The 140516-nt window shown below is 46.6% G+C and overlaps 8 protein-coding genes and 2 non-coding genes across 11 annotated transcripts; 5 read left to right on the top strand and 5 right to left on the bottom strand.

The window, feature by feature from the left end:
- Positions 1-22388: 22388 nt before the first annotated feature.
- Sod2 (superoxide dismutase 2) lies at positions 22389-32139 on the bottom strand. Its single transcript, XM_051206002.1, has 5 exons — positions 32030-32139; positions 31716-31927; positions 29803-29919; positions 26926-27105; positions 22389-25411 (listed from the first exon to the last, which is right to left on the bottom strand). Exons 1-5 carry the CDS (start codon positions 32050-32052, stop codon positions 25266-25268), a joined length of 678 nt encoding a protein of 225 aa, XP_051061959.1. The 5' UTR covers positions 32053-32139; the 3' UTR covers positions 22389-25265.
- An 11244-nt stretch (positions 32140-43383) lies between these two features.
- Positions 43384-70604, top strand: Wtap (WT1 associated protein). The gene is made up of 8 exons (XM_051206122.1): positions 43384-43470; positions 47946-47983; positions 50208-50263; positions 55596-55654; positions 56698-56825; positions 61693-61871; positions 67731-67885; positions 69373-70604. The coding sequence occupies exons 2-8, from the start codon at positions 47954-47956 to the stop codon at positions 69954-69956; spliced, it is 1191 nt and encodes a 396-aa protein (XP_051062079.1). The 5' UTR covers positions 43384-43470; positions 47946-47953; the 3' UTR covers positions 69957-70604.
- Positions 70605-76946: 6342 nt separating this feature from the next.
- Positions 76947-86610, top strand: LOC127237731 (acetyl-CoA acetyltransferase, cytosolic-like). The gene is given in 10 exon segments (XM_051206113.1): positions 76947-77049; positions 77533-77667; positions 79613-79794; positions 80762-80879; positions 81403-81546; positions 82396-82518; positions 83411-83565; positions 85957-86067; positions 86424-86516; positions 86518-86610. Coding segments are annotated over 10 exon segments (1194 nt in total). The 5' UTR covers positions 76947-76994; the 3' UTR covers positions 86596-86610.
- Positions 86611-88636: 2026 nt separating this feature from the next.
- On the top strand, positions 88637-98367 carry LOC127237732 (acetyl-CoA acetyltransferase, cytosolic). Its single transcript, XM_051206114.1, has 9 exons — positions 88637-88752; positions 89014-89148; positions 91721-91902; positions 93654-93771; positions 94842-94985; positions 95833-95955; positions 96751-96905; positions 97714-97824; positions 98182-98367. Exons 1-9 carry the CDS (start codon positions 88698-88700, stop codon positions 98350-98352), a joined length of 1194 nt encoding a protein of 397 aa, XP_051062071.1. The 5' UTR covers positions 88637-88697; the 3' UTR covers positions 98353-98367.
- A 62-nt stretch (positions 98368-98429) lies between these two features.
- On the bottom strand, positions 98430-106531 carry Tcp1 (t-complex 1). 2 transcript variants are annotated; one of them, XM_051206110.1, is made up of 12 exons: positions 106379-106531; positions 105054-105139; positions 104840-104968; positions 103347-103444; positions 102884-102994; positions 102488-102669; positions 101961-102087; positions 100535-100710; positions 100087-100210; positions 99596-99788; positions 99354-99517; positions 98430-98733 (listed from the first exon to the last, which is right to left on the bottom strand). In XM_051206110.1, exons 1-12 carry the CDS (start codon positions 106440-106442, stop codon positions 98517-98519), a joined length of 1671 nt encoding a protein of 556 aa, XP_051062067.1. In that variant the 5' UTR covers positions 106443-106531; the 3' UTR covers positions 98430-98516. The 2 variants fall into 2 exon arrangements, with proteins under 2 accessions (XP_051062067.1, XP_051062069.1); XM_051206112.1 differs by lacking the exon at positions 104840-104968.
- Positions 99902-100031, bottom strand: LOC127237759 (small nucleolar RNA SNORA20). Its single transcript, XR_007835872.1, has one exon. It is a non-coding gene; the product is annotated as a small nucleolar RNA SNORA20 (small nucleolar RNA).
- On the bottom strand, positions 103087-103223 carry LOC127237760 (small nucleolar RNA SNORA29). The gene has a single exon (XR_007835873.1). It is a non-coding gene; the product is annotated as a small nucleolar RNA SNORA29 (small nucleolar RNA).
- Positions 106532-107108: 577 nt separating the features above from the next.
- Mrpl18 (mitochondrial ribosomal protein L18) lies at positions 107109-110120 on the top strand. The gene is made up of 4 exons (XM_051205976.1): positions 107109-107186; positions 107450-107636; positions 108583-108814; positions 109764-110120. The coding sequence occupies exons 1-4, from the start codon at positions 107135-107137 to the stop codon at positions 109833-109835; spliced, it is 543 nt and encodes a 180-aa protein (XP_051061933.1). The 5' UTR covers positions 107109-107134; the 3' UTR covers positions 109836-110120.
- Positions 110121-112099: 1979 nt separating this feature from the next.
- On the top strand, positions 112100-124194 carry Pnldc1 (PARN like ribonuclease domain containing exonuclease 1). Its single transcript, XM_051206090.1, is given in 19 exon segments — positions 112100-112190; positions 112432-112489; positions 112683-112756; positions 114349-114388; positions 114839-114962; positions 115099-115187; positions 115982-116082; positions 117444-117520; positions 117682-117825; positions 118336-118405; positions 118633-118718; positions 119332-119387; positions 121223-121287; positions 121753-121806; positions 121939-121996; positions 122448-122532; positions 122719-122894; positions 123013-123111; positions 124045-124194. Coding segments are annotated over 19 exon segments (1605 nt in total). The 5' UTR covers positions 112100-112114; the 3' UTR covers positions 124118-124194.
- An 8298-nt stretch (positions 124195-132492) lies between these two features.
- LOC127237700 (mas-related G-protein coupled receptor member H) lies at positions 132493-133538 on the bottom strand. The gene has a single exon (XM_051206072.1). It carries the CDS (start codon positions 133490-133492, stop codon positions 132527-132529), a length of 966 nt encoding a protein of 321 aa, XP_051062029.1. The 5' UTR covers positions 133493-133538; the 3' UTR covers positions 132493-132526.
- Positions 133539-140516: the final 6978 nt, after the last annotated feature.

The raw sequence follows: 140516 nt of genomic DNA, 5'->3' as shown, positions 1-140516 counted from the left end.
ACTGCTGGCTAAAATAATGCCTCTCGTCTCTCTCTTCTCTCCTCTAACCTCAGTCTGTTATTAGACTTAGGCCATCTTGGAACTGTCACCAACTCCTATGCAAGTGTATATGACCTCAGATGAGACTTAAATTTGAGAGAAGTGTTGATGAAATATAAAAGTTCGCCTCTCTCGTGAAGGCTCCGGAGATGGTGCCTTTGTTACTTGTAGACACCATGACCAAGGCAACGTGTAAAATGAAGTATTAAATCGGGGGCCTGTTTATGGTTAGTTTTTGTCATCTTGACGCAAACTGGAGACACTTAAGAAGAGGCGACCTGGACAAAGAATTGCCTCCATCCGATTGGCCTGCAGGCAGATCTGTGGAACGCTTTTCTTGATTGATGATTGACATAGGAGGGCCCAGTCCACTGTGGGCAGGGCAGTTATATAAGAAGGTGAGCGGAACGATCCACGGCGTGCAAGCCTGGTGCCGGGATCGCCCACGGTCTCTGCTTCAGTCCCTGCCTCCAGCTCCCTGCTTGAGCGCCCTCCCTGACTCCCCTCAGAGATGGACTGTGACACGGAAGCCGAACCCCCTTCCCTTCCCCTGAGTTGCTTTTGGTCCAGTGTTCCATCACAGAGACAGACACAAAGTGATATGTTTATAGCTGCCCATCACCCTGACTCATGTGCTGCCTAACATCCGTCCTTGAGAGCATTAGGTAAATCTTTCTGGAATGTGCTAACAGACCCCTAACTTCCACCAAACCAGAAACTAGCAATGTTGTCAGATGGCATCTGAAGTCAGCAGAGGGGAAGTTCCCATGCTTTATCATACTCTACCTACCTGATGTTCCTACTAATTGATTTGAAAAGTGCCTTGGTTTGTAATGCCTTTCCTTTGTTTCTGTACCCATAAAAATCTTATGAAATTTAATCCCAGCACTTGGGAGGCAGAGGCAGGTGGGTCTCTGTAAGTTCGAGGCCAGGCTCATCTACAAAGTTACACAGAGAAACCCTGTCTCAAAAAACAAAAAAACAAAATATGAAATTGCTACCACATTGGAACGAGGTCTTTAGGGTGAATTGAGTCAGTGTTTCCAGGCCGTAGTCATTTCTACATGGCTCCAGAATAAACTATCCCTTACTTCCTTTGAGCTGAGAGCCATGTTTTTTGCCCTGACAGATATAAAAAGAAGAAAAGCAACAGGGAGGGGGGTGTGGGCATATGCAAGTTCCTTCCAGAATATTCCCCTCCCTCCGCCCGTCCCTCCCTCCCTCTCCTTTTCTTCTCTTCTTCATTCCCTTCCTGATTTTTTCATCTGTGGATCCACCCAGAGCCTCAGCCTCTGTAGCAAGCAGCCACTGATAATCCAGGGCTTGGGCGTTGGATGCCAACTCCAGACCTCCGCCCCTTACCTCTGCCTATACTACTCTAGTCATGGGCCAGCTGGGAACTCAATCCCTTCAGCTTCTGTGGGCAAGTTATAGAATTCCTCCACTGGGGCTGCCAAAAGTCTCCCAGCCCCTTCCCATACATGCACGGCTGCAAAAGGGGAAGGAGACTAAACAGGAGCCAGGAAAAAGGCCAACCTCACAGCGCCGCAGGAAGCCACCAGGACTGACGTTGATTTAAGGCCTCAAAATGAGGGGCAGGAAAAGGCTGGTTTCCTCTCTGTTTTTAAGGCATGTGAGAAGCTACTGTGAACTGAGACCCGGAGCCCGGAATGCCTTGAACGACGTATACCATGATGGGTGGTTTTTTTGGGGGTTTTTTTGTTTTTGTTTTGTTTTGTTTTTTTGTGTTTTTTTTTTTTTTTTTGTGTGTGTTTGGTTTTTTTTTTTTTTTTTTTTTTTTTTTTTTTTTTTGTATTGTGCTATTGGCCCAGCACGACAGCAGAACATCTGTTTCTAGCTAGGAAACTGTTAGTGGGAAACACTCAGGCAAAGGCTCCACTCCTGTTCCCTCCACTTCATCCTTCAGCAAGATGCAGACCCTGCAAGACCCCAGGAAAGTCGGGAGTAAGGAGCCGTGTGGCCCATGATGCCCTCCCTGCCTTCAGCTCATGCCCTGCTGATCAGCACTGATGACATTTCCAGGGGAAAGCTGGCCAGAGAACTGCAGCTTGTGCCTTGGGGAAGCAGCATCCCAGCCGCTGCGGGCTGGGAGGAGAACAAGGGATTTCCATCCGCAGCCCAGGTCATATTCCAGGCCTGCAGGGATGTCCTTACTGTCTGAGTCTCCTGTCACTGTGGATGCCTGAAGCCTCTGTTCCTGGCTGCCAGCCTTGGGAACATCTCAGTGGAAGAGAGAAGAATCATACAGGGATGGCCATACTTGAAGATGTCAGATATTACCACTAGTTCATATGACTAAACTGCAGTCAAGTATACCGGGAAATTAAAGGGTGGACTTGGGTTTTGCCACTCTAGCGTTATGGGTTTGTTTTTCTCCCACACTGTTTTGGTATTATATGACAGTTTTATTCTTCTTGTTTTTAAATGTGTGATCTTTCCTTTAGGCAAACACCCACACTGAGCTCCAGCTCTGACCTCAGACTTTCCCTCCTCTTCTGCTCGTTAGCATTCTTCTCAAACCGTATTACCCCTTAACCCTCTGTCCTGGTTAGTCTTTGTTGTCAACCAGACGCAACCTCGAGTCGCCTGGGAAGAAAGAACTTCAACGGAAGAATGGCCTCGATTGATCAAATTGGCTAGTGGCCGTGTCTGTGAGAGGTTGTTCTGTTTGATGACTGGTGTGGGAGGGCCCAGCCCACCGTGGGCGACACCATCCCTAGGCTGCATAAGAAAGCCAACCGAGCCATGAGTAAGCTGCCAGTAAGCAGCATCCTCCATAGTTTCTCCCTGGCTCCCCTCAATTAACGACTGTGGTCTGGATGTGTGAGATGAAGCAAGCCTTTCTCTCCATAAACTGCTTTTGGCCAGTTGCTTTTGGAACTGCCTATCTTCCTGCCTATCAAAGTCTTCACCCACGTAAGGGAGGATGGCAACTTAACAACACATCTGAACGTTCTAGAACAAAAAGAAGCAAACTCACCCAGGAGTAGATGCCAGGAAATAATCAAACTGAGGGCTGAAATCAATAAAGTAGAATCAAAAACAATACAAAGAATCAATGAGACAAAGAGTTGGTTCTTTGAGAAAATTAACAAGATGGACCAACCTTTACCCAAACTAACCAAAAGGCAGAGAGATAGAATATACAAATTTAAGAAACCAGAAATGAAAATGGGGACATAACAATGGACACTGAGGAAATCCAGAGAATCATCATCAGGTCGTATTCCAAAAGCCTATACTCTACAAAATTGGAGAACTTAAAGGAAATGGACAGTTTTCTAGATAGGTACCAAAATCAAATCAAGAACAGATAAACAATTTAAATACACCTATAATCCCTAAGGAAATAGAAGCAGTCATCAAAAGTTTCCAACTAAAGAAATCCCAGGGCCGGATGGTTTCAGCACAGAATTCTACTAGAATTTCACAAAAGATCTAATGCCAATACTCCTCAAATTGTTCCACACAATAGAAGCAGAAGGGTCATTACCAAGCTCTTTTTATGAGGCTACATTTACCCTGGTACCCAAACCAAACAAAGACTCAACTAAGAAGAGAACTACAGAACAATCTCCCTCGTGAACATGGATGCCAAAACGCTCAACAAATTTCTGGCAAACCAAATCCAGGAACACACCAGATGTTATTTCACCCTTCGCTGGCTTATGTAGCTACTATCCTGTTAACATTCCTCCGCGGACAGACACTCGGGCTGACTCCCTAGCTTGGTGATTGTGACTAGTGCCACAATATCTGTGGGTATGCAGGTGTCTCTACTCTGGAGAATCAGAACCCCTGGCGACACTGGGTCAGCTTTTCCAACAGCAACTCTCCGGAACCAGACACACGCTGTCGTGTGGCTGGGATCCACCTCACGGCTGCCTTCATAAACCTCACCAGTTGGTCACCCTAGCCACTTGCCATTACCACCTCAGACGCTTTTGGATATCACACGCATGATGGTCAGATGTAACGACCGTTTCCGATGGAGCAAGGTCGTAACACATTTGCCCTGAACTGTAAATCACGACAACACTCATGATTTTGCATTGAGATGTCCTACTCTAAGCCATGTCCTCTATCCTCTTCACCTGCCTGAGAACCACAGTGCAGCTGCTCGCTCCTCGCAATGGTTGAATTTTTAGATCTGTTTAGGATGTTTGTATACTGACAAAATTAAGAGATGTGGGCGGTAGCGTTTTGAATCAAAATGGTATGGAGAATACCTCACAAGGAAATTTTGAGCCTTAAGGAAAAGCCTATTTTGACACATGGTTTCCATTACTTGGGGATGAATTGGAAGCCATGGAGACCAGGTTTGGCGCTACGATCTCTTGGCCTGGTGACCTTCCCCTCAGCTTTGCATCAGCGACACGAGCCAGCCTTCCGAGCTGTGTTCTAGGGTAAGCTTCCAAGTGTCGTCTGGCTCAACCCAGACCTTTTACAAAGGGAGGAAAGTATGTATTATGAAGCCCTCCGGCTCAGGCCCCAGTGAATAAGTCAGGATATGAGTTTCAGACGCTTCATTTGCTCTGCACATTTCATCATAGAGGTACCAGCTGCCTTTCTACCATCTCCTGGCTTTAATTCCTCAGTCGGTGGGGACAAGAGCAGCAGATCTGGATAAACCTTCCTTTTTTTTTTTTTTTTTACACACACGTTGCCTTTGAGGGATGGTTTCCTTTGAACACCTGCCTGGTTGAATAACCACATTTCCCGAGTCGGAGGCGCACTGCTGTTTTCTAGACAGATACAGTGTGTGTTTGAACTCGGGGTAGCAGAATTCCAGGGAGGGGTTCAACTGGTGTGTCCCCGGTAGAGCCCAAAGACTCCCAACTGAGTCCAAGATACTTGATCACACGCACATTCAGGGGCTGTGTCACGAAGAGCTCACCAGCCCCGCACCCAGCCCTCAGCAACTTCTTTGCCTTCCCCGATTCGATATGCCCCCGTGGAAAAATGCTATAAGGCAATCTGGCGTGCTGGGGGCAGAGCTCAGTGGTACAGCACTTTCCTAGAAGGTGCAAAGCCCTGGCTTCCACTCCCAGCATCTCAGTGAAAAACAGAAATGGGGAGCCGATGGGCTGGGGGGGGGGGCAAGGAGGAGGAGTTGGATGAGAGGGTGGGGGAAGAGGTAAGACCAGGGGGATAGGGAGGGTAAGGAGAAAAGGCAGAAGGAAGGGGAGGGAGGAACAGAGAGGATATTTGATAAAAACGGAGAGAGAGGATGTTTACCGGAGAAAGAAGATGGGGGGGGGGGTGAAGAGACGGGATATTTGATGGAAAATTCTTTCTCTGCTGTGCATGAGCCTTGGAAGCAGGGCTTTTCGGCTCCTGAATTAGCTGCCCCGGAGTCATGATAGACTCGTAAGGCTGATTCTGTGCTATTGAGTTTCCACTGAAGCAGCTTCCATTAATTTTGTGTTTTTAAAAGTATTTCCAGGTTTGTTTGTTTGTTTGTTTGGGGGGGTTTGTTGTTGTTTTTCCGTTTTTGACAGGGTCTCTCGACCCCTGGCTATCCTGGAGCTCTATATGTAGACCAGGGTGGACTTGAACTCACAGAGATCCGCCTGCCTCTGCCTCCCAAGCGCTGGGATTAAGGGCGTGCGCCAGCATGCCTGGCAATGCTGGCATGCAGATAGGTTGGTGTGGTGGCTTTGGACGGGATGTCCTCCCGTGAATACTTGATTCCCATTTAGTGGCTGTTTGGGGAGATTTAGGAGGTGAGGCCTCGCTGGGGGAAATGTGACTCTGGGGATGTACTTTAATGTCTCAAAAGCCATGGACATGCCCAGTTAGCTCTCCCTAAAGTGACTCCTTTTTGCCTGCTTGCCCTCGCTCTTGCTAGGCATTCCTTCGCTAGAATTAGAATCTGCTTCTTCAGGCTCCCAACACAGAGTGAAGACCAGCTGAGTCACCCAGCCTCGGGGACTGAACAAATGGGGAACCCGCATACGACTGAGCTAGACTCCCTTAATATAGGTGACAATGGTGTGACTGGGACAATATATGAGGCCACTGGCAGTGGGTCCAAGGTCTAACTCTAATGCACAATCTGACTTAGTGGAGTCCATTCTATATGGAGAGATACCTTGTCCAGCCTAGACACAGGGGTGTGGGTTGTGGAGAGGAGCCTTGGTCCTGTGTCAACGAGAAGATGGGACAGACTTAGTAGACTTCCTAGGGAAGGCTTTACCCTCTCTGTGGAGCAGATGGGGGACAGGAGGAGAGGAGGGAGGGGGAACTGGGGTTGAAATATAAAAAATAAAGTAAGGAAAAAAAGAATAAAGCACGTATGTTGGAAGAATAGCTGTAATGAAGGTGTGTGTGTGTAAACCAGCGTTTAGTCCCATGCCTGGCATATCGTAGGTTCTTGGAACTATTTACTGATTTGACTGGAATTGAGAAGTCAGCAAACTAACTTTGATTTATCCAATCATACTTGAAGATAAGCAGAGTGAGCCTTTAACAAGCATGTCCAGTCTGCAAAGTTTTATCTGGAAGATTCTTGCTTGACAATTTCATTGTTCTATTTTGTGTGTGTGTGTGTGTGTGTGTGTGTGTGTGTGTATTTCTTCCTTTCTTTCCATCTGTTTCCTTTAATTTTCTTTCTTTCTTCCTTTCTCTACTTTCTTCCTCTTCTTTGTTTTTGTGTCATGGAATTGGAATAAGACATTCCCAGAGATCAGGGAGTCTGGAAGACAACAGCCTCCCACAATTCTTCCTCCTGAGGCTGTCGCTAAGGTGAACACCATGAGAGTGAGCTTAATAATAATACACTGGAAACATAATGGCTATTTAAAGGATAAAAGTTAGGAGGTCTTCAAACATGAATTTTCAGTAGCTTGTTCAGAAACCCTTCTTTTATGTAGAGAGGGAGGAATTAGGAGGATCCAAATGAGACTTCCTGAGTTAGCTTTGAGGGGCTTTATTTGTTTCGAGGTGTATTTATTGTTTAGGTTTGTGTGTATGCCTGTGTGAGTCTGTGTTTGCAGTGAGCTGCCATGTGGGTGCTGGGACCTGGACCTTGGCGCTCTTAACTGCCGAGCCATCTCTCCGGTGCCCACATTTAAGTTTTTGGGGGTTTCACTTCGAGAATGTGGGTGAGTTAGTTGGTTGGTATCTTAAATTGTAGAGACCAGCTTAGTTTTGGCCAAACGGTCTCTCTGGATAAAAACACACATCGTCATCATCGAACAGTGTTTACACCTTATCACCAATAATCTCTCCACAATTACGACCACTCTGTCCTCTCGTTTCGTCTGTGTTTAAGCACACTTTCCCTGTCCAAACAGACTGCTTTTTCACTACTCTTTCCTGCATTGCCTTATCTTAATTTCCAGCATAAACCTGCCTTTGTTAGGCTGTCTTGAAACTCTCCCTGCCAGTTACTAACCTGTTACTTTTTAATTCAGAATGACTCCATTTCCAGAGTGTGGTCAAAACACAGGCAGATTGTTTGTGAGAGCTAAAATGACGTCCAGTTTAGTTCCCAGTAAAGTCCCTGCTCCTGTGTGAAACCTCAAGAGCAGTCTTTATGTCCACACTTCTGTCCTAGTTAGTTCTCTGTTGCTGTGCTAAACACCAGAACCAAACCACTTGGGGAGGAAAGGACTTACTTCAGCTTGCAGGTCAGAATCCATCATCAAGGGGATCCAGAGCAGGGACTGAGGCAGGAACCGAAGCAGAGACCATGGCAGGGAGCTGTTTGTAAGTTTGTCTCAGTCTCAAATTCAGATACCTTTCCTACACAGCACGGGTCCACCTGCCTAGGGATGGAAGCGCCCAGAGTGACCTGGACCCTCCTGAGGCATATGTGTGGGGCACTAATCGGGGAAATGCCCCACTGATATGCCCCAGGCCAACCTGATGAAGACAGTTTTCAAGGGAAGTTCCTTTTCATTAGGAGTGTCAAGTTGACAAACAAATGAGCCATCACAACTCTCTCCCACCAGCATCCTGGGCTGAACTCCACCAGCATCCTGGGCTGAGCTCCGCCACACTATTTCATTGAGCTCAGCTTGCAGTGTTCTCCAGCTTCTCTGTCTCAAAACCCCACACTCTTCAGCATCCTTCTGACAGTCCAGTTCCAAATTCCTGCGAAGCATATAATCTGTTCCTCCAGCATGGCCCTACTTGCAATACCGTTTTCGGTCACTGTGGCCAAAACATCTGAGACAAGCTGGTAGAGAAAGAATTTATTTCGGCTTCTGGTTTCAGTCACATTACGGTGGAGGAGGCACATCAGTGTGGCTCCATGGGGGCACCGGTAGCTGTCCCACAGAGGAGGATTGGGAAACATGGGGAGCGGGATTGGAATTAGGGCCGGACATTACAATCAGAGACCTATCCCTAGGAGCCTAAAAGCAGGTCCTCCCTCCTCAAATCTCCACCGACTTCACTCCAGCACCAAAAGTGGACACAAGCCTACGGGAGGCTTTTAAACTCAATCCATAGCGTTTGCCTTTCCGTCGCGTGGCACAGACATAAAGCGGTTGTTTAACTCTTGTACCCACAGAACAAATGCAAGGGGAAGGGAGAAAAACAGGAGAAAGGGAGAGAGAGAGGAAGAAGGGGAAAGGGAGAGAGAGGGGAGGGGAAGGGAGAGAGGGGGAGGGAGGCAGTGAGGGAGGAGCTGGTTTGTGAGGCTCCTTTTAGAAGGAAGTTATTTTAAATTACATATTTATATAATTGCATATTTATATGTAATTTGGAATATACATATATATTCTGAAAGGATAAACAGATGTTGGTCTGGCAAATTTGCCATTTTAAAACCTTAAGGCTGTATGGAGTTCTCCTTAAAGATAAGGATATATAAAGGGTGCATGCTATTCCCATTCTGTAATCCCAGCACTCAAGAGGTAAAGGATTCCAAGGCCAGCCTGGGCTACAAAAGACTGTCTCCAAAAGGGGGGGAGAGGCAGAAACTTGGATCTAATTTAGAACGTATTGGCCAGAACACTAAAACAAAGGCAGAACTTTTTTCTGAACACAAAGAAAATGTTTATAAAATTACACTTAGAAGGGGGGGGGGGAGAAAGAGCCCAACTGTTACAAATTCAAATTTGAAACACATTGCTACTTTGGGATTTAATTCTTACTGAAGTTTGTAAATTATTAACAACATCAGGACTAATTATACCATTCTCTTTGACAGACCTCCTTCCTTGGTTAAGGTACACGTTCCACTCTTGGGACGCTCCCATGAGGAGTGAAATTGTCGTGTTGGTGATGGCGGCGGTGGTGATGATGGCGGTGGTGATGATGGCGGTGGTGATGATGGCGGTGGTGGTGGCGGTGTGTATGTGTACATGGTATACGTGTACATTTCTGTGCATGTGTGCGAGGCACAGAAGGACTCCCATCGGCCTGTTCCATCACTCTCCACATAATTCCTTTGAGGCAGGCTCTCTCGTTGAACCTAGGTCTCCACTACCTGCCAGCAAGACCCGGCAATCCTCCACCTTCCGGCACCAGAGGCACCTGTGGATGCTGGGGACTGAAACTGGGATCCTCATGTTTGCACCACAAGCACACTTACCAGCTGAGCCATGTCCCCAGGACCTTGGGTGTGGTTTTAATTATCCCTGCAAAGTAGCCATGATATTCTAGCCATTTCTATATTTGGGACAAGGAATGAAAGTATACCCAGAGAAGGGGCAAAGGCAGACTGTTCTGAGAAGGAATTAATAGGCCACAATATCTTCTCCAAGCAACTTTGGTTTCATGTTGACAAGCAAAGTCAGCCCAAGAGGTAGTTGTCTAACTCCCAATGCCACATCGATCTCCCTGACAAATTCCTTCCGGTGGTAGGTTGTTTCCAGTGTTCAGCATGGACTCCCCTACAGGCACGTTCCAGGATCTTGGGCTGGAGGGAGTAATTGCAGCCTCTCTCCTACAAACATTAGCCACAGGTCATCAAGCTGGCATGAGCTGTTCTGGGGGCCTCTAGTAAGCTTTCCATGTTCCTCATGTTTCCAAACTCCAAATCAAGACTGCTGGCTCCTCTCAGCTTTCTCCAACATAGGGTTTTGGAAATGTAACAAAAAAGAAAGTCTGAGGAGACATTGTAACTGGGGCCCAGCAAGAGCCAGAGGAAATGGAACGATGCACTGTGTTCCATTCTGCTATTCAGCACGGCTGTGATACCACGTCCAAATGTGGCTTTGGCGCTTACAGTATTTAGCTCACACCCCTGGCCATGTTCCGTAGACCCACAGACCCGACTTGTTAGTTACAGCCTGTTCTGCTCTCCTCCTCCTCTCTCTCTCTCTCTCTCTCTCTCTCTCTCTCTCTCTCTCTCTCCTAAATCAAAGAGAATTTGTCTGATTATTCTTTCCTCTGTTCTCTCATTTGGGTTAGTTGGTTGGTTTTCAGAACACATCTCTAGCATACTACACAGTCACTCACTGAGTAACAGAGGCTCCTGGCCATCCCAGCTCCACCTCCCAAATGCTGGGATTACACACACACACACACACACACACACACACACACACACACACACACACACACGAACACAGCACCACACTGAGTCCTGGCTGGGGTTTGGTTTGGTTTGGTTTTATCTGTTTTTAACCAACTCTCCTTCGATGGCTTTCAGATGTTTTCTCCTACCTGCAAGGTAAGTAATATATTTTAATTGCTCTCCTATATATTAGTAAGTTGTTTGACATATTATTGGGCTCCAAGAAGATTTGCTTGATTATTCTCCCTATATTACAACCACTCAGTGCCTGGCAATAACAGTAAGCTCACTATATTCCCAACACAGTTCTGGGTGTTTCACTCTCTGACGTTGTTTTAATCCTTCACAGATGCAAAAACGTAACTATACGAAAGCTAAATAGCTCACCTGATTCACACAGCAGGAGGACCCAGGGGTACAGTTTTTATGTCATCATCCATGCTGGGGTGGGCTCTCCCATGATGCAGCTGCCTTTGAGCACCCACGTTCCAGCCAGTAACCCCTCCTCCGCCTTCTTCTAAGTAATCCCAATAAACTCACAGGTGTAACTGGCTGTCGTTTCCTCTTTGGCGGTGGCCACCCAGTCCCCAAATAAATCACACACCGAGGCTTATTGTTACTTATGAATGCCTGGCCTTAGCTTGGCTTTTTTTTTTTTTTTTTTTTCCTAGCCAGCTTTTCTTAACTTAAAACATCCCATCTATCTTTTGCCCCTGGGCTTTTCCCTTTCTCTATTTCTGTATATCTTTCCTTCTTGTTCCATGTCTGGCTGGGTGGCTGGGTGGCTAGCCCCTTCTTGTCTTACTCCTTGATCTTTCTTGCTTTTGCATCCCTCCTGTCTCCTCCTATTTACCCTCTCTGCCTGCCAGCCTTTCTCTTGCCTAGCTATTAGCCATCCAGCTCTTTTTTAGACCAATTAAAAGTCTTAGGCAAAGTAACACAGTATCGCGGTAAATAAGGATCAGGATAAACAAATAGGCCAAATAGATGTTTATTCAGGGAGAAATAACTTACAACCTAGACAGATGAACACCAGGAAATTCAACCCGATCCTCTCCTGTCAGAGTCACGCCAGAAAGAGAGCGCCTTTCCTGGCCCCCTCCGACCTCCTTCCACAGGTCACTTCCGTCCATGGCTCCACCCCCCAATGGGCGTGGTCAATGCTACAGAAGGACTATCTCACTACAATACAGCTTCACAGAGTTAAGCAAATGCAACACAAAAGAATGCAACACGTCTTTGCATCATTAAAACGAACGTCCCACAGCATAGACAAATGTAACACATCTTAAACTAATCCTCCACAGCACACAGGTTCACTGAACGAGACTTGGGTGAAATCACATTCCACGGCCTGGAGTGAACAGACATCCATCAAGGCCACCCCAGAGAAGATCAACCAATGGTAGAGTGGAAGGGAAAGGGTGTTGAGAAATAAGAATCGCATACAGTGCTTGACGAATTTCCGAGAGCTTCATTCAAGATCAAGTTGGCACCAACTAGCACAACCGAAAATAGCCTCTCTCACAACTCAGCAACCCTGTTTCAGAGCCAAGGGGAACACAGTTGGGCCCGCGGCTCCAGAACGTAAAAAGAAGTAATGATGTCCAGAAAGTTTGCCCATCCAGGCTGTCTTCAAAGCTCCAAGCCACAGGCTGCAGCTCCCAGCCTTCCGAGGGAGGAGCCATGGGGCTCAAGAGGAGCAATCAGAAATGAGAAGACTACCTCTTTGTTCTGAGTCCTGGCATCATTCTCCCACATTCTCCCTAGACTCGCTGCACAGGCCCATGTTCCTGACGCCGCCCCACCCCCGCGAACGCTTGTGGCAGCGGCCATTGTGATGTCCCTCTCTGTCACATAGTAAAGAACACACTGAGCCTAACACAAGATGTTAATCACAAGCAGGAGAAAACGTCTAATTGGATAAAAAAAATAAATAAATATATACCGGAGAGAATTTCATCATGGCCAGCAAAACCAAACAGCCTCCCCACAAGAAAGTAAACAAGCAGATGTTTTGTTTGTTGGCGACATCAAAAGGCAGATTGGTCATTGTGTGGCATCGAGCACACTGGATGAGTAGAAGGCCGTGTTGCTGACCTATCTCGTTACGGTGAATAGTGACCCTGTTCCCCGCGAGGCTGGGCCAGCACTGTGACTTGGATGTATGTGTCAGACGGGGCAGAGATGATGAACACGGAGAGAGTTTACAGCTCTGATCTCACCCACTCTATGCCATGGCCCAGAGCCAGCCAGCCCAGGCAGCCCTCCATGACGAAGAGAAGGGCCTCTGTGAATTCCTCATGCTATGATGTACAACGTAGAATTACAACTGCCCGGCTGCACCTATCACCTTAGCAAGATGCTTGATGTGGTGTTTTTGTCGGGGCCGTTGATAGTGACTAATTTCCTAGCAATAGAAGGAGATGGACAAACATGTAATTCATTTCCATAGGAAAAGCCAATGCTTACAGCAAAAATAAATAAATAAATGGACAAGGAGCTGAGTGTGGTAATGTACACTTGTAGTCCCAGCACTTGGGAGATGGAGGCAGGAGGGTCAGGAGTTGAAGGCCACCCTTGGCAAAATAGAGAACTCAAGAGTAGTCAGAATTACAAGAGCCTATCTCAAAGTGAGGGTGAGGAATCAGGGATGCAGGGATGGAGGGATGCAGGGATGGGGGGATGGAGGGATGCGGGGATGGAGGGATGGAGGGATGCGGGGATGGAGGGATGCGGGGATGGAGGAATGGAGGGATGTGGGGATGGAGGGATGCGGGGATGGAGGGATGCGGGGATGGAGGGATGCGGGGATGGAGGAATGCAGGGATGCGGGGATGGAGGGATGCGGGGATGGAGGGATGCGGGGATGGAGGGATGCGGGGATGGAGGGATGCGGGGATGGAGGGATGCGGGGATGGAGGGATGCGGGGATGGAGGGATGCGGGGATGGAGGGATGCGGGGATGGAGGGATGCGGGGATGGAGGGATGCGGGGATGGAGGGATGCGGGGATGGAGGGATGCAGGGATGGAGGGAAGTAAAATTGTTTTTAAAAAAGGAAAAAGGAAGAAGGTGGGAAGGAAGATATAAAGGGAGAAAAAAACAAATAAGCAAGCTTCTGCTTTTCATTGTGACTTAGTTTGATCTGGTGGTAGTGGTGACATATTGCCCAAATTGTCCTGGGCCCAAGCAATTCCTGCCTGACCCTTCACAATAGCTGGGACTACAGGTACATGGCACAGGCTCGCACAATTTTCCCATTTTTTCTGTCTTCAGTTTTGCCTTGGGATTTCCAGGAGTAAATAATCCCACAGACAGACAAAGCAATTCCAACTAACGGTGGCATAGCTGATTCCCAAGGAGAACAGCCCTGTGTGTCTCTGTCAGCTGCTGTGACGTTAAGTGGATAGCCTCCGGGTCATCTGCACAGTACAGAACACAGGGCCAGGTGGTGTTTGAGATGTACCGCCCCGTGCATGTCTTGTGCGTTCCCGATTCAAACCCGTTTTTCCCACAGTGTGGTATACCCGTCTGTGAGATGAAGAGGTTTGCAAAACACAGTCGATTCAACAAGTTGACAAGTGTGGAGAGTCTCAAGTTGGCTTTGCCTAGGATAAACTTCAAGGATGTCACGGGATGGAGGAGAGTTGGAAGCGGATGACCAGTGATCTCATCATTGTAGTCTTCCCAGTTCTTCTCAGGATCGGAGTTCGAAAACAATCACCAAAAGGTCACTCGGGTCCCAGTGAAAGTCAGTGATTTCAGTAGACGTTACCTGGGAAGTAACCCCGCCCAATAGCTGGTATCAGAAACCACACACCAGAAGTGTTACCTACAGCAAGGCTGGCTGCTCAGCGGGGAGCGGGGCTCAAAAGTGTTTTTTGTTTGGTTGGTTTTTCATTTTTGTTTTTTGAGACAGGGTTTCTCTGTGTTGTTTTGGAGCCTGTCCTGGAACTCGCTCTGTAGACCAGGCTGGACTCGAACTCACAGAGATCCACCCGTCTCTGCCTCCCAAGTGCTGGGATTAAAGGTGTGTGCCACCAAGGCCCAGCAAAAGTGCTTATTGTTACAGTCAACTACAAGCATGAGGCTGTAAGAAAGAGCTCCCACACAAAGGTCGTCCAGGATGGCTCTTGCTTGCACAAGATACGTCCTGCACTGGGAGGGCTGACCCTCTGCCCTGCAGCAACTGAAGGGCTCTGATGCCTACGCCACATTTCTGATTGACTGCAGTGTTCCCTGTGAGTTAAACAGATCCCTGCTGGTGCCAGCTGGTTCTTAATTCAACACTTTACTGTAGGTTGCACCTTGACACAAGCCCTGGATGTCACCAAGGGGTCATGGGTAAGAGACTATGAGACCAAACTTCCGGTTGAGGTTTTCATCCTGTAATCGAGCTATAATATAGTCCTGTTCTTTACTGAAGTCAGGATTAAGTTTTAAAAGTATAACTTAGCATCGCTAAAGGAGAGCTGGCAGTTGGCTTGTAAACCACCCCATCCAACAGAGCTAGAAAACAAAGTAGGAAACTGACCTGACGTCCCAAATCTCTTCCCTCAAATGATCGCCTGGATCCTGTATGTCTTCAAGATGCGAATTCCCCATCCGTTCCCAATCTAATTTTGAAGCCAACGTTTATCATAAATGTTCACAGATGTTAGAGCACAAACACTCAAATCTGTGATACACGCATTCCTGGTGGTAGTAAAGTCAGACTGTATTTTTGAAGAATTCACAAAACACTCCAGTGTCTGTATAAAGTCAAGTGAAAAAGTAACTGCCATCTTAGCTGAAGTCAGCCTTGCAACAACAATGAAAGACAAAAACCACATCGTTAACCTGTTTATCGCAATCTGAATAAACAGATTAACTAGCCAATGAATACCCAGGGTTATAACAGTATGGTGAATACAATCTCCAAACAAACGCTAAGATCGTTGGCACTTTCCCAAGACATGCACTCATAAATCCCTGAATTTATTTACTAACTCGACAGAAACTTTCCTCTCAGGAGTTCCAAATAAATGTTGAAAGTCCTGAGAAGACCCAGGAGCTCATTCTCCTGCCTGATTCTCCTCAAAACCCTCTGAGACTGTCTTCCCATCAAAATATAAAACCAGCTAAACCAAACCAATTTTAATAGACTCCTCTATCTTCTCTCTCCTTCTCTTACACACACTCTCTCTCTCAAATACCTTTTAAAATACACAAAAGAAAAACACAAAAAGTATTAAATTGATAATTTAGGTCTGAATAAGCAGGCAATATATAATATTTAGCATAATAAGTTTTTAATTTTATGTGTTTGACATATGTGTATGTATGCCTGCGTACCATGTGTGTGCCTGGTGCCAGCAGAGGCCAGAAGAGAGCATTGGATACCCTGAAACTAAAGTTACAGACAGCTATGAGCTGCCTTATGGTTGCTGGGAACCAAACAGGAGTCCTCTACAAGAAGAGCAAATATTCTTACTGAAGCGTCTCTCCAGACCCTAGAATAGGATTTTTAAATGGCAGTGCTCTAGCATGCTCTTCTACCTTAACTACTAATCGTTCACTGTTTTAATTTCATCTTACAGCTGAATGACATAAAAGCTCATGTAGGCTCATACTTTTATATATTCCTACCAGATACAATGAAAATAAGGTTAGAAAGAAAATTAACTGGGGCTGGAGAGATGGCTCAGAGGTTAACAGCACCGGCTACTCTTCCAGAGGCCCCAGACTCAATTCCCAGTGCTCACGCCTTCTGTAACTCCAGTTCCAGGGGATCTGACGCCTCACAGAGACACACATGCAGGCAAAACATCAAAGCATATAAAATAAAAATAATTATTTTTTTAAGGTGTCACGAATTTTTTGACTTACAACCACACAATGGGTTTTCTTTCTGAGTCCCCGCCCCTCTGAAATACTCCCTGACTTTCCAACAGACAGGTGGAAAAGTCCAGAAAACTGCTAAATCTTGACCACCGCCTTATGGCTGGCCCATGTCCCACTGACAAAAATGCAGTGTTACAGCACGACCTCTCAATAGTTAGCTTCGGGCCCAGTGACGCAATTGCCAATGGTCCTCTGACTAGAGGCTGGCTCCACGGTATCCAGCTCAGCAGTCCTGCTCACCATATACCCCGTCACCGTGTTTCACCAAGAGACCACAAGTTGGAACCTCTGGATCCATTAGCCAAAATTAACCGTCCTCCTTCAAGGTGATTTACACAGACCTATTGTCACCGAAGAGAAAAGGTGTCTTGACAGCAACAGCAAAAGGAAGCGGGGAGGCTCAGCAACGACACATTAAGGAGACGTGCTGTAGAGGGACCAGTGTGAAATAAAAGATAGATAGATAGATAGATAGATAGACAGACAGATAGACAGATAGATAAAAAAGAATAACAGGCTTCGCAGTTAAAACAGCAACAACAAACACAAGACAAAATTATTTGGGGCTGAGGATGCTGCTCTACACAGAGCACTGGCCTAGCCCCTTGAAGCCCTAGATCCAATTCACAGCACTTAAAAAAAATTTTTTTTGAAATAATAAACAAACAAAAGAATCAAGCCAAAAATAAAAAAAGTGTGATACATATAATTTCACTATGGATAATGGTCAGCAAACCCCTCCAAGCTCTCTGCTCACCAATATTTATGAAGGTTCTTGCTGCCTAGCCCAAAGTCCTTAATTAGATCCTTGGGTGAAAGGACAGAGCTGGCTCGGAGTTTTCTTCTGGTCTCCACGAATACACACACACACAACATACACAAGATGGAAACACATCTAACTTTAAGGACCGTAAGAGACGCTGACTGGTGGTGGCACACACCTTTAATCCCAGCACTCGGGAGGCAGAGGCAGGTGGATCTCTGTGAGTTCGAGGCCAGCCTGGTCTACAGAGTGAGTTCTAGGACTGTTACACAGAGAAACCCTGTCTCAAAACAAAAGAGGGTAGTAAGAGACATGATAACTAAACACAATGGATAATTCTGGCATGGGCCTGTGCTGTACAAAGGGTAAGTGGTATTCTGTAGAGAAATGCCCTGGCTTGCTACAATACATAAGGTGTTTGGTGGCTGTGAGATATCACCACAGCACCATAGTCCCAAAAGGTTGGGAAACTAAGGTCCTTATACTGTAATTGGGACTTTTATGTAAATTAAAGAGTGTTTCAAAACCAAAGACTATTTTAATAATCTAGTAAGTTTTTGGAAAGTAGAAGATGAGATGATCAGTGTTCAGTTGGAAAAACAAAACACAAAACCCTAAAACATCTTGGATAACTTTAGCAGGGCCTCTTCCAACAGCACCCGGAACACACTGGGTTTCTATGTAAATCCTGAGCCAAGACTCTCACGCAAAAATGTAGAAAGCCTGCCCCCTACTGGCTATGTCTCAAATGTATTTAGGTCAAAGAGGAAAACAATTCAGGCTTTCCCTGGGGAAGGGGGATGCAGGGCTTTTGAACTGGGTGTGGCACACTCCTGTAATCCCAGTCTTTGGGAGCCAGGGACAGGAGGATCTGGGGTTCAAAACCTGCCTGGACCACATGACAGCCTGTCTAAATAAAAGGGGCGAGGTTTCTTACAGACACCAACCTATGCTGGCTGTCGTAGAACAAGAGCCGCAGGTGCTAACCCAAAGTGAACTCAGAGACCCCTGGGAGAAGGCAGGGGGATTTCCAGACGAGCCCCAGGGCATACCCCTCAGTGTCAAGTTCAAGCGAGGGGTTGAATGTAGAAGTTTCCATCCCTCAGCCTAACTCCAGCAGAAGATGAGCACGTCTCCCAACCCCTGGAGAAAATAAGCTCTCTTTAAAAAGAAATGGGGCCCTTATCCCTTTCCTCTGAGCCGCTGCAGTTCCATGCCTGGGTAGAGGAGAGTTGAACCTAGCCTAATGCTTTTCCTGCCCTGACACCCTGTGTGGAGTAGAGTTCACTGACTTCACACAGAAGGCCTGGGTACCGACCGGGTCACTGCCCGGAAGAGTTAGGTGGGTATTTAACCCCTTAGCTTTTTTGTTGTTGTTGTAAGACTTGTGTTTCTATAAAATTAAACAAATTGCCCATCAATCATACTTCTTGCTGCAGATGGCTGCAACAGTTGCAAATTAGAAGAAACCAACACAGCTTTAACAGATGGTCGGTAATAAACAGATACAAAGATAGTATTGGTCCTGCCTCAGTGGGACTGACTTAGTAGACTTCCCAAGGGAGGCCTTACCCTCTCCAAGGAGCAGATGGGAGGTGGGAGGGGGATTAGGGTGAGTGGGAGTAGTGAAGGGAGGAGGAACTGGGATTGGAATGTAAAAAATAAATTAATTTTAAAAACTGAAAAAAAAAATGGCAACAACAACAAAAAATAATCTGGGCAGTTAAAACGCAGTAGATGTGAGCACTGCCCTCCCAGGGATCTACCCCGAGGGAGCACTGATGGAAGAGATCACTTCGTAGAGGAGGCGCGACTAAGAGACAAAACCCTGCACATGACGTACGTGGTGATACCCTGTGACGGCAGGTACGGATGTCAAAAGAAAGAAAAGGTATCCTTGACATACCCACTGTGCACCGGCCAGAACTCAACCCCAAAATACCCCGTTTTGTCTGAATAACTACAATCTCACTTCCAGAAACCCCCCCTTAGTCTCAATGTGTTCACAGGAAATCTTCCTCTTTAAGCATTCATGATTGTGAGTCTAAAGCATCGGAAGTTGGTCACACTTCCCACCTTCTTCTTACATGGGATACACTTACTTTGCACTTATTTCAGGCATTCTTGAAGAAGAGCTTAACTAAAGGAAAATTCTTGGGAAGAATGTTTTGAAAACTACTGCATGCTTTGGCACTGGGGGTGGGGGCGGGGGGGGTACAAAACTGAATGCATTTCAAGCATGTGTACAGCTCTCCTCACCCACTGGTGCAGAAGTCAAGTGAATCCAGCAAAACCATTCAGCTAGGATGTGTGTGCTACCCACCCCTGTAGGTGACCCAGTGTGCACCACCAAGGACTGAAATGTGCACAGTCAGAGTCAGAAGATGTGGCCTATGTTTGGTCTCCTAGGGATAAATGGGAAAAGCTAAGTAAACACAATCTGGTGAGATGGGCAGTGCTGGTAAAGCTTTGTTCACATCACAAGTAAGCCTCTTCGGCCTTCCAGCACGGACTAGACACAGGTGGCTCTCGGGGAATCCTCCAGGCCTTCAGAACCAGACTGGAATTTATGAGACATCCACCTGCATACGTACAGGCTCTCAGCCTCTCCAGTGTGAAGGCTGCGATTGTCCAACTACGGGAACTGTACCAGTCAAGCCAATCGAACCCAATAAATCCCCTTTATATATGCATTATACATGACAGAATTCTGCCAGGTGGTGCTGGAGCACACCTTTAATCCCAGCACTCGGGAGGCAGAGGCAGGCGGATCTCTGTGAGTTCGAGGCCAGCCTGGTCTACAGAGTTAGTTCCAGGGCAGGTTCCAAAGCCTCACAGAGAAACCCTGTTTTGGGGTGGGGGGGAGAGACTACATGACAGAATTCTATCAGTTCTGCTTCTCTAGAGAACCCTGAATAATACACCCATGATGCCAGCAATCTGCCTCACCAAAACCTCTAGCTGGATTCAGGCTCGGCAAAAGTGCAGGCACAGATAGGACGCAATCCCAGTCTCCTCCTGGGCTCCGGCTTTCCCTTTGCAGGAAGGTGGGGGTTTCTGCTTTCCTTCCCTGCTCAGAGGACCACAGTGGGAGCCTATGCTGCTTACTCTTGGGGTACAACACTCTTCTGTGGCTCCCCACTTTTCGGGTGTTCCGGCACCCCTTTGATTTCTGACCCTCGGCTTTCTGTCTTGCCATGTGGGCAATTGCTGTGGTCCATTGGTGTTACTTTCCATTGGAAGCCTGTTGTCTAGGGGAAGTGGTCCCAAGCAGGCTCCTATTTCCCAAAGATCAAAGTACCAGAATCTTACGTATGTTATAAAAAGTTGTTTTGCTTTTCATTGTCTTGTTTTGTGTGTGCTTTATTTCGTTGCCAGATATGGTGGCTCACGCTTTTAATCTCAGCATACCAGAGGCAGAGACAGGCATATCTATGAGTTCAAGGCCAGCCTGGTCTGTTGTGTGCAATGTTTTCTACTCCTTTGGCTTTTGGAGGGGCCCAAATAAATCACACACTGAGGCTTATTCTTAGTTATGAATGCCCAGCCTTAGCTTGGCTTGTTATTGGGCAGCTTTTCTTAAGTTATCCCGACTACCTTTTGCCTCCGGGCTTTTTCCTTTTCTTACTTCTGTATATCTGACTTTCACTCTTACTCCATGGCTGCCTGGGCGGCTGGGCGGCTGGCCCCTGATGTCCTCCTGTGTTCTTTAGCTCCTCTTCCTCGATTCTCCATACACGCTGCCCGTCAGCCCTCGCCTACCCTTGCTCCATGAGGTGTTACAGACAGGCAAGGTAACAGAGTTAAACAAATGTAGCATAAACAAAAGTCACATACCTGAAAATAATATTCTACAGGCTAGCCAGGGTTACATAATGAGACCCTTTCTCAAAGAAAGGAAGGAAGGAAGGAAGGAAGGAAGGAAGGAAGGAAGGAAGGAAGGAAGGAAAAGAAAAAGGAAGAGAAAGAAGAAATCATGTTTTCCCCATCTGTTCGGTCCCTGCCTAAAATGTTATGAGAACATTAAAATTCACATATAAAACATTGTGTGATCCTATGATTTATATATAAAAGTAAATATTTGTTCTTCATGTTCTTCATCCTTGGCTCACAAAATGCCTGGGATCTCCAGCAATGAGAATCTCATTCCTAAACTTCAGAACATGAGTATGCACTCTTTTTTGATAAACGATTATCAAACTGTGTGGGAATGTCTTGTAGATGGTATGTATGGCTGAAGGCTAGTGGCCCTAACTAGTTGTAGGACAGAGACTGAATACCAAAGACCAGGACAAGATTAGTACTGAGATTTGAACCCCCAACCCCCCTAATCTTCCAGGGAAGGAAAAAGGCAGAAGGGTGAAATGGTCATCAATGACCAATGGGGGGATTAGGATCCAATCTATTAACAAAATCTCCCAAGAGCAGTTTCAGAGCGCTTTGAGACAGGTGACCCTGGCAAGTACACCCTGTCATCTCCAGCTGGCTATTCACCTGGACCCCTTACAGTGGCTAAATAAGTGTTTTTCTGAGTTCTGAGTCTCTCCAGCATATTCATCATCCCTGAGGAGGCAATTAAAGCCGACAAGAAGCCACCAGCGATGTTCGGTTCATGGTTGAGGGAATGGTCCACCACACAGTGACCATATAGCATAGGCAGGCAGCTGCATGGTGAGCAGGCAGCTGCGAGGAAGGGCCTGCAGGCTCAGCTGGCTTTCCCCTGTGCCTCCTCTTATGGAGTCTGGGTACCACCCTCAGTCAAGGCAGCTCCTACCTGCTCAGTTAATCTTTTCTAAAAATGTTCTCACAGGAAGGCATAGCTCACTAATAATGTTCTAGGCATTTCATTATCCAATCAAGTGGACACTCCAAATTAACCATTACACCCAGCTCCCAGACTAAAATGTACACACAACCAGAGACTGCAGAGATCTGCCTCACCCCTGAGACAGTCATCAGTTACAGACACCCGACTGGTTATCCTGGAGAATCTGGTGCCAGAGAGTGTAGAGGAATTTAGGAGCAGGATAAACAACTTTCTCCGATATCTCTGGGACTGTTTGCTATACATTATATAATTAAATCTGTTAGGGGATTTACATGACTTCTAGGTTTTAAGAATAATATTTCAACTACCTATGATTTATTGATCCTCTTACAGAAAGGAATAAAAATGAAGCATGATAGGATCACTAACGTTCCCACACATAGTTTACAGATTTTATTAACAATCAAATACATTTCGCACTTACATAGGAAAATAAATGCTTCTTTGATCAATAATTAAATGGAACCTACCCAGGACCTTTCAGGGTTCTCAGAAGGTACCAGATGTCCAGAAGTAAGATGCCAGCTCTCCAGGATCAGTAGAATAGCGCTTTGCTAGAACCTACTTAAAAATTTACCAAACAGCTTTCCTATTAGTAGTTTAACTGCAATTACAACAGGAAAAAAAAAAAAAAGCCAGTGTTTTTACTTAGTTTTAGATATAGCTCACACACAACATGAATCAATCCTGACTCTACAGCTAAGACACTTTTTTTTATAAAGGTGCTTGACAGAAATTCGGGTCTCATGTTAGACCAAGAATTTCAGATGCAATAAGGCAGTTTCTGAACTCCAAGTTTATTTAGTGCATGACAGTTGAAGCAGCAGATACTGCCTCAAAGGAAATACTTAATGTGCTTCCTTATTCCCCCACCCAGTGCTGATTATACTAGTGTCTATCATGTTCAACCCTGACGGGGAACACACTGCTGATCTAGTTACTCACGCTCCTTCCCAGACGAATGGTATGTGTTGCACTTTTTTTTTTTTTTTTTTTTGACTGGGGGTGGAGCTCGGGTTAAGACAGGGTTTATAGGCGTGCACCACTATGTCAACTACTTGTCTCTACTTTTAAAAAGACAGCTAAATCATCTAAACCTCGTTTTCCACTGGATGATGTAAGTCTTTAGTTTGTGAATTCTCTTGGTCTCTTAAATGTATGCATCAAGGAGAAGACTTAAACTTAATGAGCCCCGTGTGACCCTCATTCTCGACAACGGAAAGCCACAGCAAAAACAGAGCCTCATAGAAATTCCAACACTGAGGGTTTGTTTTTTTTTTTTAAATCTGAGTGCTTAGGAGGAGTCAAAGTTGTACAAGTTAGTAGTCCCTGCAAATCCGTAAGTTCAAGACACACGATGACCTAACAGGCTTGTATTCAAGTCTCCCCGTCCAAGTCCCACTTCCCTAGAAGGTCTGTTTGAGTCCACTGCTCGTAAACGAAGGGTAAGTGGTAACCATGTGACCCTCGTTAGCCCAGTCACTGTACCATACCATACACCCCACTCAGAGTTTTCTAAGTCCTTCCCTACACAAGCGTAAACATAAACAAAGAGCCATCAGGAATGGATCAGCCTTTGACATTCAACACACCAGGCTAGCTTCTACAGAGAATTCTTAAGAAGGGCTTTGAATGTAAGTATCTCTTTAACTTCAGACTTCAATATTGAAACTGCCAAGTTCCTCCATTTTTCCATTAAAAAAAAAAAAAAGGTAAATATACTTGAGGAGAGAATTAGAAGGTAAAGTTGGGACAAATTACTAAGTAGGTTTAAGAAAAAAACTCAATTTAAAAAAAAATGCAGGGGCTGGAGAGATGCCTCAGTGGCTCAGTGCTTACTGCTCTTGTAAAGGATCCTAGTTCAAGTCCCAGCACCCACATCAGGTGGCTTAAAGCCACCTCTGACTACTCCAGCTCTAAGGGATCCAACAATCTCTTCTAGCCTCCATGGGCACCTGCGCTCACATGAACAGACATACACAGTCACACATAGTTAAAAATAAGCCTTTAAAAAAAATACTCCAATAAAAAATAACAGTTGCATGCTTAGGGTTGCTGGGCGCATTCTTTTTGATATTAAACCCAAATGAACTATTCAGTAATGGAACTCTAAATGGCATGTCCAACTGATAAAACATTATCAGTCACTAGATAATTAGGAAAATGGTCAAACAGTGTGAAAAGGCAAATTCACAAAGGGCCCCTATGGCATTTCGGCAGTGTACAACTCCATGTGCAAACACTGCACAGAGATGCTCTGTCACCTGGTCATGCAAAGGGTCTTCCCTTTATTGAATAACAATATAAAACCCCTCTGGTGGCTTTAAATTCTTGAAGCAACATGCAGAAAAAAAAAAAATGAAAATAAATGTCTCTGAAAACTAATGACCTCACTCAGAAATCCATTTGCCTCTCCCAAGGAAAGTGTCAGCTGGCCCACAGTATAGTTCTGAGATATACAATTAATGGGACTGAATGGCTTCCCAGAATGCCCTGTGGCCTAGTCCCCATGGTTGACGTCATCAGGTAGACCCTAATGAGCCCATCTTGAGCGCTTTCATACGATACACAGTTGGTTCGTAAAGACAACATTAAATGTTTCCTCATCTCTGCCTATAGAAAACCCCAGAAGTACAATCGCATTCCTGTCACAATAAAACAGTTCTCAGTGAGCAACCAAGCTCCGGGGTCTGATGGTCTGTTTCCAGTACTGAGGTAGAGCCCAGGGCCTTGCATGGCACAGACAAGGCTCTACCACGGAACGATACCCTTAGCCTCAAGTTACAGGTTTAGAACGGGAAGCTGTGACCATTAAAAAAGACCACTATCTGACATCCTTTATACACAGGGTTAAATCAAAATGAGGGGTTTTTAATAGAAAAGGGAACTGTTCAGGGAAAAACGCCGTCTTTTCCTAGCTGCAGTAGAACAGGATTCCAGGCTCTCCCTCAGGCCCCCAAAACATAGAGAAGGGCTATTTCTGATGGTCTTATAATGACAAGTTATGGCGTCCTAGCCACAAGGCTTCAATGAAAGTGTCAATCAGGAGTAATTCACACAGAGTATATACTGTTCTCAAACAGTTGCCTAATAATAAATTTAATTAAAGATAAGAAATTATCATAACATTATGTTCATCAAATATGTGGATACGCGTCAATAAATGTTACAATAAAGCGGTCATAGTTACTGCAGTACTCTATACTACTACAAAAATAGCCATCGAAGACCTAACACACTCAGCATGATAAGGCTTTACTTCTTACAAGCTGCGTATCTTTCAGTGACATTCTCCCAGTTGATCACATTCCAAATAGCTTTCAGATAATCGGGTCTGACATTTTTATACTGAAGGTAATAGGCATGCTCCCACACGTCAATCCCCAGCAGCGGAATAAGGCCTATCAAGAAGAGGGGAAAAGGTTACTCTTCAAACACATCATCCAATTGCTTCTTATATCATAGAAAATTTGCATAAGGGTGACTATTCATACAAAAACATTTTGCATTTTTATTCTGGAAGAAAACATAATAAATCTGTATAACAGTCCCCGGAAAGTCAGTTAGTTTACAGTATCTAATACCTGCTCTTAAAATAGCAACAGAATCATTTAACATTGAGCCCCAGCCTTGCTCAGTGTCGGTCTGAGCCACAGTGAGGTATGCTGCCTGCAGAGGCTGAGGCTCTAAGCATCCCTTCCAAGCTCTGAGCACCAAGGGTTTGGAGGGGAGAAGTCTGAAGAACCTTCTCTATTCTCCAAGGGCAATTTTAGTTTTCGTTTAGTTTTAGTTTAGAAAAATGATTACTACCTTCAGAAATTAAATGGTATAAATGAAAAATGAATGTGTGTGTGTGTATGTATGTATGTATGTATGTATGTATGTATGTATGTATGTACATCCTCAAGCCAGATATGGTGGCACAGGTCTGTGTTCCCAACCATGGGAGACTGAGGCAGAGGGTATTGAGCAGGCCAGACCACCTTGATCAGCAAAGCAAGACTCAAGCTTTTCTTTGCAAACATCTCCACCAGTTTATCTAGACCAGTATGAGGGACATAACTTTGTTACTAATAGAGTAGCAATATTTTAATGACTTTCCAGGCTAAGGCACTTTCTGTGTGAAGAGAAAGGACTATAGAAACCAGAGCCTCTCGGTGAGGTACCCTGAGAAGTACAGACTCTGTGAACAACTTTCTGTATGTAAGTTTCTCACGGCTTTATCGGCGTCTGCGGCATCTTACCGCCCCCAAAATACATTTATATTCCCCCAAAATCTGAGTAAATGCAGAAAAGAAAGAGACATGGGCAGGACTGGGAAGAGAAGCAGAGAGCCTCCGATGAGCCCTCACAGCAGAGACGGGAGGGCCACAGCCTAGCGCTGCACACCTCGGCCACATTTTATAAAGGACATCTACTCCAACTGGGCCCAGGGAAGAAAAGAGCATTGCTGAGCCGGGGGTGGGGGGTGGGGGGTGTCTCATACAGGAAGCCCTGCGGAAAGGCAGGCGTGCAGGACCTGAGTTCCGTCCAGTTCAACCGCAACACTCAGAGAGAGCACAAGGTCCCAAGGCAGGCTCCGCTTCTGTGTGCGCCTTCCCTCTCAAAGCTTATCTAATCTTGCTTAGCTTTTTACTGTAATGTATATTTATAATTAAAACTGACCCTAATTTTCCACAGGATGAAGCGGGACTTGTGACTGAAACATTATTATTAAGGAGCCTACAAAAATCCAAGTGTTTATTTTACAAAATATCAGCTTCTGTTGTGACGACTCCAATATAATCTAGTAACATTGGCTCAGATTACTACACATTCCTAAGTCTAAACTCTGCTACTTCACCTCATTTCTAGCTCACTGCTCTCTGGAAAAGGGTATCTCGGGAGGGAAAAGATGAAGAGTTTTAAAGCTTACCTGTGGTTCCTTGCAGTGGGTCCTGATTAGAGCAGGCAGCAATCTGTAAGCGACCCTGCTCCTTATTGAAGCCAAGCCAGCCCCAGCCTGAACCCTGAACTCCAACAGACACAGCAGTCAGCTTCTCCTTAAACTTCTCAAAGGACCCGAAGTCACGTTTGATAGCCTCCAGCAACTCTCCTGAAGGAAGAAAAAGATTTCAAAAACCGCAATAAAATGCTATGTTCATAACACTAAAATAAATACTCTTGTCAAAGAACCAACTGGACAACATCAGTCTAAAGACACAGACAACCAAGGGAGCCTGCCCCATGCCAGTGTTCCTGCTCCGGGAGCCAGACACTAAGCTGAGAGTCTCCATTAGAATCATTTTTAATGAAGGCTGATTAATGCAGTTAGGGATTTCTTCCATCCCTGTGCTATTTTTCACCAGGAAAGAAAGAACAGTCTCCATTGGCTTTCTTTTGGTTTTCTTCCCCCCCCCCCCATCTAACAGTTTTGACTTTGGCATCACTTGAAAGTTAGTGCTGCTACTCAGTGTTCTTTCTCCAAGTCTAGATCTTCCCATCTTTTTCGGTTTTTTGTTTTGACTTTTCAAGACAGGGTTTCTCTGTGTAGCCCTGGCTGCCCTGGAACTCACTCTGTAGACCAGGCTGGCCTCGAACTCACTGAGATCCACCTGCCTCTGCCTCCCAGTGCTGGGATTGAAGGTGTGCGCCACCACCACCCAGCGGTTCCTCCCATCTTTATCAAACTATTCTTAAAAGAACTCTTGTCTCTTTTGCTATTGAGCTAACGGTGCACTTTACGAGGGCTGGAGCTCGATGAACAGACCTGACTGGCATTCATGAAGCCCGGGATTTGACCCCAACAAAGTAAGGGAAAGAGAAACGGGGGGGGGGGGGGGGGACGACGACAATCACACACACACAACCTGGTCTCAAACTTCTGACCCTCCTGCCTCCACCTCAACGATGCTGGGACTGCAGGCATGTGGTACCCCGTCCCTAGCTCGACCCCTTATTCTGCAGCAATATAGAATTAGCCCTGCATTAGGCACATAACCTGAACCGAGGGGCCCAACATGCCACTTCCCTCATCCTACACAAGTGGTACAAGCCGTGCATCAGAAACGTCGGCACCACCTTGACACGCTTTAAACCCTGCTCACGGGCTCGCAAAACCTCGCAGGTATCAAGTCCTGGTCTGAAGCACTTGAGAGAGTAAATGAGTAAGGCAGGCTGCCTTTTTAGCGATGGTTTAAAAAGAAAAAAAAATTAACAACAGGAGTCTGGGAATGTACCTCGGTAGAAGGTTGACCTAGCACGTGGGAACGCGTGGAAAACCAGGTTCCACCACCACAGAGACCAGGGGTAGAGGGGGGTGGGGGGAGGGGGTGGGGGTGGGGGAGGGTAAAACAACGCAAGCAGATGAGTAGGGCACACGTAAGAGGGAGAAGAAACCAGGGTGGAGCTTTACCCCACAGCCCGCACCTTCCCTAATGGATAACTGAAGGCACCTGAGTCTCCACAAGCCCCAGGGACATCAGGAGGACCTCCCCAGCCATATGGACGAGGTGCTGTCATTACAGAAAACTGTGCACATCGCTCATTGCCCAAAGCGTTTCTTCCTGTTTTCGCTTTTATTTCCATGGAAAACTTACTTCCCTGGGACAAATGACTGTTTATATTAGGAATAGTAAACAAAGGCACTACCCCAGGAACTTTACATACAATCCTGAAAGCAGCCCCATAATCACCCCGTATAACACAGATGACACAAAAGTACACAGTACAAGTGGGTAGCCGTCCGTCACACCCCAGTGGGTCCAGGCTGGAAGTGACAGCTCATCTTTTCTAAGTGCTAGTTTTGTCCGGGCTTTCCCTAACAGTTTCCCTAAGAGAGGGCAGGCCAGAGAGAGAGAGAGAGAGAGAGAGAGAGAGGGGGGGGGGGGAGGGGGAGGGGGGGGCAGAGGGAGAAAGTGGGTGACAGAAATCCTTGGATCCATTCTCTACTCCTCCTCCCCTGTGAAACTTAACAACCTGCCACACCCTAACTATAAAAAATACACCAATATGATAACTCAGGGAAAATCCAGGTAACAAACAAATGGGCAGTCTTCTGGGGGGCAAAGGTCAGTGGGCACATATCTGCCATACAGAAGACACTGAGTTCAATCCCCAGAATAAAAAGACAGACAGACGCTGGTCAGTGGTAGCTCGTGAGGCGGAGGCAGGTAGGTTTGTGTGAGTTCGAGGCCAGCCTGGACTACACCAGCCTGAACTACAGAGAGAGAGTTCCAGGACAGGCTCCAAAGCTACACAGAAACCCTGTTTCAACCCCCCCCCCAAAAAAGGCAGGTATGAGGGAGTGGGAGAGTGGGGGAGCACTAGCTGGCTCAGAGAGCAACAGCACTTCCTCCACAAGCCTGGCGAGGCAGAAAAAGAAAACCAGCTGACCACGCTGTCCTGAGACACCTCCACACACATCATGCACAGATACACACTCAATAATAATACTAATAATGAAATAATAATAATAATGATGTATACTTTTAGCCAGGTGTGGTGGCACACAACTTTAATCCCAACAGCTGGATCTCTGTGAGTTTGAGGCTAACCCAGTCCTACTAATCTACACAGGGAGTTCCAGCCAGAAATACACAGAGAGACAACCTAAAAAAAAAAAAAAAAAAAAAAAAAAAAAATTGAATAAATAAATTTCTAAAGACTGTCTACATAAAGTTCCAGGCCAGCCACAGCTACACAGTAAAACCCTGCCTTTTAAAGAATAAATAAGAAATAAATAAGGAAAAACCAAAACCAACAGTCATTCCTACAGTACACCAAATATAAAGCTGTACTAGCAAATACCAACCTTTGGGTTCTCCACCACCATTAGGGCTCAGGTTCGTCCAGAAAATGGAGTGATTGATATGTCCCCCACCATTGAACTTCAGGGCAGGTTGAAGAGCAACCTGAGTCGTAACATCTCCTGAAATGTAAAAAGCAAGCAAACACCTATTAGAAATTCTTCCTCTGGCCGGGCATTGGTGGTGCCTGATCTACAGAGAGAGTTCCAGGACAGCCAGAGCAACACAGAGAAACCCTGTCTCAACAAATTAAAAAAAAAAAAAAAAAAAAAAAAAAAACCTTTCTAAATCTGCAAGAGTTCTACAATTAGGCATTACAACAAAGCATTTCCTTTTTTGTTCACAGAAGCACTAAACAAATAAAGCTCTGACTACATACACAAAGGGGGAGATTAAAATTAAGAAGCTTTTGGAACACTCTGGAGAGTTTTCTAAGTGTCAGATGTCTCCTTAAAGGAAACGCTTTCCCAACTGGGGTATTCCCGATTCACCATGACCTCATCCTTCCCGCCTCTGTTATTCCTAGATCAGAGTCTCTTCCCATATTCAAGGTTCATGTGATTCGCTTATTGCAAGCAAATCTTCCAGAATGTGGTAATTTCCTTGGTTTGGTCATTCAGGTCACACACAGTCATGCTGAAATACCAAATTTCTCCACTAGATGTCCCTAGTCAACCAGATGTCAACCAATTTCCCAGACCGGAGAGTCAGTAAAAGTACATTTAAGAAGTGAATTTTACTACGTAGATTTTTTTTTTTCAAGCAATACACATAATCTAGAGACATGGCTGCCAATTATTTTTTTTCTTTTCAAAACGACTAATAGATTTAAAAGGCAGCATACTATCTTAACTAGCCATTAAAATAATATTCCTAGGAGTTAAGGATTGGCTCAACAGGTAAAAAACAAAAAGTCTAGCCAGGAAAATGTGTCAACCTGACCTGAGCTCATAGTCTGAGTTCAGTTCTTGGATACACAGGGGAAGGAGAGAATCAACTCCCAGGTTAACCTCTGACCCCTACCAGCCGGATGTGGTTTGCTACTACCCCAGCATTCCCGTATACATCACCAGAGGTGCAAACACAAAAGCTCACATACTATGGATTTAAAGTGTACATAAATAACCAACTATTTTTCCATTTTTTGTGACAGATGCTGTCTACCACCAAATAGGAATTTTTCTCGTGCACTTTGACCCCAAAGTTAAACCAAGGAAGGTTCCAAGTCTACCAGCGCTGGCCTGTCGGACTGTTAAGTCCCAACCCCTGCGTTTTCCTCTTCCACAATTAGGAAAGGGTGTGCAGCGGGAATTCCGCTGGGGCTTCTCGGGGGCCGGGGAGCCCCAGTCACAGACTGACCAATCGTACTCGTGTCCGAAACAATGACATAAGCAGGGCGCGGGCTGCCGCCTCCCGCACGTGCTGCCGGGCCACCGGCGGATCGCTGGCTCTGAGCGGCGGCCCGGCCACCTTGCCACTCAAGGGCACCTGGCTGACCCAGCCTGGGCGCTCTCAGCCCTCGGGCAAATGGCTGCCACTGCTACCTGAGCAGGCAAACTTTCCCAAAGCCACGTTATGTAACCACCGCCGGCCTTTTTTTTTTAAACGTCCATGTGCAAAACAAAAACTAATAAACACTCACCGTGCAAAAGAGCAGCGGTGTCCGGGAGCTGCCTCTAAAGGACTGACTTCCAGTTCACCGATGGCAGCTGGCAACACGGGTGACGAAGACGGACACCACCACCCCCCAAACCCCCACCCCGGCTCCAATAAATAGCAGCAATCGGGGACTGACTTCTGAGGTCTGTGCAAACCTGCATCGAGGCAGCGCCCCTCCCGGCCGGTGAAAAGGGGTGGAGGGGGGGGGAGAGGTCGGTCAGGTGGGGACGCGGCGCCCACCCGGGCCCCTCGCACCTACCCTTGGCCAGGGCCTCGCGGTACTTCTCCTCGGTGGCGTTCAGATTGTTCACGTAGGCCGCGTGGTGCTTGCTGTGGTGCAGCTGCATGATGTGCGCGTTGATGTGCGGCTCCAGCGCGCCGTAGTCGTAGGGCAGGTCGGGGAGGCTGTGCTTGTGCCGGGAGCCCGCCGCGCCCGCCGCGCCCGCCGCCGGGGCCAGCCTCCTGCCCGCGCTGGAGGGAGGGAGGGGGGGGACACAGAGCGGACACCCGCCGTCAGGACGGCGACACCCCGGGACCCACCCCGCGGAGGACGCCCCGGGCCCCGGCGCTCACCTGCACGCCGCCCGGCACAACATGCTGAGTCGCTCCCCGCAGCCGCTCTCCCCACGACACGGCCGTTCGCTCTTCAGCGCGCGTCCGCTCCGCCGCGTCCGCACGGCGTCTGCAAGGACGGCGCGAGGCGGTGACTCTGCCGGCCGCGACCATCAGCGCGGGGGGGGAGGCGGCGACACGGGCGCCCGGCCCGCGCCTAAGCGGCGCCCGGAGAAGCCAAGGCGTCCCCCGCACCGAGTTGGTAGCGCCCGCAAGCTTGCCGAGGCCCCGCCCCCTGTGTGGCCCCGCCCACAGCCCGGCACTGGCCCCGCCCCAGCCTGGGGTGGGGGTGTGGGCTGTGGGGCATCCCCTCCTCTTTCCCGGCTCGCCCCTTGGAAGCCCCGGACCTCGTCCTCCGGGAAGCCACGGCCCTGCTGCTGGTCAGAGCTGTGTTGTAACCAGGGCCCCTCTGAGCCAGCTACTTGTGCCCGGAATGACCTTCCCTGTTGACTTCTCCAGGCCCGAGTCAGGACCGCAGCCAGGTGTCTTGATCTCCCCACAGGCAGCCCAGCAACAGGGCTGCTGCTGCACCTTAAACCAGGTCTCAGGTTTGCATGTGTCCATCTTTTGTTACCCCTGGGGTTGGTATTCCTGACTCCAGGTGCAGCTTGCCGAGCCTCGCAGTTAACGAGTGAGAGTCGGAATTACCTGGACCCTGCACGATTTGTGGCTTCTGTCACTCCCAAAAACCAGCTGCTCAACCAAAAATAAAAGGACATTGTTTCCCTTTGTGGCCTTATAGTCTAATAGTCTAAACGTTTTCATAACAATTATATATAGACTTTAAGACGGCCTTCCTCTGCCACGGGTAGGATTTGGGTTTAAGCCTTCATTTGTTAGAACACATTATCAAGGGAAACAGAAGGCCGGTGGCTGCATAGTTACCCCCTTTGCAAACCTCCCAAGGATGACTGGGCTCGGGGTAAGAGGAATTGTTGACAAGCCTCAAGAGAAGTGCTGAGTGCCTGTGCTTGGGTGAAGTCAGGAATGGTGATGGTAGGCGTTAAGTGGGAAAGGTGCATGCAGAGGCGCCTTTCAAAACACAGGCTGTGTAAGAACAAGACAGGCTTGACAGCTGAGCATGGCGGGACACCTCTGTAATCCCAGTACTCTGGATGTCTGCATGCCAAGGCCGGAGGATTGGGAGATCAAGGCGTCTGGGCTACACATTAAAACCACACGCGCACACTCGCACACATGCACGTACAGATACTGGAGTTGGCTGGGAGGTGGCTCAGTGGGTAGAGTGTCTGCTGTGCAAGCATAAGAATATGAGTTCAGATCCCCAGCACCCACATAAAAGCTGGCTGTGGTGGTACCTAGCTGGAGGTCCTGTGCTGCTGGGGTAGTGGTGGAGGCAGATGGTACACAGGGAATCGATGAGCTTCAGCTTCAGGGAGAGACCCAGTCTTTCAAAATAAGCTAGAGACCGATTCAGGAAGATAGCTGCTCTCTGGCCTCCGTGAGAACAGCACCCACAGTGTGTATGCACCCGCATGAACATGTACATACACCACACACATATAAAAAGGGGATGGGGAGACAGGCTGAGCTCTATCGTTGGGGTGTGAGGTACATTTCCCATGAATGAGCTCAGATTTAGAGGAAACAACCTGGTGTGTCTTTTTATATCACCAGTTGGTGACTGCTGGCTTCTTCAAGCTATTGGTACCAGATAATAGGATCCCAGGGCCTGGAAACAGTACAGCTGAAATGAAGCCCCTGGACATGGTGGTACATGCATGTACTCCAAGCACTCTGGAGGCAGAGGAAGGAGATGTCTTCAAGTTCCAAATACTACAAATGGGAAGACAGGCAAGCTCCCCTTTTTTGAGACATCAGCCCAAGCAGGCCAACTTCAGTTTAAGCCAAAGGGAGACATCAATAATTAAGGGGGGGGGGACCTAACAATGAAGAATAGCAAGCCTTTATTGAGTTGTGGGTGAGGGGAGACTAAAGTTTGGTAATTGTGCATTACTCATGAACATAGTTGCAAAAGATATCCTTCTTGTATGCAAATATTGGCCTTGAGGTTTCCAGGATGTCAGGCAGAGGCTTTAGCAGAGGAACTGCTGAGTCTTTCTTGACATCATCATCTTGCATAAACATCTTAGCCTCATGGTTTGGTTTGGACCGCACTGCATGGCTGAAGGACAAGAAGTTCTGGAGACTCCGAGGGAAATGGGTTGGGGCAGAAGAAACATGCTCCAGAGAGCAGCAGACCAACTTCTCACTGTGCTGGGCTCTTCAAGGAAACGTTTCCCAAATTTGCAACAGGTTGAGTTGAGTCTGACTGGAGCTAAACCAGGAGGGGCAGACACAACATGAAGACACAGACATGCAAATGTTTCATGCCACTTAAGTCACCCACTGGGTGGGCAACTTGGGCAAAGAGTCACAGTTTGTAGCAATGGTTCTCTAAATCCACGCTGTAAAAGCTAGCAGGAAGCTAGCGTGTTGTGGCCTCCAGAGGGCTTTTGGGGGGGGGGGATTGTTATGCCGGTTTCTTATAACAGTTTCTCCTCGGTTTTGTCATTGGTGTAGCCATCTTGAACCCCAGTTGTGTTGACTTATTAAGTCGTAAGGGCCCCTGGTCTATAAACATTGTGGCCTTATAGTGGAGTATGCTTTTAACGGTAACAGTTACAGTCCTGTGTTGCCTGCTTGCTTTTAACAGGTAACAGTTAGGGTCCCGGAGTTTGCCCCACTTCCCCCCTTGTGGGAATCCCCACTTGTTGCAAATGTATCTTTGATTCATTGTAAAATAAAAAAAAAAATCTGAAATTCTGTCAGCTGGAAGGAATGTTGGCACATTTGCGAATTGTGTGATTTGTGTTCTTGAAGGACCAAAAATTAAATGTAATGAAAGTTTAAAAACTTGGGCCCTAAATCTATACAGAGAAAGGGAACTTCTCATGGTAAAGGAAAGTTTTAACTCCTTGAATCGGGAGTGCCATGGCTGGCGCCTGAGCCCTCTCTCAGAGAAGGGGAGGTGACTGGCCACCACCCACATCAACATTCCTATGTCTGCTAATTGCTGGTCATAAAGGTCCCCTGATGGCTGTAAAGATCCCTCAGTGCAGGGGTTAACTGAAAGGCCCTGTGACCCTGTAACCCTGCAAGCCCCTGCCCTGTCTTATCTTTCTCAAATGTATCTTGCTTAAAATATATAGTTACTGCTTTAGTCTGTACTTTGTGTGACCTTAAGTAGCCATGGAAACTCTGGAATTTGTGGCCTTCAACCTCATGGTCTTGCCCTTTAAAAGCTTCCTTTTACGCCTGGTTGGCAACTCATACCCCCCCCCAAGCTGGCCAGCTTGAAAAATAAAGAGAAACCTTTGCGTTTGCATCAGAATTGTCTGGCTCCTTGGGTTGGTCTAGGGCTCTGGGAACCTGACACAACAGTTCTGTTACTGGAAATTTCCTTGGGATTTTGGGTTCTACCCATTTTATGTAACCTTTCTTTTGCTTAAAAACACACACACACACACACACACACACACACACACACACACACACACATGGGAATTGAGAGTTTGGGAATTTTGGCTTTAGGATTTCAGCACTACACTTTTCCAGAACTGTAACTATAGAACTTTTACATTTTAGGGATTTGGATTCTTTTGGGATTTGGATTTGGTTCCTTTGGGACTTCAACATTTGGAGGAGGGGAAAGGAGGAGAGAGACAAACATCAGCTTATGCTGGGAATAATTCATCCCTTGGGCTGACAGGATGACTCAAACTCGGCCAATGTACTATTTAATATAGCAAGTTCAAGGCCAGCCTGGGTCACATGAGACCTGTCTCAACACACACACACACACACACACACACACACACACACTATCAGCAGGAAGAACATGGCTCCCAACAGCATATAGCGCAGTTCCCCAGTAAAATTTGTTGGAAATGCAGTAGTTGTTAGGCATCTAGGCACTGGAGCCTCCTCGGGAACCATGTGACTCACACTGACTGGGTGGACAGGATGAACATTACAGAACAAGACAGAAAAATGACTTTCACCAGCCGTTGGTGGCACACACCTTTAATCCCAGCACTTGGAAGGCAGAGGCAGGTAGATCTCTGTGAGTTCGAGGCCAGCCTGGTCTACAGAGCAAGTTCCAAAAGCTACAGAGAAACCCTGTCTGGAGAAACAAAGCAAAGCAAAAAGTGACTTTCAAAGGATGCCTTTCTTTTTGCTGATGTAAATTTTCTAGTTGATCGGATGTCCCCCAAAGGATGTGTCTTGAAGGCTTGGTCTGGAGATGCAAGGTAAAACCTTCAGGAGGTGAGGCCAGTGGAAGACATGAAGTCACTGGAGGAATGTTCTTGAAGAAGTTTCTGGGAGCTTCCTGGCAGGATGAGATGAACAGGGTTCTTCTGTATGTACTTCTGCCGTGATGCACCATGCTGGCATAGGTCCCAGACAACAGAGGTGAACAATCAAGAGACCACGGGATGAACTCTGAAACCAGGAGGAAAGAAACAGCCAATATGTTTACCATTCATTCAAAGCAATGCGGAATGCCGCTTGGCAGTATATAAAAGTGACTTCCGTTATACTTTGATGTCCTATTGGGAATGGATGGATTTCGATACTATCATAAGTCAACTGCCATGGTAGTTTGAATGCAATTTGTTTCCATTAGCTCATGAGGAGTGGCACTATTAGAAGGTATGGTTTTGTTGGAGTGGGTGTGGCCTTGTTGGAGGAAGTGTGTCACTGTGGGGGTGGGCTTTGAGGTCTCCTATGCTCAGGATACCACCCAAAGTCTCAGTCAACTTCCTGTTGCCTGCAAGATGTACAACTCTCAGCTCCTTCTCCAGCACCATGTCTGCCTGCATGCCACCATGCTCCTCACCATGATGATAATGGACTAAACCTCTGAAACTATAAGCCACCCCAATTAAATGTTTTCCTTTATGAGAGTTGGTATGGTCATGTTTCTCTTCACAGCAACAGAAACCCTAACTAAGACAGCTACTTAATAAATATTTACTGGGGTCGGTTAGCTGGCTCACTGGATAAAGGGTAAAGGTACTTGCTGCCAAAGCTGAGGACCTGAGTTTGATCCTTGGGACCCACGTTGACCCCTGACCTCCACACACTTCAGTTTTCCACACACATACCCACATGCACACAGGATAAATAAAATATAATTTTAAAAATAATCAAATACTGGAGCTAGAGAGATGGCTCAGCGGTTAAGAGCACTGGTTGCTCTTCTAGAGGATCGGGTTCAAGTCCCAGCACCCACATGGCAGCTCCCAACTGTCTGTCTGTAACTACAGTTCCAGGGGATCTGATACCTTTATACCAAAGCATATAAAATAAAGTTAAATAAATTATTAAAAAATAATCAAATACCAGGGTATGATGCACACCTTTAATCCCAGCACTCAGGAGACAGAGGCGGCGGATCTCTGTGAGTTCAAGGCCAGCCTGGTCTACAGAGCAAGTGCCAGGACAGTCAGAATTACATAAAGAGACCATGTCTAAATAAATAAATACATATGTACATTCATACATACATACAATAAAAAAAATAGGGGTGGGAAAGATATGGCCTAGTGATTAAGAGCATGCACTGCTCTTCCAGAGGACTGAATTTGGTCCAGGTCATGCAGTTTTCAGTTTTCAACTGCCTGTAATTCCCATTCCAAGGCATCAATACCTGTCTTGTCTCTGCAGGTACCCTTGCCCACACACATTCTTTCTCTCTCTCTCTCTCTCTCTCTCACACACACACACACAATTTAAAATTAAACTTTAAGCTGGGATGTGGTAGCACATGCCTTTAACCCCAGTACTCTAGAGGCAGAGGGTCTCTGAGTTCAAGGCCAGCCTAATCTACAAGAGATCTAGGACAACCAGGACTACACAGAGAAATCCTGACTCACAAACAAAACAAAGTTAACACTTAAAAACATCGGGGGCTAAAGAGAGGGCTCAGGGGTCAAAAATGTGTACTAATTTTTGCAAAGGCACCCACATTAGATGACTCACAGCTGCCTATAACTCCAGATCCAGGGAATTCAGTGTCTCTGACTCTGTGGGCCCTTGCACCCATGCACATACCCCCACAGACACAAATCATAAAAATAATAGTTAACTCTAAAAATAGATACCAATTACTTTTATGGCGCATAAAAAAATGGAAAATTAATTTCAGTAGCATCGTTAGATGTGCACCACAACCCTTTCTCAGGGCCTTTCTGTCGTATTAAATTGACAGTTTGCTTCACGTGGAATCCACCAGGGGGCTCCACTTTGAAGACTAGCAAGACTAGCTCTCACCTCACAGTTAAGAGAACACAAGTGGATTCTGTACCACACCACGACTCTTATTTCCCAGTGATTTTTGTAAAAGTTTTAAAGTCCAGTGATAATCTTTGTCTGAGTTAAGCATGTCATTGGGACTTACATTGTGGTTAGTTCCTTTCTTTTTTTGTTTTGTTTTGTTTTGTTTATTTCAAGGCAGGGTTTCTCTGTGCAGCCCTAACTGTCCTGGAACTGGCTGTGTAGACCAGGTCAGACTCAAACTCAGAGACCAGCCTGTCTCTGCCTCCTAAATGCTGGGATTACAAGTGTGCACCGCCACCGCTGGCAATTTTGTTTTGCTTTGTTGTTTAGGCAGGTCTTGCTAGGTAGCCCAGGCTCCCCTCACATTTATAATCTCTGCCTCTGCTCTTGGATTTTGGGATCACACACATGCTAAAGTTTTCATGTATTCAGTATTTGCGGTCAACTGTCGTCATTTCCCCTTTGAAGCTGAAATTGTGTATAATTTGGCTTGTGGGAAAACCCTCCAAGCTGATTCCTGTGATTTCAGATTTTACTTTTGGCATTTATACTCCATAATGAACAATGGCCAGGCTACATACTGTTTAAAATAGAATTGTAACCTACAGCCTGTGGCAACTGCCTCAAGTAGTCAAAACCCTTATTAATGATAACAGTCCTGGAAGCCACCCTGCTGCACCCAGGCCAATAGGAAGTCAGTGTGCTCTTTACTCATAATCCAGGAAGCCAGACCATACCCTCTCTTCTATAGCCATTCGCAATGCCCAGGACTGGATTAAACACTGGCAGCTTCTCCAGTTTTCGCCCAACTGTAAACCCGGTGGCCTCAAACACCCTCTGAAGTTCAGGATGACCTTGATCCTCCTGCTGACACCTCCTGAGTGCTCAGTGTGTAAAGTTGAACCCAAGGCTTCAGGTATCAGGGGCACTCCCTCAGCTGAGCTGCTCTAGCCTCCACTTTCAACATAGCCAACGATGCTCCTCTGTTCGCCTTCCAACTAGTCACCTACTTGCTGCTGCCCAGTGCCCAGCCCCCAATAAAGGCACAGCTTGGAGCAGCCCCTTTCCCACTGGGAAGCCTCCTCTGCCTGCCCTGGAATCTCTGCAGTCATGACTTAGACTGATTCCCTCCCTCACACGCCAAACTCTAGAAGGCCGGCCGCTGCTGCTTATCAAGTTTCTAGTTTTTGAGTCTTTGCTTTTTTTTTTTTTTTTTTTTTTCTCATTTGGTTTGTTTGGAAACTTTATTGCCACGTAACGTGCATGCAAGAGATGCTCCCTTTTAATGCTGGTTTGATTGGTTTTGATAAGTGCATATCTGGGTAGCTCAGGTAAAGAACCAGCACACAGGCGTGGGTAGCCACACGAAGGGTTACAGCCCTAAGTTCCTTTTCAGTAGCTCTCTCTCTTCTACCTGTAGTGCCTGCTGATCTCAAGTCTATCACTCCACTCCGGGTTAGCTCTGTCTTTTCTCCTAAGTCCTGTGGATATATCTTACTAACGCAGACACTTCCTCTGCATTTTAGGCTTAACAAAATATTTGACTTAAGCCCCCCCCCCGAACTAGGAGCAGAAGCTCTGGGTTTTTTTAAGTGGAAAACTGAAGTTAAAGGCTAGAGAGATGGCTCAACAGTTAAGAGCGCTTGGGTGCCCTTCCAGACAGCCTGAGTTCAGTTCCCAGAAACCACCCGGCCGCTCATGATCCAGTGCCCTCTTCTGGTGTTCCGGCACACATGTGAGACAAAGCACTTATACATGAAATACATAAATAAATTTAAAAGAAAACAGAAGTTAGAAGCCAAGAATGGGTACTATGTCCACTTACTGTTACCATTGGGGGAAACTCATCCCGTTTTGCCTTGGAGGATTTTTATATGTATAAATGTTTTGTTTATGTATGTGTACTGTATGTGTGCCTGAAACCAGCTGAGGTCGGAAGAGGGCATTATGGAATTTGTGAACCATGTGAGTGCTTGGAATTGAGCCCAGGTCTTCTGCAAGAGCAGTAAGGGCCTTTGACCTTTGGATGTGTCTCTAGCCCTTGCCTGGCAGTTTAAATGGCTATTATCCCAGGAAACCCCTTTAATACCTGGGAAGAAGGAAAATCCATCACCTTCAAAGCCCTTTCAGTAGACAGAATTGACAGTTACCTTTTTTATTAAATGGGCACATATTATACAAAATAATGGCTTAATTACATTTAAACATTTAATTTATGTATATACCTATGCGGCTGTGTGTGTGTGTGTGTGTGTGTGTGTGTGTGTGTGTGTGTGTGTGTGTGTGCTCACAGAGGACAAAAGAAGAGATCAAACTCCCTTGGAGCTGGAGTTACATGTGGTCATGAACCACTTGATATGGATGCTGGGAACTGAACTCAAGTCCTCTAGGAGAGCAACAAATTCTCTTAAGCCGTGGACTTAAGCCGTGGTACTCTCTTCTCTGTTTCTATGTGCGTGTATATATAGAGCTTTGATCATATTTCCACCTCATCACAATTTTTTGTTGATGTTGTCTTTCCTCCTACTGGTCCCCTTAGGACACTTACTTTAAAAACGTGTTTAAGAAGCTGCAGAGATAGCTCAGTTGTTGCTCTGGCTGCCTTCCCAGACACACAGGTGCAGTCCCCAGCACCTAAGTGGTGGCTCATAGCTTCAGGTCCAGACCTGCCACTCTCTTCTGACTGCCAGGCACCAGGCACACAGACATACATGCAGGCAAAACACGTTAAAAAAAAAAAAAATAAAAATGTAAAACCTAAAAATTTTAAAAATGTGTTCATATATGTACGTTCATATATGTGTGTCTGTTATTCTTGTGAACCACACATACGCCTACAGAGACCGGAAGGGGGCATCAGAACCCCCAGAACTGGAGTTACAGACAGTTGTGAGCCGCCACGTGGGTGCTGGGAATTGAACCCAGGCTCTTTGAAAGGGCAACAAGTGTTCTTAACCACTGAGCCATCTCTCCAGCCCCAAACTGACATTTCAAATTTAAACTTGGTTTTTCTGAACATCTTTGGTTTTGTTTTTGTACATCATTGTTTTTTACACTTGACATCTTTGGAGACAGTAACATAAAAATATTTGTGCTACAACATACATAACTTCAAAACCACAGCAACAGTATTATGATGGATTATAAACCACTTAATATAACCGAGTGATTATCACTCATCTATAGGACAGAGTGCTCCACAGGCACAGTACCAGAGTGTAGCGCTCAAACACTGCAAATGTGTCCTTCGTGTATCTCAATCACACTATCAATTTTACCTACAGCAAATTGGTTTGTTTCAATTCACTTTGGACTTTGGAGAGTTGTTTGACCTCTTGGCTAAGTGAACTTTGACAATTTAGATGTCTTGCTTCTACCTTTGCCTCCTACACCCATCACCCTCTTTATAACTCTTACGTTTCTGCATTATCCTCCCATCTTCCCAGTGAATATGTGCCTACTTATGCTGTGGAACAGTCTTTGTAGGTGGTAAAGATGTATTGCTCTACTTGTTAATAAAAGGCCGATTGCCCTATGGCTAGGCAGGGTTTTCGTGGCAGGATGCTGGGAAGAAGTAGGGCGGAGTCGGAGAAGTAGCCAGAAGACACAGAAGGAGCAAGACAGCTATCCACCAAGCATTTTTAATTCATAATAAGTCTCTTGAGTAGTTATTTGGGAAGCGATTGCAGAACAGAGCTGATCATGATCCCGACGAAAAATTCCAATTACTTTGTTATTTGTGTATATGTATTTCTACTCCTTGCTTTATTCACTTAACAGAATGCTTATTCGTTCCGAAGTAACAAATAACTTTTTGTTTGTTTGTTTTTCGAGACAGGATTTCTTTGTGTAACAGCTCTGGCTGTCCTGGAACTCTGTAGATCAGATTGGCCTCGAGATCCGCCTGCCTCTGCCTCCCGAGTGCTGGGATTAAAGGCGTGCGCCACCACCATTCCTGCACCCTCACCAGTAAATGGGATTTCCATGAATAGTTCCATTATAAACAGAGTCGATCCTCCACTCATGGTAAAGGATCTTCTCTCCGTGAGCATCATCTGTTCACGTCCTTCCTCGTTTTCTTTAGCTTTCCAAGGCCCCTGCGATGTAAACGGATATATTTTCTCTACCCTAGTGGGACTACACCGTGGCTCCTTTCCGGGACACCTTCACTGGGGATTAGCAGTTCTCATGGAGCCGGCTAAGCCGAGCGAGCCCAAGGACGCCCGTCCCATCTGAGAAGCGACGCCGTTCTTGCTGTGGTCAGGACGGCTGTGTGGTCCTGCTGGATGGAGGGCGTCCCGTCTGCAGAACCTGCTCTGGGACACCCGGGGCGCTCACCGGGGTCTGCAGCCTGCAGCCCGCCCCGAGCAGCCCGCGCGCGCCGCCCGCCCGCGCCTGCACCCGCGCTGTCTCTGCGTCCCGGCGCCGGCGCGCGGAAGGATCCCGCGCGGGAAGCCGAGTGTGCGGGCCCACAGCAGCCAATCGCGAGCCGCCTGCCCGGATTCCTCCGCCCAGGCCGCGCTGCCGCAGCCGCAGGTGGCCCGGCCGAGCGAGCGCGTCCAGCGGCGGCCGCCGTCCCGAGATGCCTCGCGGGTGACCTCCGACCCGGCGGGCCCGCCCTGCTCTGCGGCCGCTTCCCTGCCCGGCCCTGCCCTGCCCGGCCCGGCTGAGCTCGCGGAGCCCCGCGGGGCAGGTGCGGGACGCGGCGGCCGGCTCCTCCGCGCCCCGAGGCCCCGAGCGAGCGAGCGAGCGGGCCGGCCGGACCCCGTCCGCCTCCCGGCCCGGCCCGTCCGGTCCGCTCCTCGGCGGGGCGACCGGGGCAGTGCCCGAGCGGCGCGATCCGGGTGAGCGGGCGGCAGGGCGGGCGGCGGCGCGCTCGGGGCGGGGCGGGGCGGGGCGGGGCCTCGGGGCGGGGCGGGGCCGGCGGCGGGGCCTGGTTTCCTCCCTCAGCGCCATTTTGTGGCTGCGAGACCCGCAAATAAAGGCCGGCGCCGGGGCTGCGGCGGGAGGAGCGCGGGGGGGGCCGGCGGCGGCGGCGGCGCGGCCTCGGCCTGTGTGACTGGCGGCGCCCGCGCGCGCGGCCTCGGGCTGGACAGGTAGGTGCGGCGGGCAGCGGCGAGGGCCCGCGGGCCCCGGGGTGGGGGGAGCGAGACGCGGCCGCCCCGCACCCGGGAAGACGCACGCCGGGCCCGAAGGGCGATCGGGCCGGGAGCGCCGGCTTCCCGTCAGCCCGAGCGGCCGGCAGCCGCGGGGACGCCGCGCCGCCTCGGGCCCGTTCGGCTGGCGGCCGGGGCCCGGGCGGGCGCTCCCGGGCCGGGGAGGCGGGGAGGCCGCCCTCTCCCTCCCGCCCTCTCCCTCCCTCCATCCCTCCCGGGCTGACTGGCCATGCCGGCCCTCTCCCCGCCTCCGTCGCCCCCTCCCACCTCCCGGGGCGACCCCGAGGCGCCCGCCGGCCCCAGGCCAAGGGTTCGGGTCTTTTGAGGCCGAGTTTCACGTCACGCAGTGGCTGGTCCCTGCAGCCGCGTCCACCCGTGGACTTCCATGTTTAAATAAGTGCGTGCATGCTTGCATTGGGAGGAGAATTTTTTTTTTTCTTCTTTTTTGACAGCCTCCAGAGATTTTTTTTTGTCGTCTACTTTTCAGTCTTGTTTTGGTTCCCCGTGAGGCTGATTTGGCCAGACTTAAAACTGTTTTCCGTCAGAGTGAGTGCACGGCCCGGAAGGGTCTTTGAGTTTTTGTGACTGTGTACGTGTTTTCCTTCGGGGAGGGGTGGGGGGGGCGGCTAGGGGTAGAATCCTAGGCCTTGTGCATGCCAGGCCAGCTTTCTGCCTTTGAGCTATTCCCCCAGCCCACAGTTCTTGGTTTGATAATGAGGAAGTCGGTTAATTTGACCTCAAAGGACTAAGAGGCTCTTAACTGGTTGTAAAGATCAGGGAGCGTGTTACCGCTTCGAGGAGCATTTTATAGTCCTAAGTTTCATTTGTTCGTAATTTTTATTTATGCCCCTTTACTACGTCGTTTTCGCCCTAGCTTTTTTTCATTTAGTTTTATTGACTTGAAAGGTGAGTGTAAGTCACAGATCTGTTACTACAGATTCTAGTGTTTTGTTGTCTTTTTGTTTTGTTTTTGTTTTCCTTTAGCTTTATAGGTTTGAGCATTAGGGCTGGAGAGTTGGCTCAGTAGTTAGGAACGCTTTCTGCTCTAGTAAAGGATATGAGTTCCCAGCACCCAAATGATGGCTCATGGCCATCCTTACCTCCAGTTCCTGGGATTCTGACTTCCTCTTTTGGTCTCTGTGGGCCGCACCAGGCCTGCACGTGGTGCACATACCTACCCCGAGCATAAAATCTTTTTTTTTCAAGTGACAGATTTTGTAAAACATTCTTAAACATAAAAAAAAGTTATAAAATGTCAGATGTTTTTCTAAAGCTGAACATCAGGTGGGTTCTCATAGGTAAACATAAGTTTGAAACAATTGAAGACAAATTTTCCACAAATTTTGGAGATGGCTAGGTTTCTTTCATTCATTCTGTAACAACAGGTCAGGGAGTCAGATGAAGACTGCAGTCCATAGTTGGCTTTGCCTGTGGTTGAAGTTGATTGAATTCTAAGGTTTGGGGCAGATGTGTTCTCAAGAGTGCTTGAATTCTTCACTTTTAAGCACATGAATGTGTTTACACACCTATATAATAGGAATTATTGTTTGAAATAGCCTTTTGATGTGTTTAGACAGACTTCACAGCTTTCTTGTTTCCTTCCATCTTTTTGTTTTAGACTCCCCGTGAAAACACTGTTGGCTATCTTGATTAGTCCTGTAAAACAGTTGTATTACTTGCATCATGCTCTTTAGTGACCCTTTAAGGAAAGCAAGATGTAAGACAAAGATAACATTACTATTGTTTTTAATTATCTCCTGCTTTCTACCTCTGAATACTTTATATTTCTTGTAGTTAACTAAGGTTAGAGAAAATTTTTCATTATTCCCCTAATTGTATAAGCTCTTGGATGTAGACTAGAATTCTAGTGTTGTCAATGTTCTCACCCTTAAAGGTAGATGTTGGTGGAGTTTATTTTTCTAATGTTTGTTAAATTTTTTCTGTGGTGTTCAAATAATCTTTGTTTATATAGTGTTTTTATGCCACATTGTGCACCAAGCAGCACTGGTATTCTCTTTTGCTGATGTGGAAACTTGAAGTGCAGAGTTAACTGCCTTGTTTGAGTAAGCGTGTATGACTGACTGCAGTAGTGGTCTGGTTACTAACTAGTCCCTTGGCCCTGCAGTGCTGAAGCCCAACATCGGTAACGGTGCCTTATATCAGTGTGATTTACTTCAGGGAGGCATATATACTTGTTTTTGTTTTTTTTTTTTTTTTTGCGTAAGTTGTATTGGCTTGTGCTCCCCCTTCTCCAGAGACTTAGGATCATAGTGTTCAGATCTGGAATGCTAGGCACCTCGTCAACTAAAACCAAATTCCATAATCTAAGTACACTGGGCATTAATGGCATTCTAAATTTGAGGTATATTACCTCTGAACTGCCTACACAAATAACTGAAATAAAAAATATACTTATTGCTGGGTAGTGGCACACTCCTGTAGTTAGTCCTGGCAGAGGGAGGCGAATGTTTGTGAGTTTGAGACCAGCCTACCTGGTCTATATAGTGAGTGTCAGGACAGCCGGAGCTACACAGACAACCCCTGCCTCAGAAAAAAAAAATACTATGTAGTATTATATATGAATGTTTATATAATAATAATTATATATATATATATACTTGTCCTGTTTTATGTGTATAGGTATATTGCCTGCGTGTGTGTCTGTTCCGTGTCTGTGCCCTTGGAAGAAGAGGGTGTCAGAGACCCTGGAACAGGAGTTAACAGTGGTTATGAGCTACAGTATGGGTGCTTGGAATTGAGCCCAGGTCCTGCAAAAGAGCAGTGTATTCTTAACTTCTGAGCTATCTCTCCAGCTGCTTTCCCCCTTACAGAATTTTAAAAGCAATCGTCTTTAAACCTGTTGGAAGGCTGCCAAGTTGGTCATGTTTGAATTTTTCTGTTTTGCCTTTGATAGTGTGTCTCTGTGTAGCCCTAGCTAGCTTGCAGCTTCCTTGCTGTGTAGAATTTGAAACTCTACCTCCTGAGTGCTGTAACAAACTGTGTATCCTGTACCATATACATGTTTTCTTGTTGTGTTTTTGGTTTCTGTTTTTTGAGAAAGAGTCTCACTGTGTGGCCCAGGCTGGCCTAGAACTCAATAAGTCCCAGTTACTCAAAATGCAAAACTGTGTAAATATATTTTTCTCTCTCATTTGCAGTTCCAGGGCTCAAACCCTAGGCCCTGCATGTGCTTAGCATGAGTCTACAATATCACATCCATAACCCATGAGAGATTTTTAAATAGAGAAGATTTAAGCTAGTAATTTATAATGTGGTCATTTAGAGTACTTTCCTAAAATTTTGATTTCTTCTGTATGACAGACCTAATTTGAGAACCAGGGTGGTGGTTTGATTAGAATATCTGTCTAGTTCATATGGGAATATATGTAAAAATTGATACTGGAAAACCTTTGATAAACTTGGACAAATCTCAAATATTAAGAAATTAAATCTTTAAAAAATCAATACAGCAAATTCTTCATCAAAATTTTAATAGTTCAGAATTCTGAGACAGATCTCTACCTTTGGCTGTTTGGAACTGTCAATGCAGACTGGCCTCAAATTACAGAGATCTACCTGTGTATTCCTCCAGAGTGCCCGGATTTGAGGCATGTACCACTATGCCCAGCTTATAGTTGAAATTTTTGGTAGGTATAGTTAAGTAAAATAAAATGGAAAGATGATTAAAGATGTAAGGGAACGTTGATAAATATGCTGTTTCCGGTTAAATTTGAATATTGGAAAACAATAGAGAAATGGGTGGTTGTGGTGCATTCCTTTAATCCTGGCACCGTCTGGTGAATTCAGGGCCATAAATATAGCTAAAGAAGCTAATCTTGAAATACAGATTTCTTTGGCATGTAATTATGGGGTATAAGCATATGTTCATTAAGATGTATGTGCTTTATATTTAATGTTATTAGAGATTCTGCTTCATTGTAACAAAACATGATGATACAGAAGGCCAGGAGGCTGCCTGGTGCTGCCCTCTGTGGCCCTTCAGCAACATGCCTGGATTGCCTTCAGAGGTCGGACATACAGGGAACTCGTAAAATTACATAACCGCGATAATGAAGATTTTAGGCAAAAAGGAAATGTGTTGAAAGTTACAGGGGAACTCATGCCTTTGTGCTTGTTTTGAAAATTGAAGCTATCTTGGGCTGAAGCTAAAGTTAGTGGTGAGCACTCACCTAGAATGTGAGGGAAGAGTCTTGTATTTGAACCCCTTACTGCAATGAATGAACGCATCAGACAGAGTTATGAAATAAAAGATTATTTTAATAACTATTTCACATTAACATCTCCTAGTAATTGGTTTGAAAGAAACAGTTTTGTTTTAATTTTGATAGGAAAACTTTAATTGAAAGAAAATCACCTGAGAATCTTTTTCCCAACCCCTTTTCCCCCTTTTTTAGGGTGCAAGATGACCAACGAAGAGCCTCTTCCTAAAAAGGTACGCTGTTGGAGCCGTTTCCACGCTTCATTTCTGAAGCTTATATCTGGTATTATTTTCCCTCCTAATCAGTTAGCACCCCCACACACACCCCCGGGTTGTAATTTAAATCCAGTCACTTGTGGACTTTTCGTGGCTACAGTCAGTTCCTATAATCTGTTTTCCTCTTTTCATTTTCTACCTTTTGATTTCTCAGTTTTATAGTTTACATTTATATAGTATTGATATACTACACTTTGAGGTTTTGTTAAAAAGAATAATAAGAGTTTATGGAAGACTTTGTAACTCATTTGGAAAAGCTTGGTGTCTATTCATGTTTAAATGGCCAGTGTGGTGTCTGTTGTATAAAAGTCAGCATTTATTTATTATTATTGTTTTTAGTTGTGTGTGTGTGTGTGTGTGTCAGGGAAATGTACACATGGGTGTGGGTGTTTAAGGAGGCCAGAGGTTAGATTTCCTGAGCTGGAGTTAAAGGTGGTTGTGAGTATTCTGACATGGGTGCTGGGAATCGAACTCAGGTCCTGTGGAAGAGCAGCCAGTGCTCTTAACCACTGAGTCATCTTTCCAGCTCTGAATTCTCTATCTATCTATCTATCTATCTATCTATCTCTCTCTCTCTCTCTCTCTCTCTCTCTATGTCTCTATATGGGAAATTAATAAACCCTTAGTTGTTTGCTTGTTTTAAAAAATGGGAAAACATTTCTAAACATATGAAGCAATTTCTGCTTATGTTCTACTTTCAAATTTTATTGGAAAGTTATAAATTGACAAGTTTTTAAATATTCAGGGACTGGACCCCAGTCTGATAGCTGGGAAACCAGCATAGGACCCACCCAGGCCCCCTGAATGTGGGTGTTAGTTGGGAGGACTGGGGAATCTAAGGGGTCTCTGGTAGTGGATCAGTATTTATCTCTAGTGTAGGAATGGACTTTGGGAGCCCATCCCACATAGAGGGATACTCCCTCAGCCTAGACATATGGGGGAGGGCCTGGGCCCTGCTCCAAATGACATGACAGACTTTGAAAACTCCCCATGGAAGGCCTCACCCTCCCTGGGGAGCAGAAAGGGGGTGGGATGGGGGTTGGTGGTGGCCATGGGAGGACAGGAGGGTGAGGGAGCTGGGGTTGAAATATTAAATAACCTTGTTTCAATTTTAAATTTAAAAATATTATTAAAAAAGTATTCAGGGACGTTCTATGAGCCTTCTTCAAAAAACTAGGGAGCTGGTATTCTCAGAGTTTTTCAGTTGTTCTCTTGGTGTGTGACTGCAGTTTTATCATCCGTACAGTTTTGTGTGAGGTCAGCATCTGAATGGTCACCATAGGGCTCTTCCTCCATCCTCAACCCTTGTAATTACAATGTTTCCATGTCTTTAATCTGAGTGCTGTGTAGAGGAAATTGTGTGTGTGTGTGTGTGCGCGCGCGTGTGTCCCCTTTTGAGATTTTTTTTCCCACTCCGCGTGTTTCATATATCCAGTCTTGTTTCTTTTTACTGCTGAAAAGTGTTGTACAGTATGGATGTATCATAGTTTTATGTACACTTAGCTGTTAAAGGACACTAGGATGATCCCAGCTTTGGGCGGTCACAAATAAAGCTGCTGTGAGTGTTAACTTTCTCTGGGCTATGTGCTCAAGAATGCAACTACTGGAGGCTCAGCGGTTAGAGCACTGGCTGCTCTTCCAGAGGACCCTGGTTCAACTCCTAGCTCCCACAGGGCAGCTCACACCTGTCTGTAACTCCAGTTCGATGGGATCTGACACCGCTACACTAATGCACATAAAATAAGTTTAAATGAATTTAAAAAAGAATACAACTACTGGACCATGTGGCATATGTAATTTTAATCTTTGTTTTGGCCTTTTCATTTTTAGTAGGGATTTCTTGGTTTTTGTTTTTTGTGTATCAGAATGTTGGGGGGATGCCCCGAGGTGGGAAAGGGTTATTGGATCCTCTGAAGCTAGGCTTGGTAACTTGTTACTCCCTGGCTTCTGCTGCTTGTGTCCTCTGGAAGAGGCCCAGGCACTCTTAACCAATAAACTGTCTCTCCAGCTTTTAATTTAAAAGGAGCAGTCAGGCTGTTTTCCAGAGTTGAGAAGTATGATGAGTACTGAGTTGTTTAAATAGTCCAGCTTGTGAGATGTCTCCTAGCTCAGTGTAGAGCCCGTATGGAAATAGCTTTGCACTCTGGAAGAGTACTCAATCCATTTTTAATTTTCTTTATAGGTCCGTTTGAGTGAAACAGACTTCAAAGTTATGGCACGGGATGAGTTAATTCTAAGGTAAAATGTTCTTTCATCAAAAATTCAAAAGATCTGTAGACAGCATAGTGGACGGCTGTAATACTTTATGCTGTCTGTAGTTTGGGTTTGCTTGTTTTGTGGGGTTTACTGTTGCTGATTATGCTTGAGACAGGATCTTTATGTGGAGTCAAGATCCTTCTGTCTTAGTCCACTGAGACTAGGAATAAAGGCATGTGCTTTTTTGTTGTTTATTTTTTGAGATGGTTTCTTTGTACAACCCTGGCTGTCCTGAACTTATTCTGTAAACCAGGCTGGTCTCAAACTCACAGAAGTCTACCTGCCTCTGCCTCCAGGGTGCTGGGATTAAAGGCATGAACCACCATTACCTAGCTCAGTCTGACATTTTTAACCTTAATATATCCTCAAGTCACTTGGTATGTTTTGGACATGTTTCTTATGGTTCTTCAGTATATAAGCAAGAAGAACTGTATAACTTTAGGTTATTTCTGGACTGACACAGTAACCACATTTTCTTGTAGAGCTAAAACTAAGATTTGTTACATGGGAAGCATTTTTATTTAGTATATGGCTTGCTAGAGTATATGTTCAGCTTAATCAGCAGGCACAGAGCAGGCAGACAAGATGGCTCAGTAGACGAAGTCCCTTTCTTTGCAAACCTGGCTTTAACCTTAGCTCTATCCCTGAAACCCACATAAAAGCAGAGAAGGATCAAAAAACAAACCCTGCCGCCGCCCCCCACACACACACAAAACTATCCCCTGAATTCTTCCACACATGTGTGTACTATGGCTCACACATGGTAAGTTTTTAGTAACAACAATTGGCAGGGATGTAGGATTCCTTTTCAAACAGGGTCTTAATGTATATTTAAGTTGGTCTCAAATTGGAAATCCAAGTTAGTCTTATGAATGTTAGGAATATAAGCATATACCACTGTGCCTGCTCAATAATCTTTTTTATTATTATTATTACTACTACACTACTACTACTACATAACATTTGAAAAGTCACAATCAAAGTGTGGTTTTTGCACGGTGGTTTTTTGAGACAGGATAGGGTTTCTCTGTGCAGCCCTGGCTATCCTGGAATTCACTTTGTAGACCAGGCTGGCCACAAACTCAGAGATCCACTTTTGCCCAAGTTTTAGGATTAAAGGTGTATGCCACAACCACCCGGCCCAAAGGGATGATTTGTATAATTATTTTTTATTTTGTGTGTACGGGTGGTGTTTTGTCTGCTTATATGTTTGTGCACCACTTGCCTGCCTGATGCCTAGGGCAGGCAGCAGAAGACAGGGTTCAGAGTTACGGGCTGCCATGTAGTTGCTGGGTCCTGGGAAAGAAGCCAGTGCTCTTGAACAAAAAGTCATCTCACCGGCCTCTGGAGTACAGTTTTTCTTTGTTGGGGTTTTTTTGTTTTGTTTTGTTTTTCCGACAGAGTTTCTCTGTGTAGCCTTGGCAGTCCTGCTCTGTAGACCAGACTGACCTTGAACTCAGAACTGCCTCTGCCTCCCAAGCACTGGGACTGAAGATGTGCACCACCACTGCCTGGCTTGGATAAATTATTTTTAAAGCTTCCTCCAAATTCTGAATTTCTATGGTTAGATTATAAATACTTTGTTTTTAAAAAGCTAGTTAAGCACAGCATTATAGTAATGTTATTTTAAATATAAAGACTCAGAAAATGGATTGTTTTTCATAGCTTATGTATACTCTTTGTATACTTCTGTTTTTGACTGGTAACTTAGAATTAAGCTCTGTCACATTTATTTATTGGAAGGGTAGGCGTGTGTAGAAGTCACATTGTGGGAGTTAGTTCTCTTTCCACCATGTAGAATTCTGGGGCTCAAACTCAAGTAAAGCACTTTCTTCTACTGAGCTGTCTCACTTACTGTCCTAGGTGAAAGTTAGTGGACTTTGCTGTCTTTAAATTTCTCAAGGACTTTTTATGTAAACTAAGCAGATTTGCAAGGAGATGTAAGGGAGAGGAGAGGTTTCCTTGTTTGATTGTGAGGAGTTGGAGACCTCTGCATTGTCCTAGAGCTTGGGCTGTATTGCAGGGCTGCCCTTCTAGATGGAGGTCAGAGCTTTGCTGGCCATGCTCTGCACGCTATTCCCAGCCTGAACTCCGTCATTTCCCACTTTGGCCTTCACTAAGCTGCTCAAGCTGGTCTGCTATGAACTAGTGCTTGCTTTTCCCTGTCGTAAGTCTGCGTGTAAGACAGTTTCCCATCGTGTGTCTCCCTCACTCTTGTCCTTGTGCTGCCCTAAGCACCTTCCCCTTGGGAAACACTACAGCATGTTGGTGACTCTTTGCTTTAGCTTTATACCCTGGTTAGACTCTTGCAGGTAGCCTGCTTGTTCCTCCCCCCCCCCCCCCTTCTCTGTAGCCCAGGCTGGCTTGAGTTTTCCATCTATGCCTCAGCATCCTTTTGTACCAGTAAGACACTGGGCTTTTTTAAAAACGGATTGTCTATTGCTAACTTAGCTACTGAGCACAAGCAATCCTTCCTTAGTCTCCAGAGTTGTTAGAATTGCAGGTATGCATCACCGTCACCATTTCTAGTCTCTTGAGTTAACAACTAGAAGAAACAAAAAGTCAGTAAATGAGTGTATGTGAGTGACTGTGTGAGTGCAAGTCCTTAGGAAGGAAGCCAGAGGTGGCAGAAAGAAACCTTGTTACAGGCAGTTGTAAGTCAAGCTTGAGCTCTTCTGCAAGAGAGGTATGCTGTCTTAAGTGCTGGGCCCTTAAATCAATGATCTTAATAACAACTGTAGTAAAACATTCCTAAGTAACTATTACAAGTTTCTAAAACATGCAATTTATACTTCTTAGGGATTCTTTTTTTAAAACTTTTCAGTAAGTTTTTTTTCTCCTTAAATACTTTCATGGTTTTAAGTGAACTGTTTAAGTAGACTGTTTTCTAAGGTTTGAGGGGTTTGTTTTTGTTTTGAAATGTGTCATGCTTGTTACTGTTGAGACTTTTGTAGCCAGGGTGCCCTTGAACTCCTGGTCCTCCTTTCTTTTACCTGTCTGCTGCTGGGATTACACCATACCCAACTTTATTTTCTGTCCTGTCTGTTTTTCTCTTACTTTATGGATGTTCCCGCTTGTACTTTTGGTTTTGTGTTGTTGTTCCTCTAAAGTAGCTTTTGTAGCCTCCACAGAGGATCTGTGTTGATTTCTAAATAGCCAGTGAGCTCTTATGTATCCTAAGATGTAGGGGGCCCTAATGATAGTGTTCATAATGGTGTCCTTGTAGAAGATGATTAGTTAGTTTTATTGCATGTCTGATAGTGAAGATTACAACATCATCTTCCAGAATTAAATTTTGGATGCCAGGGATGTAGCTTTATTGGTAGAATGCTTGTCAAGAATTCACAAAGGCCTGGGCTCCATCCCCAACCACATAAACTGGGGGTTTCTATAATCCCAGCACCTGAGGTAGTTACAGATAGAGAAGCTAAAGGTCATTTTCAACTTTACAATGAATTTGAAGCCTACCAGAGAGGTACATGAGACACTGTGCCAAAGGGATAAAAGCAAATTAAATTTAAACTTTATTTAGCTATACCTAGAAATAGAAGCTAGAGATCAATGCTTAAACTAAGCAGGATGACAGACATTTAGAGAAGGGTATTCTGTCAGGAGGTGCATAAACACAAGCCTGCAGAAGTCTGTATTGTTAATTGTAGTAGTTACCAAAAGCCGCTGGAGACTTAAACATTGAGTATCAGAATATAACAAGCAGGAACACCCCTTAGTTCCCTGATGATAGATAGCACATGGCATTTTTGCAGGTGGTCCTTGCCAATTAGCTGTAGAGCTGGTGGCTCATGCCTTTAATGGTTGAAGGGACACTAGCCACTTGGATATTTGACTCTGGCAGACCTTATTTTTCTTCCTCCTCCCCCATTCCCTCTGCCTTGCATCCCTAAAGCCAGCCACCAAGTCTTTCCCCGTATTTGGATGCTTTCCTACCTAGATGCTTTCCTGAGGATAACTACCAAAGACCATCAATCAGAAGCCCCCTTTGGTTTAACTAATTAGCTTGCCCAATCAAAACATCCCACTGCATTCTAGCCCATTCTAACACAGACCTTCCCCTTTCCTCGTCTTAAATTACACTGACTGCTCTTCCGGAGGACCCAGGTTCAGTCCCCAGCACCTGCATTGCAACTCACAAATGTCTGTCTCTCCAGTACCAGGGGACCTGATCCCCACACACTAATGCACATAAAATAAAAGTGAATTTTTGAAAATCTTGAAAGAAAATTATACCTGCAAGATCATTTGCTCCTGTTTTCTGCCTGAGTCAGAAAGCAACTGCTTTAACTAATCTTCCCCTTAAAGGGTCTCTGTGTGAAGGCGTGTTTGGGGGTGGTTTGTGCCAGGTCTAGGAATCCCCCCACTGTGCTTCTTCACTGCCAACACTCAAGGCAGATCACGTTCAAGTCAGGGTGCAAATTATCACACTGTGTCCCCTAAGTGTGGACATGGTGATTTAAAAGACTGGGAAAAATACTATTTTGAGGCAAGTGTTTCCAAAAAGAATAGTTCCATGCAGTTATGTACATTTTTCTCTTTCAGGGAAGAGCATTACTAAAACTAGAATAGTGTTTTTATTCTGCTTTGTAATCTTAACCATTGCTAATGTCAGAACAAATGTGGTGTGATCTCACGCAGAATCTGAGAAGAGCATGAGGGCATGCTTGGCGTGTTCACAGGAAAGAACGCTTTTATATTCCCCACTCCCAATAAATACACACGCACTAGTGGGGATTGAACCAAGGGCCTTTAGCTGGCAAGGGCTTTACTGATAACTATGACCAGGCTCCTTTTTAGTTGTGTTTGCTTGCTTGCTTGCTCACTTACTTGGAGACAGGGTCTCTGTAGCTCTGGCTGTCTTGGAACTCACACTATAAACCAGGCTGGCCTTGAACTCAGCCTGCTTCTGCTTCCCAGGTGCTGGGATAACAGGCGTGCACTCACTCCCACTGCTGGCTCCTTTTTGCTTTAATATAAAATAGTCTTGATAAGCCACCACACTGGCCTGGGGCATGCCATCCTCCAGCCTTCCTAGTAACTAGAATTATAGGTAGGTTGCCACCATGCCCAGCTTGTGTGTGTACGTTTACCTTGGTATTCTTTTTTTATCTGTCTTTCTTAATTTGAGAAGAAATAATGAGGCTAATGACATGTATTTCTGATTAAACTATGTGGTTATCTCAAAGTTAAAAACAATCCAACACAGTTGTTAGTCTGATGGTTGTGGGTATGATTTTTTTTTTTTTTTTTTAAATAAAAGTAATTTCAATGTAACCACTAATATGAGTTTGTTTTTTACTAGATGGAAACAATATGAAGCATATGTTCAAGCTTTGGAGGGAAAATACACAGATCTTAATTGTAAGTTTGATCTTCCTAAATAAGATTGTATAGTTGCCTTTTGAAACTTGTTACAGTATAAATTGGCTTTGTTGAAGCAGATACAGTTTTGTTGAAGCATTTTATTGTAAGAGCTGTGTCCAGGCACCATAAGGAGCTGGAAATATAATGAATGATGTTTGAAAGGTGGTTTCTTCTGACAAATCCCCGAGCACCAAGGAAGACAGATATGTATTCTAATAAACAGTGGCATGCCTGAGTTTAGCAAAATTAAGTACAAGTAGGGTAACTTAACCCTAACTACACCTACCTTCTACCCAGGGTTTTAACTACACGAACTGTGAGTCTAGAAGGGACAGGGCACAGAAACAGGGAGTGATAGAACCTAAGTGACACTAGAATGTAGCTTTGGGTACAGATCTTTGGAAATCTGCCAAACAGCAAACTTTATACTCTAAAATATTAACTGTTTGTTTGGTACTTTCACTGAGTTAGAATAACATACTAGTTTTTCCTAGTCTAGATAACTGAATCTCCCAAAATTCTAATAATCGTGTGGCTATATTACTCATATGTATGTGACTTATAAAAGTTTATGGTGCTGTTCATTCATGTAATCGGTGGCTTCTGTTTTATGTTGCCAAAGCTGCCCTGGAACTTAAGGGTTCCCTGCCACCACCTGCTGAATGTTTGATAAAGACAGGTTACTGTCCTGCCGTGCCAGGCCACTTAGTGTCATCGTTACATTGAATAGGGTTAGAATGTATTGCTGGGATACTTGTAAATATTAAATGTCCTGTAAGTAAGGTAGATAGTGTGGCTTCCTGTTAATTTAGGTGGTACTAATTTAAGTACAGGTCAGTGTAATATGGTTGGGGAGCATTAGCCATTGCTTCCTGGAGAAGGTCTCATGATCAGGAACAGGTACATTGTTTCAAAAACAGTATGGAAACTAAAGGCAATGAAGTTTTTTGATTACTCTTGGCAAAGACAACTTCCTTTTGGTTAGTTCAATTTACAGAAATGAAATCTGTAATGTTTTGGAATTTTTTTCTTTTACTCAGCAAATGATGTGACTGGCTTAAGGGAATCTGAAGAAAAACTAAAGCAGCAACAGCAGGAGTCTGCACGCAGGGAAAACATACTTGTCATGCGATTGGCAACCAAGGAGCAGGAGATGCAAGAGTGTACTGTAAGTATCTCAGCAGTGCAATCTCTAGTTGAGGGTCGCCATCACTGCAGGTCGCGTTTGAGTAGTGGTAATGGCGAATAGAAGGCACACTTGGTTAAGGGTGGAATGGAGGGTGAGGGGGAGTGTAGGCTCAGATGTCACTAAAGGGTCCTAATTTTAACATAGTTAGGAGGGTTTTTTGTTTTGTTTTTGCCAGACCTAAGCAATTTGCACTTCTCCAACTAAATCTCCAACTATTTTTTACACACTGACACTTGGATCGTCATGTCTGATTAAAGACTGTGGGTGGTGGTACTCCATCACCATTTTGGTTTTGAGTTTTATTTTAGGTTTTTGCTTTGTTTTGAGTTGTATTTTTGTTGTTGTTTGTTAACCTTTTCTGGTCATACTTTTAATATTTTGTGTGTATGAGAGTTTGGCCTTCATTTATGTCTGTACACGACATGTATGTCTGCCTGTGGGGTTCAGGAGTGGGTATTGAATTCCCTGAAAGTGGAGTTACTAACTGTTGCAAGCCACCACACGAGTGTCAGAAACTGAACCTAGGTCCTTTGCAAGAACAACCAGTGCTGTTAACCCCTGAGCATTATTCTTGTAGTTACAATTAAGAAGAGAGACTTTGCAGGCAGCACTGGATACAGAAACAGAGAAAAGCACAGAAAGTTGGAGTATCTTAAGGCTGAAAAGTAGTTAAGGGTTGGCGACTTAGGGATTTTTTTTGTTTGATTGGTTTTGTTTTTCAAAGAGACAGGGTTTCTCTGTGTAGCAGCTCTGGCTATCCTGGAACTCTGGAACTCACTTTGTAGGCCAGGTTGGCCTCAAACTACCTGCTGCTGCCTCCCAAGTGTTGGGATTACAGGCATGAGTCACCACCACCCGGCTGGGGGCTTAGGTTTTATCCTAAGTATAAGTAATGGCAAAAGGTTTTTCTTAATTTTAACAATTTTTTACTAATTTTTGTTTTCTGTGACAGGGTCTCACTAGGTAGCTCTGGGCATCCTGGAACTCCCTATGTAGATCAGATTGGGCTTGAACTCAGAGATTCACTGCCTCTACCTCATTACTGGGATTAAAGGTGTGCATAGCCATGCTCAGTGCAGTTTTTCAGCAAGAGGCTCATGGGGTTGATTAACTGGTATTATGGGTATATGGCTGACTTGAATGGAAGGTAGATCCCGCCCCCCACGCCCCTCCCCCACCCTTTTGCCCAATTTTTCGAGACAGGATTTCTCTGTGGCTTTGGAGGCAATTTCTTTTTTTATTCTTGTTTGTGTGTGCTTGAAATATGTGGCCAGTCCTAAAATCTCAGTAACCAAGAATGAGCGAAGCACCGAGATTACAGGAGTGCCATAAACACCTTGTTCATGTGACTTTGTGCATGGCAGACACACTCTGAGTGACAGCCCAGCATCTAGAAGGTAAACTTGAAGCTGGGACTTAGAATAAGAAAACCAGCTAGGTGAGAAACAGGGTGTTTAAATCATATAATAAACTCTCTGGTAATTTATAGGACTTGATCACTTAGATCTTTTTGGGGAAGGATTTAAGGATAATTCCTAGGTGGGTCCCAAGTTTATGTTACATGACTGACCAACTGAAAGGGATCAAATTTTGAAAGAGCAGAACATACTGTTAGGAAGACAGGAGCTGTAATCTTACCTCATCTGCACATCCCCCCCACCAGCCTCCAGGTAAAGAGTGATCAAAGGCAGGGCAGAACATTGCCAGCAACAACAAGGTGGCTTACAAACTAACTCCGGTCCCAAGGGAACCTTTTCTGACCACTCTAGGCACTAGGAACACATGTGGTACACACACAAACATGTAGGCATAACATATAATAAAATTAATAAATCTTTGTGGTTTGGTCTTGTATGTTGAAATAAATTATCTTTATGTAGTCCTAGCCTTTCTGGAACTCACTATGTAGACCAGGCTGCCACAAACTCAGATCCTCTGCCTCTGCCTCCTAAATGCTGGGATTAAAGGCATGGGCCACCACACCCAACAAATGAATAAATCTTTAAAAAAAAAAAAAAAAGGGTCTGGGCAAAAGTCAGTTTTAGTGAAAGTAGGACTTGTGAATTGTTGAATTTATCAGTCAGGAACATAGTAGGCTGCTTTAGTAGGACCTGTTACTGTTGAGGGTTGCAATGGAAGGAAGATGAAGTAATTTCAGCAGGTGACGATTTCAAATGAGAACGGGGCTAAGCTTACGTCGTGGGGTTAGTCCCCTGGAACCATGTAGTGCGCTATGCATGGGGAGGTGTGTCTGGAGCCCAGCCTCCAGGGGGCATAGCCGCCGGGGTAAGGCAGGGAGACCCCTGGGCTTCCTGGATGAAATCAGCAAGTGTCAGGCCAGTGAGGCGCTGGGCCTCCAAAAACAAAGTGGATGTTTTGTGGGAGGAAAATAGCAGAGGTTTACACCCAGGCTAACTCAGGTGTTCTCTGGCCTACACATCTTTACTAAGACTTTAAATGTGAAAGTGAAAGTCAGAGGATAACATGCAGCAATTAGTTCAGGTCAGCAGACTTGGTAGCAAGCGCCTTCACCCACTGAGCCACCTTACACATTCCATGACACAGGGAAGTGATAGGACAACTTGTGGGAGTTGGTTCTCTTTATGTCATCGGATCCTGAGAGTTAAACTCAGGTTGTCAGGCTTGTCAGCAGACATCTTAGATGCTTAGCCATCTTTCCAGTCCTAAAACTATCACTTCCCTCATGTTCTCTTCCCTAGCAAAGGGAAGTTATTCCCTAGCAAAGGGAAGTTATATTTGCTTCCCTTTCATGAGCAAAGTGTTGACCGATGGGAGGATTTAGTCTAAATCTGTTGTGAAGGTTGTTTTTATTAATGTTGAGAGCACACGACAACACACTGTATGATGTGTTTTATTCTCCAGTTACGTTGTTTTAGTAGTTGGCATTACTTTGAATTAAGAGGTATCTTTTTGTTTAAAATGGATTACTTTAAATTTTTTTCATAAGGGCTGACAAGATGGCCTAGTGGTTAGAGTATTTTCTTGCTGTTTATGCAAAGGACGAGCGTTCTCTTCCGGTACCCACAGCTATCTCTATGACACCAGCTCCAGGAGCTGACAGCCTCTGAGAGCATATTCAAACGCATGTATACTAACATACAGATACATGGGCTTCAATATCTGCTCTGGAATATGGGTTTCTGAATTCCAGGCCAGCCAGGTCTACGTAGTTAAACTTTGTCTCAAAAGAAAACAGTCTCCATAAATTAAACATTATTCCTTTCTATTTGTGTGCAGGGAACTTGTAATTAAATGCAGTCTCAAGTCAATCAATGTATTTGTGCCTTCTAAATTTATGGTAGGGAATTCAAACTTTTATCCTATTTAAACTAAAGTTGAAAAGAGGCGCTTGCTAGCAAGCCCAGTGACTGAGTGCAACCCCTAACACCCACGTAGTGAGGGGGGACTGCAAGTTTTCTTCTGATCACACCACTGACCACACAAACACAGTAATAAGTGTAATGTTTTAAAAGTCAAAAACACGTTAGGGAAGCACAAGACTGTATCCGGCTATACTTTGTATATGAAGAAAATGAGATGATTTTAATTCATATTTTAGAAAATGTGCTTTTAAAACACTAGTAAACAGCATAACTGAGGTTGAAATTGAAAGTTTCATAGTGAATAAGACGGTTCTAGCACCATGCAAAAGTTCTACGTTAGGATTCTGCTCACATCCCGCTTGCTTAATCTAATTGAGTTATGTTGTACAACATTGTTATTCTATGATTCATACATGGAAGAGAAAATAGGAATGTATTTCTGCTTAAGATGCTTTAGAATTTTGCTTCTATAAAGCCATGTCTCTGCTCTGTTTTTAAATTTAAAAGTGCAAATCTTAATGAATCCTAATCTTGTTTCAGGTAGTTTTAGGTAGAACTGGCTTAGGCAGAAATTGTTCAGGACAAGTAAGCTAAGATCTCACCAGTTCTTCTGTAATAGAATTTTAAACTTTGCTTCTTTCTAACAGTTGTCAGTTTCCTTAAAATAAAAACATTTCTTGTTTTTGTTAATTTTGATATTAGGTCTCACTATATAGCCCTGGCTGGCACAGAACAGATCAGACTATCTGCCTCCCATGTATAGGGATTAAAGAAAGGCATGTACCACCATGCTCAACTTCTTTGTTTGTTTGTTTGGTTTGGGTTTAAGTTACTATTTTTAATAATGCCTGTGTCCGTGTGGGTTTCTGCTGGCGGATGCATAGATATTGGATCTCCCTTGGGCTGGAATCATTAGGCACTGTTGGGCTACTCAGTGTGGGTGCTGAGAGCTAGGACTCTTCGTCCTTTGCCTCTGTAAGATGAGTTCATGCGCTTAACTTATGAGCATGACACAGCCCTTGTTTTATTTTAATACTGTTTTGGTTGCAGAGAGGTAACTCATCTTAAATAAACATTTGTTTTTTAATTTGTGTTCTCCCTGGGTTTTTTGTTTGGTTGGTTGGTTGGTTGGTTTTTTGTTTTTGTGGTTCTAGGGACCAAAACCTAGGACCTTGTGCATCCAAGGCAAGTGATCTGCTGCTAGGCTACGTAGAATCCCGCTTCCTAAATGTTAGAATTATAGGCATGTACCACCATGCTCAGTTTTGCTTGGTATTTTTTCTAGGATTTGTTGTTGTTGTTATTGTGGTTGTGGTCTGAGGTACAGGAGATCTCAAAGGCCTTGCTCCACACGTTCTCACTGTTCAGAACCACACCCTAGATATCAAAGGGTTACAGACCTAATAAGTAGGCTGACGCACTACCAAGTTAATAGAAGAGAATTTCCCTGCCTTCAGAATTTCTTCTGGTTTGGTAGTAATTGCTTCTTTTGCTTTGCACAGACTCAAATCCAGTACCTCAAGCAAGTCCAGCAGCCGAGTGTCGCCCAACTGAGATCAACGATGGTAGACCCAGCGATCAACTTGTTTTTCCTAAAAATGAAAGGTGAACTGGAACAGACTAAAGACAAACTGGAACAAGCCCAAAATGAACTGAGTGCCTGGAAGTTTACGCCTGATAGGTAAACAAACATACTCCCCAGTCAAGACTTCCCTGACAGCAGTCCCACCTCGAGAGAGCTGTGGTGGGGCGGCCAAGTACTCGTGTCCACTCCAGGACTCAGACTTTGTGAGCCAAAAGAGCCACATTCTTACACTGTCCAGCCTGTGTGGTTAATGTAAAACTTACCAGATGAACCTTGTGTTTCAGCTTCTCTCTTCCCCTTCCCCTTGCTTCAGAGGCCTGATGCCGTCGGACTATTCCGAAGAAGAGGCCACCTCCGAAAAATTCCCCTTCTAGAACATGTAGACATTTGAGAAATGTTTCTGTTTGAAGAAAATAGAGGGGAAAACAGAAGTCTTAAGTCTGTGGCACACTGTGTCTTCAGACAATTTGGAGGATTGAAAACCTAGAGGTTTTAAATCATGAATTGAACATGTAAAATTCCAGTAAAATGTAAAAATGGAACATGCATCGCTCTTAACCTTGAGCATAGTGACTTAGAGACACTGTACATCAGTTATCCAATAAGACTGTGGACTTCATGACTGTTGAACTACTGGGTCAAAACTCAAATGAGGTGAATTTTGCCTTTAAAGGGTTTACGTGGTAAAAAACCAACTTTAACAGCTGTGAGACAATCGAGTCATAGCTACCAGTACAAATAGTGCATATATTTATTTATCCATTAGCTCTGAGCTCTATATTACATGATGGAGCTTGAATCGATGTGGTTTTTATCAATGGTTTGTTCTCTGAATGGTTGTGGAAACTGTAGATAACCTTTACTGAGGACTGTACAAACGTGAAGTGTGGTCTCACACTTCAAGGTTAAAGTGTTTGAAGCATTATAAGCATTCATTTCACAACTAGATTGTATAAGTATTGGCTGTGATGAGACTGCCATTATTTAGTAAACCCTCATCTCATTCAGCAGGCACATGTTAAACAGCATTGTCGTTGGTGTTAAATGGGGGAATGTGTTCCTTCATTGTATTTGGGCCTTTTGTATCGAATTCTTGATATTAAATTAAATGTGCCTTGAAATAGTTTTTTTTTTTTTTTTTTTAAAGGAATACTCTGATAATTTTGTTGTACTCCTAATATTTTATTTTGGGGGCTGTGGAGAGCAGATCAACACTTTGGAAAAATTATTGTGTGCTCTTCAAGGTGAAGGAAAAGGCTGTCTCGTTTGAAAGGCTTTATTCCAGGTGGTGTAAGAGACAAGGAGACTTGGCATGTGACCCAGGGTTTCGCCTTAGAGCATAATGTGGGGCAGTCTCACAAGGCACCTACCAGAAGACTGGGGAAATAATGGGTTGGGTTGTGGGCTGGCCCAAGTGAGACTTCCTGTGAATTCAAAAAGGTATAGTGATCATTCTAGCAAACTCATTTACTCATTTAGATAAATGAGGCATTATATTCTTCATGCTTCCATCGTCTATAAGTCACCAGTTTGAATTTTCAGTTGGTGATAATGGAGTCTGAGATGAGTAGAAGATAATGTTCCAGCTTGTTCCATCGTTTAAGTGCAGTTTTAACAAGGGTGACTTAAGTTCTCTCTTAATCGTTCAAATCAATTGTAAGTATCTTGTATTTGCTTTAGGGAACTTATTGTGGGGCAGGGGTGGGTTGGAGGAGTGGTTTGTATGACTTTTCAGGAAGAAGTCTGCTTCTAAAATTGTCATTGGGGTTTGGAGGGTAAGTAACCAACCTGTTTTAAAGTAGTTTATTGTGACCAAATTGGTTTTTTTGTATTTATTTTATGTATTTTCAGATCACAATAGAAAAAGGCCAAAGTATATTTTTAGTAGGTTAAGTAGTAATTTGTAAAATGTGTTACTAACGTGTTCAAATTTAGCCAGTCTTTCTTTGCTGCATGGATACAGTAACTTTGCGGCCTGTGGGCATGCTTTCTTGTTATTGTAACTTCTTTCTTAATAAGACAATAGTGTGTGTACAGTTGAGATACTAGAGGAAGGGGAGATGGACAGGGTCACTCATGGACCTGATGTCAACATGTTCCATTCTGCTCTGCAGGACCAGTAACCGCTGCTAAATATAAATACCTTTGATATCATCAAGATAATTTGTGCATATGCATTGATTTTTATGTATATTGGTTCTAAAGAAATGTAATTGTACTGCCCAGGCATATATATATACACATATACACATACACACATGCTTCAAATAGTTATTTTTTCTCCATTTTTTTTAGCGTACCTAGATAACCACCTTTTAATGGTTACTTAGTGTTTCTTTTCTTAATGTGAAACCCATAAATGGGGTTTTATTATATAAAATTAAAGCATAAGCCAGAATGAATTGATTAAAATACATTATTAATTTGGAAATAAGTAGTGATTAATCAGTAATCAATGTGGAATGATTCAGGTGATTGGGTTTTGGGTTTTCTTGTATGTGTGTATGATGTTTCCCCTCTTTGTTTTTTGAGGGATAAGGATACTTTTAACTGGGCATGGTCGCTCATGTCTTTAATCCCAGCAGTGATGAGTGAGGTTGGTACAGGACAATGGGGATTTCAGGGAGTACATTTGTAAACTCTGTCTCAAAAGTGAACAGAAGAGCTAATGAGGTGGACCGTGAGTCTCTGTAACACTGTCTGTTTCAGACTATTTTATTTGGCAAGACATTCATCAGAGTGTTGAGGAATATACTGGTAATCTTCAGTTTGCACTTAGTCATTTAGGCAATTGTATGTACATCTCTACAAAATAATCTGCTTCCTTCCTTTGATAACTAAAGGAAGGATGTCCCTTCCTTCTTGTAAGTCTGTGAGTATAGTTTGTGGCTGTTTGCTTGTAGCAATCGTCCCAGTACTTGAGAGGCAAAGGCAGGCAGGTGTCGGGGAGACCTTCACATTGAGACTCTTTTTCTTCCTTCCTCTTTTTTTCCTTCCTTCCTTCCTTCCTTCCTTCCTTCCTTCCTTCCTTCCTTTTCCTTTCTTTAAGAGGAGCTAGAGAGAAGATGGCCCTGTGGTTAAAGAGCACTGACTTCTCTTCCAGAGAGCCCAGGTTCAGTTTCCAGCTCCTACGGGAGAGCTTATAGCCATCTAAAACTCCAGTCCAGAGGATCTAACACACTTCCCTCATGAGAACCAGGAATGCATGTGATGCATAGACTTAACATGCAGGCAAAACACACACATATATAAGAAGATGATAAAAATATATTTAAGATGCTAAGGCATTTGTTTTTTACGATTTGTTTTTACATGTATATGAGTAAATTGTCTGCATGTCTGTCTGCACCTTGTAGAGTCCAGAAGAGGGAGTTACAGAAAGTAACATGTATATGATGTGTATGTATATGTATACATGTATATGATGGGAATCAAACCTGGGTCCTCTGGAAAAGCAGCCAGTGCTCTTAACTGCTTAGCTAAGTTTTCAGCTCCCATTTAAGAAAAAAAAAATAAATGAAAGGAATGACCTCTGCTTTTTTTTTTTTTTCCAAATATTTGCTTGTAATTAAGTTCTCTCTCTTCCTACTTACTTTGTGTTGCTGAAGATTGACCCTAGACCCTTAATAATATAGATAAGCACTTTATAATTGAGCTGTGACCTCAGCCTTTTCTTTGGCAGAGTGTCACTCCCAAAATCAGCATTCCTGGCCCCACACGATTCTGTGGTGTGTGTGTGTGTGTGTGTGTGTGTGTGTGTGTGTGTGTGTGTGTGTGTGTGTGTGGTTTGATGACCGTAACCACTGATTTTATTCAGCATAGTTTCTGACATGAAATTGATATTTTGGATAAGAGTGAGTTTAGAGGTGATTCTTGAGACACCTGACACCTGGCATGTGTCACATTTTTAAATAAAATAATTTACTATTAATTTACTATAAATTTTTTGATATCTTAAGGAGTCAAGTGACCAATTTATATATTTTAAAATTGGGTGTCCCCATCCCACCCCCCGCCAATCTTATATTAATTCACAGGAAAGTAGAATTTTCTGTTTGGAAAGATGTGATGCACATGTGATGCACGTGATTTGCAAGAAACAGTTGGCTGGGTGTGGTGACACGTCTTTAATCCAGCACTTGGAAGACAGAAATTGGCAAATTCTGTGTGATTGAGGGACAGTCAGGTCGAATAGTTCTAGGTTAGCCAGAGATACATAGTGAGGTTCTGTGTCATTCCCCACCCCACCCCAGTTGAGTTTTTGAGACAGGGTATCTCATGTAGCCCTGCCTGTCCTAGAACTCACTCTGTAGACCAGGTTGGTCATGAACTCGGAAATCCTCTTGCCTCTACTGGAATTAAAGGCAGTCACCACCATGCCTGGCTAGATCCTATCTCCAAAAAAAGAAAAGAAACAGAGTTGTTTAAGTAGGCCCGTTTTTCAGTGGTGTCCCATCTTGTTTCTTCATTAATCCCTAAGTGCTTGTTGAGTGGGACTGATAGGAAATGGAATCTGGGTCCACAATAGCAGTGAGGGGAATGTGTTAAATAAATGAAACAGACTGCACAATAGTAACCTGGTTTTTAATGTTCTTCACATGTCTGTAAGGAAAATCTAGTTACAATTTCTTGTTGTTGTTGAACTGTATTATCACATAAGCTATAAGTTAAGGAACCCTTCGGCATCCCCAGTAGGAGAGTTCTCAACACAGTGCCCTGGTTGTTAGGGCTCTAGTGTTTGCTAGGATCAGATGGACTCTGTATCTGGCAAGTGCAAATCTCACTAGAACTAGGAAGAACAGTACAGAAGTGTTCTTATCCAGTGAGAACATTCTGGACTGAACCCAGTGAGAAGAATGTGAAATTGTCCATATGCACATCTCAAAGTATCAAAATTGCAAATTGAAGCCAAATACTTTTAAAGTTATAATTTCTGTTGTTATTGCCAAGACTAAAAGCAGTGAGGTTTTATTGGATTGTTACTTGCAGTTTTATTATTCTATTGGTTCTCTTGCATTGCATAGAAAACTATTATTTGAAAATTAAAGTCTTCAAAAGTATGGTGTGGGCCTTGAAAGATGGCTCAGCAGTTAAGAGCACTGGCTGCTCTCCCAGAGGTCTGAGTTCAATTCCCAGCAACCACTTGGTGGCTCACAACCAGCTGTATTGAGATCTGGTGCCCTCCGCTGGCCTGCAGGCATATATGCAGACAGAACTGTATATACCTAATAAATAAAAAGTATGGCATTCCTGATCTGACAGATAGTTTGCGGTTTGGAAATATTCGTGGATCTTTGATTTGGGATTATACAATCTTTAATCACATGCCAATATTGAAATACTCATCAGGCATAGTGGCTCACACCTCTAATCCTAGTACTTAGGAGGTAGAAGAATTGCAATGTCAGTCATCCTCTACTATATAGAAAGAAAAATTATGTTCCAGTTAAGTTAAATAAGGATTCTATTTGGCAAGATGATACTTGTACCAGAGAACTACCTACTGAAGTAACCCCTTCTATGTGTTTATTAGTAAGAATATGTTCTCCTTTACAGGTATTTTATGGGTGGTAAAGAGGCATGCATACTACACGTACTTTTAAAGAACCTTTGTTTGATAAAGAGTAGTGCCTTAGTGTTACTTTAACAGTATATCCAAGATATATGTGAAATGGCCTGCTTGTACTTCAAATAATAATTGAGAAGAAAACATTGATGCTGTAGAAACAAAAGTGGCTATTTGGCCCTTTTTATTTAAGGTTTATTTTTGCTGCTCTATTGGTAAATACTGAAGTGCAGAAAGAAGATGGACATGTTCCAGAAAAGACGATGGTAATTACAGGGTGGCGGCTGCTGTGACGGAGCTCTGTTCTGTACATCTGCTTTGATGAGTGTGGGCAAAGGCTACAGAGAGCTTTGTCTTCGTTTTGTGATGGTTGGCTCTTTCCTTTGCAGCCAAACAGGCAAAAAGTTAATGGCGAAGTGCCGGATGCTCATCCAGGAGAACCAGGAGCTTGGAAGGCAGCTGTCCCAGGGCCGCATTGCACAGCTTGAGGCAGAGTTGGCTTTACAGAAGAAATACAGTGAGGAGCTTAAAAGCAGTCAGGATGGTAAGGGGTGTTTGTAAAGTCGCTTAACATTGCATTGCCTTTAAAGGCTGCCAGGCTTGTGCTACATGAGTGTCTGTGCATGTTTTGGCCACTTAAAATTGTGCATGCAACACCTGCCACTTGATGTCAGAGTCTTCCCCAAGGTACTGATAGCATATTGGGAATTTTCCATAAGTTTTCGTTTGTAAGAAAAGGTATTTTGTTTAAGGTGTAAAAATTTATATTCGGTGTTTAATGATGTCAGAGTCTTCCCCAAGGTACTGATAGCATATTGGGAATTTTCCATAAGTTTTCGTTTGTAAGAAAAGGTATTTTGTTTAAGGTGTAAAAATTTATATTCGGTGTTTAAGTATCAGTCATTTCTCTTAAATGTGAATCTTGGAAACATTTGGCAATTTCTGTGGTCAAAAAGTAATGTAATTATATTTCCTTAAGGTCCTCATCAATAAAAAGACTCAATATTTAAATTTGCTGAGACAAACCAAATGTGATTGTTACCATAGTCCTGTTTTTGTTCAAGTGTAGCTGCAGTTTTTTTTCTTGTTTTGTGAAGTGGGTTAATAGTAACAAATGGAACCACACTGTGAACCTGTAAACTGATAATCAGTCTATTTTTGATGGTTGGTTGCAAAGCAAGTTGGTAGGTGATACTGTCATTCTTCGCCTTTACTATGTGTAAACATGTTAAGTGGGAGACGTTATGTAGCAACTGAGGGTCTGTTTTTCTCAAAGCCTTTTTAGAAAGTTAATGGACTTTATACTTTAGCAATCCCCTGGTATTTCTTGTGTGATTGTGTTCTTGGATGTGGAACAGACCTCTGTGGACTGAGGGGGGTTTAAAGAAGCAACCATTATCCCGAGGTCTGTACTGTTATAGATTTAATTTAAGGCACTGGCTGAGGATGAAGAATAGAGACCCTTGGGTCAACGCAGATAAGATTTTACATTCTGTTGTCAATTGTATGAGGCAGGAAGGTTGGAATCAATTTTAACTTGGTTGCTTTAATATATTTAAAGTATCCAACTATCCTCCAAACTCATTCTTGAATGGTGATTAAAATTCCAGGTAAAATCTTTAAGTATACCATTCCAGTTTTTATTCACTATTTACCTTTGTTGCTGGCACTTAATATTTGAGGGGGCTGGAGAAGTAGCTTAGTGGGTGTAGCACTCACCATGCAAGCATGAGGACCCGAGTTTGGATCCCAGCACCCACCCATATAAAAAGCTAGTGTGGAGCTAGTGGTCTATTACTCCATTGCTTGGGGTATGAAAGATGCATTTTGGGTTTGGTGGTCAACTTATCTAGCCAAAATGGCAAGTTCCAGGTTCAATGATAGGTAGAAAGCTATAGAAGAAAGAAACCTTTTGTTGATGTCTGGCCTCTCCTACACACATGCACAGGTGAGTGAGTGTGTATATGTATGCACAACAGAAATGTTTTAAATATGTTAAAGTTAAAGTAGTCTTGACTCTTCTTTGCACAGAACTGAATGACTTCATCATTCAACTTGACGAAGAAGTAGAGGGTATGCAGAGCACCATTCTGGTTCTTCAGCAGCAGTTGAAGGAGACACGACAGCAGTTGGCGCAGTACCAGCAGCAGCAGTCTCAAGCTTCAGCCCCAAGTACCAGCAGGACGACGTCTTCTGAACCTGTAGATCAGGCAGAGGCCACAAGCAAAGACTGCAGTCGTCTGGCAAATGGACCAAGTAATGGCAGCTCCTCCCGCCAGCGGACGTCTGGGTCTGGATTTCACAGGGAGGGGAACACAACTGAGGATGACTTTCCTTCTTCTTCCGGGAATGGTAATAAGGCCTCCAGCAGCTCAGAGGAGAGAACTGGCAGAGGAGGTGGTAGTTACATAAACCCACTCAGTGCGGGGTATGAAAGTGTAGACTCTCCCACGGGCAGTGAAAACTCTCTCACACATCACTCAAATGACACAGACTCCAGTCATGACCCTCAAGAGGAGAAAGCAGTGAGTGGGAAAGGTAATCGAACTGTGGGTTCCCGCCACATTCAGAATGGCTTGGACTCAAGTGTAAGTGTACAGGGTTCAGTTTTGTAATACTTTTTCCAGCAAACTTTTATACAGTGTCATTTAATTTGGGAGAGGATACTGTCAAAAATTAATGCATACTTTTGTCACAATTTGCCTTTTTGTGGGTGTGTTTTTGTTTGGTTCCCCCCCCCTTTTTTTTTCTTTTTTATTGCTTCAATACCTCTGCCACTTGGAAAATTGTAACAGTTAATTACTTTGAACGTTGCTAGAGAACATTTTGTGTAGGGTCAAGTTATTTTTATATGAGTTAATGTGAAGTTGTAAATGGGAATCTATAACAATGATGTCTGTATAAATCTGTGTCTATCTAGAAGCTGTGTTGTGTAAGGGCATTTTTCCTCATGCTGTTATAGACTTATGCACCATTCAGGCTTGTTAGAGTAGATTTGGGTTATGACTGCCAAGTTTGCCCAGTATACAGTAGTTTTTATCACTAAAAAGTTGGACTTGGAGTCCTATAGTAGTTTCAGTGTTAGATAAAGTTTTCCCACCATCTGTGCATTCATCTTTAGGTGACTGAATGTTTAAGAAGTCTGTGTGCATAGTTACTAAGTTTTTATGAACTGTTGTGTCCTCCTGTTAATGCATATTGCCCTGTGACTCCAGTATATCTCACCTGTACTGACCAAACCTAAATAAAAAATTTTATTATGACTCCTCTGTTCGTTTTTCCCTTTTGCTTTGTGTGTTTAGCAGTTGCTATTTATTTTCACTGAATTGCTGAATTCCTACTTATCCTGTAATATATACAAAAATCGGATTAAAACAGTCCATGCATTATCTCTTACTGCACCTAATTTTTATTTTACTTTTTTTTTTTTCAGAATGAAGTAGGAGTTTATCACTGCAGTTCAAAGGTTTTTTTTTTTTCCCCTTGACTAAAAAAAAAAAAAAATCTCATTTTTAAAAACAGCTAAATAAATTTTGTTTTAACTGAAGAACATTTGTTCTTGAGATCTGATTCCAGGTAATTAGTGTATCTTTAGTCAGGGATGTTTGTTTTAAAGCACTGGCCAAGTAACGGTTTTTCTTAAACAACATCCTTGCAAAGATTATAAGGAAATCTGTGGGTGTGAAGATGTGAAAATTATTGTGAAAGATTGTTGCACTTTGTTTCACTGTTTGTTATAATTAGTGATACTAAGTATTGCGGTCTTAGGTCTCTAGATGTACGATTTTTCATAGATGGTTACAATGAAATGTTTCTTCTAAGAACAATAGGATTCTTAGTTAACTTATAATCAAGGAACCTTAGAAGTAAAGTTTTAACACTTGGAACTGATACTATTTCTTTGAAAAGAACTGGTGTATTTTTGCTTGACTAGCTGGCAAGTGTCTATGCTCTTCAGAGGCACATTAAAAATAATGCACTGTGGCCAGGCGTTGGCTCTGATCCCAGCACTCAGGAGGCAGAGGCAAGCAGATCTCTGTGAGTTCGAGGCCAGCCTGGTCTACAGAATGAGTTCCAGGACAAGGCTCCAAAGCAATACAGAGAAACCCTGCCTCGAAAACAACAGCAACAACAAAATACTGCACTGTGCTAGGTGCTGGCAGTGGCACATGCTTTTAGATCCCAGCACTCGAGGCAGAGACAGGTCGATCTGGACCAGCCTTGAGTTACAGAGCAAGTTCCAAGACAGCCAGGGCGCAAAGTAACAAAAAGACTTCAGTGTTGAAGCTTTTCCTCAGTATTAAGTGAATAAAGCTTATATGATTTTAAATATCTTTGTATAAAGTTAACCAGTGTGATGTATGTTAAAAGACTCCCTTGATTTATGAAATACTATCGGGCTTTGGCTTTATTTGCATATATACATACCCTTTTGCCCAATTTTCACAAAAATACAGCCTTTTCTATTGTACAGGTATGTAATCATTGGTGTGCAAAAGGAAACAGCAGTGTAACTATGACTAAATTTAATATAGGCTTATCAGTGTCATAATAGATGTCACATTTTTTGTTCAGTCTGCTTTGTAAATAACTTAGGATTTATGGCTGCATGTGAGGCCAACAGTCCTCATCTCTGGAAGTGGATGCTTCACTTGCTGGGGAAAGGTTAAGTGATTTGTGAAAGTAGTAAGGCTAAGTTGGCATTACTGGTAATCTTGTCATATGATCAGAGCTTTGCTCCATAAAAGGCCATTAGCCGAGCTGGTAGAAATGAGGCATTTCAAGCTCAGGTTGGGTGTCAGCAACAGACATTTTATTTTTCACAGTTCTGGAGGCTGGACGGCTTGGTCACTGTGATCCAAAGGTCTTAGCTCCTAACACGTCAGTGGGGAATAGGTTGTAAGGGATACATCATTCATTGTGCAGCAAGCATCAAACACAGTGGCTGCTCAGTAAATGTCAGCCACTGTTAAATCCTGAAGTCTCCGCTACGGTGACAGACCACCTCCCTTTGTCAAGCTACTACTCAAGTACAAATACAAGTTTGGTTTTATTTTCCCTAGATGTCCTGGAACTCAACAGATCCACTTGTCTCTGCTTACCAAGTGCTGGGACTAAAGGTGTGCACCACCACCTAGCCAAATGCAAGTTTGTTGGAGAGTAGTTTTTTTTTTTTTTTCTGGTGTTACCGGACCTTATAGTCCCATTAAAAAGAAAAACTGTTGCCTCCTAGCCACAAGAGTAGAATCTGCCTCTGGGTGGGGACATACCATTGTCCTCTCCCTTAAGACTTAGTGCAGTGCAAGTTGCTCACCTGGCTAAGGGAGCACTGCTCAAGAGGGCAGACATACTGTAAGGCATGCTGAGGAGTAACTATACCTTTAATGAAATAACCTAGTTCCCCTTCCTACAATCTCTGCCCTCGGCATACAGAGCCACAGCCAGGCAGCTTCCTCGGTTTGCCTGCTGTCTGCTTTACAGTAATTTTTCCTTCTTTCCCAGCACTGCATTTCCTCTCTCTAGAGGCCCCTGCCTCCTCTTAAGAGAAAGATTTATGAGTTTGAGGCTAGCTTGACCTACCAAAAAAAAAAAAAAAAAAAAAAAAAAAGTTCCAGGGCAACCAGAGCCGTTACACAGAGAAACCCTGTCTTCAGAAACGAAACAGGTGTCTTTCATGTGAGTAGTGTTTGAACATAGGTGTGTATATCACGGGTGTGCCTAATATATGCGCTTGTGAGCTTCCTGCCATATGGGTGCTTGGGGTGCTTAACGGGTATGCCATCTCTTCTGCCCCCGTAGCTTTTGCCATGTGGCAGCAGCCTGTCCACCACGTGACACTTCCTCCCTCTTCTCCCAACCCATGCTGCTGCTAGGACCTTGTCCTCATTGCCCTTCTAATACTTAAGTAACACTGAGGCTGCCCTTTAGAGAACTATCATTTAATGTCCCTTGATAATATCACTCCAAAGCTGGCAGGCCACCCAGCTGAGCCCAGCCCTTAATGTCTTCCTGCCTGTGTGTGTTCACCGTTTTGAATAAAAGGAAAAGAAGGAAGAAAAAAAAATCTGGGGAGGACAGTCTTGGAGGGTGCTATGCAAAACAAATATTGGAGATTGAAGCTGGAGAAGATCAAGGAGATCGCTGTTCAGTAACTGAGAGAATGCAAATTATAAAAGCATTAAGTGTATAGTTAAAATGGCAGGCTAAGACAAGCTTGGTTAAATACAGTCCTTGGAAGCAATTTGAGGACAGGGGTGTAGCTTAGTGGTGGAGTGCTTGCCTAACTAGCATGGTCACAGCCCAGGTTATCCCTGGCATGGCAAAAAAAGTTTATGGACAAAAGGAATTAAATGCATTAAGGAATTAATGCATTAAGTCCAGCATTGCAAGACAGGTGTCATATTCTCAGTTTGGTGAATGAACAGTTAGTCGTGGTGGTTGTTCTCTGATGTTGAGGAGATGAAGCAGGATTGAGAATTCATGCCATCCTGAAGCTACTGTCTCAAAATGAATACTATTCCTGAGAAGGCGAATGTGAGCATGTATCAAAGAGACCGGCAGAAGAGCTTGTCTTCTCAAATGTATTTAGTATGGCCTTTTGTAAAAACAATATTCACAAAACATCATTTTTCTGACAGTTACTTTTGCAACTATTCATGAAACAACCCAAGACCCATTCAGGACCCTCAGTAGCACTGTTAAATTCTTTTTCTTTCTCCAGCCTATGAATATAGGTGTTAGGAAACTATTCTAGGGGCTGGAGCTCACAACCGTCTATAACTTTAGTTCTAGGGGATCTGAAGCCCCCTCTGACCTCCACAGGCTCCTGCACACATGGCATGCATACACATACACATATTTATGAAGAAAAAGCTGGGCATAATGATGTACATCTTTAATCCCAGCACTTAAGAGGCAGAGGCGGGCGGATCTGTTAGTTTGAAGCCAGCCTGGTGTACAAAAGTGAGTTCCAGGACAGCCAGAGGTACATGGAGAAACTATGTCCCCAGAAACAAACATAAACAAAAAAACCCCACAAAATGTTAAAACAGCAACAACAAAATTAATTCTAGCTCTCTGCTTCCTGTGGGGACTAAAGTGTGACCAGCAGCTTCCTTCTACTGTCATGTTTCCTTTTCCTGATGCCATACCTCTTGCCATGATGGACTCTATCCCTTTGCAACTGTAAGCCAAAATAAAAACTGATTTCTTCCTAGCGGGGGGAGGGGGGGAATAAAAGGAAACTACTATTCCTTTCTCCGTTATTTTTAGATTGCATCTGGCCCATGCATAGCACTCGGTAGACATTGTAAGGAGCCATAACAGACTTCTCATTGTTGCGGTTGGTCATTCTACAACAGCAGTTAGCTTCTTGAGGCTTTCTGCTTTGCCGGTTCCTGGTAGAGCCTCCAGGCAGGGGACAAAGAAATGCACACCTTGCTCCTAAAAGAATATATTCCTACTCGCTTCTTCATGTGTGGAGGCCTGGTATCAGAGGTCCTTAACTGCTCTACTTTTGAGCCATTTCAGCAAACCACCATCTAACCAACACAGCCTGTGTATCTAGCCAGCTTGATTCAAGGACCCCTGACTCTACCATGAGACTGGAATTGTAGGTGGACTTCCACATCCACCCAACATCTACCTGAGTTCTCAGAATCCAAACTCCGGTCCTCTTGGTTGCACACATGCTTTAATCACTGAGAGAACTCCACAGACCATGTTGTTACTGAAAGAGACAAAAGCAAGGTTCGTGTAGCTCCTGACCCTCCTCTGTTTTCCAAATGCTCAGATTATAGACCCCTGCCACCACGCCTAGCTAGCGCACAGAGCACAAGGAACACACTAGTGCTCCTCAGATTTACTGCCTAAAACGTGCTAGGCACATATCATAAAACAGTGTAAGAAGGGAGCAAGAATACTCTGTATAGCGTAATAGAGGAAACTAGAAACTAAGAATTACATGTTTAAGCAGAAAAATAAGATTAGGAATAAGAGCTGAGGGGACACCAAAGGTAGGAGTTAGGAAGGCTCCCTAGAAGAAGTAAACTCTAAGTGCAAGAGATTTCTAGCTTCACCACAGAAGGCTGCACCACTCACCGAGTCTTCAGATAGAAGAAATAAGCTCAAGGTAGTAATGACTTTGGATTAGATCTGGTAAACTTGATAGCCTTACAAAAAATTTAAGCAGAGAGGACCAGTCTGCTCATAGCCAACAAGGTTAGAGAGAAAGATTTCAGAGCTGTCAACATAATGGGTGGTAACTGAATGATGGGGTGGATGTGGTGTTTCCCCGGGGGGAACTGCTATAAAATTGGGTAAGAGACCTTCAGAAAAAGCCCACAAAGGGGACTAAAGAGTGGCCAGAGTAGTAGGAAAATAGAGACCTGGAAATATTGGTTAAGAGCACTTATTGCTCCTATGGAGAACTGGGTTCGGTTCCCAGCACCCACATGGTAGAGAGAATCTCAAGAAGCCAACTGCTGTTGCTGAATGAACAGCAACAAACACAGAAAAGTCTTTGTAATAAAACAGCTCCTCACAACTGGCTACCGAGAGCGATGCACGGGCCAGATGCAAGCTAAAAATAATGTATGGAGAAAAGGATAATAGTTTCTTTTCATTTTTCTCCTAGGAAGAAATGATTTATTATTTTGGGGTTTAGAGCACTTACTGCTCTTTCAGAAAACGGGAGGTCAATTGCTAGGACCTACAGTAGGGGCGCTAACAATCTGTCCTAACTCCAGTCTCAGAAGATCTAACACCCTCTTCTGGCCTACTCAGGTGCTGCATGCATACGAAGTACACAGACATGCAGACAAAACAATATATATAAATATTTATATTTATATATATAATATATATATACATACATGTATATATATATATATATATTTTTTTTTTGGTGGTGCACGATATTGATCCCAGCACTTGGGAGGTAGAGGCAGGCAGATCTGTGTGAGTTCGAGGCCAGCCTGGTCTATAGAGCTAGTTCCAGAACAGGCTCCAAAGCAATACAGAGAAACCCTGTCTCAAAAATAAGAAATAAATAACATAAAAATAAGCGTTACAAAAATGTAATAAGCAGCCGGGCGTTGGTGGCGCACGCCTTTAACCCCAGCTTTCGGGAGGCAGAGGCAGGTGGATCTCTGTGAGTTCGAGGCCAGCCTGGTCTACTAGAGCTAGTTCCAGGACAGGCTCCAAAGCCACAGAAAAACCCTATCTCGGAAAACCAAAAACAACAAAAAAGATGTAATAAGCATGAAGCATGGGGGAGTTCCTTGCAGTTCTCGGACTTGTGGGAGCGGGGAACACAATCCAGACTACTAGAAAAGTTTACACCCGACCCCACCTAAGAGCCCCCCAGACCGTGTGCACACCCTCAGGCTCTCCCACGGCCCCAGCCCGCGCCGGGACTGTCTACACCCCACCGGGACCCGGCACACCCAAGCGGCATTGAACCCACCCCATCGCACCAGACCAGAGCCTGCGCCCCACCGGCCTCGGGGACTTGGGCCCGCCCATCGTGGCGCGCAGGCGCGCGGGGGCGTGGCGTGGGGCCCGGCCCCGCCCCCAGCAGGGCTGTGAGACAGTCAGAGGGAAGTTTTTACCTCGGTGGTGGTGGACGGCGCCCGGGACGGCGCGGCGACAGGATGAGTGCGGCCTCGGACCCCGTGGTCATCGTCTCTGCGGCGCGGACCGCCATAGGTGAGTGTGCCCCGGCCCACGACCACCTCCCCGGCAGGTGCGCCGCCCGAGAACCGGGCTCGCGCCCCGGGCAAAGGGGGGGTGGCCGGGCCGGGCGGCCGCGGACTCCACAGACCCGTGCCTCGCGCCACGCCCACGGCCCCGCCCCTCGCGCGGCGATTGGCTCCCTGCCGTAGAGCCACCGCTCTGCCGGACTCACCCATTGGCTGCCTCTGCGACGGGCTCGCTCTCCCGATCCCTGATTGGCCCGCTCCGCCAAGCACCATCGGTCACGCTGTGGGGGTGAGGGCCGCGAGCTGGTGGTCTGAGCGGAGGCGCGGGGCAGGCTGTGGCCGCCGCATTGTCCTGCGAGCCCCCCGTCGCCTGTGGCCGCCCCCGGCTCCAGCCTCTCTGTGTGGGGAGCATGTGGCCCCGGCCTACTCCTCGGGGATGCTCAGTGTGCTCTTGGCTCACCTGCCGTCCCTCTTCCCCGTTCCCTTGGAGGCTCCTTCAACGGTGCCCTGTCTACTGTGCCAGTCCACGACCTCGGGACGACTGTCATCAAAGAAGTCCTGCAGAGGGCCAGGGTGGCTCCAGAAGAGGTGTCCGAGGTCATATTTGGACACGTTTTGGCGGCAGGTAACTCCTCAGTAACCCCAGGAGTGATCAGACACACACACACACACACACACACACACACACACACACTCATTCAGTTGAACTGAATGTGTGGCATTTTAGGGGTGACAGCAGGAAGGATGGCTGTAGCAGAACAGGTACACCCTTGCCCACTTGCCATGAGATAGGTTGTTCCTGACTATGGGAGCTTCCTCTGACCATTCCCTGCTGATAACATGGGGCCTGGGTGTGTAGCTCAGGGGTGAAGTGTGTGGCTGGCATGCGTATGGTCCTGAGTTCACTGTCCTGCCTTCCCTGTGCTCCCTCAGCATACATTGAATTGATGGTAGAGATAATCGTTAGTATTCAAAACCAGCTTCTGCTCTTACTGCCTGAGAACATTTGTATGTGTGCAGGTTGGATATTTCCATGCTTGAAACACATGGAGCCAGGATTGTTTCGATTTCAGATCCCCTCACCAGATTTTGCACCATGTCCAAAATGGAGTATCATTGTTATACCAAACTTGGGTGTCACAATTGATATCTCAAGAAGCCAGGTTCACCAGGTTGTCTTTCATAAGCTACCTGGAGCAGCAAAATGGATAGTAGACGGCAGAAAAGGGAGATTTAATTTACTTGAACTGGAAAGAGAGGCAAAGAGATCTATCACCTCTCACAAAACCTCCAATGTCCAGAAGTGAGACTAAACTTTAAATAGAGGGCTGGAGATTTGTGCTTCTAGACAGGCTGGTCAAGTTATGGCCCCACCCACTGTTGGCCCATTGTCTGGGCCTCTCTAGCAAGGTGGTCTGACAAGTTGTCAAAGTGTGTGAATCTTTTTCTATGCGGAAAGTTCAACCTCTGCCTGCTACCAGACTTTATCTTCTACCTTCTCCCAGCATGGGATTCCTAAGGGACATCCAGTTTGGGGCTCAGCGTTTCAGTAGTCTGATAGATTGAGGAGCACAGGTGTCTTCTCTAAAGCCTGTCTTCCTTAGAGCCTGAAGAGATGGCTCAGCAGTTAAGAGGACCTGAGCTCAGTTCCGAGCACCCTCATGGAAGCTTAGAGCCCTCTCACTCCAGTTCCAAGGAATCCATCTCTGTCTTCTGTCCTCCACAAGTACCAGACACCCTCAAACAAACATACATACGTGTATACACACATACATATATACACACACACATATTCAGCTAAAATATTCATATATGTAAATATATCTTTGGGGACTGGAGAGATGGCTACCAGGTTAAGAGCACTGAATGCTCTTCCAGAGGTCCCAAGTTCAATTCCCAGCACCCACATAGTGGCTGAAAACCATCTACAACGAGATTTGGTGCTCTCTTCTGACATGCAGGCAAAACACTATATGCATAATAAATAAATCTTTAAAAAAATAAATAAATCGTTGATTAGCCTCAAATTTATTGTGAGCCTACTGCCTCGATTTACAAACTGCTGGGATTCCAGGTGTGAGCAACCACATCAGCATGATTTTCTACGTAGCTTTCATGTACAGATTTTTATTTCAGTCCCCCCCTTTTCTTCCTGGGTGTCTTAATGCAAAGCTTCTAGGAGCAAATGCTCTCCATGTCTGAATTATACCTTGTGTGTACAGGCTGTGTAACTAGCTGGCTGTCACCTTTGGTCTTAATGACATTCCTTGTCAACTAGGAGGAAAAGTCGGGCCCTGTAGACATGAGGTTCTGTCTTGGGTATTGGGAACTTGTTTGTAGAGGAGGAGGCTGTTGCTGAAACACCCAGCAGTCACACAAGCTGCCACCTGTCCCGGGCCTAGGGTGGCAGGCAGAAAGGGAGGCAGGTATCTGTGCTGCTGTGAAAACTTAGCTGGCCTGAAGGCATGACAGAGGCCAGGCCATCTCCTCCGGGGCATTTAGCCCACACTTGTTCCCTGCTTTTACCTTTCTCCTCGATGGCCTAGAGGCTTCTGTGTTCCTCATTCCAGGTTGTGGGCAGAACCCTACTCGACAAGCCAGTGTGGGTGCAGGGATCCCCTACTCGGTGCCAGCATGGAGCTGCCAGATGATCTGTGGCTCAGGCCTCAAGGCCGTGTGCCTGGCAGCCCAGTCCATAGCCATAGGCGACTCCAGCATCGTGGTTGCAGGAGGCATGGAGAACATGAGCAAGGTAAGGAGGTGCAGGGGGAGCCCCCCCCACCCCCCTGGCCCAGGGCACGAGGGGAATGACTCAGCATGGACCTCCCTCTGTGCATGTTCACTGTCCTTCAGGCCGGAAGAGAATCCTGTATGCTGAGCATCCTGTCAGCCAGGCAGTGGAGGCAGAGTATGCTTTTTCTAAGCTGTAGTTCCAGAAACATACAGTGTTTTCTGAAGTGAAGCCAAAAGATTGGATGGTTTCAGCCAGGGCGTTGGTGGTGCACACCTTTAATCCCACCACTTGGGAGGCAGAGACCATGATCAAGAGCATGGTCTGTACACACAGCACAGGGACAGATCTCCACCATTTCAGATTCCAGAGCAGGAGGAAACAGGACCTAGGCTCCTTGTCTTTGACTTGCTTTCCCAGTGTGAGGGAGAGTGGAGTCATGCGTGGACACTTAACCTTTTTGTCACGGCCCTTGGTCAGGAGGGCCCCCGGGGACCAGACTTGGTTGATCTCCTGGAGGTGGGAACATGGGGAAGCCTCCCATGGAGAACTATGCCCACTCCCTGCTGTTCCCGAGGCTGAGGCTGAGAATCATGGGAGCCCCAAGCTCAGGACCAGCCTAGCTCACACAGCAAGACCTTGTCTCAGAAACCACCAGAAAGAACCTGTAGACCTGCACCCGGGCTGTGGTGTCTGGTCACACCAGCTAATACGGCGTCAGTGCTGTTTTTCCCAACGTACAGGGTTGAGGGAGAAATAGAAACGAGCAACTTACAGAGGGATAGATTGGTAAGAGAAGGCAGGTGGGACTGTGCTAATGCCAAGAGGCTTCAGGCCCTGACCTGGGGGAGCAGGTAGTGGGGAGAAGGGCTTGATGCGGGAATGAAGAGGAGGGAGCGCCGTCCGGGCCATTCTGAGTCTGCGCTGCATCCTCAGGAGGGGACTGATGACGACCAAGTGTAACCCTGTTCTTACTTCTTGTTTCCAGGCCCCTCACCTGGCTCACCTGAGAGCAGGAGTCAAGATGGGTGAGCTGCCACTGGCTGACAGCATCCTCTGCGATGGTCTCACAGATGCGTTCCACAACTATCATATGGGCATCACAGGTGAGGCCGATTGCACTTAGGCTGACAAGAGCTTGTGCCTGTGAGGCTGTTAGCACAGGCTCTGAGGTAGATAAGTGATGTTACCAAGCTTTAGGAACACGGGTAGTCAGTGCAGTGGCCTGCCACGCACAGAGATCCTGCTGCCTAGCTGTGCACCATCATGCCCAGCAAGCTGGCTTGTTCATAGCCTTATTATGACAGAAGGTAAGGTTTGAAGATGAGCCAGGAAATAATATTAATATTAAATTTCCTGATTTAAGAAAACCTGCCACAGTTTTCTCCTTCCACCATGTTCATCCCAAGGGTCCAGGTCAAGCCATCAAACTGGGCGGCAAATATTTTATCCTGTGAGTTAGCCACAGAAGGGCAGTGCTAACTAGTAAGGCAACTGTATCAATAGAGACTGTGGATACAGATTTCTGGAAGTCTGCAGACCTAGAAGGGGAAAGAGATTTAAATGTGAGTAGCTTGAGCTACCAACTCCCAGCCCATGGATATGCCATCTGCCTTTTCTTCTCCTCAGCTGAGAATGTAGCCAAGAAATGGCAAGTGAGTAGAGAAGCCCAGGACCAGGCTGCAGTTGTGTCCCAGAACAGGGCAGAGCATGCCCAGAAAGCTGGCCACTTTGACAAGGAGATTGTGCCAGTGTTGGTGTCTTCCAGGAAAGGTGAGTATGGAGACCCCAGCAGACATGAGCCTGTCTGTAGGTATGAGTACCGCAAGGACGGTACATAGGGATGTTTGTGAACTTTGGTCTTTACAAGTTAAGATGTAGGCGTTATACATCTCAGTGTGGGAGAGCAGATGCGATGCGTTCTTTTGAGACATGGTCCTGCTGTGTAGCCCTGGATGGACTGCAGCACACTATATGGACCAGGCTTGTCTCCTCCAGTTTCTGCCAGCTGAGTTCTGGGACTACAGGTGAGCTACCACACCTGGCTGGAGAATGCTGTCTACAGGGGATATGGTGACATGGGAAACTGTCATCTTCAGATTGTCCCCAGCTGCAGTGTGTATGCAGCGGGTTCCATGAGGAGTGTGTGTGTGTGGTTGTCAGAAGACACAACTCTCACACACAGTCTAAGTAAATTGGAGGTACACCTCACCTCCCATATGCAGAGGATGCATCGTGTTAGGTTACTGTCCATGATCTGAAGCAGAGACTGCAGACTGTTTCCTTATCAATAGCTGACCTCCATGTCCAGCTCACACAAGGTGGGCTCTTCCACTCCTGAGCACTCGGTTGTAGCCAGCTAAATGTAATGACTCAGACCCATGTGCATGCATACAATAACCTGTGTCCCTGGGAAGGCCTGTGCATTTGGGACACTGTGAGACTGTCTCAGGAAGAGTTCTCATGGGGTAGCGTGCAGTAACTCTAGAAATTTGCTACTGGAATGAAGAGGGTAAATGTCAATAAACCTCTCTTCCAAATGGGAATCCTCTTGTTTGAGAAGTCCCCAGTCCCGGCTGCTTCTCTGGACTCATCCCGGGCAACTGCTCTTCCTTTCTGCAGGTCCTACTGAAGTGAAAATTGATGAGTTTCCTCGCCATGGGAGTAACATGGAAGCCATGGGCAAGCTAAAGCCTTACTTTCTTTCTGATGGGACAGGAACAGTCACCCCAGCTAATGCATCAGGTGGGATTTCTGAAGGGCGCTGAGGGCAGTGCTGACTCTGGTGAGGTCTACCCAGTGAATGTGTCTTTCTGCACAAAATAAATCTGGGTTTAGGGGCAAAGCCTGTAGCTTCTATATGCTTGACTATTTATTCTATTCTTAATGAAGTGATTTGCTTTCTTGAAATCTAGTTTAAACATATAAGTGAAAAGAATAAAATTAAAACTACAAAGTTGTCTGGGCAGTAGTGGTGCACACCTTTAATCCCAGTTAGTATTCTGTGAGTTCCAGGCCAACCTAGTCTACAGATTGAGTTCAGAACATCCAGAGCTACACAAAAACCCTGTGTAGGCATCTGAAGTTGCCAGGCATGGTGAGGCACCCCTTAATCCCAGCATTGCACCAGAGTTCTACGAGGTTGAAGCAAGGACTTCAGAGTTTACTTTCCTTCGTACTTTTCCAGTTCCAGAAAGTTCCCAGTATCTGCAAGTGAAGTCCTGGCTTATTCCTTACTTTCCTTCCATTTCCCTGTCATATTCTAGGCTTGACCTTTACCATTTTTCCTTTTTTTTTTTTTTTTTTTTTTTTTTTTTTTTCTCTTTTGGTTTTTTGAGACAGAGTTTCTCGTTGTAACAGCCCTGGCTGTCTTCAAACTAGCTCTGTAGATCAGGCTGTGCTTGAACTCACAGAGAGCCACCTGCCTTCTCTCCATAGCATTAGGACTAACAGCACAGGGCACCATCCAGCAGCCGTGACCATTTCTTTCTAAGTACACTGTGAAGTCTGGTGAATCACAGCAAATGGTGTTGCCCGCTCTTGTCAGGAGCTTAATGCTTGCAGGTGGAGACGGTGGTGGTCCTGGGCCTGTACCTGACACACAGAGCGCCATAGAAACCAAGTCTCCTGTTTACAGGAATAAACGATGGTGCCGCTGCTGTGGTTCTCATGAAGAAGAAGCAAGCCGAGAGTCGAATGCTGAAACCTTTAGCAAGAATAGTTTCCTGGTCCCAAGCTGGCGTGGAACCTTCCATTATGGGAGCAGGACCAATTCCAGCCATAAAGCAAGCTGTGAGTCTTTCTGCAGCTGTTGAGCTGTGTTTGTTTGTTTGTGACAGATTTCTGTATAGCTCAGGCTGCCTTCAAGCCTACTATGTAACTCAGGACAACCCTGAACTCATGGACTTTCAGCCCCTTCCTCCCAGCTCCTGAGATCATAGGTCCGTACCTGCATATCTGTCTGCCCCGTCTTTGTGAACTCATCCTTGGCTTTGGTGATGCTTTGAGGGCATCCAGCTCCAGCTCTGCACAGGCTCCTCTTAAGCCTCTCCTTCACTCCAAAGTGTGAGGGCATGCTTGATTCTGTTGTTTCTGCCAGCTTTGATTTGTTGTTTGCACTTTGCAAAAACATTGTATTCCCAAAGCCTTAAGTGAATTTAGTTTCCTCCCTAACATTTGGGTCACACATTTGTGTAAGTACTTGCGTCTTTGTGTTTGTGCAAAGGTGTAAGGAGTAGGTTTTTCCTCCTGCCTCTGGTCTTGTCCCGCTGCTGAGCCAGCCCCAATTAACACACAGACTCTCTCTGTATTAGATATAATGCCGTTGGCCAGTTACTTGTTTCTTATCGGCTGGCTCTGTCTTAAGTATTAGCCCATTTCTGTTAATCTAATATCTCCACATGCTTTTATCTTACCGGGGAATGGGGCCTGTGTCTCGTTTCCCCAGCCTCTCCATGTGTGAGTGAGAGAGAGAGAGAGAGAGAGTGAGTGTGTGTGTGTGTGTGTGTGTGTGTGTAGAACTCAGAAGTGAGACCTGACATGAAGTGCTTTTATTCATTGAGCCAACTCGCTGTACCCTTCCTGTGTCTTTGAGACAAAGTCTCACAATAGTCTGAAATTTTCCAGTCAGGCTAGGTGGCTGTGTGGCCCCAGAGATCTGCCCATCTCAGCCTTCCCAGCAGTGATCACAGGTGAACCGCCATGTCTCCTGGTCTTTGTGTGGGGGGATTGTTGTTTTCAAAACAGGCTTTCTCTGTGTAGCCCTGGCTGTCCTAACTCGCTTTGTAGACAAGGCTGGCCTCACAGAGATCCGCCTGCCTTTGCCTCTGCTGGGATTACAGGAGTGCACCACCATCATCCAGCGTACCTTTTTTCCTGATGTGGGTTCTGGGGATTGACCTCAGGACATTTGCGCTTCACCTGCTGAACCCCTTTCTCCAGCCCCAGGTCAATCATTTTAATTTTATTTTAAACACATGGGTGTTGTTCTTTTGCTGCAGCTATTGCCTATGAAACACAAACACGAGACTCAGCGCCCACGTGGAGTTTATTGAGAGAGGGGAGAGAAAGGGGGGTAGCTGGTGGCCAAATGAAAGCAGGAGAGCGAGAAAGAAGAAAGAGAGAGAGAGGAAAGAGAGAGAAGGCAAGAGAGAGGCGCACTTGGTGTGCTTGCTTCAGAAGGGAAATTTGTGCATGCGTAACTGAGTTCCCTGGCAGCCAGGTAAAGCTTGAGCAGCCAGGTAAAGCCTGCTGTAGCCATGACATGGCCATGAGGGTCTGCCCCATCGTCGGGGGCGGGGTCAGCAGGCTGCTGGTTCCCAACAATGGGGGATTTGCTTGTATGTATGCCTGCAAACCACTTGTGTGTGCCGGTGCATGTCAGGTCCCCTGGGACTGGAGTTAGTGACTGCATCATGAGCCCCCATGTGAGTGTTGGGAACCAAATGGCGGTCATCTGGAAGAGCATCAGGTGCTGAGCCATTTCTCCAACCCTAGATTGTTTTAAAAGTCAGATCCGAGTGTGCTGTATTCCCCGCACATAACAGATGCTGTTGTTTCATATTTGGACAGTTGACTTTCTGTATTTAGTACGTCCTTCTGGTTGTGAGGCAGGGCCTTACTCTGTATAAATTTACACACTGTCCTGCCTGAGCGTCTGAGGTGCTGATCTTACAGGTGTGTGTGACCACATCTATGTAACCATCTGCCTTTTGAATGGAGTCAGCTTCACTCAGGGAAAGTGTCTGTTCCAGAGCTCAGCTAGGAACAGTCCATTCTGACAGTGGTTCCACATGGGGTATCATTACGCAGGCTGACTGGAGCCTCTCCAGCCCTTGGTTTCCAGACAGAAGCCACCGTGGCACACCTAGCTTTCTAGGCAGTTTCCTAAGAGGTGTGTCTTTGAGGGGTCTATTCCGAATATCACGTATAGCCTTTCTTCCTTTTTAGTCGTGTGCAAACATGCAGGTGCCCGTGGTGGCCACAAGAGGGTGTGATATGCCATACAGCTGGAGTTATGGCTTGGAGCCATCCAGTGTGAGTGCTGGGGTCTGAAGTCTCATCCTCATGATAGAATAGAGCAGCAAGAATTCTTCACCCTGCACCACCTCTCCAGCTGCTCGCGTATATACCCTTATGCCAGCAATGAGTAATTTGACTTTGGTTCTCGGGTCTTTCCTGTAGGTTGCAAAAGCGGGCTGGTCCCTGGAGGATGTTGACCTGTTTGAAATCAATGAAGCCTTTGCAGCCGTCTCTGTTGCAATAGCCAAAGAGCTCGGATTAAACCCCGAGAAGGTAGCCACATGACCTTGCACAATCCATGTTTAAGGTTGTAAAAAGCAAAGGATCAGGTTATTTCTCAGGACTGGTCACCTTGGCAAGAGATGAACAAATACTATTTAAGTTTCAGTTGCCTTTTGTTGTTTTTCACAGCAAAGAACTGAGTGTGTTAGCTCACAGTGAACAGAACATTCTAGAAACAAGGGAACCAGCAGGTGTCACAGGCAGAGTTTACTCCTAAGCTTCACAGTGAAAGTTGAAAGAGGGGTTTCCTAGCATAACCCTGAGAGGAGGAAGGTGAACTGGGTGAACTGGGGGTGTCAGCCTGTGTGCACACAGGCCTGGCTTAAAGATCCTCTCCTTTCCTGCAGGTCAACACGGATGGAGGAGCCATCGCCTTGGGCCATCCTCTGGGAGCGTCTGGCTGTAGGATCCTAGTGACCTTGTTGCACAGCCTTGAGAGGACGGGGTGGGACTCGTGGGGTGGCAGCCCTGTGCATTGGGGGTGGCATGGGGATAGCAGTGTGTGTTCAGAGGGGATGACCTGCCTGGCAGCCATCGTCCTGGGACAAACGGTTCTTGTTAAAAGGGAACTCAGAGGACCAAAGTGAGGACAGGAGTCCAGGTGCACAGCGTTGTACTTTAATGTGAGATGCCCAAGGCTAAGACATTGCACCGGAGGCTGCTATAAATTAAAGGGAAATCCATCAGTCATCAACGGGCCCCAGAGTGAACAGCATTTTCATAACTTCCATGTTTACTGTCTTTAGTTTCTGGGTGTAATGGTCTCTGATCATTGATTTTTTTTTTTTGTTTTTGTTTTGTTTTGTTTTGTTTTTGAGATTATTTGGTAGATCAGGCTGGCTTTGAACTCCCAGACATCTACCTGCCTCTGCCTCTGCCTCCTGAGCACAGGCATGCGTGCCATCATGCCTGGACCCCAAAATGACCCATTCAAAAGAATGGGGACTGGGGCTTCTGTTGCAAACTTGAGGCTCTTCACTTTCACTGTGGTTGGCCCAAACACCCCTGCCTGCTTGTTGTCTCGTGGTTTCCCGTTGATCAAATCAAGACCAATCCTGTAATGATGAAAGTGTGATTGATTCAGTGACCAATCTGATGTGGTGTGTTCCAGCTGTTCTATACCAAAAGACTGTGGGTGTTGTAGCAGGTGAACCCCTGGGAGTAGAAAAGTGAGCAGCAGACACTTTTGATGCATTTGTTCCCCCCTGCTAGTTAGTTCCTGGATAGGATGCCACCTGCTTCAGATTCCTGCCTCCGCTTCCCCGAGTGATGGACTGTTCTGGAACTGTGAGGGCAAATAAACTCTTTCCTCTCTTATGTCGCTGTTGTCAGTGGGTTTTATCATGACAAGAGAAATAACATGCTCTGCCTCTCCCTCAGGAACTTGCCCTATAGCTGTGCAAGAATTTAGCAGAAACAAGTCAAAGTTCATTTATGTGCATATGTGTGTTCCCATGTTTGTGTATGTACATTCAGAGGCTAGAGTTCCAGAGCATCAGATCCCCTGGAACCGGAGTTGTGAGCCACCATGTGTGTGCTAACACTGACCCCAGGTCCTCTGCAAGAGCAGCAAGTACTCTGCCACTGAGCCATCTCTCTAACTGGATCAGGGACACTAGGTGTAAATACAGAGCTTGAGGGAGCCAGGGGCAATGGATCCCCCTGGAGCTAGAGGTTACTGATAATTGTAAGAAGATGTGGGTGCTGGGAATTGAACTCCAGGCCTAGGAAATCTAAACGGAGAGACCCAATCTGCTCATAAGCAAATAGGGTTTCAGGGTTGTCAGTATGATAGGCGGTGACTGGGATGGACATGTTTCCCAGGGAGCTGCTGCAAGGTTGGTAAGCGGCAGTCAGTCAACCCACAAAGGGGACAGGGGAATGGCCACAGAGTAGGGGGGGGCATGGAATGGAACAAGCTACACACAGTAACTGACACTTGGTAATCAGCAACGGGCTTTGTGTACTCACTGTGCAAGAGTCACCCATGGTCCTAAGGGGTCTTCGGTGAAGAGAATTCACAGAGCACCTTCCAGAGGTCGGGGTCCCATCCTCAGCCCTGGGGCTCTCCCCTTGACTAGTGAGCTGATGTTTACAGAGCACAGGCACACTCAGAAGATTCTCCAAGTCCCCTCCCGCTGGTCCACACTGTACCGAGCACCCTCTGGCACGGGACAGGTTTCGGGAATTCTGCCAGGGGAATTGTATTCGCAGCTGAAGCAGGGGTAGACTTCTCACTGCTTCAAAAATACACAAAAACAGAACCCATGATGTGAATGCGAAAGGGGACTACAACCCTCACAAGAACAGAGAAAGATTCGAGGGGTGTGCCCCATGTGTCTGAAGTCCACAGCCTGAGACTTTCCCCAATACCTCGGCCTTTTGCACGCGGATCGCTCCCAGCCCAACCTAGACACCAGGAATCCCCAGGTCTCTACCCCATCCCAGACCTTACACCACAAGGACGCCCACGGACTCAGCCCCTGAGCCTGGGAGGTGCCAAGGGTGCTGGGGCGGGGCGGGACGGGAGGTCAGAAGGCTCAGTCCCCAGCTCAGCCCAGACTGAGCAAAGTTTTCCTCAATTGCAGCCAGAGCTGTGCAGAGGCCAGCGAAGCGGCAGGATGAACTTAGGCTCCGACCCCGTGGTCATCGTCTCTGCGGCGCGGACCGCCATAGGTGGGTGTCCCCTGGCCTCGCATCCGCTACCCGGCAGGTGTGTAGAGTACCTGGCCTATTGCCTGCTTGCATACTGGCTCGTCGGTCACTCATCGGTGTCCCGTGCCAGGCACTGGTGGTCTGAGCTCAGGCTCTGGGAAGTCCTGGACTTGGGGAAGCTTTATTTTAAAGTTCCCATTGCATGTGGCCCCTGCCTACTCCTCGGGGATGCTCAGTGTGCTCTTGGCTCACCTGCCGTCCCTCTTCCCCGTTCCCTTGGAGGCTCCTTCAACGGTGCCCTGTCTACTGTGCCAGTCCACGACCTCGGGACGACTGTCATCAAAGAAGTCCTGCAGAGGGCCAAGGTGGCTCCAGAAGAGGTGTCCGAGGTCATATTTGGACACGTTTTGGCGGCAGGTAACTCCTCAGTAACCCCAGGAGTGATCAGACACACACACACACACACACACACACACACACACACACACACACACACAGAGAGAGAGAGAGAGAGAGAGAGAGAGAGGGGTCAGGCTCATTAGACAGACCATTTATTCTCTCTCTCTCTCTCTCTCTCTCTCTCTCTCTCACACACACACACACACACACACACACACACTTCCCTGGTGATCCCAGACCACCCATCTGTGCCTCCTTTTTCTTGTTAGAAGCAAGGCCAGCCTGGTGCAGGGGAGAATATGCACAGTCCTCCACACACCCCTAAAATGCCACACACCTCTTAAGCCAAGACACCTTTCCCGGTCATGGAAGAAGCATTAACAGTAACTATTAAGCAATTGTCATGCTAGCCAGTTAATGACAGTGGCCCCTTTGACATCAACAACTTGGAGAACAAAATTAACTAATAAGATTAGGACTGGGAGGGAGAGAGGGTGGGTAAGGGTACGGATTAAGTATTAGATGGACTTTGAAAGGAGAGTATGGGTAGGAAAAAGTAATTCGGACTTTGAAAAGGTAGCCTGGGTAAGGCTTAAGGATTAGATTGACTTTGGAAAGAAAAAAAAAAAAAAATGGAGGCGAGTAGCTAGGAGGGAGCGTTGAGACAGTTATGGTCCGTACATGAGAGTCTGTTACAGCCGCAGAAGGCTGTAAGTAAAGAGTAAAAGCGAGACAGCTGGAGAGATGGCTCAGTGGGTAAGAGCTCTGCTACTCTTCCCAAGGACCCAGGTTCAATCCCAACACCCACATGGCAGCTCACAACTGTGTGCAACCCAGTTCCAGGGAATCAGACACTCTCATGAAGATGAGATGCCAATGCACAGGAAATAAAAATAAATACATAAAAAAAAAAAGGCCTGGTGGAGGCGGCATCTACAGAGTGAGTTCTAGGACAGTAGGACAGTCAGGGCTCCACAGAAAACCCTGTTTCTAAAAGAGAGAGGGAGGGAGGGAGAGAGAGAAGGAAGGGAAGAAGAAGCTAAGGACATAGGAATATGAGGGACTGTGTATAAGAGGTTTGCAAAGAGTAGAGTAGACTGGGTAAACAAACACAAATAAAAGGCCTAAAACCCAACTGAGCAGGATACAGAAAGAGCAAAACCACCGTGAGATGTGCAAATTAAGTAAGAGAGAAAGAATACAGTGAATTGCTGGCCCAGCTGGGCTGAGCTGAAGGAATGGTCAAGTCCTCAAGTCCCTCTGGCTGTCTGGAGCCTCTGGGATCTGCAGCCTCTGTTCTGATGTGGGAAGGGAGATTACAAGGGAGATTACGGTAGTCTTTTCCTGTAACTGTCTCCAGCTGCACCCACCATTCCACTGTGGCCTTCCCTGGCCCTGCGCCTCCTGGGTGTGCAGGGAATGCAACTTCCCTGTGTTCTTATGTAGACGTCTGCACTGGCCTGCCTTTGGAAATCGGACAGGACACACCCTCAGCTGCTGCCACTAAGAGCATCATCACATGTGCATATTCACTATGTCCCCTTTTAAAAGGGCCCCGCCCACCTCCCATCCTCTCTCTGTCTCCCCCGCCCCCGTGTGTGTGTCTGTGTGTGTGTGTGTGTGTGTGTCTGTGTGTGTGTGTGTGTGCGCGCGCGCGCGCGCGCGCGTGCGCTCGCGTGCCTCTTTTTCCTCTCTCACACTACTCCTGTTGCCAGAGGCCAGCCTCCAGCCTCCCCTTTCTCCTTTTTACAATCATTTTCCTGTGATAAAAATGCAGCCTTCTGCTTGAAGCTTGTCACATGGCATCCTTCTCTTCTATGCCGCTTTTAAAAAAAAAAAAAACTACAACACCCTGGCCTTCTGATACTTCAAAAAATAAAAAAAGAAAGAAGAGAAGAGAGGGAGGGAGGGAGGAAGCAAGGAAGAAAGAAAGGAAGGAAGGAAGGAAGGAAGGAAGGAAGAAGGGAAAAGATTTATTGTGTATACAGTGTTTTGCCTACATGTATATCTGCAGGTCATTACAGATGGCTGTGAGCCACCCTGTGGATGCTGGGAATTGAACTCAGGACCTCTGGAAGAACAGCCATCTCTTCAGCACAAAAGCATGATTTTATATACAATTTGTTACATACGCTTTGCTCACAGAATAACGAGTAACAAACCCCTTTCTTCCTGGGTGTCTTAATGCAAAGCTTCTAGGAGCAAATGCTCTCCATGTCTGAATTATACCTTGTGTGTACAGGCTGTGTAACTAGCTGGCTGTCACCTTTGGTCTTAATGACATTCCTTGTCAACTAGGAGGAAAAGTCGGGCCCTGTAGACATGAGGTTCTGTCTTGGGTATTGGGAACTTGTTTGTAGAGGAGGAGGCTGTTGCTGAAACACCCAGCAGTCACACAAGCTGCCACCTGTCCCGGGCCTAGGGTGGCAGGCAGAAAGGGAGGCAGGTATCTGTGCTGCTGTGAAAACTTAGCTGGCCTGAAGGCATGACAGAGGCCAGGCCATCTCCTCCGGGGCATTTAGCCCACACTTGTTCCCTGCTTTTACCTTTCTCCTCGATGGCCTAGAGGCTTCTGTGTTCCTCATTCCAGGTTGTGGGCAGAACCCTACTCGACAAGCCAGTGTGGGTGCAGGGATCCCCTACTCGGTGCCAGCATGGAGCTGCCAGATGATCTGTGGCTCAGGCCTCAAGGCCGTGTGCCTGGCAGCCCAGTCCATAGCCATAGGCGACTCCAGCATCGTGGTTGCAGGAGGCATGGAGAACATGAGCAAGGTAAGGAGGTGCAGGGGAGCCCCCCCCCCACCCCTGGCCCAGGGCACGAGGGGAATGACTCAGTATGGACCTCCCTCTGTGCATGTTCACTGTCCTCCAGGCTGGAAGAGAATCCTGTATGCTGAGCATCCTGTCAGCCAGGCAGTGGAGGCAGAGTATGCTTTTTCTAAGCTGTAGTTCCAGAAACATACAGTGTTTTCTGAAGTGAAGCCACAAGATTGGATGGTTTCAGCCAGGGCGTTGGTGGTGCACACCTTTAATCCCACCACTTGGGAGGCAGAGGGAGGTGGGTCTCAGTGAGTTCTAAGCCAGTCTGGTATGCAGAGTGAGTTTCAGGACAGTCAGAGCTGCACAAATTCATCCCCCCCCCCCCAAAAAAAGGAGCAACCGCTTCTGCCTAATATTCTGGTTAGGTCCCCAGATTTTCCAAATGAGAGGCCGCCAGGCTTTCCATTTCTTGGGAGGTTGTTTCCCATCATGCCCCACTGTCATTCTTCGTGTGTGTGTGTGTGTGTGTGTGTGTGTGTGTGTGTTTGTGTGTATATGTGTGTGTATATATATATATATATGTATGAGACGCTGGGTGTGGTAGCGTATTAGAGTATAACTTTAATCTCAAAAATAAATATAATAAATAAAATGAAAACCATTTTATACTCACATTACTGGGGGATGGGCACATGACCCCAGACTCAGGTGGAGGTCAGAGGACACCTGCTGGGTGGAGTCCCTCCTTCCTCCAGGTGGGTTATGGGGACTGAACTTGGCTCATCACACTTGGTGCAAGTGCCTGTGCCCACTGAGCCGCCTCACTGAAACTGCATTCATTTGTTTTCTTTTCTTCCCCGTTCATTCATTCATTTCCTTGGTAAGTCAGGATTTCTCTGTGTACCCATGCAACTCGCTTTGTAGACCAGGCTGGTCTGAAACTCAGAGATCTGCCAGTCAGTGCCCCTCCAGTGATGGCGCTAAGTACCATGTCCTGCATATTTCCCCCCTTTTAGATGGGGTCCTGTGTAGTTTGGACTGTGCTAGAACTCCCCATGTACTCCAGGTTGGCCTCAGATTCACAGAAACCCACCTGTCACTGCCCACACTGGTGTGGGCACTACCTTTTTTGGAGAGATTAATCTAAACGTTCTTTGAACAGAGTGGCACAGTGGACTCCTAAGCTCTGCTGTTCAAAATCCCTAGTTCATCCTCGATTGAACTTCAGAGAGAATGTCTCCCACAGCTGAAAGTCTTAGGCCACTGAACTCAAGCAATTCAGAATTCTGTGCATCTGGATCGGCCTGTTCCTAGACACAGCTCATCAGTCCAGAGAACAGTGCATCCCAAGACAATATTCTGCTTTCGACTAGGAGCCAGAGCTCAGGACCAGCCTAGCTCACACAGCAAAACCTTGTCTCAGAAACCACCAGAAAGAATCTGTAGACCTGCACCCGGGCTGTGGTGTCTGATCACACCAGCTAATACGGCGTCAGTGCTGTTTTTCCCAACGTACAGGGTTGAGGGAGAAATAGAAACGAGCAACTTACAGAGGGATAGATTGGTAAGAGAAGGCAGGTGGGACTGTGCTAATGCCAAGAGGCTTCAGGCCCTGACCTGGGGGAGCAGGTAGTGGGGAGAAGGGCTTGATGCGGGAATGAAGAGGAGGGAGCGCCGTCCGGGCCATTCTGAGTCTGCGCTGCATCCTCAGGAGGGGACTGATGACGACCAAGTGTAACCCTGTTCTTACTTCTTGTTTCCAGGCCCCTCACCTGGCTCACCTGAGAGCAGGAGTCAAGATGGGTGAGCTGCCACTGGCTGACAGCATCCTCTGCGATGGTCTCACAGATGCGTTCCACAACTATCATATGGGCATCACAGGTGAGGCCAATGTGGCTTCCAACACTGGCTTCAGAAAGGCTGACAAGAGCTTGTGCCTGTGAGGCTGTTAGCACAGGCTCTGAGTCTGGAGGGCATCCTGCTTAGCTGTTATGGTGTGGTAGTGAACAGGTGTAAGCCCACCGCCTGGTGATGTCTCTGCGTGTGTTTTTATGTGTGTTTCTCTTTGTACAGCATGTGGGTCAGGGAAATTGAACTCAAATCAACTGTCTTGACCAACTATTCTGTTTCATTGGCCCAAGAAAGGGTTTTTTTTGTTTGTTTGTTTTCTTTTTAAACATTTTATTAGATGCTACTCTCATCTCTAGACAGTTGTCCTAGCTGTCCTGGAAATCACACAGATCCATCTGCCTCTACCTCCCAAGTGTTGGGATTAAAGGTGTGCACCACCACATCTGTCTTTTTAAGACCAACTAATACAATAGGCACTAGGTGAGCTAAGAATTAGTACATATGTTAAATTTCATGGTTGTTTAAAAAACGTTTTAAAGTTTGTATGTGTGTGTGCATGGGCACACATTATGTAAGTACCAAAGTGCACGTCTGGAGGTCACAGGTCAACCTGTAGTAGTCAGTTCCTCCCCCCACTCTATGGAATCCAGATCTTCACGGTTGGCAGCAAGCATCGTTATCACCTGCCCTGGTTCAGTTTTTAAACAACCCCTTATGTAAATCATTTGTCCAGGGGAACGAGTATACAGTGCAATTATAATTCATAGGGAAAAGCGAATTGTATTTCCATCTTTCCCTCCGGTGGATAGGAAAGAGATTGTTCACATAAATGGGGCAAAAATATCAATGGTGAATCTGGTTACTGATTTCTGGAAGCTTACACTTCCATATATAGAAAGAGAAAGAAAATGAATGCCTCTCAAGAGGCATTACAGATTTCATGTCTGCTGCAGTCAGGGCTGCAGCACCAGGCCTTAGAGCCCTGCCTGTCCTAGCAGGAGGCCTGACACTGCGCATCGGTAATTCTTGTTTAAATGTGAGTAGCTTGAGCTACCAACACCCAGCCCATGAATATGCCATCTGCCTTTTCTTCTCCTCAGCTGAGAATGTAGCCAAGAAATGGCAAGTGAGTAGAGAAGCCCAGGACCAGGCTGCAGTTGTGTCCCAGAACAGGGCAGAGCATGCCCAGAAAGCTGGCCACTTTGACAAGGAGATTGTGCCAGTGTTGGTGTCTTCCAGGAAAGGTGAGTATGGAGACCCCAGCAGACATGAGCCTGTCTGTAGGTATGAGTACCACAAGGACGGTACATAGGGATGTTTGTGAACTTTGGTCTTTACAAGTTAAGATGTAGGCGTTATACATCTCAGTGTGGGAGAGCAGATGCGATGCGTTCTTTTGAGACATGGTCCTGCTGTGTAGCCCTGGATGGACTGCAGCACACTATATGGACCAGGCTTGTCTCCTCCAGTTTCTGCCAGCTGAGTTCTGGGACTACAGGTGAGCTACCACACCTGGCTGGAGAATGCTGTCTACAGGGGATATGGTGACATGGGAAACTGTCATCTTCAGATTGTCCCCAGCTGCAGTGTGTATGCAGCGGGTTCCATGAGGAGTGTGTGTGTGGTTGTCAGAAGACACAACTCTCACACACAGTCTAAGTAAATTGGAGGTACACCTCACCTCCCATATGCAGAGGATGCATCGTGTTAGGTTACTGTCCATGATCTGAAGCAGAGACTGCAGACAGTTCCCTTATCAGTAGCTGACCTTCATGTCCAGCTCACACAAGGTGGGCTCTTCCACTCCTGAGCACTCGGTTGTAGCCAGCTAAATGTAATGACTCAGACCCATGTGCATACATACAATAACCTGTGTCCCTGGGAAGGCCTGTGCATTTGGGACACTGTGAGACTGTCTCAGGAAGAGTTCTCATGGGGTAGCGTGCAGTACTTCTAGAAATTTGCTACTGGAATGAAGAGGGTAAATGTCAATAAACCTCTCTTCCAAATGGGAATCCTCTTGTTTGAGAAGTCCCCAGTCCCGGCTGCTTCTCTGGACTCATCCCGGGCAACTGCTCTTCCTTTCTGCAGGTCCTACTGAAGTGAAAATTGATGAGTTTCCTCGCCATGGGAGTAACATGGAAGCCATGGGCAAGCTAAAGCCTTACTTTCTTTCTGATGGGACAGGAACAGTCACATCTGCCAATGCAACAGGTTGGATTTCTGAAGGGAAAAGTACCAGGTTTGGTGGGGTCTACCAAGTGTTTCTTTGTAGTGGCATCTTGCTTTGCCAGTGAACTTGCAATGGTAGTCACATCCTAGGGGCAGACATGACCCCTGATGAGAAAGAGGAGGGGCTTGTGCTGTTTGTGGTGAGGACTGAGAATTTGTGGACTTAATTTAAACCCCACCATCAAATCTTTCTAACAAAGTGATTGATTCCTAAAGCTGGGTTTAGGGGAAAGCTTGTCCTTTCTATATTGCCCATTATTTACTTGATTTTCTTTCTTGACATCCAGACTAGACATACAAGTGAAAATCGCAAAATTAAAAACTGCAGAGTGGGGTGGGGGGGGTGGAGACAGATGCGTTGTGAGATGTTGGAGTTGTCTGACAATGTTAAGGAAATATATCCATTTAGAGATGTGTCTATTTCTAGCACTTAGGTGGCAAGGGCATGTGGATCTCTGTGGTTTCAAGGTCATCCTGGTCTACATAAAAACATTCCTGGCTAACTAAGGTTACACAGTGAATCACTCTCTGGAAAAAAAAAAAAAAAATCTATATTCATTCGCTACCTACTTCTCCAATTCCAGGATTTCCCAGTATCTTTGAGTAAGGCCTTGGCTTGTTGTCTTTCATCTTCACTCCTGTGTTTCCATAGCTACACTCACACATATGTCATAATGTGAGTGACATCGTACCCCAAACTTGACCCTTTTGGGTGAAAATGGTGACCCTGGGTACACACCTAAAGAGTACCGTGGAAACCAAGTCTCCTGTTTACAGGGATGAACGATGGTGCCGCTGCTGTGGTCCTTATGAAGAAGACGCAAGCCGAGAGACGGATGCTGAGACCTTTAGCAAGAATAGTTTCCTGGTCCCAAGCTGGCGTGGAACCTTCCATTATGGGAGTAGGACCAATTCCAGCCATAAAGCAAGCTGTGAGTGTCTTTAGCAACTGTGTATGTGCCTATAGGCAGGCACACGTGTGACTGGGTTCAGGAAGCCCAGAGTACTTTCAAAGCAAAGGATGGTCTTGAACTTCTGCTCCTCTTTCTGGTCCCTTCCCAAATGCTGGGGTTTGGGATGTGACCTCAACTGTGAAGTCACTGCTGCTGTGGATGTAGGTGGGCCCAGCAGGCTGTTCTGTAGTAAGCAGAGTTGGAAGCCCTGGCTTGTGAGGCTGTGCTTTACCTGGTTTCATTAGCTACCCCATTGCCCTAAGACTGACCCACCCCACCCTCTTAGCGCTGGGATTACAAGTGCACATCTCCGTGCCTAGCTTTCTTAAAATGTAGTTCTGGGCACTGAACTCAGGTGCCATGCAAAGCCCTTTACCAGTTCAAACTTTTTGAAATACCAGATCTAAATGTACTGTACCACCCTAACAGGGAAGTCAGGACTTTCTACCTTAGGATAAAGTACAACCCTCTGGTTGAGGCTGGGCCTTGCTCTACATAGCCCAACCTGACCTCCAATTTCGTCGTTCAGTCTCGCTTCTTAAATACCTAGAGTACAGATGTGCCACCCTACCTAGGTAGAGTAACGTCTATACTGTGGTGTGTCCCTAAGAGTCCATCATAGTGCTCTTCAGGGAATATTACGTATGTAGACTGGTCTTACCTTTTGAGCTCTTGGGACAGACAAAGGCCACCATGGCACACCACCTAACTATGGTTTTCAGAGTTCCATACATTGTGTATTTGTCAGTAACTAATGGTTTTACTTCAGTTGATTTTTTTCTTATAGGTTGCAAAAGCGGGCTGGACCTTGGCAGATGTTGACCTGTTTGAAATCAATGAAGCCTACGCAGCTCTCTCTGTTGCAATAGCCAAAGAGCTCGGATTAAACCCCGAGAAGGTAGCCCACATGACCTTGCACAATCCATGTTTAAGGTTGTAAAAAGCAAAGGATCAGGTTATTTCTCAGGACTGGTCACCTTGGCAAGAGATGAACAAATACTATTTAAGTTTCAGTTGCCTTTTGTTGTTTTTCACAGCAAAGAACTGAGTGTGTTAGCTCACAGTGAACAGAACATTCTAGAAACAAGGGAACCAGCAGGTGTCACAGGCAGAGTTTACTCCTAAGCTTCACAGTGAAAGTTGAAAGAGGGGTTTCCTAGCATAACCCTGAGAGGAGGAAGGTGAACTGGGTGAACTGGGGGTGTCAGCCTGTGTGCACACAGGCCTGGCTTAAAGATCCTCTCCTTTCCTGCAGGTCAACACGGATGGAGGAGCCATCGCCTTGGGCCATCCTCTGGGAGCGTCTGGCTGTAGGATCCTAGTGACCTTGTTGCACAGCCTTGAGAGGACGGGTGGGACTCGTGGGGTGGCAGCCCTGTGCATTGGGGGTGGCATGGGGATAGCAGTGTGTGTTCAGAGGGGATGACCTGCCTGGCAGCCATCGTCCTGGGACAAACGGTTCTTGTTAAAAGGGAACTCAGAGGACCAAAGTGAGGACAGGAGTCCAGGTGCACAGCGTTGTACTTTAATGTGAGATGCCCAAGGCTAAGACATTGCACCGGAGGCTGCTATAAATTAAAGGGAAATCCATCAGTCATCAAGGGCCCCAGAGTGAACGGCATTTTCATAACTTCCATGTTTATCGTCTTTAGTTTCTGGGTGTAGTTTTATCAGATCATCGATTCGAAGAATGGTGATTGCAGCTTCTGTTGCAAACTTGAGGCTCTTCACTTTAACTATGGTTGGTTCAAACACCCCTGCTTGCTTGTTGTCTCGTGGTTTTCCATTGGTCAAATCAAGACCAATCCTGTAATCGTGAAAATGTCGATTTAATGACCCCATCCAAGCTTATGTGGTGTCTTCTAGCTATTCTAGGCTCTGGGAGTAGGAAAGCTGACAGTGTAGCCGAAAAGCCTTATCTACCAAACATTTAGCAAACAGTCAATGTTGCACAATCATATTACATTCAGCCAAGTTGTGCATACAGTTTGGTGGTCAAATGACTCTTCTGCCTAGTGACAGCACAGCTATCTTGCCTATCTTGCTTGGTGTTAAGTATGCCTAAAATATGCTTCACAATGTCCTCATAAGGACCAGCTTATCTAATGACACACTATTCTGATGCTGTACTTACTATACACTGAGGGGGCAGTCAGAAAAGGGTAAAGAATAACCTACGATCCCTTCCTACAGACTACTCAGGAGTCAGAAAGGGATCCCGAGTTGACTTCTAGAACATAACAGTGCTAAAACATCAGCAGCCTCCATCAGAGTTACCAAGCAACAATGGTGCCCGCAATGTTTCAGTGTATGACAAGTCCCTTCAAGTACTTTCCTAAGGCACAGGGAGGGACAAAGATGTTGTGATGAACTTAGAAATGACCCATGGTAGTTGACAGTGGAACACAAGGAAAAGTGTATACTCACCACTTCAGGTTTTTACGTTCTGGGTTAACTTGAGCCTCATTGTGAAACGCTCTTAACTTGGCAACCAGGTCAGTGGAGTCTTGGGCAGCATTCACTGCCAGTGTGTTAGGAATAACAAGAAGAGACCTTGCAAACTCTGCAATAGCAAGCTGTTCCCGAGATCCCTAGGAAGAAAAACATGCAATGTCTCCATGCAGGTATTCTCAACAGCACCCCTGCAGCCTCTCTGAAACTACCCTTACCATGCTGGTTGCATAGTTTTCAAGGTATATGGACAGGGCAGCTTCTACAGCACCTCCACCTGGGACTACAGATTTCGACTCCAAAACTCTCTTCACCACACAGAGAGCATCATGTAAAGATCGTTCCATTTCATCACACATGAAATCATTTGCTCCCCGTAAGATGATTGACGCAGATGTACGAGCCTTGGTGCTATGGGAAAGAAGAAGTGAAGTCATCAGCATTTTTTAAAGTAACGGAAGCAGCATTCACTGCAGACACCCTTGATTAAATCCTGCTCACATTTAAACATATGGCAGCAAGAACAATGTCTAGACCACGCAGAAGAGACAAAATGTACACTTCATCTCAATTTACAATGGCCCAGTATTATTTTATCCCACGCGTATAACTGCCCCCATCACTGAGAGACTAGAGCAGCAAATAAATGGGAAAGGACTCTTTACAACAGAACCTGCATTAGTGTGTAACTTACAACAGCCACTCTTACTTTTTAATTAAGATCAGCTCATCATCACAAATTCTCTCCTGGACCACCTCTTCTGCCTGTCCCAACATTGTAGCTTCAAAAGTTTCTTCACCTTCCAAATTGGCCAGTGTGGACAGGATACTCGCTGTGTAAGAGAGTCATAGGACACACATTTGCTTTCACAATTTTAGTTTAAGTTTCCTTTTGAGAAAAGTATTATTTTAAGGGTACAGACAAGCCACTATAACACAAAACTGTCATTTTTGAGGTAAAAAATCAGTCTATTCATTTCCAACAAACTCGGCAAACAACTTTTTCAATCACCTGTGGAAAACAAAGATGGCTCTCTGAGTCCACTAGAGCACAACAAAGAGAAGGATTTAAGGTCAGTGTCAATATTTCAATTCTGGACTCTGACCCAGTCACACACATTACTAAGTAGTCTGTCTCAGGCTGTGAGAAGACATACCTCCAGAAGCTTTAGCGATACGCTTGAGATCCCTTTTTAGAACTCTTCTAACAGCCATGGCACCAGCCTCCACAAAATACTTCAGACACATATCATCTATCCCACCAGTGGTTAGAACAACATTGGCCCCGGTTGCCAGGATCTTCTGAATTCTCTCCTTGGTGATGTCTGATTCTCTACAGAGAAAAAAATTCAGTAAACCAAAATCAACACTTCAGTATTTTAAATAATGCAGCTGCTGTATGTAACTTTCACTAGCTATGCATTAAATTATATCAGCTATTCTTTCCCACTAAAACAGGAAGTTAAACCAGTTCAATTTATGTTACTTTCAAGGACTTGAAAAGTAGCATTTGCTCTTTCGTCTACAATTTGAGTTCCTAATTAAGGGTGGCAAAAAAGGAAAAGGCAAGTAAACAGAAAACAAAATCACAGTCCTTTCTGCCATCTCCCACCCAAGGATGCAGCACAGATTTATTATTAATGGAGGACTAAAGCTGTGTGAGGTCCGGTAGGACACTCACTTCGTGGAATAAGTAGTTGCGTGTTGAAGCAGCAGAAGTAACGTAAGACTAGGAAACGCAGACCCGAGAGGTGTATGAGTCATGTTAATGATAGAAGGCGAAGATGCGGTAAGGCTATGATTGTCAAAATAGTTTTTTTTTTCTTTTTCCTTTTTTTTCAAATGAGCCTGTGATGTTAACGTGAAAATGACTGGAGAGATGAAGACTCCAGAGACAGAAGCCAACGATAAGGAATCTGTCAAGGACAGACAGCTTGACCAGAAAAGTAAGTTTATGAAATTATGTTACTGGAAGGTACAGCCAAGGACTCCTGCAGCAAAATACAGGTTTTGGGCCAAGTTGGGCAATCCAAATTCATTAGTGGATAATTCATTCATTCACTCACTCACTGTTGTTAAAGACAGACTTTCTCTGTGTTGCCCAGGCTGTCCTAGAACTTGCTCTATAGACCAGGCTGGCCCAAACTCAGAGATCCCCCTGCCTCTGTCTCCTGGGATTAAAGGCATGGGCCCCCACTGCCTGGCTGTGGATATTTCTTAACAAGCTCAAATGAACCCACCAGGAGGCAAGAAAAATCTAAGCAAATATGTAAGAGTACAAATCAATTATTGAAGCTGTATTATACCCACAAAGGGGCATACTGGTCAGTCATATGACAGCAATCCCCCAGAGTAAAATGGAGTGATGTCACAGCAGCCACACATGGTATCCAACACTCGAGGCAACACTATGCTGCCCATGCTGACCACAATTCCTCGGCTTAAATGACCCCCACCTGTTTCAGACATGTAAAGCTGGGTAGGACATGCCTGGCTTGACTTCCCATCATTGTGTAACATGCTTCTACCAAGCACAAGCGTTGATTTACAAACACCTTTTCACAGGCAAGTCTCCCCACATACCTCTGTCTAATTTGGTCCAATTTCTCAGGGTCTGTAATAACCACCTGCACACCAAGCTTCATTTTTGTTTTCTGCAGGCTGAAGTCAAGACAAGCAATTTTTGCATTAACTATCCTCTTGGGCATGCCTGTAAATGAATAAAAGGTCAACTATAACAATGCTAGGGTTCATAGAAGATATATATCCTTAAAAGTATAACAAAAAATTTCATGTTATATAATAACCAAATGGAGATGGCAATGCACGACGTTAACCCTCAGGAAAAGTCCGACAGTAGCAACTGCACACAATTCCTCTCAATCTACACCCACCACAAGGAATTCTTTCTTTTAACGGCAGGGCTTCACTATGTACACAAGGCTGGCCCCTAAATTGACAGACTGGTCTAACAGTGCCTCAGTGCTCAAATTAAATGCCATGCCAACATGCCCAGTCCCCCATCACAACTATTTAAGCCTATTATGAAAAACACAGAAGAGGCCAAAAGCAAACGAAACCATCAAAGAACAATGCCGACCCTTACGTACCCTGAGATCCCACCACACAGTTGAGTGCATAACCGTTGATCAGCATGCTTTCTACCTGACTTCTCCCATGGGCTTTCAGAATATTAACAGAATTGACTGGATAGCGAGGCTGGCCTCTCATATCTGTGTATTTGACAGCAAGCACAGCATCTACCACCATATTAGCGAAGAAGTCACCATTTCTGAGACAACCGTTAAGGACAGCAGCAACAGCCTTGGAATTACTGAACCAAGGACACGAGACAATTCACCAATGGAAGACAGCACTACCACTCCAGCCAGGGTGACCTCTGGCTATGCAGCAGCAGTTTCGGTCTCTAGTAAGATCAACTTGCATTAGGTAAATTTTTAAGAGTGAAAGGGGGTAAGGACCAAATTTCAAACATTTAAGGATACATTCCAATAATCTTAGAAGACATGGATGTCTTAGCGGCATTAATCAGACAGTCTCTTCCAAGTTCGTCTGTGTTAATGATCAGGTTCTCACTGATATAGCGCACTGCTTCCCTGGCAAAGGAACGGGAAGAATATAAACACGTTGTCACTCAGAAGTTTTGCATTTCTCCACATTCAACACACTGCCCAATGTCATAGGCGATGGTTTTCTGTTCAGCCATTTCATATAGGGGGACGACACTGAGAAGTCCTCCCCCTTCAGATCATGGCACCTTTCATCTGTCCCATAAGCATAGCCACCATAATCTACTGGGAGACAACGTGGCAGTCAACTGGGAAATGACAAGTACACTAGGCTCAGTATTTCAGTATTCCTCCTGACTGTGAAGACAGAACACGTCACAACATCAAGACAGACTACAGCTATTACACAAAATAACATTTTCTTTGAACATAATCTTACTTGCAGGCAAGCCGATAGCCACTAATAACTGATGTTGGATGAATTTTCTGTTTGACCAGTTCATCTGCATTTTTCAGAAGCTCCGCTGCAATAATTACCTGTTGAGTACACACTGCTCTAAGTATTCAAGTCACCCAATATGCATATTGTATACAGAAAAAGATTAAATTATCAAGTATCTTTTTAAAAATATTTTATTTAATTCTTTCTTCTTTTTTTTCCACACGGGGTTTCTCTGTATTGTTTTGGAGTCTGTCCTGGAACTAGCTCTGTAGTCTAGGCTGGCCTTGAACTCACAGAGGTCCATCTGCCTCTGATGCTGTCAAAGGCCTGTGCCACCAAGCCCAGCTTATTTGTTCTTCCAAGACAGGCTTTCTTTGTGTAGCCCTGGCTGTCCTGGAACTCACGTTGTAGACCAGGCTAGCCTTGAACTCTGATATCCACCTTCCACTGCCTCCCACCTGCTGGGATTAAAGGCATGCACCACAATGCCCAGCTATGACCTAGCATTATTAACCAGTCAGAGTAGACAAATGAATAATAGCAGCTTGCTGAAAATATAAAATGGTGACCAATACAAAATAGTCTGTGAACTATCCCAAGCTATTTACACCACAAAAATGTTAAGAACCCAGTTCAACAGAATTTTTGTCCGTTACACTCTGAGTAAAACAAAAGCTAAATATCTAACAATTGAAATGACTTGTGCCATTCCAGTATTTTTAATTAAACCTCAAAATCATTTAAAATATGTAATGCCAAGAACCACTTTTCAGAATTAAAAAAAAAAAAAAAAATCCCCCAGAATAAGCTTGGAGGTGTTGGTATACACCTTTAGTCCTGGCACTTGGGAGGCAGGAGGATCTACAGAGCAAGTGCCAGGGCAGGTTCCAAAGCCACAGAGAAACCCTGTCTGGGGGGGCTGATGGGGAAGGTCTCCAAAAGAATTTTCCCTCTTCTTTTGAGGGGAATTAGATATTTATTAAGTCACATTAACAAAGACTACATTCGTTCATGGCAAAGTTAAAACTTTAAATAATTTAATTCTCCCTACAATCTCTTTTGATACAGTCAGCATCTTTCTCAAACAGCATTACACCAGTATGCTGGGTAACTCACCAAGTACATGTTATTAACCATGTTTGCTGAAAGCTGTGAGCACTGTATGGCAGCAAGTTAACTTCCTCAAATTTCTATTCTGAAATCCCAAGATTTCCTGCCCATGGTTAAAATTCAAAAGTATCCATTAAACAAAAAAGAAGCCCACACCTAGTAACGTTTTCTTTAAATGAGAAACTCTTTTCTACATGTAAGCATTATCTTGGCAAGGGGGTTGAAAATGAGCATCCAAATTTCCAGTATTTAAAACAAGCTGATATCCAACCACCTTAAAATGGTTTCCTATTTAAATTGTACAAAGCAGCTACAATCAGTTTTGGAAGGCTGTGAGACCGTAAACACCGACTTATTTCCCATCTAGAGCAGCGCCTCACCACTGAGGTAGTTCCATCCCCAACTTCTTTGTCTTGCAGGTCAGCCAGCTCACAGAGAACTTTAGCTGCGGGATGCTCCACCTCCAGTAGCTTCAGGATGGTGGCCCCATCATTAGTAATGGTCACGTCCTGAGAGACAGATAAGGAGGACATGGTCAACACTGAAAGCAAGCTCTGAGATGCATGGCCACCGAGAACATCGAGATATACTTACACCAATATCATCCACCAACATTTTATCCAAGCCAACTGGCCCAAGAGAACTTTTAACAATGTTGGCAATAGAAGCTGCAGCCATAACTGTAGATGAACAGTGGAGAAAAAAATTAGAACAATTCATAAACTAAGACACACCTAACCACCTATCATCTGCAATTGCTCTTTTTTTTGGAGGGGGGCACCTATTTAAGGACTAGTGAAGGTTAACTATTTCTGTTGTTGTTTCGAGACAGGGTTTCTCTGTGTAACTAGGGTTCCAAGCAGTCACGGAAGTGGCTCTATAGAACAGGCTGGCCTCGAACTCACAGAGATCCACCTGCCACTGCCTCCCAAGTGTGTGCTGGGAATAAAGGTGTGAGCCACCACTGCCCAGCTAGGTTATTTTTATTTTAGTTTGAATACTGGAATGTCACAAAGAGTTCAATGCCTTGAAAATAAGTAATCCCTGCCATTGTTCATTGCAAAAAAGATTAACTAATTTATTTAAGTTTATTTTGTGTGCATTGGTGTGAAGGTGTCAGATCTCCTGGAAGTAGAGTTAACAGACAGTGGGTGATCTCTCCAACCCGAAAGAAAAAAAAAAATTTAAGCTTTATTCCAAGCACTCGTGAGGCAGAGGCAGGTGGAACTCCTGTGACTTTGAATCCAGCCTGGTCTACAGAGTGAGTTCCAGGACAGGCTCCAAAGTTACAGAGAAACCCTGTCTGGGGAAAAGGGGGGGGGATGAAAAAAAAGGAAAATTGTAAGGTACACCTCAGCCTTTTCTTTCAGACGCTAGCGTGTTTTAATAACAATAGTGCAGTCCATCTGGGCAGTAACTGTTACTTCGGGGCGGACTTTAAATGCTTTCAAGAAACAGGTTCAACCACAGCAAGCCGCGTGATAACGAATCGATGGCGTCAGTCGTTGAGTCTGCATTCCGGGAAGTTTTAGTGGGAGCGGCTGTCAACTGCGAGGTGCGGGGGGGGGGGGAGCAGCGCGGGGACCGAACACCCGACGCTCAGTGGGCGTGCTCCCCGGCACGGGCGGAAACCGCTCTGATGGCTGCCAGGGATGCTCCCGCCCGGCCAGGCCCAGAACAAAGCGGCGGCGGGCTCGCCCGGGCGGAGACGCGGCCGCGCTTCCACGTGCCGTGCTCGAACGTTCTCCACCCCCGCGGGCGGGCGGGCGCGCGGCCGCCGACTCGGCCCGCACGGGGCCCGGGGCCTGCTGGCGGGGCTTCACCGTGCCGACGGGGCGGCCCGGGCCTAGCGATCGCGGTGCGGCTTGGGCCTCGGCCCGCTCCGCCGCGGGGCCCGGCCCCGGGTCTCCCGCCCTTACCGTTCTGGGAGCGGATCGCCTCCCCGGTGCTGCGGTCCCCGAACACGGACAAGGGGCCCTCCATCTTCAGGGAACCTGGCCAGCCTCACTGACGCCGCACGCAGCCGCGATGTGCGCTCCGAGGCCGCACGGCGGGGAACACGGCGGGGACAGGGCCGAGCCGAGCGGCGCCGCGCGGGATGCTGGGAAGCACGCCCCGCCCGCACGCGGGCCACGCTCCGCTAGCCGCGAGGCACGCCGGGAGAGAGGAGCGCGCGAGGCTGAAAGACGCCGGAAGCGAAGGGGGCGGGCCTGCGTCTTTTTTTTTTTTTTCGGTCCAATCAGAGGCTGCTGTATAATAAGAACCCCAAGTCAGGCCGCGCGGGGGCAGTGTGGCGGCGGGCTGGTTCGGGTTGCGCACGCGCGCTTATGCTTTTCTAGCGCTTTCCATGAGAAGTTGGTGGGTTCCCCCTAGGTACGGCTGGGAGCCCGCTCGCCCTTCATCTTTGCGCTCCCGTCATTGGGCTCGTACGCTAGCGTGCCCCGCCCCCCGCCTCGACGTCAGCAGTGATTGGCGGATCGGAGATACCGATCGCTCCCTCGGCCAATCAGGTCTCGGGAGATTGTTACTTCCGGGCCCCGGGGTGACCCGCGACCTGCTGGCAGCTGTAGCTTTGCCTGCAGTTAACATGGCTGCGACTCGTCGTTCTCCCGCCCGACCGTGAGCCGAGGCAGCGAGCAGGGCACAGGGGAGGCTTTGCCTGCGTCGCATCGGCGATGGCGCTCCGGCCGCGGCCCTGGAGGTGGCTGTCAGCCGGCGGGAAGCTGGGTAATTAGTGTCGCCCCACGCCGTTGCCCGTGCGCCGTGCACAGCATGTGGGGGTTTGCAGGGCCGGTTTTGCACCCGGGGTTCCGCGCGCGCACTTAGCGCACCTCGGGTGACACTTACGGGTCGGTGGTGGTAACCTGTGGTCAGACGGCCATGCCTCCCCGCTTCTGGCCCTTGTGATGGGAACGGTTGGTTAGCGCGTGCCCCTCCCGCGCCCGCTGTAGTCATTTTAAAGATCCATGCGGTCGTTTCCATTTCCTTAGAGTGTGGGTTCGCAGCCCGCTCCAACAGTTCCACGCCAGCCATTCAGCCCGAAGTGGAGAATAAGGGGAACGAAGCCGTGGCCCCAGTGTTCACCAACCGGAACCCTCGGAATCTGGAGCTCTTAGGGGTAGCCAGGAAAGAACGGGGCTGGGCTACCGTGTGGCCCAGCCGTGAGTTCTGGCACAGGTAATTCAAGTTAGCTTGTGACTGACTGACAACGCTGTGTGTGCAGAGCGCCTTACACGGCGTCTTCATCAATTACGTGACTGAGCCTGCCAGATAATTCAGGGGTTGTGTCGGGAAGATGACGTGGGAGTAGCGAGTGACCATGGAGCAAGCGATTAATAGTTGTCACGAAGAAAAACTTAAAAGATAATTCGAGAATAAGAGACCATGTACTGACGCCTCCATCTGTGAAGACGTGATCTGTCAAAAAGCTGAGATCTAGCTGGGCGGTGAAGGTGCACCCTTTAAGCCCCTGGGAGGCAGAGACAGGTGGATCTCTGTGAGTTTGAGGCCAGCCTAGGGCTGTTACACAGAAAACTCGGACTCACTAGGAGCTGGTGGCCCATGCACTCAGAGAGGCAGAGGCAGGCACATCTCTGACTTTGAGTCTACAGGACCAGGACAGCCTCCAAAACCACAGAGAAACCCTGTCTCGAAAAACCCAATCAGTCAATAAATGTTAAATGTTGTTTTGGGGGATCTATGTGGGTTAGACCTTCAGCACACAAATCAAATGTTCTGCCTCAGAACTGCACTCCTCAGCCCTAAGATGGCTATTGAAAACAATGCTTATACTAGGAGCCCTGCCTGTTGCTTTGTGTTTGTGTATTTCCTTCATTTAATTATGAAAACTACATTGCGAAGCAGGTGGAGCAGTTTCCTCCACTTTCTGTAGAGACTGAGGAATTGAAACAGAGGGAGAGATGATGGGCAAATGCTGGAGCTAGGATTCAGACGCGCACGTCACATTCCAGGTTGAAGTCCTGGGGATTGAATCTGGGTGGCCAACCTTGACAGGAAGCCACTGGGCTGTCTTCACAGCCTGGTCCCTGAATTGTTGAGAAGCACACAGGCGTCCATTCACCTGAAGCGATGTAACTTTGTTATTGTCTTTTTGTCCACTTAGGTTGCGGGTTATAAAGACTCAGCATCACATAGAAGCACTGGTTGAGCACCGAAGCGGCCAGGTGGTGGTTTCAGCATCCACTTGTGAATGGGCTATTAAGAAGCACCTCTATAACACCAGAAATGCCGTGGCCTGTGAGAGTATAGGACGAGTGCTGGCGCAGAGATGCTTGGAAGCGGGAATCAATTTCATGGTCTACCAACCAACCCCCTGGGAGGCATCCTCAGAATCGGTATTTTTTTTTTTTTTTTTTTTTTTCCTGGTTGTTTTCTAAGACAGGGTTTCTATTGCTTTGGAGCCTGTCCTGGGACTAGCTCTTGTAGACCAGGCTGGTCTCGAACTTACAGAGATCCCCCTGCCTCTGCCTCCTAAGTGTTGGGCCACCAACGCCCAGCTTAGATTCAGTATTTTTATCTCTATATACTTAAGAGATAAAAATTTGAGGGAGGCGTAGGCGGATCTCTGTGAGTTCAAGGCCAGCCTGGTCTAAGGAGTGAATTCCAGCATAGCCAGTACTACACACAGGAGAAACCCTGTCTAGAGAAACGAAAACAAACACAAAGGTAAAAGTTTGGCGGGTTGTGGTAGAAGCGGGGGCACAAAGGGAGCTCTTGAATTCAGGGCTAGGGCAGGTCAGCAATGCAACTTCTATCCAGTCAGGGACAGAGTGAGATGACCCTGTCTCAAAAAAAAAAAAGGTGGCGAGTTGGATGTTGATGACACAGGTCTATAATTCCAGGGGCTGAGGCTTGAATAACTTAGTAAGACCCTCTCTCATAATAGTAAAAGGAAAATCGGCGACTAGGGCTATCAGTCAGTCACTGATAGCTCAAGCATAAAATGCTGGGCGCACGCGCGCGCGCACACACACACACACACACGTACAGAGCTGGGGTTGCCGGAGAGCACTGCCTAGCATGTGCAGTCTAGCAAACAAACACAGACAACAGAAGGCATTTTGTTAGTTGTTGGTATTAGATATACTTAACATTATTTTCTGAGGCTATTCCATGTGTTAGGCCTGTGGCTGGGTACTGTGACAGCATTAGATTTTTGCCAGGTCTGTAGGAACTAGTGTTCCCATTCTCTGCACTGAGGTCAGTTGGTATTGGCAGGTTTAAATGCTGCAAACGATTCTCAGTTGTTCCCCCCCCCCCCTTCTCCCCTGATCTTCAAACCAGCTGAAACTTCTCCAGAATGCCATGACAGAAAGCGGTGTCGTGCTTCGGGAGCCTCGGAGAATCTACCAATGAAATGGAAACATTAACTGCTTTGAAAACGTCAACATAAAACCATCTCCAGCCATCTAAAAACAGAAAGGAAGGGAGGAAGAAAAGAAGAAAGGCGTTTGGAGAGAGAGCCAGACTGAAAGCTTCATAGCAACAATGTCACTGCAGGGTTATTTAAAGATGGCCTCTTCCCACTTGTATATGTGCTTGTGTGGTTTTGTCCTTTTAATCAAGGGCTCAACGTGAGAACTTAAGAGAAGTGGTCACCACTTAACAACCACTTAAGAACAAATTAAAATGTTTATAACAAACTACAAACCCCTGCTGTGTTACTCCCTAAACGCCCTGTGGCCAGGCATCAGGGAATTCGGGTTGCTCACTGCCCAGGATGAGGACTGGTGTTTTGCTTTGTTTTTAATGTCACTGTAACTGTAAACTCAGACATCCTGTAGTGACACACTACCTGTACCTTATACACTTCCTTGGACATACTTCCGAGTGATTTCAGGCAGAAATGAGTGTGAGGGGTAGCCAGACGGAGGTGGAAATGGTGGGTGCTGAATGTTCATTTGAGAATTCAAACCTGACTGTGGTGGCTGTGGGAAAGGCCTTAGAGTCAGACAAGGGGCTGGAGGGATGGCTCAGTGTGGCTTCGGGCTCTTGCAGAGGAACTGGGTTTCCATGACCGGAATAGTAGCTCTCAGCTGGCACTACAGTTTTAGGAAATGCAACACCCACTTGGAGTCTCTACAGGTACTAATAAAGTTATGTATTAAGAACACCATGCAGCTGGGCATTGTAGGCACATGCCTTTAATCCCAGCACTTGGGAGGCAGAGGCAGGAGGAACTCTGAGTTTGAGGCCAGCCAGGTGTACAGATCGAGTTCTAGGACAATCTCCAAAGCAATTTAGAGAAACCCCATCTCGAAAAACAAAACAACCAAGTAAACAAACCACCAAGCAGCCAGGCAGTTGTGGTGCATACCATTAATCCCAGCACTTGGGAGGCAGAGGCAGGAGGATCCATCCCCATGAGTTCAAGACCAATCTGGTCTACAGCTGGAGTTCCAAGGTGGAGTGTGCCACTAGCTAACCATAGAGGTCTGGAGGTCAGTACAGACAGACAGGAAGTGAGGTAGCTGGGCAGAAACAGGATATAAGCAGGGAGAGAGAGGGAAACGCTGTCTTTCTGCTGAGACCTCGTTAAGGAAGTAAGATGTGCTGTGGCTTGCTCCTTTCTGATCTCAGCATTTTCCTCTATATATAACTTAGGCTGTTTATTATCTAGACCAATTAAGAACTCCATTTACAACTCTGTCTCGAAAAAGTTAACTTGGATAGTAGCTTGGGGAGATGGCAGCTCTCTGAAGGTTGATGTAATATGGAATGAAAGACATGTAAATAAGGTGGCTTTTACTGCAGTTTCTAAATAATCGTTACCTCAATAGCTTTACTTTGGAGAAATATATTTTGAGAAGTCATTATTATTTTGGTTTCTCAAGACAGGCTTTCTCTGTGGTTGACCTTGAACTCAGAGATCCACCTGCCTCTGCCTCCCGAGTGCTGGGACTAAAGGCGTGTGCCACCGCTGCCCAGTGTTACTTTATTTTAAAAAAAGATTTATTTATGTGCATTAGTGCTTTTTCCACACGTTTGTGTGAGGAGGCATGATCCCCTGTAACGAGTTACAGACAACTATGAGCTGTCATGTGGGTACTGGGAATCGAACCCAGGTCCTCTGGAAGACCACCCAGTATTCTTAACTCCTGGGCCATCTCATCTCTCCAGGCCCTTTATTACTTTAGGAAAATGGCAAGTGTGCCTTTCATTTTTAGAACTGACTTCCGAGGCATTCAACATCCAATGTCACAGGAGTCACATTCTGATACCCAATGTTAGGAAGGTTTATTTTTCCTTCCCCTGGGTTAAATACGAAGTGAATCAGCTTACTTAGAAGCCCAGGTCTCTAGGAGACTGTAAGTCCGGAACTGAGGGTCTACCAGGCCACAGACTGGTGAGCGTGGAGACTGGCAGACATTTCTACAGGGTGAAGAGCACACTAGCCAGCCGACGGCGGGTAGGTACTGATCAGGATGCCTTCGCACAGCTGGTAGCTCCTGATTGCAACGGCCTTGGCCTTCACTTCCCTAGCAAGTTAAGCTAGGGTATATAACACGCAAGTTCGCACCCAACAGGTTCGTTCTGGCTGGAGCCGGCCAAGCGCGACGAGACTTAAAGCCTTGCGCAGCGGAAACGCGTGGGCAGCACGTGGCCACATCCGGCGCGCCTTGGAACTAGCGGCTATGGACGTATGCGCTGATAATTTTGAAAGTACCGGCTCGGAACTGTATGGCATTGTCAATGAATCGGAGTTCGTGAGTAAGCCGCCTGGGGTGGCAGGCCCTGGCACCAGAGTCGCCTGCTAGGGAGAGCCTGGGGACTGGATGGGGCTCATTGGACGGAGAGGAGACTTCTCCACTCCTGCAGGGGCCTTAAGCAAGCAAACCCGCACACACAGCTCCGACTTCTGTTGTCCGGTGCACGCACGCACTGCCTGGGGCATCTACAGGGTGAAAGGTGGCTTGCTCCATGCCTGAGGATCTATTTTGCTCTCCCGTAGGTCTCGACATAGAATTCACAGGTCTGCGTTCAAACTCGTCCGGGCCCCAGCAGATCAGGTACGGCTGTCTGACAGCCCAGAGAGGATCCTCACCTGTGTCTCCTTAACTAGGCCTTGCCAGACCAGCACCCTAGCCAGCAGGCTCCGGTGGTAACCAGTTCCTGATTGAGAGTAGCTGAGCCTGCCCCCAGGCCTGCCGCCTGCATCTGATCCTCTTGCCAGTGCAATGAGATTTCTTTCTTCCTTCACAGTCTCTTTGATTCACCATCTGAGTGGTATGCGAAGGCCCGGCAGAGTGTTAAGCAATTTACAATCTGTCAGATTGGTGAGTCTTTGTTACGGGTTGGTTGTGCAAGGTTTTGTTTGTTTTGGTTTTTGAGACAGGGTGTCTCTATCGCTTTGGAGGATGGCCTCTGTGCCACAAACGCCCCCGGGCTTGAATGCCCTGGTTTAAGGCTTCTTAATCTATCTGGGTTTTCTGCTGCTCCATGACCATTTCCAAAGACGTTGTATATATTTTTGTTTACCTGTTCTGTTTTTGGGTGTGCATATGCAATTCAGACTTGGAATTGTGTTACCATGCAGACCTGGTCGTGTATACAGTTCCACAGTATAAACCGCAAATTAGGACTTAGTGTCCTACATTAGCTATACCTAGTCACTGTTTGCAGTTAAATGGGTTTTCATTTCCAACAGCCTTCATTCATATTTGCACTCTGCTGCCCTTTTGTGTGTGCATCTGGGATGGTTCTGTGAGACGTGCAGAATTAGGGTGTGTGCTTTAAAACACTATAAATACCGCCAACCCTCCACAGTATTTATAGTTGTCAGTTACTAACACCAGAAACAATCAATGAGTGTGCATTCCTATTAAAACAAACAAACAAACAAAACCCCTGGGAATTAATGAGTCTGAAACCCAACTTGGGTTTTTCCAGACAGGGTTCCTCTGGCTTGGAAGCTGTCCTGGACTTAACTCTTATAGACCAGGCTGGCCTTGAACTCAGACTTCCCCAAGTGCTGGGATTAATTTTATTCTGATTTACATTTTATAATACTGGGTCACAAACTTTATGTGAAGGACTAGATAGCACCTAAGTTTTTGTGGGTGACATGATTTTTTACAAGGCCTCCCTTTGTAATAGGAATCCTCCTGGCTTTTCCAGGAACATGAATTATAAAAGCAAACTCTGGACCCTTTGTCTGGAGGTGGATATCTGTGTGTGTGTGTGTGTGTGCCCGTCTGCTTTCCCTTCTATTCTTGGACTTAATTGCTTTCTTTTATTCTTATATATTTGAAAAATACAAGAAATTGCTATTAAGGTTTTTTTTTTTTTTTTTTGTTACACTCCCAACTTTGGAAGAAGTTTCCCACGGTGAGTGGCTTGTTAGTTTAATACAGGGATTTTTAAAGAAGTCAGACCTGTTCCATTTTGAGCTTACATTTCCTTCCACCTTTTCTTCAGTCCCAGAGATTGAAAGCCTTTGCCCACTGAGCCATCTCAGAGTCCCACAGCAGAACCCAGGATGGCCTTAAACTTAGAAAAAAAAACCTTCCTGTCTTAGCCTCTGGCAAAGGATTGCAGTCAAACTCTTACCTTCCTGCCTCTGCCTCCGAGTACTGGGATTACAGGTGTGTGCCTGTAATCTTGGCTCGTTTCTTAAAGCTATGAAAATGTTTCCAAGCTACTTCAGTGCTTGGGAAACTGGCCATCATTAATTACATTCTGGTTATTTCAGCGCAAGCTGTGGTATGGCAGACTTCACGCTGCAAGTCTGCTTCAGGAAGGTTCGGGGGGCCTGGGGGCTTTTCTGCAACCCTGTCTACGGGTGCAAAGCACGGGCAGCAGTTTTTTGGTGTTTGGTTGACGTCAAGTGGCCTTGCCACGGTATTCATTACTGCCGTTGTTGTTCTAGGGTTGTCTGTGTTTTCCACCATCGAGGATGAAGTAAACCAGTATGTATAATGCTTGTACTACACACAGCTTTTCCTCCTGTCTGTGGGGCAGCTTTGCCTTGAGTGTCTGAATCACTTTGCCCTGGAAACTGACTGGAAGTAGTACTTGGTCTGTGGGGCGTGTCCTGCCCTGTGTGTGCTGACTTCTAGAGACTGAGCTGCCTGGAAGCTGCTGCAGGAGGATGACTCTGTGTGGTGGGGGTTACCTCTCTGCTGCTCTGGTTGAATTACCTGGAGCTTCTAGGTGGGCCATGGACCTATCTCTGCTCCCCAAGGACAGAGTCATTGTCTGTTTCCTCTGGCCCCTAGACAGAGCACCTAAAATACATTCAGATTTCAGTAAGCATTCAGATCCTTAAGAAACGAGAATCCAGCCTGATGTATGCGCAAGGCTGGTTTGTCTGCTTGTCCTGTTTGTTGAGGTTTCTTGTCACTGTCCCTACTTTGTAGGTATGTGGCCAATTCCTGGAACTTCTTTCTCTTCCCCACAACGTTTGGGGACTTGGACTCGGAGTTCTCTTTCCAGGCGTCTAGTGTTCAGTTTTTGAATCAGTATGGCTTCGATTTTAACAAGGTATGAATGACCCTGTTATGCGGCTGTGGCTGGGCACAATTTCCCCCTCCCTTCTCCCTTGTCTACAGGAAGCCAAGGCCGTAGTGCCCCCTCACTGTCAGACAGCTCCCACTGATCCTTACCCTTTCCGCCTCAGTTCCTCAAAAAGGGAATCCCGTACATGAATGAAGAACAGGAGAAGACACTCAGGCAAAGCATCATGAGAGAGAACTGGAGAGTCCGCAGGTGGGTTTGTGCTCCTTACTGCTGTGTGTAGACCGGGGATGCTGGCCCATCATCCAGCCACGCTTGGCCACCCGCACTTTCTTCCCTGAGAGGCCAAAACACTTTTCCTCCCTCGTGAATGTTACTTTTGGTTTACCAGACTCAGCTGGTAAAATGAAGGACCCCAGTTTGATCCTTAAGGCATATTTTTTTTTTTTTTTTTTTTTTTTTTTGGTTTGTTTTTTGAGACAGTTTTTCCATGAAATAGCCCTGGCTACCTTGGTATTCAGTTTGTAAGACAGGCTGGCCTTGAACCTCCCCATCTCTGCTGGGATTAAAGGCGTGTACCGCCACCAGCCTAAAAAAGGGAAGGTTCCCCCCCAAAAGGAAAAACGGGAAGTCACTTAGAGAACTTCACTGCTAAGCCTGCCTGCCTGCCTGCCTGCCTGCCTGCCTTTCTGAGTTCAGACTCGAAAGGCTGGGATAGGGGTGGTACGTGAGATGACTCTTCCTTTTCTCTCTGGATGTCTGCCGGAGCTCTAAGCATGCGGATGCTGACCTTCTTGCCAGCCCTTTTTTTCCTTTCAAACTCTAATGTGCCTCAAGGTTTAAGAATAAAAATAGAGGGGGAGCCATTTTTTGAATTTTTTAATGTGGGTGTTAATGCCTGTACCTAGGGAGGCCAGAATAGTATCAGAGGGTGCTGGGAATGGTGAACCAGGGTCCTCTGGAAGAGCTTAGATTTCTGACAGGAGCAGGTCCTTATCTTCCTGCTTTCTACCACCAACATCCCTGCTTCCTTTGTCCATTTTCAGTTCTCTGGACAAAGACCAGATTAAGGCAGTGATTGACAAGGTGACCCGGTGGGTATACCAGGCTGAGGAAGAAGACCAGATAATTCTGCCTGGTATTTCTGGTAGGCAAGAGGCTGTTCCTTCCTGCCTGGGAGACTCGGGGTGCCAGAGCAATGCCTGCACCTGGGATGGGGAATATATATCCACCCTCTTTGCTATATATAAGTCCTGGCCTCAGGTGCTTCGTGACTGGGTCTCAGTAGATCGCTAACCCTGAGGTGAATTCCCAAGTCTCAAAGACTTTTAACCTGCACCGAGTGTTGAGGGTTGAGAGTCACGCATGAGCCATTGTTAACATCCTACTGGGATGCTTGTTTTAGTAACTGTGACAGCCTGTGACCTTGTGTAACAATGCTCAGAGTACACCCTTTGACATGAGCCTGTGAGGTCAAAACTATCTTAGAAGTGTTACCGTGACTTTTTTTTTTTTTTTTTTTTTAATCACACCCTTGAAGATTTATTGTGTGTTGTACAGTATTTGTTCTGCCTGCATGTATGTCTGCAGGCCAGAAGGGGGCACCAGATCTCATTAAAGATAGTGTGAGTCACTCTGTGGGTGCTGGGCATTGAACTCAGGACCCGGGAGAAAAGCCAGTGTTAATGTTTTCATGCCGTTGTCCTGGTGCCGTAGTGATAGGGTAAAACCTGCTTGCTCAGCTCAGCCTCTGCCGGTAGCCACTATGCACTTGTCCCGGCCTCTCAGGCTCAGAAAGAAGAGTGGCTGTGTTGGGAATGAGCACCTAGGTGGTGTTTTCAGTAGAGACCTGGGTCAGCTGAGTGCTTGTGTGTATGCGTTAGACATCACATCGGGTGGCATCTTCAGCCTCAGGAACAGTTTCTGCTGTAAATTTTCTTCTTAATTTTTTTTTTTTTTTAAATGTGTGCATGGCTGCACCGTATGCGTGTCTGGTGTAGAAGGAGGGCGTTATTAGATCCCCTGGAACTGGAGTTACAGATGGTTGTGAACAGAACCCAGGTTTTCTGCAAGAGTAACAGGTGTACGTAATCATTGAGCCAACTCTTCCTGCTTTGTTTCTTAGAAAGATCTGACTATATAGCCTTGACTGGTCTTTATGTAGATTGGGCTGGCCTCAAACTCACAACGCTCTGGCTGCCTCTGCTCCAGAGTGCTAGGAGCAAAGTGATTTTGCGCCACCACACTATTGAGTACTGAAGTGTCGTGTGAGTTGTAGCTAGTGCTAGTCTCTAACAGGGTTACTACCAACAGCTGCAAACAACATCAACAGCCACATGAGTGTCCCCAGACTGTCACAGCAGGTACAGGGTGTACATGGCTCAGGCACCCTGGTGCCGTCCACCAGTCACTGGGTCTATTCTTTGACCCTTCTCCCGGGGGGGGGGGGCAGGAAATTTTGGTAGCGTCCCAGGGTCTCTGAGTGTGTTTCATGCTTCCTTGCTGCAGGGTTCCAAGCCTTTGAAGTCGAAATGGTCCTGAGGCAGTCCCTCCCCAACATCTGGACCATACAGAAAGAAGTGGGGGTGAGTCCTCACCCAGGTGTGCCTTCTTTGCAGCCCCCCCCCACCTCTGTCAACCAGATCTGGCCTGTGAAAGTGTGTGTGTCTGTCCATCCCTTCTCCCATCCGTCCATTCAGCTGCTTTCCTGCTGCGTCCCTAGCCACGCCCCTCTTCTTCACCGCAGGTGGTTGTGAAGAAGATCAGTGAGCTTCAACGCTGGTACTTTGATAACAACCCTTGTGATCAAATCAAATATTGGAAGGAGGACATGGTGGACTCTGCAAGAGGCTTTAAAGTCTATTTTGACATATTGGTGAATGCCAAGAAGGTAGGCAACAATGTTTCCCCCCCCCCCATTATCTTTTGTATTGTGGTGGATTTTGAAGGCTTTGTCAATACAATTACCTTTGTTCTCTTAACCTTCTGAGGGCAAAGAGGAGATTAAAGATGTCTTTTTAAGAGAATAAGTAGTTCTTGGGATGGGGACATGGGGCCCACTTCTAGCTTCCGCGGGCACCAGGCACTCATGGTGTGCAGACATGCAGCACAAGCACCCCTATAATAGAATGCCTTGCTAGTGAAACGTTCAGGTGACTCTTTGCTAACCAGCTTCCTGAACGCAGCCTTGTTTCCCCGTGGCGGTTTGAGGAAAGACCATCCCTGGTAGATGCTCCTATGCCTTTGCCCCTTGCATCAGCACAACAACCCTAACCCTCCCTTTCTCCCCCTCCCCCTCCCCCCGTTGCCTTCTCCCGTCTCTGCAGCCATGCTGGATCTAGAGCTATGACCTTTCAGCCTGCTGTTTACACTCTCTGACCTGTCGCTTTACCCCTCCCAGCCCCTGGTAGGACACAACATGATGATGGACCTATTGCATCTCCATGAGAAGTTCTTCAAACCTCTTCCAGGTAGGGGTGAAGCTATACTCTCAGCCTCAGTCTGGGGAGACCGAGAGACTTCCTCAGGAAAGGTGTCAGCCTGATTACATGCCCTCTCCCTGTTAGCTAGTAGTGGTGTGACTGGGGTTAGGGACAGAGTTTGTCTGTACCCTGCAATTGCTTCACTAGTCAGGCTGGTGGCAAGCCGGGCTAAACCCAAAAATTCACGAGTCCCCGCCTGGACCTTCCCCCCTCAGAAAGCTACGAAGAGTTTAAGCGGAACATCCATAGCCTGTTTCCTGTCATCATCGACACCAAGAATGTAACAAAAGATATCTGGAAGGTAATGGATTGCATTGGGTGGGGTAGGGGCTGGTGAGTCTTTAGAGGTGACATCTTTCTCTGGATTTTAGCATTCCAGGCCCCAGTTTGTTGAATTTGCACACAGATGGCGTACCTTTTCATTGGACAGAAAGCAACCATTCTGTGTGTGTGGGTGGGTTCTGTTTTTGAGAAAGTCTGGCTGGGTACCCTGGCTGACCTTGAATTCATGAGAGTCCTCCCTACTGAGATCAAAGGTTGAGGGGCCCTCAGAGTCTGAAGTCTCTGGGTTCCCTCCAGAGGTGGGTAGTTACCAGGGAGGTTGCAAGCGGAACCCAGCCCCACCGTGCACTCCGCGCGGTCTGGAGTGGAGCCAGGTGATACTTGGAAAGCTCCCGGTGTGACTATCCTGTAGCCCAGGTGAAAAAGGGAGGCAGGGAATTTCTTCAGTGCTTTCAGGAAGTAAACAGGGTAACAGAGCAAGAGGATGGGAGAGGAGCGCAGAACCAACTCACTCTTGCCCAGAGAGGGTGTGGAGGCCAGGGTTTTCCAGGTCCGCGTAGGGACGGACCCTTTGTGAGGCCTGCAGCAGGTGTTGACCCAAAGCTCAGCGCTTTGTTCTTTGCCCTTGGCAGGAGCTGCATTTCCCGCGAGTCTCCAACCTCTTGGAAGTATATGACCTGCTGAGCAGGTGAGGATGGTGCTTCTGGAACAAGGCCTGTGGCCTCAGCTGCCAAAGCCACCAGGGATCCCTGAGACCTGTCTCTGGTTTTGATGTATTTGCACGTAATAGGCATGCTTGCATTGGACAACAATTGTGGTCCAGCTCTCAGTGACACAGCTGCCTGGATTCCATGTACGTCCAGCTCCTCGTGCCTTTGTCCTCACCCTGAGGACAAGACATCAGAGGCCAAGGCCTAAGCTCGGTGCCTGTCATCTTTGCCGGTGTCTCCCCTGGAACCCAGCAGACGCTTGTTTCTTCTGAGACAAGATCTCAGCCGTCCCAGGCTGGCCTTGAACCTAACTTGTAGCCAACAGTAACCTAAACTTCCGATCCTCCTGCCTTTGCTTCCCTTCAACTGAATTCCAGCGTTCCCGGTTTTATGGTGTGCTAGGGTAGATAGAAACCACTGAACTGTACCCCACAGGCCTTCCTCTCTACTTGCTCCTCCCCTGGGGACCTAAACCTGCCACCTCTTACCATCCCCATTTAAAACTTAACACCAAGCTACCCCCCACGGTAACCCCGTGTGGAAATAATGTGGGATAAGGGTCACAGCTCCTTCACTGGAGGGAAGCCTCTGGGATGCCTATGCTGGGGTGGTAGCATGTCTGTCCCCCGCAGACAAGCTGTCCACCTCGTGTCTGTCCCTTTAGCGGCCTCCCCCACGCCCACTGCTGCAGATTCTCACTCTTCCGTTGTCGTCAGGCCATTAGGGACAGGCAGTGGCATCTGTGCTTTTCAAGGCCGGCTTCACAGCGCCTTGGGTGGAGTCTGGGCTTTCTCCACACAGCCCTTTCTCTACAGTTCATCCAGCTCATGGTTGGCTGGTCTGTTTTCTTGTATTTTGTCTGTCTTTGTTTGAAGTATCAGGAAACTCTGATCCCATGCTTCCTGGGTTTAAACCCAGCATTGGACACCCACTGTTTCATAGCTTAAGTCTGGAAAAGCCCCAGGCTCACCATCTATGATCGAGCAGGTAAAACCCTGCCATGACTCAGGAGGTATTGAGATCAGGTAAGGTCATTCTCGTGGGGGCACTGAAGACGGGCCCTGTGCGTGTTGAGACTTAGCTGTCATCACTGTTGTTGACAACCTTTTCGACCCTGATAGCCATGTGTGACAGGGACAGTAGTCGTGTCCATTTCACATTAAGGAAATAAGGAGCTTAGGTGTGAGAGCCACCGGGTGGGAGCGAAAGTGACTCAGCCCTGTCCGACTGTCTCCAGACTGTTGTGCACTGTAGGAGCGGATTGATCCCAAGGCCTTTCTATGTTAGGCAAGCATCCTGCCACTGAGCCTGCGTCCCCAGTGCTTTTTAAAAGATTTTTTTCTTCACTCTTGCCTCTGCAGTGTCACTGTGACCTCAGTGGCCCCTGTGCCGCGGGACAGCACGTGGCCCTCGTCTCCAGGCTGCCTGTTCATGTGGTGTCCAGATGTTTTCCACACCTTGGACAATCCAGCTGGAGTCCCTTTTGTCTGTCTCTTATTCTGTGGCTTTGTCAAGGCCTCATCTGCCTGTCCATGCTATGATATCTGTGCCTCTTATTATTTTGGGGGGGGGGGGTGGGATGGGGGATCGAGACAGGGTTTCTCCGTGTCAACAGCCCTGGCTGCCCTGGAACTCTGTAGACCAGGCTGGTCTTGAGGTCCTCTGGCCTCTGCTGGGATTAAAGGTGTGTGCCACCGTGCCTGGGTCTGTGCCTTTTGAAAAGGATGTGCTTAGCTGGTGTCTCTCTCTAACTTAAGAGTATTTAATTTTAGTGATTTTTCATACCCCCCCCCCTTTTTTTCTCTCCTAATAGTGACTTGAATCCCGCTAAGAATACTGGGCCGAAGATTATTCATTCATTTCATTCTCACAGATATGGTATGTCCCTGAGCCCCTGCCCCTTGCGCAGTTGGCCAAGTGCCCGGGTGTAGACGGGCTTCTTACAAGGCTAGCCAGCTCTTCATTGCTAACTCATTTTCTATCTGACCGCATGCGGTCCTGGGTACTTCCCCTTGCCCCTCTTCCCACTCTGGTGGCCTTGTCTGTCCATTGGCTGAAACAGCTTTATTATTCATCAGCCAATAAGAGGAAACCGTATACAACGCAGAAGGGCATCTCCCATCACCCTGGGGCGGAGCGGAGGGTTCAGGAGTGCTTCCTGGGCAGCAGGCTCTAGAGGCTTGGTTGGGGATTTCTTCCCTGGCCTGCCTCTCAATGTGTGGGGTGTAGTCTGGATGTCTACAAGGCTCCTGGGTGCTACATGGCATGGTGGGTGACTGGGGCGGGGAGAGGGAGTAACCCCTCACACATGTTCTAATCCCTGCCTAACCCCTCTTTCTTCAGCTAAGCACAGGTGCCCCCATGAAGCTGCATACGACGCTTTCCTCTGTGGGTCAGGTAATGTGTTCCGGCGAGGGGCACTGCCCTGGTGATACATACTGGCTGGGTTCATGCTGCGTTGCACATAGGGTTGAGTTTGCGCTTTTCCCGCAAGCCGTCCCGGGTTACATCTCTAGCTTCTTCTTGCAGTTCTTTTGAAGGTGGCCCACTTGCTCCTGCACAGGCTACAAGGGTAAGTGCCTTCCCCTCAGACCTCAACCAGGACCTCTGGGGTATGGGACCCACCTAGAGAAGGGATGTGTAGTATGGGTGTTCTCACCCAGAGCCAGCCAGGGCAGCGTGTAAGTGCTTTGTTCCTCTTAACTTAATGACTGGTAAGTAAACTCTTCCCAGGGTTAGAGGAGCTCACGGCTGTCCAAGCCTAGCAATTCTGGGACCTCTGTGTCTGCAGTTGGCAGAGAGTCAAGGGTGATGTCAGTTGAGAGTATAAAGTAGAGCCTCCTCCAGAGAGGGGCCAGTGATGGTCAGCAGCGGTCAGAAGCTCTTGGTCTAGCCTTGGCAGAGGTGGAGAGAAAGGAGGCAGCCCTTTATTCCCTGCTTCCACACCAGAACCGGTGAGCTGTGTGAAAGCCTGTGTGCCTGCCTGAGTGCGTCTGGCCTTTCTTCTGTCTGTGCAGCCCTCTTACTTTTGAAAACTACGACAGCTCATTCCCTCAGTACTTCGAAATGCTGTGGCCCTACGTGAACCAAGTGAATCTTATCCGAGCTGGGGTCCCTAAAATTGTGAGTATGGAACATCTCACTCCGCTCTGACCTTGCTCAGGCCTGCTGTGGGGTCCTGATGAGACTGATACAGTAGGAGCAGACTCACTCCTGCCTCCCACCTGCTCCGGCCCCGAGCACCTGCGCATTTTGAGGTGCATGAGTTGCCCTATGGGCTATGGAGAAATTTCTCTCCCTTCTGTCTAGAATCTTTGCGGCCCAGATTACCCCAGTATCCGGCCTCCTGTACTCATCCTCACCGTCAAGAATTGGCCCGCGGTCACCGAGCATCATGTCTACAATGAGTTTCATAATGTTTGCAAGTTCGATGTCAGGCGGTTCACCCAATACCAGTTCCTGCTCCTGACCAATAAGTTTAAGGAGTAGGTATCTGACTCCCAGCCCCTCTTGATCCTCACTGCCTCCCTCTCTCGCTCTCTCCCCACCATTAGTGGCTACATGTGGCTACCTTGTCTGACGTGGGCGGACTTCTTTTGGCAGCGTCCGCAGTGTCCTGAAGGAGTACAGGAACCACCCAATCATGCAGGTCTCCCTGTACCGGTACTGGAAACACTCCCCTGACATCACCTGCCTGTTGAAGTGAGTGGCCTGCCTGCTGAGGTGCAAGCTAACACGCCATGTGTGGTACTGGGTGACCCACATGTAAATGTGAGAAAGGGTGGGGATGGGGAGGGGCCTGGGCGGGTGTGTGTGTGTGTGTGTGTGTGTGTGTGCAGAGAGAGGATTCCTAGGGACCAGCAGGGGCAACAGATCAGAGGGCCAGTGAAGGGGAGCAAGCGCAGGGTAAGACAAGGCCTGCGTCCCACCCAGTGGGGCTACATCTTGAGGGCTGTGGATGTAGGAGAAACCAGGTGTTGAGGGATCGAGGGGAGGGATGCGGTCCACCTGCCATCTGCAAAAGCAGATGGTCCAGCACATCAGGCAAGGGAAGGTGATCACGCAACAGCAGCACGAAGGAAAGGGGTAAAGTTGTCGCGTTTGAGGGTGGGGGCCCAAGCCACTAGACTACCAGCCTTGAGTTGCTTAAGCTCTGTGAGGCTTAGGAGCCACAGCTGACGTGGACAGTCTAGGTGCAGGCAGCCTCCTGCCCTGCCAGCCTCTGACCTCTGTCTCTGGGAGGGAGCGTGTCTGTATTGAGAGGCACGCATTCACCATTGGCATCTGGAGGATGGGTTGGAAGGACATTTGTGCTGGGGATGTGGCTCGGGTGGTACGTGGTAAGTGGTTGCTTAGCTCAGGTTCACTCCCTAGCGTAACTTAGACTAAATGGGGAGGTCCATGCCTGTCACTGCAGCACCTGGGTCATCTCTGGCCACATAGAAAGTCCGAGGCCAGCCTGGGATACTTGATCATGTCTCAAAAAAAAAAAAAAAAAAAAAAAAAAAAAAAAAAGGCATTTCATGGATGATGTAGGGAGGAGAGGATGTGGAGCAGAGCCTGTGCCAGTTGCCGCTGGTCCCCAGGCAGACCCCTGTCCCGTCCAGGCCTCTGACTTGGATCTTTATCTTGCAGAGTCTGCGGGATCATTACTGCCTGGGCCACGGTTGCGTTTGTCCTGGGCAGATCCAGCCTCACAGTGCATTGAGCCTCCTCGACTACTGCCCTAGCTTTCCCAAGATGGCCCTCATGACTTGTCTGTATAAACAAGTTTGTTTTCAGGCAGACCTGTATGGTGGTCCTCTTATTATTTTGTTCTGTTCTGAATGGAGATTCTGTACCTTTGTACATGGCCAATGCATTTCCTCCCTGTGCACTGCTGGGGGAAGTCCTGGCCGCTTGGGTCGAAGCTGCTGCTCTAGCGGGACCAGGATTTTGGTGGGTGGGTGTGAGCAGAGGGGCTGGCGGAGCCAAAGGAGGAGCTGCTGCGGGCTTCAGTAGCTGTGTGAGCGCCTCACACACTGCAGGTCCCTGACCACAGGGATGCAAACATCCAGTAAGGCCCCCGGAACTGCAGGAGAGAGCAGGCGCTGAACAGGTCAGCAGGAGAGAGGAATTGCAGGCAGTAACCCTGAAGGAGAGGCGTGTGGCGCCGGCACACAAGGAAGGGTGATGGGACTCCAGGTCCCTCTGAAGATTGGTTCTGCCGCGGCCCAGCGATGCTACTATCATGTTACTCTGGAAGACTGGACACAGCCATCCCTGTCACCAGAGTGCTTTTGAGACCTCGGTCCTCCAGATGAAGAGAGGAGCTGAGCTAAGAAGACTCCACGAGCTTCCTTCCCTTCCTTAAGTTGCGCCTCCCCACCCTGGCTCTCAGGGCTCTCTCTTGCTTTCCTTCTCTTCCAGAGAAACCTCAGCTCTGGGCTAAGGTCGTCTGTGTTCCTGCTTGCAGGCACCTGGTCCCCTCCCCTGACTTCTGTAGAGACCTCCTTTTTCATCTGGTCCCCCCCTATGGTCATCCCTTGACAACTTTTACCGCGATCATAGCTGGGTCCTGGTTTGCAGGGCCCCATCCTGCATCTTCGTCCCACATGGTCCCCTGGGACTGTAGCCCTGGTGTCCACACTTCACTGTCCGGTAGAGGATGGCTTCCCATCCATTAGATGTTTACTTTTACATGTTTTTTGAGACCAGGATCTCTCCGTGTATCGCTGGCTGTCCTGGCACTTGGCCATGTAGAGCCAGGCTGACCTCAAACTCAGAGATCTGCGTGGCTCTGCCTCCCGAGTGCTAGGATTAAAGACGTGGCCCCACCGCCGCCTGGCATGGATGGGTATGGGGTTTTCCGTAGGGCTCACACTTTTGTTTTGAGGTCCACGATGGGACAGACGTGTCCCAAGCCTGGCTGCGTGGACGCTTATCCGTTTGGACTGCTCTTTATCAGCGTGCTCTTATCTCTCCATAATTTCACTCAGAGTATAGGAGGGTTGCCACGGGCAGGACATGCTGTGAAGAAAATAAACCAAATAAAGCCTGACCCCAGAGCCTACTTGGAGAGCCCAGGCTCCCTGGTGCTCCTCCTGTTGCCTCTGCTCCAGCTTTCCAAAACCCTAAGAATCTCAGAAGCCCGATAATACGTTTTTTTGGGCAAGCCTGCTCTCCCCCCCCCCCAGGTGATTGATGGACAGCACCTCTAAAGAGGAGGACAACTTAAAAATCACAATGTTTCCCCCCTCCCATTATTGCTGTTCTACAAATAAAGAATACTTTCTCAACTGGTATTGTGGGATTTGACAGGCTGCTATGCTCTGCCGTTGAGTTGATGGATTCCATGTTCCTTAGTGTCCCAGGCACCTCCCACTCAGCCTCCCTTCCTGCAGGTCCGCTGCCTCCCAGTGGCACCATCCAGTGGCCCAGCTTTAATGCGAGGCAGTTAGGGGCCATCAGACAAGCAAGCACTGTCTGGAACTTAGCAGTGCACGTCTTGGCTCCTTCTAATTTTAGGACCTGTCCTGAGCCAGACGCCATCATCTTGTTTTCGTTGCAGTCTTGGACTGGTGGGGGACCCTTCCTAGCTTCCTAGGCTTTTCACCGCCAGTGTAGCCTCAACATAGAATTTTCTAAATTGGTACGGTTCAAGTCCCAAGAGCCAGGCATTTTGCTCACACTACACTTCTACAGACAGGCCATGCCAGACCCCCACTCCCAGCAAGTGCTCTAACCCTGGCCATCCTTCAGTTTTCTTTTTCCCCAAGTGCAGTGTGACACCTGCAGCGGGCTCCAGTGACAATCTGTCCAAGAATGGATAAAACTGGGGCAGACTCCACAGCGTGAGCCTTACCCCTGCGCCTGGGTTGTGTATGGGTGCAGCTAATGTCTAAATGTCCCTGGAGTCCAGAAGGGAATGTCAGACTAGAACTGCTGGTGATCGTGGGTTGCCTAGTGTAGGGACTGGGGACTGAACTTGGGTCTCTGCAGGCCCTCAGGAAAGGCTTTGAACGTTCCATTGGGGGAGAGCCACACAGACTAGAGAGGCGGATCTCCTCCCATACTTTATCATTACCTCAGCACAGGCTTCTTATTTTTTTCCCACTCACAGCTCCTCTTCACCTAAGACACTTCAGGTGATCTCCTGTGTGTAAGTCTATACAGATCAAGCATTTATGCCTGGTGGTGTGATGGTGTGTACCTTTAATCCCAGCACTTAGGAAGGCGGACCTCTGGGTTAGAGGCCAGTCTGGTCTACATAGTTTCAGAACAGCCAGAGCTGTATAGTAAGACTATCTCAAACATTAAAAAAAAAAAAAAAAGTGTAACTAACAATCATAACTTTTTCTTTGGCCTACATGTAAATTTAACATTAAAGATGAAGTCAAATTTGCAAACTTATGGAATAACTGCTTATTCTAAGTCTTGGCTGACTATTTGAAAGCATTATCAGTGTTTTTCAGAATTGGCTGATATCCTGATTTTATAATTGTCAGTCCTGAGGATACTATTTCATGTAAATTCATAGCACAAAGTGGTAGAAGTATGTTTGGGGCCATTTCAGAAATTGTTGGAATTACGTCCAAACCCCTAAGCCAAAATCCATGTTACATTTTTTAGAGATGAAATTTAAGCAACTCAGAGAATTTTAGAATCCGACGGTTGCTTAGAATCAAAGTTGTTGTGATCCAAGGACACACTGATACATGCTGAGGAATTGTGGAAGGGATAGTCCGGCCTTAATTTTCCCTAATGGAAGCATTGTATGTGCAGGGAGCTCTGTGCTTGTGGTAAGACGACAGGTCACAGAGCTCATGAGGGTCTCTCAGGTTTGTGTTTCAGGCAGCTGTTGTTGGCACGGTAAGGTGACAGCATGTCCAACCACAAGGCTGTGATGAAGTCACATGATGTTGGAAGGGGCTGTGTGCAAAGGAGTCGTCTGGACGGTGAGCGGATCCATGCTGACGGAACTGAAAGTTCGTGAAATGCATCTGACCAAGCAAAGGGGGAAATTAGTTGAGTAAAATGTGTCATAGCACCTAGAGCCCACACTGGGAGCATGTCCATCACTTGTCTTCACTTGTCCAGACAGTGTGCTGGCCCCCACATTGTGTTCCTTGGATTAGGCAAATGAAGGGAATTCTCAAAGGGTAAGGGTGAAATTTTAAGAACTGTAGCCGGTGATGGTGCCAGACACCTGTAATCCCAGCACTCACGAGGCAGCGGCAGACAGATTTCTTTGAGTTCAAGGCCAGCCTGGTCTACAGAGCAAGTATCAGGACAGCCAGGGCTACACAGAGAAACCCTGTCTCAAAAGACCGTGGCCTTCACCGCTGGGTGCTGGTTGTTGCTGTAGCGACCTCCCATGATGGACACAGTGTCCCCCAGACACATCATTCTTCTCCCAGCCATGAAGTGCCTGAGCAGGGCCTGAACCTGGTGTTAGCTGCTCTGGGACACGTGTGGGGGTGTGGTAGAGACACATGCAGTGTGACCCATAGAGGAGCCTTGTCAGGAGACGGGGGACAAGGGACTCTGGTTCCTGCAGGGAGCTACGGGTCAGTGTTGCTGGTGCCCTGTCTCCCCACATCATCGGCGACGCCTGCCACCGTATTAGGTGAGTCTACCCACTGTCTCTGAGCTGGCTGCTAGAGATCTCGTCCCCTCTCAGGCACTTATTTCAGCCACCCTAGGTCTTGGACAGGGCCATGCTGGGTCCTTTGTGTCTTCATCACATTTGTTCCCACCAACCCACCTCTCCCTCTGTGAGGCTGCGGGACCCTGATGTGGTGGACCCACCTCCTGTCCTCCCCCAGACTCCCCCCCAAACCCCCAAACCCCACCCAGGTGATCGCGTCCAGTCAAGTTAGCAGGCCAGCTGCCCTGTTCCCCGCTGAAGGGCAGGTACTGAATCCCCAGTCTCCCGGTGTCCCTGCTGTCACTTCAGCCTTTGTCCTCCAGGCTCTAACAGGAAATGTTGGAGCAAGCGTGGCTTTTCCAAGGGACAGCGGCAAGTCCGACGCCTCGCAGCCCGCCGGGTTCCGTCTGCTCTCTTCAGCTCTCAGCTGGGGTCCAGTAGAAGATTTCTCTCCAGTGGCCACCTTGCCTCTGAGCAGATGGCCGCCCTCAGGACACCCTCTGGAAGATGTGCTGGGCCCAGCCTCGCCGGCAACCGCCTCCTCTGGAAAGAGGGTCTGTGCACATTTCAGCCTAGTTGCGCGGCTCACTCAGCCCGTGAGTTCTCAGGTTATATTCTGTGTCTCCAGTTCCTGGCTCACACCTCCTATCTCAGTAATGCCCCCGGCCAAGCTCCCGTGGATACTAGGATGGCCTCAAATCTACTAGGTAGCCGAGGGTGGCCTCGAACTCCTTATTCTTTCAGCTTCCACCTTTAGAAAATTATTTACTCCCTGTGTTTGGGTGGCCTGTCAGCACGCATGTCTGTGCGCCATGTGTGTGCAGTGCCAGCAGAGGCCAGACAGGGGCTGTGGTGTTCCCCGAGACTGGAGAATGGCCGTGTGGGAGCTGGAAATCAAAACCCAGTTCTCTGGAGGAGCAGCTAGTGTTCCTAACCACTGGGCCATCTCTGTTTCTACCTTCCAAGTGCTGCTGGGACTACAGTCATTTGTTACCATGACTACTTGATGGGGCCTCGGGAATCAAACCCAGGGCTCCACAAGTGCTAATCAAACGGCCTACCAACTGAGCTACATCCCCTCTCCCTTGAAATGATTGGTTTTTGTTTTTCAAGGCAGGTGCTCTGTGTATAGTCCTGGCTGTCCTGGAACTTGCTCTATAGACTAGACTGGCCTTGAACTCACAGAGATCTATCTACCTGGCCTGGCCTCCCAAGTGCTGGGATTAAAGGCGTACTCCACTACTACCCATCTTGAAATCGATTTGTTTTAAGTTACCTTAGAGAGATGGACACAGGAAAGGTCAGGAGTTAAGGACCACCGCCCACTACTTCCTGAGTTCAAGACTAACCTGAGTTGCTTGTATCAAGAAAGCTAAGGACCATTAAGCCCAGCACTAGGGTGGCAGGGGCAGGTGAATACCTATGAGCTTGATGCCAGCTCAGTCTACAAAGTGAGTTCTAAGCCAGCGAGGGCTAAATAGTGAAACCCCGTCTTAATAATAATAAACAAGTAAAGAGCTAAAATGTAACTTTACATAGCCATTCAGTTTTAGCCCTCCCTGCAAGCAAGACCTGCTGGATGGTTCATCCTTGGTTGTGTTGACAGTTCCTCAGGGCGATGCATATATACCCAGGCATGCTCTAGAGTGACCTGCACGTGTCTGGCGAATGCATGGGAGCAGACTTCTGAGGCCCCCACTTCTACACTCAGGAGCTCATCCTGCTCCAGTATTTCCCCTGGGCCTCAGTCTGGGAAGGCAGTCCCACTTCCAGAATAGTCCAAGGACGTCGGTTGACTCTGGGCAGGGACAAGGAAGGATTCCGTCTGCCCAGGCCTGCTGAGGCCCGGCTCTCCTTTCCTACTGCCCGGAGGCGGAGAAAGCACGCGGAGAAAATGGAGCGCTGAGGAACTGGCTCCCTCTGCTGCTGCTTCTTCCTGACTTGGTCAAGCGGGGCAGGCATGGGTCAAGAGGCAGCAGGAATGTGTGAGAGCCTAAGGTCAGGGAAGGTCAGTCGGCTGCGTGCCTGGGGCTGCCTGGTGGTGTTTTTAGATTGTTTGCTTTTAAAGATTCATTCTAAAATTGTTTCTAATTAGGGGTATGTTGTATGTGTGTGTGTGTGTGTGTGTGTGTGTGTAGGGGGTGTGACCATGAGCACAGCTGCCCATGCAGGCCAGAGGACAGAGACATTGGGTTCCCCTGGAGCTGTCATTACAGGCGACTATGAATCACCTGATGAGCGTGCTGGGAACTGAACTCCAGCTCCAGGGTTAGGGTTAGGGTTAGGGTTAGGGTTAGGGTTAGTATTCAGGCATCTGCACTGGCCTGCCCTTGGGGTTCTGACAGGACGTGCCCTCAGCTGCAGCCACTAAGAGCATCACCTGTGCAGTCACTACTTTGCCTTTTAAAAGGGCCCCGCCCACCTCCCCGTCCTTCTCTCTCCTGCTGCCCCTGTCTCCGGAGGCCGTCTCCCCCTTCCCTTCCCCCTTTTTGTGAACCCTTTCCCTAATTAAAAAAAAAAAAAAACCCTCTGCCTTGGGTTTGTTCCCCAAACTCCACACAGATACATACAGCAATGTATTTTAGGCTTTGCCATTTGCATGGGCTAAAACAGCATTCAGATATTTTATTTATTAACTATTTTGAGACAGGATCTTACTAAGTGCCTGGGGATGGCCTCAAACTCACAGGAATCCCCTGGCTTCCATCTTTGAGTATTCCTGTTATGGACATGCCTGACTCCTTTCTGTTGTCTTAATTAACTTTTTTTTTTTTTTTTTTTTTTTTTGGTAACTACTGAGTCCAAACACTTCTGATTATGGGTCATTTTTGCTTATTTATAGTGGGATTATAAATTGCCCTACGCCATTTAATCTATACCCATTTACCTGTTGGTATCCCACCATTTTTATCCTTCGTTTAGTCAAACATTTAGTCAAACATGTCAAGGGATATTAACCCACCGTCATATGTATTAGGATTTTCTAATTCGTGATTTATCAAGTTGGAACTTCTCATCGGAGTTGGAACAGGCCCAAAGCCACTGACTCCTAGAGCATTCAGTACAATCCGTGGTTTGTTGGGTTTACATTTAAGGGTTTATCTTACGAAAGCCAGTTGCATTATGGAATTTTATTCCAGTAAGAAAATGACTGGATGAGCAAAATCTATAAATAGTGCCAAAAAGAAGCTGGGCCTGACCTTAAAATAGCAAGGTCCTTCCACTGTGCCTTGGGACTACAGCAGAATGTTTTCTTTGCAATAAGAACAGAAAACACTCCATTTCAAAAGAATCGACAGCAGCATTTCCAGCCGACCGCTCAGCAACGAGCTGAGGAATGATGGGCAGTGTGTCAGAGAGGTAGGGTAATAGCCGTGTGCTGGGATATGGGGGGGAGGGGATGGATTTGTTTTGTACGCATCTTACAACAAGTTGCACTACACATTGTTGTTCCTGGGTATGGAAGCACCTCATATTTAAGCAAAGGAAAGAAGAAGAGAGGAAGGGATGAAAGAAAAGAATCCAGGAGTGGTAGAATGCTCCTGTAATCCCAACGCAAGAATCCGAGGCATGGCATTGAAAGCTTAAAGCCAGACTGAGCTACGTAGTAAAACCCCGTCTCAAAAAAACTAAGTAAGGATAGAGGAAAATCAGAGAAGGAGGGAGCCTGGGGGTGTGGGGAAAGGCGGGAAGGGAGAAGAACATCCATACCCAAGAAGCTTCACTCATCCTTGTTGAGGTGTCCTCTAATTCTTACAGGATGGCCATCTTTCAAGGACTCATGGGACATCCTATCCGTCTCTCAATTTGTCCCGTGATAGATTCTCAGTGTATGAATAGTGAGGATACTTGTAAGATAGCGTGGATGTCCTTATATGTACTAACATGTTTTCCTCTGGTGCACTCGGAGGATGAGATGGAAAGAGGAGGCCCAATGGAGAGAAAATAGGAAATGGTATCGATGACGACAGTATGAATAGTTTATGGTATCTCTCAAAGACTGCCCTGGGTTGTATGGTCTCAAGAGTGGATGGATCTAAGGGTCAGACTCCTTGCGGCACAGTCTGGCTCAGGACCAGCCATACTCCGAAACCTTACCAAATCTCTTACCTTTATCTGTGACAGTAGATTAGTAACAGTGTCTCCTAAGAGTGACAAGTGAGACATTGTTGCGACACATGGAGCTTTGTGCTGGGAAGGTGGGACCTAGCCAGGGGTCAGAGCTCTGTGCTGGAGTACTTGCCCAGTATGTATGCTGTTCTTGAGCCAAAGCCCAGTACTGGCAAAAAATATTAGCTCCCATCAAGTTACCAGTGGCCAAGTGTGTCGTGTGTGTAGTGTGTCTTGTTATCATTTCTTTCCAGGAGGAATGAAGGACTTTCTCTTTAATCTTAGGTGAGTCACCAGGCGGGAAGGTAGAGAAACAGTTAGAAGAATACTGTCATATTCCACACAGAGATACTGTCAGGCAGCCTTCCTAGCAGAAGTTCATGAAGGGAGAGAGAATTGTGCAACATTCTCCCTGGAGCCCACCTCTGGCTTTTCCTCGAAGACTTTCAGTAGTACTTCCTTTAGAGACCTCCTACTCTTCTTCCTCCTCAGGCTTCCCACCACAAAGTAGACAATAGGGTTGATGCTGCTGTTAATAGTGGACAGCATGTTCAAGTAAGGGAGGGACTCCCACACAGATGCGTCCATTGAGTTGGAGTAGTAGGCAATGATAAGTAACACCTTCATGGGCATGGCAAAGACCAGAAACAGGATTACTGTGGCCATGACGATTACGTAGAGCTTGGCTGGTTGGCGTGGCTTCAGGTTACAGCAGACCTGGATGAAGAGGATTAAATTGGAGAAGACCATGAGAGGAACAAAGACCAGGAATGTCAAGACACAGGAAAATATGTACACATAACGGCATTCTGGGAATTGTGGCATCACTTCCGCAATGCAGAAGAAGTTTTCCAAGCCAGATACAAGGACAGAGAGGGCCCACAGCAGTGCACAGGCCACAGCGGACTGGTGCGTCGGGCGTCGACACTGGTACCAGATTGGGTAAAGTACTGAGAGGCACCGCTCGACGCTGATGGCTGTGAGGAGGTGCAGGCCCGTGTTGTAGCCGAAGAGCATGAGGAAGACGGCGTAGGTCAGGAAGATGTTATCATGGATGTGGAAGGTGTTCACTACCTGAGTGACGGATGAACACAAGAGAACCAGGAAGTCGGCAATGGCGAGATGCAGGATGTATACAGTGAACGGCTTCCTCTTGACACAGAATACTAGGAACCATATCAAAAGTCCGTTCCCAGCCAGTCCCAGCATACAAATCACCAGGGAGGCACAAATATAACTGTAGTCAGCCACTTGACTTGAAGACCAGGTGGTTTCATTTAGGGATTTGTTTCTGGTGTATTGTGTGGGTTCCAGAGGACAAAAGGTCGTTGTCAATGGCTCCATTTTTGGGAAATCTCTTTCTCTGTGGTCTCCTGTGGTCACAAATGAAAGACAGTGACAGCTGTCATCTACCCAGCATCTTAAGACGGCTTTATATTACTGGGGAGCCTCTCTGCCACATGAGGGATTGGTGGGAGATGTCATTCTATAAATATGTTTCTCTTATTGGTTAATGAATAAAGCACTGTTGGCCAATAGGAAAGCAAGACAGGTGGGACTAGGAGACAAGGAGGATTCCGGAAGGAGTAGGGAGGAGTCAGCGTGTAGACACTGGAGACAACAGAGGTCCCGGCCCTCACTCTGGTAAGATGAGACCACGTGGAAATACTTAGATTAATAGAAATGGGTTAATAATTAAGACAGAGCTAGCGGACAAGAAACTAGTAACTGGCCAACAGCATTATATCAGATACAGAGTCTCGGTGTGTTAATTGGGGCTGTCACGGCGGCGGGACCAGACCTGTGGCTGGGAAAACTACTCGCAACACGGGATGAGGTAAGCCAGAGTCCCCTGCTGTCTTCTCATCTTCTCCCCTCTTCAGTTCTCCACCCAGCAGACACTGAAATAATGTCCACATCCCCTCCACTAACGCCAGGGCTGACTTCTGACCTCGGCCCCCCCCGCCCCCCGCTACTGGCATCCACAATTCCCTTTTCTCGGTCCTTGAGAAAGCCCACTGTGTCTCTTACTTCTAAGAGTCCTCACTAGAACTGTGACAGAATTAGGAGCAGAACTTTTTTTCTTTTCTTTTCTTTTTTAAGACACTTGAAATAAATGAAGGCAAAAGCCAATGCAAAAATAAATAAATAAAATAAAAAATAAATAAAAGGAGTCATGGCTCAGAAAGATGTTTAAGTATGAGGACCTGACTGACTATAGGTTCTCAGCATTCACATACAAATCTGGGCATGGTGCTGCATGCCTTTAATCCCGGCACTCGGGAGGTAGAGGCAGGTGGATCTCTGTGAGTTTGAGACCAGCCTGGTCTACAGAGCTAGTTCCAGGACAGCCTCCAAAGGTACAGAGAAACCCTGTCTTGAAAAAAACCAAAACAAACAAACAAAAAATGGGGAAGTGACCGACAGAGACACCTACTACCCTTCTGTCACCCAAAGGCACCCGCGTAGGTGAGCACACATACACACATGCACACCACTGCACATCCTTGCACACAATATTCACAGAAAGTGGAGAAGAGACAGAGGGCAGAGAGAACAAGCAATTACAGCATAGGTAGAAATTTGTTGATCTTTTCTGCCACATCTCTCTTTAGCTGTTCTCCTATTCCCCTGTCTCAGCTTGCAGTTTACAACAGCTACATCCATTTACCGATTCACCCGTAATACAGCTAATGGACAGTTGTACGTTTCCCTCTCGGACATTAAAGGGCATTCCCTTGGGTTTAAGGAGGAGACAGTCTTGTCGTCATGGTGGGAGGGGGAGGTTGAGAAGGAGTTTCTGTTGAGCTGGGGTTCACGGAAAAGAAGGCTATGGAGAGTGGACAGTTATGCAGGACTGTGATCTCCAGACCCAGGACAGCCTGGGCTCCTGGATGCTGTTAGGTGGTGTTGTAACTGCATAATTCTTACTTCTTCCTTACTCCATGTTCTGTGTTGCCCAAAGGATGCCGTTACCATGGCCAACTGAAGCATGGGGGGGGGCTCATGAAACACTTTTAGAGTGAGGACATCCTGGGTTGTTTTTTGTAGACTCAACCATAAAGGACAGCAGTCTCCTATTTACAGATAGACACAGTTTTCTCTCTCTTTCTCTGTCTCTGCATCTCTCCCTCTCTCTCATCCCTCTCCCTCCTCTCTCCCTCTCCCTCCGTCTCTCTCTCTCTCTCTCTCTCTCTCTCTCTCTCTCTCTGTGTGTGTGTGTGTGTGTTTTGAGACAAGATTTTTCTGTGTAACAGCTCTGGCTGTCCTAGGACTTGCTCTGTAGACCAGGCTGGCCTCGAACTCAAAGAGATCCACCTGTCTCTGGCTCCTGAGTGCTGGGATTAAAGGTATGTACCATCACCGTCCAGGTAGACATGGTTTTAAAAGATGCTTTCAGTCTGCCCTTGAAACTCAGAATGCCTATTTCTGGAGACTCAGCAGGATTTTTGAGAACAGCTGGCAGATTCTTACTTAACCTGTATTAGAACTGTTTTTGCTATTGTGGAATTCATGTTGGGCCTTCATTCTTTCTCTGGTGTATAATTCTTAAACATCCTTGGGGTCTCCACAGTGGTGTGTGTTTGTATACAGTGACTGATGGCTAACTGTCCCCTAGATAGCTCCAGGATGGGGTTAGTTCTTGGAGGGTCCACTGCTCAACCTGCAGGGAAGGAGATGGCCTGAATGTTGAACTGACCACCAGAGTACAATGATCCTGATGAGAATCTCCATATAGCCTCCCTCCAACAAAACCAGAACAGAGTTCAGAGAGCTTCCAGGAAATGGCACATGTGGAGATTCCTGGGGTTGGGGTGGGGGGGCAGAGAGGGCATGGGAGTTCTGTGTCCCTTCTCTGCACCTCACACTTCCTATCTGCCCATGCATGGCACTATGACATCCTTTGAGATGCACTGTTATGGTTTTACACTTCATTCTCTGATCTGCTTAGGGAGGTGAACTGAACCCAAGGAACCCTGATTTAGTTATGCTATCCGGTCAGAAGCACAAAGTGCCTGGGACTTGTGGTCATCATTCTGAAGGGCAGGCAGAGCTGTGGGTGTGGGCACTCTCTGAGTGCAGGGAGTCAGAAATCTCCAATTTCTTCCTTGGGATAGATTACTTCGACAACAATTACTCATGGCGAGCGAGCTTTAAGGCTTTGAGTCAGAAAAGGATAACACACATGAACACTGGCTTTGGGTTGAATCCATCTCCAGGATAGGTTTATGTGGTCGTGGGCAGCTTTCACTCTGTAAACGTGTTTCCCTGTCTGAAAAGTGGACATAATAATAGTAGCACTTCCCACAGTTATTGAGAAAATCAGTCAATGCCCTCCTCCTCTTTGTCCCTTTGGCTTGTAAAGGAGAGTGTGGAGGTTGACATCAGTGTCTTTCCCATAGCTCTCTATTTTATCTATTGAGGGAGAGCATGAGTACAGGTTTTTGCCAACTTGCCGCAAACTACAGCCATCCAGGGAGAGGGCAACTCTTGAGTTAAGCACAATAAAATCACACTGTATACATATGGAATTCTCAAAGAATAATGGAAATATTTTAAAAGGGTTGTTTTTTTTTTGAAGCAACATAATTGAGAACTTGAACAGTAAAGCTTTTTTCCCAGTATTGATCATTTTTCTCCAATAAAACAAATTTGTTAACCTGATGCCGGGTGTGTGTGGGGTGCATCTGAACATTTTAACCAGACAGCCTATGGTTTCAGGACTTGGTACAGCCTTGATACTCTGTTTCCTCTTGAACAGAATGTTAGTTCTAGCTAGACAGCTTAGGGCTTAGCAAGGTGATACAGCCTTGATACTTTGTTTCCTCTTTAACAAAACGTTACTTTTAACCAGACAGCTTAGGGCTTTGCAAGGTGGTACAGCCTTGATACTATGTTTCCTCTTTAACAAAATGTTACTTTTAACCAGACAGTTTAGGGCTTAGTAAGGAGATACAGCCTTGATACTTTGTTTCCTCTAGAATAGAATGTTAGTTCTAACCTGACAGCTGAGGGTTTAACAAGATGGTATAATCTCTATATTTTGTTTCTCCTTGAACAGACTATTAGTTCTAACAGGACAGTTTAGGCCTTAGCAAGATGGTATAGTCTCGATATTTTGTTTCTTCTTGAACAGAATGTTGTGGATGCTTTGCTCTCATTTTCTACTATGAGAATCCAGTTCCTTGTGGCCTGTAAATATGCATTGATTTTTTTTTTTCCTGTGACTTCTATTGGTTTCTTCAGGTAAAGCATAGGCCTCCAGGCAGGCCAGTTTGGCTTTTCAAGGGCTGGTTCAAGGACAGACCCTTCGGACTCAAACCCTATTCTCTTCCCTTCTCTTCCTTTTCACTAAGCCCTGTCACAACCCTCTGTCTGAGGGAGGGCCTGGGGTAAGAGTGGAATCATGGGGGTGGGGGCCAGAAGATCCCAGAGAGTGTCTTTGTCATAGACCAGAAGCCACCAGGGAAGCCACTTGCAACAGCCTGTTAAGTGTGAAGTGCAGAGTAGCATGTTGAGTGGGCTCATGCCAGTGGCCATGCTTCCATAGACATATGAGCAAAAAGGACGGGGTCTGCTGTGGAACATTGTCCAAACTAACCTCTCTGCCTGGATCCAAGCATATCGGTAAACAAAAAGGAACTTACTTGAATTGTGCATCTTAATAGTCTGAGCATAGGAATAAAGCATAATTTAAGAGAAAAAAATAAAAAACAGAGCTATGTCGTATCCCAGCACTGGGAAGGTAGAGGCAGAGGGATCTCTGTGAGTTCAAGACCAGCCTGGTCTACAGAGCCAGTTCCAGGACAGCCAAGGCTACACAGAGAAACCCTGTCTCGAAAAACCAAAAACCAGAAAGAGAGAGAGAGAGACAGAGAGAAAGAGGGAAAGAGACAGGGAGACAAAGAGGGGACTTTCGAGAAGAACAAGTTAAGTACAATTATACTAGTTCTGATTGGCTGGGTCCACATGATTGTTAAGGAACCCAGTGAGGTGGAAGGCAACCCTCACTTAGCATGATGAGGGTTCTGGGCTCTGATCACCTGCCTCCTGCAGGTCTGCAACTTGCTACCAATACCATTTCCTTTAGGCAGATGCTCTCCGACCTCCCATCGGGATGTAGATACTACACCCCAGTCAACACTGTCCGCAACTACCGCTGGGAGTTCCCATGGCAGAGAAGGCAGAAGAGCATAGCAGGGAAAGGCATTCCAAGGAGAAGCTGAGCTCATCTTCCGAGTGGATGGAGTCTGCTAAGCCTGCCACAGACAGTCTCACACACTTGGTGGGAGCTGGCCGGTCACCTTTGCAGGCTCCCCCCATCATATTTTGGACTTATAGCCAGGTGTGTCCCGAAGGTGTTATTTATATTCGTTTCTTAGTGATTTCTCTCAGCCTCTCAGCCTGCCTCTCAGATCCAGTCAATCAAAGAAGCTGAGCGGGAGTTAAATGTGTTGGCACCCATGTGAAAATTACAAAATAGAACAGGGCCACATTTATTTCTGGTGCCGAGTCCATGTTCCAAACCAAGTGTCACTCGGGATGTGTGCAGACCCAGCACCCCGCACGATATGCATACACCCGTGAGCACACCCACACATATATGGAAAGCAATTATTAGGCGATCTCTTTTATTTTTTTATTTTATTTTTTTATGGTGCTCTTAGGGGAGGCTCTGTGGTTGTTGTCAAACCAGGAGACCCCTGTTCCAGAAGACATACGGCGCTGAGGTGGCCCTTGGGAGCCTGTCAGAGTGGACTCTTTTTTTCTACCCAGTGTTGTTCTGTCTTTGAAGAGGGCTGGGAGGAGGAAAGCTCCCTGTACACTCAGGCACAGAGATCTTTCTGGAAGAAGCAAGTGGGAGCACTCACCGTCTGCGGGTATGAAGTCACTGTGGAGCTCTCTGGTTCTTCCCTGAGGGCTTGCTATTTCTGCTGGTTCTCAGGCCCTGTTCAGCAGGCAAACAAGGTTCTGGAAGGCTGAAAGAGCCCACATCAGTCTGGCACCAGTCTGTTCTCAGGGTCTTATTTTGGCCTCCTATCTGGCCAGTGAAATTTAGATTCCTGTTGGCAAGCCCTGAGGGCAGAGGGCGGGGCCAGTTTTCCTCTGAGACCTGTCAGTCAAACCAGTAACCGCTCAACACTCTTCTTCCGTAGTTTGCATCAAGTCCCAGCTAATGGGAAAATGTCCCTATCGGCCCCAATAAGAGCCTGGCACGTCATCATTTTCTAGCTGTTGGTGAACTGGAAGCGTGCCAACGCACTCTGTAGATACCTTTGTGTCTCCTGTCCCTTCAGATCCTACTTCCTCCTGCATCTGTGAGGAGGGACAGCCTATAGGCACCAGCTCTTGGCCCACCAGCTGGGACAGCCTTTCTTGGCCTATTCCCACTCAGACAATCTCCCTCCCGACCTCTCTGCTACAGACCATGGCCCCAAGGCATGATTAGCAGAGCTACAGGTTGGGGAGGTGGGGCCGTAGACGTTCCCAGGGGAATGCTGGCGGGGGAGTGGACAGTGGCGTTGCTGACCCTGTCCCAGACCATGTGCTGTCCTGTTTTTTTTTTTTTTGTTTGTTTGCTTGTTTGTTTGTTTTGTTTTTGTGAGATAGCAAGAAGAAAGATGGAAAGATGGTGGTGTCGCTAGCTAGCTCTAACAGCACACATGTGTCATGGCACACACTTGGGAGTCACAGGACAACTTTTAGGAACAATGTGGGTCCCAGGGATCAAACTTGGGTTGTCAGGCTTGGTGGCAAATGTCTCTTCCCTGAGTCATCTTGCCTGTCCTACTTGAGGATCTTATTTTTTTAAAAAAAGTCAGTGATATTTGTGGAAGACTCCCCCCCATGAGTCACAGACTTTGTAATCCCTCCCCCATGAGTGGGAGGAAAACTGACTGGATTCTAATTAATAGGATGAGGCAAAGCCGATGGAGCATCGTTTCCATGCCGTCTAAGTTTGCTGGCTCACTTGAACGAGGTCTCCTATAGACGTGCGTCCCTAGTCCCCAAGTAGAGTGTTTCACGACATAAACTTAATCTGAGCATAGACTACCACGCAGCCTTCCAAGGAACATTATTATTATTATTATTATTATTTTTAAGAGCAAACCTACCACTTGATGGCACCAGAAAATAAGGAACCCATGGGGCTTCTCACTGCTTCTGGCAGAGCCCTGTGCCTTTTCCCAAATGCCTGGGAGGGATGCTTTTTTTGTGGTTTCGGTGTTTTTCTGTTCTCAGAGGCTCTGTAACTCAAAGCTGGGGCTGTGTTATCTGGGAAGCAAGTTCCAAAGGGCCTTGTTGCCCCAGCCCAAACTTAATGCAGAATTTTAAAGTTATCTGTGTTGCCAGGGAAAGGAGGAAC

Source organism: Phodopus roborovskii, unplaced genomic scaffold (assembly GCF_943737965.1).
Source record: "Phodopus roborovskii unplaced genomic scaffold, PHOROB, whole genome shotgun sequence".
Lineage (NCBI taxonomy): Eukaryota > Metazoa > Chordata > Mammalia > Rodentia > Cricetidae > Phodopus > Phodopus roborovskii.
This window is presented reverse-complemented; position numbering and strand designations above follow the sequence as displayed.

Coding starts and splice junctions, on each gene's coding strand:
- Tcp1 (XM_051206110.1), bottom strand. CDS start 106,442: ATGGAGGGCCCCTTGTCCGTGTTCGGGGACCGCAGCACCGGGGAGGCG. Junction 100,211..100,534: donor TATCGCTAAAGCTTCTGGAG/GTATGTCTTCTC, acceptor TCTCTTACACAG/CGAGTATCCTGTCCACACTG. Junction 98,734..99,353: donor GAACGTAAAAACCTGAAGTG/GTGAGTATACAC, acceptor TCACGATTACAG/GATTGGTCTTGATTTGACCA.
- LOC127237700 (XM_051206072.1), bottom strand. CDS start 133,492: ATGGAGCCATTGACAACGACCTTTTGTCCTCTGGAACCCACACAATAC.
- Sod2 (XM_051206002.1), bottom strand. CDS start 32,052: ATGTTGTGCCGGGCGGCGTGCAG. Junction 31,928..32,029: donor TTGTGCCGGGCGGCGTGCAG/GTGAGCGCCGGG, acceptor CCCTCCCTCCAG/CGCGGGCAGGAGGCTGGCCC. Junction 25,412..26,925: donor CCCACTGCAAGGAACCACAG/GTAAGCTTTAAA, acceptor TCTTCTTGATAG/GCCTTATTCCGCTGCTGGGG.
- Wtap (XM_051206122.1), top strand. CDS start 47,954: ATGACCAACGAAGAGCCTCTTCCTAAAAAG. Junction 56,826..61,692: donor AGGAGATGCAAGAGTGTACT/GTAAGTATCTCA, acceptor TGCTTTGCACAG/ACTCAAATCCAGTACCTCAA. Junction 67,886..69,372: donor GCTTAAAAGCAGTCAGGATG/GTAAGGGGTGTT, acceptor TTCTTTGCACAG/AACTGAATGACTTCATCATT.
- LOC127237732 (XM_051206114.1), top strand. CDS start 88,698: ATGAACTTAGGCTCCGACCCCGTGGTCATCGTCTCTGCGGCGCGGACC. Junction 91,903..93,653: donor GCATGGAGAACATGAGCAAG/GTAAGGAGGTGC, acceptor TCTTGTTTCCAG/GCCCCTCACCTGGCTCACCT. Junction 97,825..98,181: donor TCGGATTAAACCCCGAGAAG/GTAGCCCACATG, acceptor CCTTTCCTGCAG/GTCAACACGGATGGAGGAGC.
- Mrpl18 (XM_051205976.1), top strand. CDS start 107,135: ATGGCGCTCCGGCCGCGGCCCTGGAGGTGGCTGTCAGCCGGCGGGAAG. Junction 107,187..107,449: donor GTCAGCCGGCGGGAAGCTGG/GTAATTAGTGTC, acceptor CCATTTCCTTAG/AGTGTGGGTTCGCAGCCCGC. Junction 108,815..109,763: donor GGGAGGCATCCTCAGAATCG/GTATTTTTTTTT, acceptor TCTTCAAACCAG/CTGAAACTTCTCCAGAATGC.